Source organism: Rhamphochromis longiceps, linkage group LG2 (assembly GCF_057381845.1).
Source record: "Rhamphochromis longiceps isolate RC_006_pf linkage group LG2, R_longiceps_female_GT1.1, whole genome shotgun sequence".
In the NCBI taxonomy this organism is placed as follows: domain Eukaryota; kingdom Metazoa; phylum Chordata; class Actinopteri; order Cichliformes; family Cichlidae; genus Rhamphochromis; species Rhamphochromis longiceps.
Window position 1 is genome coordinate 36,871,989 of NC_140558.1, and position 138,208 is coordinate 37,010,196.

The 138,208-nt window shown below is 40.6% G+C and overlaps 13 protein-coding genes across 28 annotated transcripts; 10 read left to right on the top strand and 3 right to left on the bottom strand.

The window, feature by feature from the left end:
- Positions 1–8,189: 8,189 nt before the first annotated feature.
- On the top strand, positions 8,190–11,800 carry LOC146677800 (LRRN4 C-terminal-like protein). The gene is made up of 2 exons (XM_085426416.1): positions 8,190–8,326; positions 10,724–11,800. The coding sequence occupies exon 2, from the start codon at positions 10,726–10,728 to the stop codon at positions 11,527–11,529; it is 804 nt and encodes a 267-aa protein (XP_085282542.1). The 5' UTR covers positions 8,190–8,326; positions 10,724–10,725; the 3' UTR covers positions 11,530–11,800.
- Positions 11,801–11,942: 142 nt separating this feature from the next.
- Positions 11,943–14,296, top strand: LOC146677801 (thiosulfate:glutathione sulfurtransferase-like). Its single transcript, XM_085426428.1, has 3 exons — positions 11,943–13,653; positions 13,746–13,908; positions 14,153–14,296. Exons 1-3 carry the CDS (start codon positions 13,419–13,421, stop codon positions 14,205–14,207), a joined length of 453 nt encoding a protein of 150 aa, XP_085282554.1. The 5' UTR covers positions 11,943–13,418; the 3' UTR covers positions 14,208–14,296.
- A 1,872-nt stretch (positions 14,297–16,168) lies between these two features.
- On the top strand, positions 16,169–26,365 carry top6bl (TOP6B like initiator of meiotic double strand breaks). Of its 2 annotated transcripts, none has more exons than XM_085382729.1 (14): positions 16,169–16,189; positions 16,369–16,492; positions 17,921–17,986; positions 18,066–18,187; positions 18,295–18,378; positions 18,462–18,517; positions 18,886–18,957; positions 19,045–19,240; positions 19,402–19,525; positions 24,818–24,976; positions 25,077–25,198; positions 25,495–25,605; positions 25,682–25,795; positions 25,910–26,365. In XM_085382729.1, exons 1-14 carry the CDS (start codon positions 16,169–16,171, stop codon positions 25,955–25,957), a joined length of 1,419 nt encoding a protein of 472 aa, XP_085238855.1. In that variant the 3' UTR covers positions 25,958–26,365. The 2 variants fall into 2 exon arrangements, with proteins under 2 accessions (XP_085238855.1, XP_085238862.1); XM_085382736.1 differs by having other exon boundaries at positions 17,933–17,986; positions 25,697–25,795.
- A 1,321-nt stretch (positions 26,366–27,686) lies between these two features.
- On the top strand, positions 27,687–33,865 carry pola2 (polymerase (DNA directed), alpha 2). Its single transcript, XM_085426457.1, has 18 exons — positions 27,687–28,028; positions 28,501–28,625; positions 28,733–28,821; positions 28,948–29,005; positions 29,239–29,348; positions 29,510–29,709; positions 29,823–29,911; positions 30,135–30,287; positions 30,647–30,709; positions 30,784–30,835; positions 30,919–31,037; positions 31,201–31,239; positions 31,704–31,777; positions 32,199–32,307; positions 32,477–32,583; positions 32,786–32,842; positions 32,925–33,051; positions 33,242–33,865. The coding sequence occupies exons 1-18, from the start codon at positions 27,944–27,946 to the stop codon at positions 33,392–33,394; spliced, it is 1,809 nt and encodes a 602-aa protein (XP_085282583.1). The 5' UTR covers positions 27,687–27,943; the 3' UTR covers positions 33,395–33,865.
- A 73-nt stretch (positions 33,866–33,938) lies between these two features.
- Positions 33,939–39,591, bottom strand: LOC146677804 (uncharacterized). 2 transcript variants are annotated; one of them, XM_085426444.1, is made up of 11 exons: positions 39,374–39,591; positions 38,603–38,662; positions 38,380–38,530; positions 38,195–38,278; positions 36,696–36,756; positions 36,062–36,529; positions 35,839–35,965; positions 34,469–35,272; positions 34,254–34,394; positions 34,146–34,180; positions 33,939–34,069 (listed from the first exon to the last, which is right to left on the bottom strand). In XM_085426444.1, exons 1-11 carry the CDS (start codon positions 39,385–39,387, stop codon positions 33,972–33,974), a joined length of 2,043 nt encoding a protein of 680 aa, XP_085282570.1. In that variant the 5' UTR covers positions 39,388–39,591; the 3' UTR covers positions 33,939–33,971. The 2 variants fall into 2 exon arrangements, with proteins under 2 accessions (XP_085282570.1, XP_085282562.1); XM_085426436.1 differs by lacking the exon at positions 39,374–39,591 and adding an exon at positions 38,933–39,292.
- Positions 39,592–39,971: 380 nt separating this feature from the next.
- On the top strand, positions 39,972–43,879 carry zdhhc24 (zDHHC palmitoyltransferase 24). Of its 4 annotated transcripts, none has more exons than XM_085426519.1 (4): positions 39,972–40,116; positions 40,312–40,584; positions 41,357–41,634; positions 42,167–43,879. In XM_085426519.1, exons 2-4 carry the CDS (start codon positions 40,322–40,324, stop codon positions 42,457–42,459), a joined length of 834 nt encoding a protein of 277 aa, XP_085282645.1. In that variant the 5' UTR covers positions 39,972–40,116; positions 40,312–40,321; the 3' UTR covers positions 42,460–43,879. The 4 variants fall into 4 exon arrangements, with proteins under 4 accessions (XP_085282645.1, XP_085282634.1, XP_085282654.1 ...); XM_085426528.1 differs by having other exon boundaries at positions 39,997–40,072; XM_085426537.1 differs by having other exon boundaries at positions 40,013–40,044.
- Positions 43,880–44,011: 132 nt separating this feature from the next.
- LOC146677806 (uncharacterized) lies at positions 44,012–53,231 on the top strand. Of its 4 annotated transcripts, none has more exons than XM_085426470.1 (12): positions 44,012–44,942; positions 46,379–46,425; positions 46,510–46,668; positions 47,880–48,030; positions 49,064–49,114; positions 49,303–49,380; positions 49,872–49,928; positions 50,060–50,119; positions 52,302–52,366; positions 52,455–52,584; positions 52,673–52,737; positions 52,827–53,231. In XM_085426470.1, the coding sequence occupies exons 2-12, from the start codon at positions 46,403–46,405 to the stop codon at positions 53,029–53,031; spliced, it is 1,044 nt and encodes a 347-aa protein (XP_085282596.1). In that variant the 5' UTR covers positions 44,012–44,942; positions 46,379–46,402; the 3' UTR covers positions 53,032–53,231. The 4 variants fall into 4 exon arrangements, with proteins under 4 accessions (XP_085282596.1, XP_085282604.1, XP_085282614.1 ...); XM_085426478.1 differs by having other exon boundaries at positions 52,455–52,578; XM_085426488.1 differs by having other exon boundaries at positions 47,922–48,030.
- A 490-nt stretch (positions 53,232–53,721) lies between these two features.
- On the top strand, positions 53,722–66,249 carry LOC146677807 (sodium/potassium/calcium exchanger 3-like). Of its 2 annotated transcripts, none has more exons than XM_085426549.1 (17): positions 53,722–54,495; positions 54,716–54,814; positions 56,348–56,424; positions 56,536–56,610; positions 57,023–57,107; positions 58,637–58,740; positions 58,816–58,890; positions 60,454–60,479; positions 60,575–60,628; positions 60,724–60,860; positions 61,137–61,306; positions 62,343–62,610; positions 63,545–63,711; positions 63,797–63,911; positions 63,989–64,101; positions 65,120–65,185; positions 65,366–66,249. In XM_085426549.1, exons 1-17 carry the CDS (start codon positions 54,387–54,389, stop codon positions 65,474–65,476), a joined length of 1,851 nt encoding a protein of 616 aa, XP_085282675.1. In that variant the 5' UTR covers positions 53,722–54,386; the 3' UTR covers positions 65,477–66,249. The 2 variants fall into 2 exon arrangements, with proteins under 2 accessions (XP_085282675.1, XP_085282683.1); XM_085426557.1 differs by having other exon boundaries at positions 61,137–61,225; positions 65,366–66,248.
- A 2,715-nt stretch (positions 66,250–68,964) lies between these two features.
- On the bottom strand, positions 68,965–80,515 carry LOC146677808 (zinc finger protein ubi-d4-like). Of its 3 annotated transcripts, none has more exons than XM_085426635.1 (12): positions 80,348–80,515; positions 78,839–78,942; positions 77,101–77,261; positions 76,683–76,790; positions 76,341–76,531; positions 76,139–76,231; positions 75,239–75,323; positions 74,612–74,746; positions 73,844–73,975; positions 73,503–73,615; positions 70,709–70,790; positions 68,965–70,535 (listed from the first exon to the last, which is right to left on the bottom strand). In XM_085426635.1, the coding sequence occupies exons 2-12, from the start codon at positions 78,868–78,870 to the stop codon at positions 70,450–70,452; spliced, it is 1,218 nt and encodes a 405-aa protein (XP_085282761.1). In that variant the 5' UTR covers positions 78,871–78,942; positions 80,348–80,515; the 3' UTR covers positions 68,965–70,449. The 3 variants fall into 3 exon arrangements, with proteins under 3 accessions (XP_085282761.1, XP_085282752.1, XP_085282771.1); XM_085426626.1 differs by having other exon boundaries at positions 76,341–76,534; positions 80,348–80,509; XM_085426645.1 differs by lacking the exon at positions 74,612–74,746 and having other exon boundaries at positions 76,341–76,534; positions 80,348–80,513.
- On the top strand, positions 78,934–102,600 carry LOC146677809 (high-affinity choline transporter 1-like). 5 transcript variants are annotated; one of them, XM_085426578.1, is made up of 11 exons: positions 78,939–79,017; positions 92,851–92,994; positions 93,703–93,733; positions 95,713–95,933; positions 96,605–96,718; positions 97,321–97,476; positions 97,758–97,906; positions 98,976–99,119; positions 100,069–100,222; positions 100,304–100,521; positions 100,613–102,600. In XM_085426578.1, the coding sequence occupies exons 4-11, from the start codon at positions 95,750–95,752 to the stop codon at positions 101,168–101,170; spliced, it is 1,677 nt and encodes a 558-aa protein (XP_085282704.1). In that variant the 5' UTR covers positions 78,939–79,017; positions 92,851–92,994; positions 93,703–93,733; positions 95,713–95,749; the 3' UTR covers positions 101,171–102,600. The 5 variants fall into 5 exon arrangements, with proteins under 5 accessions (XP_085282713.1, XP_085282739.1, XP_085282704.1 ...); XM_085426613.1 differs by lacking the exon at positions 97,321–97,476 and having other exon boundaries at positions 78,937–79,017; XM_085426596.1 differs by lacking the exon at positions 93,703–93,733.
- A 9,854-nt stretch (positions 102,601–112,454) lies between these two features.
- On the top strand, positions 112,455–115,284 carry LOC146677810 (high-affinity choline transporter 1-like). The gene is given in 5 exon segments (XM_085380155.1): positions 112,455–112,601; positions 113,493–113,571; positions 113,574–113,630; positions 113,715–113,932; positions 114,025–115,284. Coding segments are annotated over 5 exon segments (843 nt in total). The 3' UTR covers positions 114,367–115,284.
- Positions 115,285–115,326: 42 nt separating this feature from the next.
- Positions 115,327–118,881, top strand: ttc9c (tetratricopeptide repeat domain 9C). The gene is made up of 4 exons (XM_085426659.1): positions 115,327–115,445; positions 116,537–116,894; positions 117,030–117,212; positions 118,433–118,881. The coding sequence occupies exons 2-4, from the start codon at positions 116,558–116,560 to the stop codon at positions 118,588–118,590; spliced, it is 678 nt and encodes a 225-aa protein (XP_085282785.1). The 5' UTR covers positions 115,327–115,445; positions 116,537–116,557; the 3' UTR covers positions 118,591–118,881.
- An 851-nt stretch (positions 118,882–119,732) lies between these two features.
- On the bottom strand, positions 119,733–135,709 carry LOC146677812 (uncharacterized). Its single transcript, XM_085426565.1, has 4 exons — positions 134,756–135,709; positions 124,988–125,198; positions 122,944–123,177; positions 119,733–122,811 (listed from the first exon to the last, which is right to left on the bottom strand). Exons 1-4 carry the CDS (start codon positions 135,035–135,037, stop codon positions 120,281–120,283), a joined length of 3,258 nt encoding a protein of 1,085 aa, XP_085282691.1. The 5' UTR covers positions 135,038–135,709; the 3' UTR covers positions 119,733–120,280.
- Between the last annotated feature and the right edge of the window lie 2,499 nt (positions 135,710–138,208).

A 138,208-nucleotide genomic window follows, 5' to 3' on the forward strand; every position in this document is an offset into this window, starting at 1 on the left:
AGTCTCTGATTCTTAGCTTTGTACCACACAACTTCTTGTAGTGTATGAAATTAATGTGCATGGACATTAAAAAGTGTCGAAATGATGCCTTCTCTTCCCCCTCTTACTGCTTTCACACTGGTAATAATGAAGTCTCATATTTGTTCCAGCAGCAGCGTTAGAGCTATAACACTTCCCACATCACGACCTTAACTTTCTTTGTGATTGTGGGACCTAACTAGGAATTTTTACTCCCTTATTAAAATAAAAAAGAAAGAAGGAAACATAAGTTATATATGTAAGCTGTAAACTGTCGGTTAAATTTTGTAAAATTTGTTGTTTATATCAAAAAAACAAAAGTATTTAAAAAATGTAGTTTGTATAGTATTTCTACCTTATTTTCTCAAATTTTTTACCTTGGTACATTTAAATTTTGAGATAATAACCAATAATTTATAAGTTACAGATGACAATAAATGTTTATTTTATCTCATTTTACTTTATCATTTCTTTTTTTTAGTGGCAGAAAAATATTTATTTTTCCAAACATAAGTGATTGGAAAAGAAAAGGTGGGAAAAAGAAGAAAGATTTAATAATGAGCATTCACCACTAAGAGGAGCTACAACTCAGTGTAAAGGTCTCAAAGCGGAAACCATCGGTACAAATGTTTATGCTGTTGGCTACTATCCAGACAGTGTAAATGAGAGGTTCCCACATTGCCTTTTGGTAGTTTTGAGATGTTTTGATAATAATCTCTCAGCCACTACTACATGATTCACAGTCTGGTATTTTCAAGAATTCTGCTCCTCATCAGGCATGTGAGGGTGTCCCAGCACCTCCTGGCAAATATTAAAGGATATGTATGTCAATCAGCCACTGAAAAATATATAATAAATACCACCAATCATAAGTCTGTGTCATTTCCAGTGTTATGTTTTTTCTTCTATTTAATTACATTCCATTTTATATTCTTTCATTTTTAATAGTGAATAAAGTGTCTCGCAGTGTGATCAACAGACTTGCAAACAGGAGCCAGGCTGCAGAAGAAAAAAAGTGCTTTTCACATTTCTTATAGCAACATCTGGCAGATTATCAGAATCAACAAGCTGCTCTATTGGTAGTAATGATGACAGCGAAAGCATGTTTGCTATTTTTACTATCCTTGATTTATTATCATTTATTAATTTATTATACAGGTAAAAGTTTCATCGCGATTAAAAGTTCCAATCCAGGTATTCAGCACAGACTAATGAACACAAACCACATATGTAATGCAGATCATTACAAGAGCAGCTTTAAAAATATAGTCACACTGACCAAGAGACCTATTCTCTTGCTCCAATAAGATGAACTTAAAGTCTCCCCTGTCGTAATCACTACAGCTCCTTCTGTAGATTATTCCAAGAAACAGGGACCCAGGTCTTTCCAAGTAAATTTTAATTTGCACATTCTGTTCTATAGTGATACCTAAATACTTGGATTTGCATCCATTTAACACTAGCTAAAGTTAAATAAGACTTAATAACATCATAGGAAGACTGCAGAAATTCAAGCATTTGTACTACTGATGGAGATGAACAATAGATAATTGTTTCATGCGCATTAAAATCGAGTGGAGTGTTTGATAAATTATCACAAAGGTTATTTGTATGCCATGATATGCCACAAATATCCTGGACATAATAATGTTTAGGTCCCCTGATAAAGAGTAAGGTGCAGTTTTTTCTTTGCCTGCTTTAATGGTATTTTTTAAATGTACATTTTACATCTATACAGTTCTTATTAAACTTTATTGCTATGGATTCTCTGTTATCAGCACATTTTATGTTGAGATTTCACATCATGTGACACATTTGTTGATATGTTCAAAGAAAATATGCAGTTTATTAGTTTGCATCATTAAAAGGCCAAAAAGGTTCTCTTTCCCTTTTCTGAGAACAATTAAGACTTTAATAATCAAAAAAAAAGAGGAAACGTGTTTGGAGCAACTCTTCTTTGGGTATGGTCCAAAAATATTAAAAGTTTGTGAAGTGACTCGTTTCATTGCTTCCTTTATTAAATCCCTTAGCACATTACACACTGGGAGCATCTTTTATGAAATGAGAGGAGACAAAGTAGTCCCATATATCACTGAAATAAATCTTTCAATTATTCATGAACCACAATAGTTTACATTTTCAACAACAGGCTGTTATATGCATAGCTGAACTCTGATCATCAAACTTGCTGATGGATGAATTTTTTCCACAAACACATATTTATATTAGTGCTGTAAATCTAGATTATGAGTTCTATTAATTCATCAAGGTGAGTTCAAGGTTCTTTATAATTATTTTTTTTATTGTTTAGGTCTATTGCCTTTAGGATAATGATTGGTTAGGTTTTACTTTGATTGAGCTGGGAGTGATGGATGGGGGTAATTTCATTTCACTTCTTTTACTTTAGTTATCATGGATATCTTAAACAAAGAGGAGGAAATGAGGTAGACTAGATCACATCGTCAGTTCATTTCAGCAATACTGAGTATTCTACTAAGAGCAGCACAAATTAGCAGTTCACCCAGTGAGTGTGCAAGAGGGAGGGGGTGATATAGGTCTACTAACCAAAATAATACACAACAAGGTAAGTTAGATCAATGAGAAGAGTCTGAACGACATCAAACAATATTTCAGATAGGAAGGATATCTCTTCTAATAGAAATTACTGGGCACTGTGAGAGGGGTAATGAGGAATGAGACTGGAGAACAGGATTTATCCAGAGGAGAGCTGTGTTAGTGCAAATTATCATCATTAATATTACAAAGAACAGTAATTATTTATCATCAGATTGGATCTTTTTTGTTTTGCATTCAGACATTAATCATACATGTTCACATAGTACAAAACAAAAGCCGCATTTGACAGTTAAATAAAGAAACATCACTCATTGTGTGCGCACTGCTGAGAAAAAGGGAGCCCGGTTCAGTTAGTTTCTAGTTTGTTTCATGAAAGTACCAGTATTATTGGGAAACAGACATAATTGGGCTTGACTCAACTTTCAGCCATCCATCCAACGTTCCAATCACCTACTGATTCTGATAACATCTCCGCCTCTCATTTCAAATTAAAAAACACTGCTAGAAGGACAGAACCACAACAGGCTTTCACCTGGCCTATCTATCTTAAATCCAGTAGCCTTTTAATGCTAAAAGAAGGCTTTGTGCTGCAACAAACTCTAAATCTGGCCCTCTTTGTTTCTTCTTCTTTAAAATTCCGACCTTTGAAGGTAAAACCGTTGTCTTTTACATGACCTGCATATAACAAGAAGTTAACAACATGTTGTGAATTAAGATGCTCGTTTTGCATTTCATTGTAGTTTTGACACTGGAGGCATCTTGAATTACATTGTTAAGGAGACTAGTTTGGATTCTCATTGCATCACTCTTCTCTTTATCTGAGTCTTCATGACATATTGACCTTGTTGACATTTTTATCAAGGCCAAGGAAAGGCGGGTAGGATGAAGAAAACGCGAAGGACTTTTAGAATGTAACCTCAGTTTTATGTAGGAAACAGGTGTGGCTGACAGGTCTTATCGGAAACATGCCTGTTGGAACTTGGCTAATGGCTTTTAAAAGGGGCTCTGTGCTAAAATACTTTCCCTTCCCTCTAGCACGCTCTCATCTGCTGGGGAGAAGAGTGGCTGGTTTGGGTTTTGTTTGCTTTTGGTAAACTTCCTTTCCTTCAGATACATTCATCATATACCTGCTTTCTACTGACAGCAATTCCACATGTCTACGAGCTTAATTTAATAAAATACATGCTTGTTTATTTAAGCCCCCTGTCTGTCTGGTGTCTGTATTTTGTCTGAGATTTGATCCGATTCATGACACATAAATAATTAATAAAATACGCATAGGTATTGTAAGTTCATTGGGGAATCAAATTAATAACAATACTAATTTTTTTATTTGTATAGCACCATTCAAAATTGAAAAAAGTTATTTACAGAGGGAAAAAAATTAAAAGGTTCATATAAGCCTACATGAAAGTAAAAAAAAATAAAAAATAGAGCGTAAAATTTTACACACATTCAAGTTTTTTAAGAGAGAGGGAAAAAAAGGGAAAGGGAAAAAGAAAATAGAAATAAAGCCCTCTGTGTGATTTAAAAGGCCAATAAAACAAAACAAATCCAATTCAAATTTATAATTCACTCTATTGTGGCCAGATTTAGGAATGTGGGACCTCATCATCACATAGTACTGCTACATTACACTTCTGTTTCCAATTATCCTCTGGAGGATCACTGGGACTTCACGCTGACTGGGACTGCATTCTAGTTCCACGGCTATTTTAAGCTGAAAGTAGCGGTTCACACAACATCACAGAGTCTGGTAATAACCCTACCACGAGATTCCTTTTGAGTGAAGTGGGAGGTCAAAGGTGATTGGGATTTAGCCAATAGCAGTGCTTCCTGTTTAAACAGAAATAGCTTAAATCCTCAGAGACGTATGGACTATGAGAGGGACTGGAGAATGAGTTTGATTAAGTCGCGCCAAATCAATCAGAAACTGAATACGTGAATGGGAAACTAAAGGGATGTTATTTTGATTCAATAAACATATGTTAGAGGAGATTCCCTATTTAATGAATAATTGTTGTTTTACTCAGGAAAATAATAAATAAAATAATTCCATATCAGTAGGGATTTTTTTTAACCACTACTACACCACAAGTTTAAACCATGGAGTTGTCTATGTGGTCATGGCTGTGTGTCACATACAGCAACGTGATCAAACATGTAGGAGGGAAAGAAAGGGGAATGTGCACAGGCAGGCAACTCACTATCTCAAGTAATGTGACTCAATCTTTATGGCTTCCTTTATTCCTCAGGGACCTCTGAACCACAGTTTCTATGAAAAATTTAAAAAAAAAAAACAGTCTGGCCTAAAACTGACCGCGGAAAGTAATTTAAAAAGAAAAAGCTTGGCCTCCTTAGTGATGATCTCCACCTTTAACAAAACTGCTGACCTTATCAGTACATAAGGGCATGTTAGAAAAACCAGTGAAGACAAAACAGTGACTATATCAGCTATCAGCTCAGTCTGTGCATAGTTTTCCTTCAGCCACCTGCGTTTGCTTGGTTTTACCTGAGAGAAAAAGCTGAATAAGGAAGTCAAGCCATTCATCCAGGAATTACTCACCTCCCAACGATCACAAGATTTACTGAACATAGTCAGTCACTGACTCTATGCTGTATACTTTTTTGCCTGTAAGTAGTTGTTCCAGAGTTGACAATGAACATGAAAAAAACAGGCAATAAATTTAATCTTTAAAAAAAAATTGGCTGATCGGCTGTAGCGTGTTAAAAATAGCAGATACTTGCTTCCATTTCTGTTCTGTCGATTCCGCTTTCCATATTTGACGAAGAGAGGAGCTCCTTCTTTATCTGACGTAATCCTACCCTCACAAGTGTGACCTCACACACACAAATAGCATACAAGCTGATGGAAGGGTCTCTGTGTTGGAGTCTGTCTAGATGTATCGTTGGCTGAGTCGTCGCTTGCAGACCTTTGAAAAAATCTTTATTGTAAGCCACTGTTTCTGTATGTTTCTTTTAATCTGACACTGTGTTCATGCAGAGTGAAATTCTTTGGCTCTCTTTATTATTAGTGTCATAAAACACGATCTTGCTTATTTTAAAATAAAATAAAAAACAATGGAGCAAAATGCCCACGCTGAGCTGGATGAAGCAAGAAAAAACTTACTGCTGTGCTGAAAATGTGAGAGTATTTCTGTAATGAGAGAAGAATCGTTATCACAGATCCTGGACTGTCCTCAAGGATTGACTGGATGTTGAAATGAATGACTTCAACTTGATGAACCACAGAAACCTGTACCAGACAGTTTCAGGGAAACTGTTGATACTTAGCAATTTCTGACGTGGCAAACGGGGGGGTCAGACAGGGGAAGAAATGGTGGTTTCACGTAGCCAAAACAACGTGAAGACAGAATATACATATGGGGGACGACTTAAGGAGACCTTTCTAAATATGCTCTTTCCTACTGAATTTACAGTAGCTCTTCCTGAATTTTCTACTCAGTTATGACACATAAATGATACATGTTATATTCATGCTTGGTTGACTGACTAAACACAGGAGTGCAAGGAGAAAAGCTACGCTGCCTTGTTCAGAGACATAATCTGCATTTATTGCTAATGAGCAATAAATCAAGTCATTTTAAAACCAGGTCTTAGCACTTGGCTTTGAAGAACCGCTGAAATAGTTCTTCAGTGTCTTAAATAACCCCAGGATCAGCAGTCATGTAACCACTGAAAAGCTTTGCTAACTTTTTCCCCAAATAAGATATTAAGAACCGGAAGTTCTCCCAGTATCAAGATTGTCCCTTAAAATGTCTTTGGATAAACATTAAAATACAGCTGTGACAGCAGGGAACGTTTCACAGGTCTTCATTCAAAAATTAAAGTACTCGGAAATGGAAAGTTTTCCATTTTGACATGACTAACACGATTACAGTTAATCCCGAGGACGTGAATGCGTTCATCAAATGTTTGCTTCATCCAGTAAGCACTGAGATACTACTTAAGGGTAATACCACGAATATCAAGTGACCAAAGATGTGGAATAGATGACATTTCAGAAATAATCGATATCTGACGACTCCTGGGAACGTTCATTAGGTCTAAACTGAGAAGTCATATCTGTTTCACTTGACCTGTTTGAAAGTCTGAACTTTTCAATTCAGCTTTTTAATCCTTCATCGCAGCCTTTGAACAAGGCTGTGCTGGGGAGAAAAGAACATTTGGATTCAATATTTCTTCTGCATGATAATAAAACCAAGATGTGCAACACTGTTTCATTTCCCACAACAGGCACAACCACTTGTGAAGCGCCTCTGCTCTTCTCTGAAAATGTGTTACAGAATTTCCTAACTGATGACTCAGCTAGACTCCTTTTTAACAAGCACATAGAGAGTCAAGGTCTTAAATGTGATAGTGAAGAATTTTTAAAGGTAATTAGGAGAAAGACTGTAGATGTTATGAAAGATGAAAGGCTACACCTCACTTTCAACCCTTTAGAGCTATGCGGGTCTAAATCTAAGTTTTTGTGCACAGCATACCTTTTCCCAGTGTGGATTCATATTATGTTATTTTGTGTATTCTTAAAGCTCCAACTTCAGCTTCTTCTTTTTGAGAGTTAAAGTTATAAGCAACCTGGCCCAGTAACTATGTTGTTCCACTTTGAATGACTGCATGTTTAGGTTCTTTTCTATTGTATTTTTATCTGGACAGATTTATAGCTTTCTTCAATCGTTTTGCCCTCATATGTAAACTCATACTCACTAAAACCTTAACAGATTTGCCTTCAAATCTTCTCATATTTAAACGAAATAATCATTCTAAGAAAATTCAAAGGCAGTTATGACTTTTTAAACACACTGTATACTTTTTGTTTTACACACAAAGAAGCCAATCATCATCCTCCCAAACAAAGAACTGTAATGTTGTATAAAACACTCAGCGTGACTCTACTGACTAAAAACGGCCAAAGATCTTAGGAATTGTTTCTGAAATGAAGGATCCAGAGATGTCAGTGATATGAGTTGAGTGAATCTTTAACGATAAAAGGAGGCTCCTGCGCTGGTACTTTTCCTCTATTCTGTGCCACAGTGGCATTTGGAACAAGAAAGAAAAAGTGTGTACTCTGCCAGCTTTATCCCATAAAAGGGTAAAAACAAAACAAACCTCCATCGTTTCTCTCCAATGTCTCACAATGAGGGGTTACAAGAGATGCAGGACAACTTTAATAAATACACCCAAGCATTCCTCACCCCCCTCCTGACTCTGAGAAGCACAAATAAACACGTAGTTAGGTGACCTTATGTGCTGTCCCCTTCCATAATAACACCTGCATATAACATGGAAAAACAGACAGCTACACCTACAGATTGTGAAAAACACTCCGAGCAACAAGCACAAGCCTGTCTCCCGCTGTTACTTAGCAAATTAATATGCTGAGCAGCACACAGACACATGGCGACTCTCCCCCTCTCCCTCCTAACGCACATTCAAACACAAATTCCAGACACGGATTAACAAAATAAAAGAGCACTGCTGGTCAGTTGGAAGAAAAACAAATGGGAAGAAGTGAAAAAAGAGTAAAAAGAGGAGGTGGGGGGAGGCCCAGAAGGGAGAGAATGATGAGGGGGTGTAGATGAGGAGGAGGAGAGAGTCTGAGAGAAACAGCTTAAGACTGAGAACAGTCGGGAGCACACGGTGAGAGCAGCCACAGTGGAAACAAAGAACTTCAGACTTGAGACTTGACACATCCATCAGCATTAAGCAGGTACTGTAGACCCATTTCAGTATTTTCTTTGCTCCATGTTTTATTTTTAGAGGTTTAGTCATAAGTATTATCGTTTAACAGCATGAAAAATGTTTTCTGACTGTTATGAATAATTTTGTAAACTGACCAGAATGAAAGCCAGCCGGCTTTTTCTACATTTTGAGTTCCCACAAAACTCCCCTGGCTTTCTGCCAGGTAACAATGGTAGTGCTGATGGGGTAGTTGTACTTGTCTTCCCGCACTCAGTATTTATTTATCTATCCGTGTTTACAGGACAGGACACTGCAGATGTTTGAGTGTACACAAGAGCATTTATGAGCTGTAAACCAAGGCAAACAGCATCCTGGTGCCTCGAATCCAGCCAAAGAATTTTATTTTATGTATTACCAGACTTAAAAAACTCTTTTATCTTTCTCTTCTTTTATATATTACCCTCCATAATGTTTGGGACAAGGATGCATTTTTCTCTGCTTGCCAGTGCCACTCTTTCCATCCATCCATTTATCCATCCATCCAGCCAGCCAGCCAGCCATTCTCTTCCACTTATCTTATCAAAGTTGGACATTGGTCCATTAGTGTAGGGATACGTTACTTATACTTGCTTCTACAGAGTCTGTAGTTGCCATTGTTCAACAACAGGAAAAAGCTAAAGGTATTATGAGAAGAATAAAACAGTTAAAGACATCAGCCCTGTAATAACAAAGGGACGATTAACCCAACGAAGACCACTGCTGAGGACAAAAGAACCCTCACTATGGTAAAGAAACAGATCTTTGGGGGCAGGTATGTGTTTGTGTTTGTCAGCGACTTCGAAGTCTTCATGAACAGAATACAGAAGCAAGATGCAAACCACTAAATGGCCACAAAAACAGGATGGCCAGACTACAGTTTAAATCTAAAAAGTACTTAAACGAGCCTGCAGAATTCTGAAAAATAAGGCGTCATGGACAGACGAGAACAAGATTAAGCTGTATCAGAGTAAGAGCGAGATCAAAGTGTGGAGGCAAAGAAGAACTGCCCAAGATCTAAAGCTTGTTTTTTAAAAATGGTGGTGAGGATGTTATGGCTACCACAGGTGCTAGCAAGCTTATCTCCTCTGACGATATGACTGCTGAGGGCAGTTGCACAATGAATTCTGACGTGCATAGAAACCTATCTGTTATCCTGTTATCTAGACCGCAAGTCATCCTGCAACGGGATAGTAATACCAAGCATACTGCTAAGGTAACTTAAGTGTCTCAAAGCTAAAAAATAATATTAATAATTATTTTTTTATGTTCCCTCCATTACTTTTCTCCACACCTGATGGCTCTCTGAAAAGAGAGGGACTGATTATATCTGAACTCCAAAGTATTACACCGAAGAGCAGAGGAGAACTGAAAGAAAAATGTGTCTTTGTATCAAACAGCGTGGAGTTGTTTTAACAGTTAAGATGTTAACAGTTACTGTTCATCTTAACAGTACGTGTTAAGGTGCCAAAATGGAGAACAAATCTTAAAGTTTCACTATTTCACCACTGCAGAACTATTAATTGGAAATTTCAACCAAATTCAGTAACTAGCAGTGTTGGGTTAAGTTACTTTGAAAAAGTAATTCATTATAGTTACAAGTTACTTCTTCAAAAAAGTAACTGAGTTAGTAACTGAGTTGCAAGATTCTAAAAGTAATCAATTACTAGGAAAAGTAACTATTGCATTACTTTAAAAGTTTAACACTCTGGGGTCCAGGGTATAATTAGCCATTTTTTTTCACCTTTAAAAACTATTTACTTTGCCTTGTTTGGTATCATTCTTTTCAGCACAACCTCACGTGTCTGAATTTGCAGGATTTTTTTTATTTTGATAAACTGTTTTAACACAATTGATCTAAAGTCAGACAAAAAAACATACAATCGGAGTAGAAAAAGTTGTATTTTTTACTGTAACAACCACAAACATGTTTATTGAATCATATTTCATAACTTTAAATGCAAATATAAATTGTCAATTTTAAAATCCTATGCACAACGTTTGCAAACACCAGTTATTTGCATTTACCTTTTACCTTGTTTTGTTTTTTTTAATAACCATTTCAAACTATTTACATAACAATCAGGTGTTCTGCACTAAATAAGATGCCACACAAATTATTTGTGCCACTCCAAATGCAATGCCGTTACTTGTAACGCCGTTATTCCCATCACTGGTAACTAGTTCCTTTTTTTTGCTACAGTGACTGTTGCTTCAGTGCGTTTCTTATGTAATTTACTTCATCATAACTAAAGAAAATTACATAGGAATACTTTTAATATACAGAAGTAGGTTAATGAACAAGCTGTGGTTAGGTTGCATCAATCAGTCTATTTATGGTTGTAAAGTGACCAGTGACCATATTTATTCTTGTCATTTCTTTTCACAGAGATGACCTCACTTTGCAGGAACCTGGTGGCACTTCTCTTTTTTGTCTTGCCTCCCATGCATTCCCATTTCTTCACCAATGCTGCGTCTGCTTCCCCACCCATCACCCATTCACAGATCATACGCGTGCCTGACATGGGCTCAGACGGCCAGGATGATTATGACCTTATTGAATACGACACCACCACAGCTCCTACTAGGGTGGTGAACGTCCCAATGATACACCAGAAAAACCAGCTCTGCGAGTACGACCCCTGCTCGGAGAACCAGGTTCCCTGTGTTACACTTTCAGAGCAAACTGGGTGCCTCTGCCCTGGGATGAGTGGAGCTAATGTGCGTCCTCACTCACCACGTATCCAAGCGCTGGTTCCAGTCAGTGAGGGGAGTGACAGAGGGAAAATACAGGTGCAGTGGTGTGCTCCATCTTCAGTGGTATCTGAGTACAGAATAGTCATCGAGGGAAGGGACAGTGAAGTCCCAAAGTTTGGGGATGCGTCACGGCGGGGTTTGGTCAGATCTTTGGAAGTGGGAACTAAAGTGTGTGTGGTGGCAGTGAACAACGCAGGAAGCAGCGATCCTTCAGAGTTTTCATGTAAGCGGTATGAATTGCATGAATCTTCTGACCACACACTGATGGCCTGGATTATAGGAGGAGGAGTCGCTCTCCTTTTACTGGTTGTAATAGCAGCTCTGATCTGTGGGAAGTATAAGAAGTTTCGAAAGGGAAAGAGAGACTCTACTGATGGACTTACTAAAGTACATGTGGAACACTGTGATCTGGACAAATGCAGTTCTGTAGTGGTGTAATCAGTGACTGTAGAATTTAAACATTATTTAAACTCCTTCTTCAAGGAATGTGTAAATATGAGTGAATATGACTGTAAAGTTGAGGAATAATGTTAACAAATCATTTATTATGCTACTTTGCAGCCACCACAGTTTTATTTGCTGGCAAATTAACCTCTGTAGATCTGTGATATTTTTTTAATCTATCAAAGACAGAATGTAAAGTAAATGTTATTTTTTTAGATAGACACTGCTGAGTGCTTTTTAAAAAATAAAATCATTTAAACGAGAACTCTATATGTTAACCTCTTTTTTTTTAGTTTCCACTTAAAGGTTGGGTTCACTTCATTCTAATAATGCGATTGTGTCTGCACTATAAGAACTGAGACTGGTTTACTTTTGATCCTTTAGGCATGTCACACTCATAATTTTTACTTGCACAAAACATTTGTAAAAAATATTTAAGCCACTAACTATACACTGTAAAACAGGCTTTTGCACAGTCACTAAACACCTCCTCTAGCTTTTACTTGGGAAACAAATGAGTAAGACTTTGATTTGATTGGCTAAGCAGTGAAGTCTCGAGGGCTAAGATCCACCTTTTACCAGTAGGTGAGCCAATGAGGTGCCACCAAACAAATGCATGCAGAAGGTGCATTATTATTCCATTATATATAATTGCTAATGCCATTCATATTTTCAACTTCACCCAACAAAGAGGATGGCGAACACAGGTGAGTCTTTAAGCCCACTCTGCAACTTTGTTAACCAGGTTAACAAACTATAAAATATTTATTGCTGTCTGAATTGAAGCACGTCTAATTTAATGGGTAACCAATTTGTAAAATAACAATTCGAAACTACAGTAGCTTAAGAAGAAGTAATAGAGTGCTTTCATAAAAATCTGAATTATATATTTTTGTAAACTTAAACTTGTTTTGGGGTCCTTCTGTTGAACTGTTTCATTTTCCCACATTTATTTCTCTTACTACTAAATATTTACATGAAGAAACCTCACTTTGTAGGATAAGAATGACTCAGCAAACAATAAATAGCTCAAACTGGAAGCTTTTAAGTCTCCCTAAGGACTTGATTGTTTTTTCTTACTCGGTTATTCGAGTAAGAAAAAACAATCAGGTTTAATAACCGCTGATAATTATCTGCATATTTTCACTGGCAGTCAGGACAGTGTACCTTTACTCCTATTTTACAGGCTCATATTCATCACACTATATGATAAGAACAAGTCAACATGCGAGTGAAATTATCTTGTAAGGAATATAGCATGAAAGGGGAGCTAAATGTCAGGTTCTTTTTCAGGCCATCTTCTACTTAAACTAAAAGCCGAATTGAGAAACGAATTATTTTAATAGCTGAACTCAACACTCTGTTTACCTTACGGTGTTTAAATAACTAGGACGATTTACATCAGCCACTTTAATAAGTACACCTTGATAGCAAGACCCCCTTTTAGCTTCAGAACTTTCTCAGTTCTTCTTGGTATCGATTCCAGTAGCTGCTATAAATAAGCTTTAGAGAATTTGGACCATGCTGAAATGACTCTTCTATTATTTAATTTTTGGTGAGCCTTGTATGCCGTGTGACAGGTTAATTAAATTTTTGAGATGATGAACAGCTGAGCAGGTGTACCTAACAAAGTGGCTGGGTCATGTACATGTATTTGAATATTATTGCTAGATTGTTGCGGCACTAACAATGAAGCAAAGATACTCTCTGGATCACTACATTACACATGCCAAATGACATGTAGCCACAGTGCGGTTTGCATTAGTACATCCTTCCTTATCAGCGTGTTTGCATGTACCTTTGTACAAGTAAAGCAGGTGTCATATTTCATCTAACCTTTCACGTGAACAGTAATTAGTTTCCTTTGGCAATGATCATCAATAATGCATTTTTGTGTCAGGATGATTTGTCACTTAAAACCTGTATCTAAAAAAGAAAGTGGTGTAGTTTTAATTAATTTAATGAAACGTTTTTTCTGCCATGTTCAAGGTACCAAGGATATTTCCTATGAGGAACTGAAGGCTCTTCTGGGAAAGAGCCCAAATCTCATTCTGATTGATGTCCGCAGTGAAGAGGAGGTAGCAAAAGGACATATTCCAGGATGCACCAATATCCCACGTGAGATTGTTTTTCAAGTTCTGTACGTTTTCTCTAAGTTTTCATTTGCATATTCATGTTTTATACCTTCGTCTCTTCTTTGATTCCTTCAGTTGATACAGTGGAGACTGCTTTTGCAATGAATCCAGAGGAATTCAAGGCCAAGTATGGCATAAAGAAGCCACAGCTGGATGCACCAGAGCTGGTGTTTTCCTGCCAGACGGGCAGGCGATCAGGACTGGCCATCGGCAAAGTCCAACAGCTGGGATATGTGACGTAAATAATTTATTGCTTATAATACACAATACACACACATACATGGACAAGGCCCATTAAAAAAACTCCAAGTCTTCTTCATTAACACAAAGGCAATAAGTCCTTAAGACTGTAGAGAGCCATCTTTGGTTGTTGTTGTTGTTGTTGTTGTTTTTAAAAATGTGCAGCATTCTACTGCATGTTTATGATGTAATAATAACAGCTTTTATATTCTGACATCTTTCATCTCTGTTCTCTATTTCAGCGCATGCAATTATACTGGTGGATACAGCGAGTGGTCTAAGAAAGAAGGAAAGTGATTCACGCTAAAGGAGAGTTTCATATGTCTTCATCCAATCAGCAACTGTGAAATTTAGATGTTTTAATCTTCTGATGATTTTTTTCACACTGTGCAATATTGAATTTTATATTTATGAATAATTACAAAGAAATTAAATTATTACATTTACTTGGAAAGAATTGTGTTGTGTTTGTTCATTTTTAAGGATGAAAAATATTGCAAGATCCCAAAAGATATAATAAATACATGCTTAATGATGTCTTTGCAAACAGAGGTGCACGTAATGAGCCTGATAAACACCACAAAATTACAGCTGTACAGTACAAAGTACCAGTGGTAGAGTGACTTTTATTGCATCATTAATAATTATTTATCATCATAAAATTAAGAGCTTTGCTAACATTATCAGAGAAAAGCGCCTTGAAAGGTTTTTGCCACCTTTCTGATTTTTAGTTTTATGCCTCTTTGTCACACTTAAATGTTTCAGATCTGCAAAAACATTTTAACATCAGGCAAAGATAACACTAAAACTAGAACTAAATACACAATACAGCTTTTAAAAGATTTCAATTATTATGGGAAAAAATATCCAAACCAAGAAGGCCCCATGTGAAGAAGCCATTGTCAGCTCTTTGTTAAATCATGAATTAACTGTGGTTAGCCACATCTTTTTGAAAAGCTGAGTTCGATTTCACTATCTACGCTATCTACACTTGGCGTGATTACTGCGAGACCTGTTGAATCAAGAAATCACTCTGTTTGACAAAGTGAAGCAGGTGAAAAGACAACAAAAAGCAACACATCATGCCATGATCTGAAAAGACTCAAGAACAGATGATAAACAAGGTCATTCACATCGATCAGTCAGTCTAAGGCTTTAAGACTCTAGTGAACCACACTCATGAACCCAGCCTACCAAAATGACTTGAAGAGTGCATCGATGACTCATGGAGGAGGTCACAAAAGAACCCAGAACAATATCTAAAGAACTGCAAAACATTGGGGAAAATAATCTGTTGACTGATAATCAGAATCAGAATCAGAATCAGATAAGACAAATGTTTAACTCTTTGAAGGCTTTCAGTCCCATTACGTCTGTCCTAAAACTAACAAACGCAGGATTGCATAAAAAAGAACATAAAACAAACCCTCCAATTTGACTGTGGTAAAATAATTCTGCAAAGAAGAGTAGCCAAAAACTCCTCCCCGGTGATGTGAAAGACTCATTTCCAGTTACTTAATTTTTCTTGCTGCCAAGGACAGAACAACCACTGAACAGATTTATACTGCACTTATCTTTTTTCACACAGAGCCAGATGGATTTGGATAGCTTTTATCATATATGAAATAATCATTTAAACAGTGTGGTGTATTACTCAGGTTATCTTTTGTTATTACTAGTATTTGATTGATGATCTGAAACAGTTAAGTGTAACAAATGTAGGGGAAAAAACTGAGAAATTACAAAGGAGGCGAGTACTTGTCACTGTATATGAACAGTTTTTTATGAAAAATAAAAATAAATAAATTACTTTCTTATGATCTAATATGCCTAAATATATAGACATTTTTACAATCAAATGTAAATGTTCCAAAACATACTTTTTAAACTACTGCCTATTATATGCTTAGATATAAATTAATTAAACTAAATTAAATCCATTAAAACTAAATAGTAAGTTAAAAAACAGTTAGCAATACAATACATACCAATAAAAACCATGTTCAAAACTGGGTAAAAAATATTATTATTATTATTATTATTATTATTATTATTATTATTATTATTATTACAATGAATATGATGATGATGTCAAATATTTTAAACAACTAATAAATAATAAATAATTTTCAAATTACATACAGATGCTTTCCTGGATTGGTATGGTATGAGTCAACAGCCTAATTACGGGAACAAAGTTCTGATCCCATATTAAATTAGGTTAGGTTGCTGATTTAGCACAAAGACAACAACTGAAAATGCTGAAAGAAATGCAACAGGTAATTGTTTAAGTTATAGCTATTCCTGATTCATGGTAGAAAAGAAAATGGATAAAAAGGTTTAGAGATTAATAAAGATGAAAATTACTAGCAAATTAGCAAATTACTAGCTAACGCTAACTAGCAAGTAGCGTTAGCATGCTAAGCTAGGAGTTTGTTTTTTCAAATGGCCTCTCCAGGTGCTGCGTTTGATCATGCTAATGGGAAAGCAAAGGCAAAAGCTGGGCTTAAGGACAGGAGGAGGGCTTTTGTTGCTTTTGTGGACTGACACCGAAGTTTCTACACAAAAGCTGAACTGCACTGGTGAGTCAAAGCAGCTGAGACTGCACCAAATAAAAGAGGCATAACAGGGAGACAAATGAGGATTAAGGTAGGGTTTGATCAAATATTAAAATGACAATGTCCTTGGATAAAAGGGGTTATTTTTTTTATATTTACACACCATGTATTAGAAAAATGCAGTATTTTGATATCTACAGGTCATTTTATCAGGGACACTTAATTCAACTTCTTATTGATGCAAATGTCTGATGGCAATCAAATAGCAGCAGTTGAATTTATTTAGGTAAGTAAACATGGTCACGATGACTATGCTGAAGTTCAAGATGAGCCTCAGGATAAAGAATGAGTTGGTATGATTGTTGATGCCGGCGGGGCGGGTCTGAGTATTTCTGCTGAACTGCTGGTATTTTCCCACACAGTCATCTCTATGGTTTACTGAAAACGGTCCAAAAAAAGGAAAATATGAGGTGAGTGGCAGTTGTCTTGCCCAACCTTGAAGCAGATGGGCTACAGCCACAGTAGACCACACAGGGTGCCAGCTAAGAACAAGAAATTGAGGCTACAAATCACACAGGCTTACTAAAATTAGAAGTAGAAGATTGGAAAAGATGCCTGGTCTGATGAGTCACAGTTTATCCTGTAATACTTGGGTGTTATGGTCACAATTTAGTGTAAACAGCATGAAAGCATAAATCCATCCGGTCTTGTATCATCAGTTCAGGCTGCTGGTGGTTCATTTTTTGTGGGGGGATATTTTCTTGGCACGCTTTGGGATCCTTATTGCGCGACGAATCCTACTTCCGGGTCTAAAGTAGTCTGCGTTTAATATGGCTTTTGTGTTGTTAACATGTTTAATGTTATGTATTTTCTTCTATTTGATCTCAAAAAGCTCCTAAAACAGTCAGTGATCACTGCTGACCTACCTAAAAAGTTGTGCAAATATGTACCCATAACTTGTTTTTCAAAATATTAATAAAAGGGGTGTGTCTCCAAACAGCCATCTCTTTCCTGACAATTCCCTTTGTGCATATTCTCTTACATATGATAAGTCAACATTGAAACACCTGCGGCCTTTAGTCAGGTGCGGCTAATGTATGTACAAAACAGGATTTCCCCTGATTTTAGCTTGTGCGGCTAATATTCAGGTGCGCTTTGTAGTCCGGGAAATACGGTAACTTAAAATAAAACTTCAATGGATTTTTATTGTATCAATTAAAGCTATAAATTATATCATAAATGTTAAGTCTCTACATAAATTAATTTATTCTTCAGGATATGGTGAATAACATTTTATCAATAGATGATTAATTGGTTACCAATAATTTATTACTGAACAATTACTGTTAGTGCCTCCATCTAAATTTACTGCAGCATAAAGATAACTAACAGGAAGCTAGTTGTCCCAGCAGCTCCTGGAACAAAGGCTAATGTTTTGTTGTATTGATCCAGTTAATTGCACAGTTGCAGCGGCTGGCCCCTGGTGTGCAGGGATTCAAATGGAAGCCCTCCAACCTGGTATGTACACACAAATATAGACATATACACATAACTGGAATCTCTGTGCATTACATCGTCTCTTTTCTTGCTACATCAGCCCTTGTCCATTTGAAAGAGAGCATGTGTCCCTGTGTGTGGCCATGTAATGAGCCTGACCCTGAGGAGCTGAGTGCCTTCACAGATCTGTATGGTTCCCTCAGATTGCTTCTATCTTTTCAGGTAGAAAAACAACTCAGATGAATTCTGAAATGCACTTTTCTTGTTTTTCAGTCGTAACACAAGTAGTGTGAGTCTCATGTTTTTTTAAAATAACTTGCAATGTACAGGTAAAAGACACAAGACACTGCACTTCAGAGTGGCAAGCCCATCTAGAGGCATTCCTGCGCACATTCACTTTGGCTAATGCCGGGGTATGAACAGATCTGTTTCCCCATCTCGAGTTACATGTTAAGCTTCAAGCAAAAAAAGTTTACATGTTTCTTATTTTTCATAGATACAAATCCACCTCAAACTCAAAATCAACCAGGAGGCCTTGCTGCGGGAATTTAGGTACGAGTGCATCGATGTATATCATAGCTTCTGTTTTTGAAAGCCTCCCTCTTGTTAGAGCATCTCACAATTAATGACTTTGCTTTTGGTTCATTAAGGATCTCACTTCATAAACAGAATTTAGCTAATTATTTTTGAGTAAGTTTAAAAAGTAACTGCAATATAAAAAAGTTGAAGCAAAAGAGTATTGCCGTAGATCATTGTAACTGCCTTGAGTGGTTTGTCTTGGAGTAAAAACATAAAAACAAGACAAAGGGCTGACTGTGCTAAACCCTCTTGAGTGGAGTCTGGATTGTAAATTAAAAAGGAATGGAAATATCCGTCTCTGTTTTATGAACTGCTGACATAGTCATCTTGCGTTCTTGCAGTGTCAAGGTCAAGAGAAGAGTTGCACTGGCGGACCAACTGTTACTGACCCTGGACGTCACCTGTTCTGTACCGTCAGTAATGCCGCTTTTAAAGGTTTGACCGGAATAAGTGCCTTCTATTGATCCGTCTGATTTTCTCTCCTCCCCTTGAATTTAAAGGCCTCCGTGCTGTGTGAAGAAAGGGTGCTGGTGTGTGAGAGGACACCCTGCTATAGGAGGCAGGGTGCCACTCAGCATCCCACCACAAACCATGGAGCAGGGCCTCTTTGGGGATCTGAGTGTTCAGGTGGTTACACTCCTGACCCCCTGTCTGCTGCCATATCCCAATGTGGCAACAGAACTTACTCACATACAAATATCCTTTTCATGTTTTATCATACATCTGTACCACACAGTCTCATTTCCTGTCATGGTAGGCAAAGGAATTGAAAAGAAGGAAATTCAGACTAGGGCCTGACTCATTTCAGGGGTATTTGGGCATCTGATTTGGATTAGTCTTCCTTGACATGTTTCCATGTGTTGGTATACAACCCCAGTAACATTCCTGTCACTGGGCCCTCTGGCTTCTTTCAAAAACTTCCTGCTGTTCTGGACTGTCAAGAGCTGGGACTATATAGACTTTACTGCTCTTCTTTCAAAGGTAATCACTGATGGGAACAGCATGTTCTGATGTTCAGGGTGTATTTTAATTCTTTTTGCTGAGAGGTTTGATTTCCCAATAAAAAGAGTGTAAAACGAACCTGATGTAGGTCCAAAGTCCGGAACAGTTAATCCTGTCCTTACAGGACATTAAGACATTGAAACAATTAGAACTTGGATTTGTTACCTTTGTTGAAGAAAACTAATTTCAACCACCTGCGTGGATTTATGAGAGAATGAGCCCAAGCCTGAGGCTGCTAATTAAGACTTTTATGGATCTCATAAGCCCAACATTTGAATGGGAAAGGCAAAACCAAACAGAACAATGGACGCAGAACATATAACATAAACAAAAGCATTAAGCACTAAAAGAAAATGGACTCTAGAATTTACTTTCTGTCACAACACAGTGGTTGTCCCTGCACTCTAAAAACCTGCCTCATGAGAATGGGGTTCATCTGCAACTAATTTGCACTTGACATTTATTTCCAATACAAGATTTAGTGCTTCAGTCACGCTGCAAAATATTCTCATAGCAGCGACTCCAGTTGTGGATAAAGGGTTTGACCTAACTGTCTGTCTTACCCATGAATTACTGTGCTTTTCTTAAAGTAATATACTTAAAAGTTTGTTTTTCGGTTGTTTTTTCAGAAGGATTTACATAATTTTTCATGCTAATAGCTTTTGGGATGAGCAGTGTTTCATTTTTGTTTCATTGATATTGTCACAGTGACAGTGCAAAAAGCATGTGGAATGTGAACTGTGTGCAACGTGCAGACTGAATGTTTGACTTGATGGCAGTGCCAGATAAAAAGATAGGACAACCAGAGTTGCTGCAAATCTATCAGGACCTGTTTTGTTGCAAAATATTCAGCAGTTGACAAGACACATCCACAAGACCGCCAGTGCCATGCAAGGAAAAGTCTGTCCCATCAGAGTTACAAAAAGCTTTTAGTAACATCCCCTGCAATTAAACCCATCAAGTTTTTCGGGTTTAAATTTGGACCAAACTGATGGACATACAGACAGCAGCATTATAGTTTCCCAAAATGTATTTTGCAAATTAGTTCTATATGGCATATTTGAACAGATAAGATCATTTGACTCGCAGAGTAATAGTCTTATAAATATTATATGGTTTCTCCTGTCAATGAGTACCTAACAAGCAGGACGCTCTTCTCTAAAAAAGACCAAACTGTCTTCTTGTGTCCAGACAGCAGTCCAGTAAAATGAGCCTAATTTAAGTCTTTATTAACCATTTACTCCTCCTTGAATCGCTACCTTATCGTGGTGGAGGGGTTTGTGTGTCACAGGGATCCCAGGGGCTATGTTGTCTGGGGGCTTTTGCCCCCTGGTAGGGTCTCCCATGGCAAATTGGCCCTGGGTGAGGGACCAGACAAAGAGCGATTCATAAGACCCTTATGAAAAGGAAACCGAGGGAACAGTTTACCCTGCCCGGGATAGGGTTACCGGGGCCTCGCCCTGGAGCCAGGCCCGGGGAGGGTGCCCGAGGGCGAGCGTCTGGTGGCCGGGCCTTAGTCCATGGGGCCCGGCCGGGCACAGCCCGAAGAGGAGACATGGGCCCATCCTCCCGCAGGCCCACCACCCGCAGGAGGCGCCATAGGGGTCGGGTGCATTGTGTGCCGGGTGGCGGCCAGGAGCGGAGGCCCTGGCGGACTGACCCCCGGCTGCCAAGACTGGCAATAGGGACATGGAATGTCACCTCTCTGGTGGGGAAGGAGCCTGAGTTAGTGCGTGAGGTTGAGAGGTACCGGCTAGATATAGTTGGGCTCACCTCTACGCATGGCTTGGGCTCTGGAACCAGTCTCCTGGAGAGGGGCTGGACTCTGTCTCAGTCTGGAGTTGCCCTTGGTGAGAGGCGGCGGGCTGGGGTGGGTATCCTAATATCCCCTCGGCTTGCTGCCGGTACGTTGGGGTTTTTCCCGGTGGACGAGAGGGTTTGTTCCCTGCGCCTTAGGGTCGGGGAACGGGTCCTGACTGTCATCTGCGCTTATGCGCCGAGTGGCAGTTCAGAGTACCCAGCCTTCTTAGAGTCCCTGGGGGGTGGTGCTGGAGGGTGCTCCACCTGGAGACTCTGTTGTCCTGCTGGGAGACTTCAATGCTCACGTGGGTAACGACAGCGAGACCTGGAGGGGCGTGATTGGGAGGAACGGCCTCCCTGATCTGAACCCGAGCGGTGCTCTGTTACTGGACTTCTGTGCTAATCACAGTTTGGCCATAACGAACACCCTGTTCGAACATAAGAGTGTCCATAAGTGCACGTGGCACCAGGACGCTCTAGGCCGTAGGTCGATGATCGATTTTGTAATCGTATCAGCAGACCTGCGACCATATGTTCTGGACACTCGGGTAAAGAGAGGGGCTGAGCTGTCAACTGATCACCACCTGGTGGTGAGTTGGATCAGGTGGCGGGGGAAGACGCTGGACAGACCTGGTGCACCTAAACGCGTAGTGAGGGTGTGCTGGGAACGTCTAGCAGAGGCCCCAGTCCGCGAGATCTTCAACGCACACCTCCGGCAGAGCTTCAACAGCATTCCGAGGGAGACTGGGGACATTGAGTCCGAATGGACCATGTTCAGCGTCTCCATTGCCGAAGCTGCTGCATTGAGCTGCGGCCGCAAGGTGGTTGGTGCCTGCCGTGGTGGTAATCCCCGAACCAAATGGTGGACACCAGAGGTGAAGGGAGCCACTAGGCTGAAGAAGGAGTCCTATCGGGCTTGGTTAGCCTGTGGGACTCCGGAGGCAGCCGACAGGTATCGACAGGCCAAGCGGAATGCGGCTCGGGCAGTGGCTGAAGCAAAAACTCGGGTGTGGGAGGAGTTCGGAGAGGCGATGGAAAAAGACTTTCGGACTGCCTCGAAGAGATTCTGGCAAACCGTCAGACGTCTCAGGAGGGGAAAGCGGTGCTCTACCTGCACTGTGTATAGTGCTGGCGGAGCGCTGCTGACGTCGACTGAGAAAATTGTCAGGCGGTGGAAGGAATACTTCGAGGACCTCCTTAATCCCACTGACACGTCTTCCGAGGAGGAAGCAGAGTCTGGGGATGAGGGGAATGACCCGCCAATTTCCGGGGGCGAGGTCACTGAGGCAGTTAAACAACTCCTTGGTGGCAGAGCCCCTGGTGTTGATGAGATCCGCCCCGAGTTCCTGAAGGCTCTGGACGTTGTAGGGCTGTCCTGGTTGACACGCCTCTGCAATGTTGCGTGGAGATCAGGGGCAGTACCTGTGGACTGGCAGACCGGGGTGGTGGTCCCCATCTTTAAGAAAGGGGACCGGAGGGTGTGTTCCAACTACAGGGGGATCACACTCCTCAGCCTCCCTGGGAAAGTCTATGCCAGGGTGCTGGAAAGGAGAGTTCGTCCGTTAGTCGAACCTCGGATACAGGAGGAACAATGCGGTTTTCGTCCTGGTCGCGGAACACTGGACCAGCTCTTTATCCTCTCCAGGATACTTGAGGGTGCATGGGAGTTTGCCCAACCAGTCTACATGTGTTTTGTGGACTTGGAGAAGGCATTCGACCGTGTCCCTCGGGGTGTCCTGTGGGAGGTGTTGCGGGAATATGGGGTGTCTGGCCCATTGCTACGGGCCATTCGATCCCTATACAACCGTTGCAAGAGCTTGGTTCGCATTGCCGGCAATAAGTCGGACTCGTTCCCGGTGGGTGAGGGGCTCCGCCAGGGCTGCCCTTTGTCTCCGGTTCTGTTCATAATTTTTATGGACAGGATTTCTAGGCGCAGCCAAGTGGCGGAGGGCTTTCGCTTTGGTGGCCTCAGAATCTCATCTCTGATTTTTGCAGATGATGTGGTTCTGTTGGCTTCATAGGGTGAGGGCCTCCAGCTCGCACTGGAACGGTTCGCAGCGGGAATGAGGATCAGCACCTCCAAATCTGAGGCCATGGTTCTCAGCCGGAAAAGGGTGGAGTGCCCACTCCGGGTCGGGGATGAGTTCCTGCCCCAAGTGGAGGAGTTCAAGTATCTCGGGGTCTTGTTCGCGAGTGATGGGAGAAGGGAGCCGGAGATCGACAGACGGATTGGGGCTGCAGCTGCAGTAATGCGGACGCTGCACCGGTCCGTCGTGGTGAAGAGGGAGCTGAGTGTAAAAGCGAGGCTCTCAATTTACCGGTCGATCTACGTCCCTACCCTCACCTATGGCCACGAGCTGTGGGTAGTGACCGAAAGAACGAGATCGCGGATACAAGCGGCAGAAATGAGCTTCCTCCGAAGGGTGGCTGGCCTCTCCCTTAGAGATAGGGTGAGAAGTTCGGCCATCCGGGAGGGGCTCAGAGTAGAGCAGCTGCTGCTCCACATCGAAAGGAGCCAGCTGAGGTGGTTCGGGCATCTGACAAGGATGCCCCCTGGGCGCCTCCTGGGTGAGGTGTTCCAGGCATGTCCCACCGGGAGGAGGCCCCGGGGCAGACCCAGGACACGCTGGAGAGATTATATCTCTCGGCTGGCCTGGGAACGCCTTGGTATTCCCCCGGATAAGCTGGAGGAGGTGGCTGGGGAGAGGGAGGTCTGGGCCTCTTTGCTTAGGCTGCTGCCCCCGCGACCCGGCCCCGGACAAAGCGGATGAGGATGGATGGATGGATTAACCATTTAGTCATTTAGATTTTATTTTAAGCAGTAGTAGCAGGTATTTAAAACCTTACCCTAAAGAGAGCTATCAAAAAGAAACACATTAGTCTGGAAGCTACATTTTAAAAAGACTTAACAGTCGCTGTTTTGCACACAAGGCAGACTGGAGCAGTGTGATTAAACGCACTCATGTGGTGATAACAGTCAAAAGGCGGCCCTTTTATCAGAAACTGCTCTTTCACAATAAGTGTCTCCCCCTGTGTATACAATAAATCATAACTACAAACAAAACCGACAGTCTGTATTAATCAGCAGTAGTCTATCCATTCACATTTACACAATGAAACCTGAAAACGCCCCGTAATCTATTCTGCTTCACACTGTCTCTGACTATTTCCATCTTCCATCAACATTTATCTTATTTAAGAAGTTTGATTTGGGATGAAAAGAAACACGTTTGACACGCTATTTTTTAATGCTGACATAAAAGGCTGCAATAAATAAATAAATGCCCTGCCCAACCCAGAGGTGTGTCTTTAATTGCCAGCATGCTAGATACATGTTATGCTGGTTGTAACCCATGTGTGGCTTCATGCGAACACTGTTTTCTTCTTAAAATTCTTATCTCAAGTAACTCCCACTGTATCCATCTTATTATTTTCTTTACTTTGGCATAAATGTTTCAACATCCCCTGCAGATCTTGTGTATAGCGGCGGTACTGTGTACACAGTAGAGAAAGACAGCTGGGATGATCCAGAGCAGGAATCAAGTCTTCCCACAGTGCAGCAGAGTCTCCTGCTTTTCTTCTTCTTACAGCATAGTGACCCCTTCACCTCCCAGCTCACTGATCTTATGGGTGAGGAACCGCAGCGGCATGTACAGTCACAAAACCCTACACTGTAGACAGCCTGCCTTTCAGTTTTCCAATCCAAACATGCAAATTGTTGATCATTCAGCCACCGAGATGTTGATAGAGCTCCACCTGGAGGACATTCTGAACAACAACAGGCAGGCCCTCGTAGCAGACGTGCAGACTGAGCTGAGGAACACACTGAAATCACAAAATCACAGAAAAAAGGCATGACAAAGACATACACGCACATGCACAAACACACTAAGTGTCCTACTTCTTTTACTTAAGAGTTTTTAGTCCTGTAATGATAACTATTGCAGTCCATTATCAGAAAATGAATCAGCAACAGTTTTGATCATTGACAGCTTTTCTCTCTTTTCACTAACTATGGATTGAATTGGTTATGCAATTAAGCATTACCCTATACTCGGGTAGATTGTGATGGTTGTTTTACATTCATTTCCAACAGTTATTGACACCAGAAAAAAAAGTAATTATGTATGTTTGTGTGTATCCTTAAGCAACAAGAGAAGCTGCATGCAGCTGCTGAGGTGATTCTCGGTTCGTCCATGAGTATCGTGAGCAGCAGCAGTAGCATGGACTTCAGAAATGCCTGTCTGAACCGCATGAAGGTGTGGAAAAACTGCTTGTCTCATGGTGTGAAGCAGAACCTGAATACTGTATTCAGAGGCGTTGACAACATGTTAGGTTTGTGTTTGTCAGGTACATGACACACATGAGTTGGCAGCCTCGCTCCGTGAATCACTGTGGAGAGTGACATCGTGGAAATTCGTTCCCAAGGCAAAGTGCTTTTCTACTAAGGTGAGTGAGACGCTTTGTTTCCGCCAGCACCACCCAGTTCCTATAGCAGCTCCTCATTACCACTGTACCTCTTACACTGAACCACAATTTGATGCAATGTCATTGTTTTAACAGATGGAAGTACATCCTGAAAACGATGAGCCCACCACAGCAGAAATCTGAGAATCTCTGTGTTTATCTTAAGAGTTCTGTTATGGTTAAAGGCTGCGGAGGCAGCAGAAGAAGGGTTTGAATGTGTTTAAAAAATTTAAAGTGCTGCCAAAAGCAACATCTGTTTAACCCATAATTTATAAGTACAGTTGTTGTTATAGCTTGGTTGCACTGGTTTATTTTTGTAATAATATTCCAAATTGATCTCAGTTTTTTTCTTATCAATGGTTATACCCATAGAAAAATGTCTGTACCATATATCTATTTAGGATGTGAGGTGAAAGAGCCTCTCTTTTTACCTACATCACCATGGTAACCTGGAAAAAAAGCTGTAAAATCAGAGGCAGTGATACCTTTGTATTCGTCACAGATAGCCAGAAGAATGCCCATGAGATCTTTGATGAGTATCTGTTGTTGAGATATCTCCCTAAACTGACAAGACTGAACCCTGAAATAGCCCCAGTTCAGATACTCTTCCGTGAAACATTGGCATTCATCACCAAGAACTGTGCAATCAATACAATCAATTTCACTTTGATCTGGTGGCAAACAAAAGTGATTTTCACATCTTTTGGCTATGCGCCAGTACGTTTGAATATTTAAAATTTGTAAAATGTAAAGTTTCAGAGCTCTAACATGCATCCATCCTATTAGAAATAAACAACAGCATTAAAATAATTAACTTGAGTTCAAATGTTTATTTTACCACTTTGTGTGCTAAATGCAAGATTAAAAATTATCTGTTGAATTAATTTCCTGTCTTATTTCTAATAGTTTTGAATTTTACTTGTATTCTTTATAGAATTTGGTCACTATATTATCATTATCTGATATCATAGTCATATGAGCAACCTCAACAAGTAATACAATTTGAAATATTTTCTAAAATTGAAAAAACAACACATTAATGATCATATAATTAAGGTAAGGCTATACATCGGTAAGGATGCAATTTTGTGCATTCTTATCTGATGTATGCAGTTGTTTAGACCGCATTTGTTTCTAGAGTGCAAATGAGTCTTAATAGATATAAAAACAGACAATAGGTGTTATTGCAAAAATGAGTCTGTTTTGTGTAACCTGTTATTGCGTATCGTAACAAGTTCCTAATGTGTGGGTATGTGTGCATGGACAAAAAAATGTTAGTGTGTAGCAGTGTTTATGGGTGTGACAGGTTGTTGTTTTTGCACTGATGATGCACTTTGTAAGGTGAGGGGGTAAAAAGTCCATGGGTTTAAAGAGTCGTTTTTGATCCTGGTAGCCCTGTTCCTGCATCTGCTGATGTACATATCTTCAATCACTGACGGGCTGCTGCTGCTGATCTTCTGCAAGGACACAACTGCCCACTCCAGAGACTTTCTGCCAGCAGCAGAGCAGTATCATTAACACACACTGCACACCTGTAAAAAGATCTGAGAATTGTGTTACCCAGACCAGTGCTATCCAATAGTTAAACACACATATGTTATCCAGTGATTCCCAGACAACCATGGAGCAGACAACCAGATGATTAAATAAGTATAAATAGATAGCTTGTTGCCACTTGTCTGACCATTATTCAGATAGAATTTTTGCGTCCTTTGCTTTTAATTGTTATTGGATGATTAAACTGTGGGGCGTTTTCGTTTTTCTGCTTCTGAAGTGGGACACTGAAAAAGTTTGAAAAAAATCTAAGTTACCAGGACAGGCTTTTATTTTTGTGGGACCGCCAACTTCCGTTTATTACTGTTACGAATGTGACGTACATTCCGGCCGCCAACACGAACAGCGCTTTTTCGCGGTAAAATGAAACAGGCATCAGGTTGACCATTATTATTTAGTTTCTGCTGTCTAACAGCGAACCGCCTGTAGGTAGTATTTAGAAGCCGTGTAGTTAAAACAAAACTAGGGTCGGCGGCATTGTCGCGAAGTAAGAGTAAAGCTAACGTTAGCAGCTATCATCACAACATTGGAGCTTTTGACGTTTTCCACAACGTAGTAACTGTGTATCATAAAACCATGTCGCTAGTAACTACAGAGAGCTTAAAGACTGAGCTGGAAATATTCGATATACCCTATCAAGATGATTCCGTCCTCGACAAAAGTAAGTTGCTAACTAAGATGACCGTTTTTCTCATATGGATTGAAGCTTTACACGGGAGAGTGTGTTAGCAAAGAAGCTAAGTGCATTATCACTGTAATCATCGAGGACTCTACCGTACCCAGGATAGCAGTAATGTAGTGTTGTGACATGTTTAAGCTGTTGTCATCAGTCATAATATTTATATACCCATGTGCATGCGATTTTGTTAGTTAAAGCTTTTGACTAAAATAGCATTTTTCTTCTTGATAACTTACTTTCACAAGTCAAGTAAATTAGAAATCTGCTTTTTTTGTTTTGATTTCATTGATACGTCTTTTATAATTACTAAGCCATTTTTAAAGATCAGGAACAGTAATTATTCACTGCAAGTTGTGTCCCACAAAATTAATTCACATTGTACTTGCATCTAATATTTTCTCAGACACTCAGATTAAATCCTAGGTTGTTTTCCCTCATATCTCCTCCATTTCAGTGGTGGAGCAGTGTATTTGTAACAGACTGCAGGCACAAGAGATACTGCATGAGTGGGTTGCCTATAGCGCCACAAAACAAGGCGTGAAGCTCACCACGGACACTCTGGAGCAGTTTGAACATGAGGTAACAGGACCACAGATTTTAATATGCATTACAAATTACTTATTAAATATGCAACAACTTAGTCATTCTCTGCTCCTTATAAATGCAGCATGTTTGTCATCTTACAGGTTTTGAACAAGAGGATCAAATCCAGAAAAACCTCCCGAAAGGAAGAAGCAGCCAGTAGAATGAGAGACATTAGCATGATTGATGATTTGTATCCTTCACACTGATGCTTGAGCATAAAGACCCGTCTATCTGCACTGCCTGGAGTCACGTGTTTTCTTTGATTTGTGTCTGCTAATGTTGCTGTTGAGTCATAGACTTTGACAAAATGAATCAGAATAAAAGCTGAGGAAGAGGAGGAGGATCTCTTAGATTCTTACTCTACTCCTGCTAAGGTAACCAAACACTTCTTGCTTGTCAGCAGCAGAGCGTTATCTAATCTGAACAAAAGAAATAAAGTTTCGTAACTTTTAAAAAAAAATTTATCCATTTATGCTTTAGGTTTTTTTTGTTGATCTGCCTTTAAAAGCTAAGATAAGCTAGATGTAACTCGTGGGTCTCCCGCAGAGTGAGTTTGAGTCTATGTAGACAGACAAGATCCTAACTGTGTTTGTTCCTGTCGGTACAGGGCTCTCAGAAACGACCTCTGACGACACCAGAGCGTCCTCATTCAAAGAGAACTGCAGCTCTGATGGCCAGCCCGAGCATACTGCTGTCTCCAGCCAGCTTCTCTCCCAAGTACTCTCCACCCCATGCTGCTCTGATTATTTTTGAAAACGTGAAAATTATGCTCTCTGGTTGTGTTAAAGTTTAAAAAGAAAGCTTTTTTTTAAAAGATAAACCTTTGTATTTGCATCACTGTCACTTTAAGTGACCTTCTCCCCTTATCTCTTTGGAAGTGCGACACCCTCACAGAAGTACAGCCAGCGGGGAGGAAAGGGAGAGGTGGTGGCCACGTTTGGGGCTGTGCAGGGCACCCGTTGGGTGGGCAGGAAAGATCCAGGTGCAGGTGTCCAAGTTGAGATATTGGAAGGACCGGAAGATTCCCTTAACAGCAGCTACAAATACATGTTCCAGAGGCTGCGAGATGTTCGAAACGGTACATAGCTGCACACACTTGATTAAAGATTTCCTGTATGTTTGGGTGTAAAATCACTAAATAAATATACCCCAGAACATTTGGATAATATTTTTTTTCTGGGTCTTTCCCAGTGTTGACAGAGAAGATTGAGGAGCTAGGAGAAGGACTCAGGACTCACTTCAGCATTGAGGAGTTCTCCCCCGTCTCTCTGCCTGCCCAGGTACAGAAGAGATGACACCTGTGGAAAACTTTTAAATTAAAGATTCATCCCCACTGCTTAAACAATAAATTATTAAATAATAGTACATTGCTATAAAATGTTACGTTACATCACTGAATTGTTTTCTCTTAAAATCATATATATTGAGGAGTAAAGTCAAACCTGCTTATTTGTTTGATTAAAAGTTAACTTCTTTCTTGGGTTTGCGTCTTCTTCCCTCCAGGACAGTATAACTGTGCTAGGACAGATTTGCTGTGACAGTAATGGCAAACTGAATGCACAGTCAGTCCTGCTAGAGGCTGGACCAGAACAAGGCGGTCAGCAAGTACCTGTTGACCTATCGGAGCTTAAAGAGTATTCCCTTTTTCCTGGTCAGGTGAGCTGAATGAAATCGCTTACTTTGACAGATGAAACTAGAAATGGGTATGCCAGTGAGGTCCTTCCTAATGACCAGTCGGTGGTTTCTCCTTTGCCTGTGCACTGAGCTTATGTGCAGCAGGTTATATGGCCACCAAGAGTAACAGAGCATGCCAAGGACATGGGCTTGAGACTGACCCGGTGTCTGACCGAGAGCTCTGACAGTTTTTCCCCCTCATAAAAATAAACTTTCAGAATTATAGGAAACCTTTTATCAGCAGAAGCATGTAGCTTTGTTTTTGCAGCTCTTTCCAACAAACCCACATGTAAGAAAACATTTATCTAAATGCTCCTGTTCTGTTTTTTTTTTTTTTTTAGGTGGTGGTGATGGAGGGTATGAACACTACAGGAAGAAAACTGGTGGCTTCCAAATTCTATGAGGTCGGTTCTAAGTTGTTGGCTTTAACACTTTTCGCCTGTTTGTGAAAACTCTTGTAACGTTGTTGTGCTTTTAGGCTGTTCCTCTGCCGTTCTACAGTTCTGACATGAAAATGGAGACAGATGAGGGTAAGATCTGTCTGATCAATTTTTCAGATTTAGCTTGAACTTAAAGCCATCTTCTTACACTCCACACTCTTCATTTGTTGCAGAGCCACTGAATGTACTGGTGGCCTGTGGACCGTACGCTCCCTCTGACAGTCTGACCTTTGACCCCCTGGTGGACTTAATCAATGTTATTGTCAGGGATCGTCCTGATGTCTGCCTGCTGGTACAGTCTCCCTTGTTGTTCCATCATAAAACAGACACTATCCATGACAGAATTTCCACTAAAGCTCACATACACACTGTCAGGAGTGTATCTATGAGGGAGACAGTCCTCCCATGACTCTGTGTTTTGTCTGGTTTTCCTATTTCTTGTTTCTCTTCCACAGCTGGGCCCATTTGTGGATTCCAAACATGAACAGATTGAGGTCAGTGGGACAGAGACCGTGTTTTTCTTGTTTTTGAGTGTGCACAGCGCACGGGGGAACCTTTCGCGTGCATTTTTGCACAAGTCAAAATGCTTTAAAAGGGATATGTGTGTAGACAAAAACTAATAGGTATCACTTGCTGAATAAATCTTCTGTGTTATCCTTCAAGATATAACACTTAACCCACAAATAAGACGATTAGTTTCAGTGTTATTGGGTCTGGAAATAAAAAGCGTACCACTGGATTGACCACAATAACAGATCAATGAAACCGACAGGTGCAGTATAGCAATCACAGAAAGTTTTTTGTTTTTTTTCATCATAAAATACCGTCTACTCGTACACGTTTTGCATAGAAGGATCTAATTTGAGCTTCTATATCCAAATTTGCAGTGTGAATTCATTTTAATCAACATGTTTGTTTGTTTTTCTTTCTTTGTCATCTCCATGTGTTTCTTAAATAGAAAGCCCAGGTGACTGAGACTTTTGAGAACATTTTCACCAGATGCATTGAAAGCATTGTGGATGGGACCAGAAGGTATGTGTTGTCTAATCAAAGCTCAAGAGTCAGACAGCTATGCATGTGACTTCCTTTGTGATGTTAAATTCAGGATCCATGTGTGACCTTTTCTGCAATTTTCCGAAAGTTACAGTTTTTTTCGCTTTTGTTTTAAATCTGTGCCTTAAGGACATTATAGCTGCAACCCCGTCTGAAACCCTGCGACTTAACCTGCTTGCAACTGCACATGAAATTTGTCTTTCTTGTTAATTACATATATGTCTGCATAAACTATGTCATCACATTATACAAGTAAGTTAAGACAGAGGTCAGTCACACTGTAACGATTCGAGGTTTGTTTGTTCGTTTGGTTGTTTTTTAAACTGTGCTTTCCTCCTGTTCAAATCAGATTTTCTTTACCACAATGAAGCCTCGTGTTTTCTCGTTTTCTTTAATCCAGTGTTGGCTGTCAGCTGGTGTTTGTGCCTTCTCAGAGAGACATCCACCACCATTTCATCTACCCACAGCCTCCGTTCAGCCTGCCCCACCCCAGCAAAGAACAGACCCAGGTTAGACACTGTTGTTGCGTGCTGATGAGCACATGCAGCAGATTTCTGAGCACTCGTGGCAAACCTTATTTTAATAGTGTAGCATTGTTTGTCTTTAATATGGTTTTCAGTCCCGGAGATGTCATGCGTAAGTGTCAGGTTATATAATGTTTGTCTTCATGCTTTGCAGCGTGTCACCCTGGTCCCTGACCCCTGCACCCTTCTGATTGACGGGGTGACTATTGGCTTGACATCAACTGACATCCTCATCCACATGGGTGCAGAGGAAATCAGCTGGTGAGTGAGGCTGTTTTCTAATTTGCACCAAATTCTGACATCAAGGTGGCAGATCAGAAACACCAAAGTGAGTTACTGACCTACATTTTTATGCAGATTTATAAAGAACAGGGCTGACCGTTTTCTTAAATTATTCACATGATCATATTTTCCAACGAAGGTCATCGGTGTACATAGTTGAAATTGATGTTTTGCATTGCAGTGGAACCGGCTCAGACAAATTCTCACGTATACTGAAGCACATGCTCACACAGCGGAGGTAAATCCTGAAGGAGTTCAGATCTATTTATTTATTTGAGATCACATATTATTAGTGATCGTGTCCATGTTCTCATGTCCAGTTACTACCCACTGTATCCGCCTGCGGACGAGGTAAATATGGATTATGAGAAGTTCCAGAGTTTCGGCCAAATGCCGCTCACCCCCGACATCCTTGTTGTTCCCTCTGAAATGCGCTACTTTGTAAAGGTAAACAACTCGTCTTCCCCTTGACATCCTATATATACACATTTATTGAGGTAATTGATTGCAGGATCATCAGTTATTGCATTGATAATATAAAGTAAAACATGTTTTTGGTTTTTTTTAAACACGTGACTATTTTTTTTTTTTAGTTTTTACGAGTGTTATGTCATCTAAAATCTCCTCCCATCTTCAGGACGTGGTCGGCTGTGTGTGTGTCAACCCTGGACGGCTGACCAAAGGCCAGGTGGGCGGGACGTACGGGCGGCTGCTCATCCAGCGCAGTCCTCAGTCAGAAGACGGGAAGAGGGTGAGCCCATGTTTGACTGCTCAGGTGGTGAAAATCTAACAAGAGTGCAGACTTTCACTTCTAATTGTCACCAGAAATGAGCTGGTTTAACCAGGACCAGCTGTGCTACAGGCATGCTGCTGGAAAACCATTTCAAATTATTTTGTATATTGGTTTATTTTTATACCTTGAACATGTTGAAGTGTACTGTGCTCATAACTGATGGGTTATCAGTCAAATACAGCAGCAATAATTTCTTTTTCAACAAATTATTGTTGCCCTTTGTACAGCTTTTGTAACATTGTGTCTCTTCCACTTAAGTTTTATTGTTGTCCAGATTTTTTATCTTCCTGTGTCTCTAACAGGAGGAAAAAGTAACACGCTGAAAAATCCTGTTGCTTTTGCAGCTCAAAATGAAAATAATTTTGTGTTTGCAGGGAAGCCTGAGTACAGTCTGTATTCCAGTTTAAGATTGTAACATTCAAAAATGCCTTTAATTAAAACAAGAAGAAATAAAACAGTTATTAAATAGCCTGTTGTTTCTGTTTTTAATGTATTATTATAAAACTAATTATAATACTCTGCAGTACTTTATTTTGAATGTGGTTTGTCTCTTTTAACTTGCACAGCAGTACATTTAGTCATAAAAATGATCAAACTCATCAGAGTCATTTGGGTCCTCCGTCTTCGGCTTGTCGTGCTCCACTTGAAAAATTCCCATGTTGTGAAAACTCGCTGGAAAATAAATTGAGCATAAATCAGAAGTCCTGCAGCCTTTCTAATGTTACTGTAAAGACTGGTTATACTATACCTTTGGGCTTCTCTTCACCTCTCAGATACTTTTCTCTACAAGGTAAAAGAAAAGTAAGAGGCACGTTTCACATTGTAATTTAAGTCAGTCAGTTAAAAGAGTACTTACTTTTGCTGAGTTTCTTCTTGAGGCGCAAGAAGGTTCTCAATATCCTCTTCATCACTGACTTCGTTTGAGTCGTCATTATCAGATCCTGTTTTACCCTCTTCCTGTTCCTGAGCTGCCTCCTCGGTTATAATCTGTGTAGATCTAAAAACAGGATTACATTCGATTTTTTTTGTGATGATGTCTGTGAGGAATATTTCAATCCTTCATCGTCTTACCTCTTTTCTTGTGGTGTGACGATGCAGTCGTCTGAATCTATCTGATCTTCCTCACTCCCGTGTTCCTCTTCGCTTTCGTCATCCTCCTGTTGATTCAAGTCCTCATCCTCTTCTTCTTCACTGCCTTCACTTCCATCCTCTTCGTCCTGAGAGGAGGCAGCACCCTGTTTTCTGTTCTCAGTGCCTTCGTTCTTCAGCCTGATTGACTGTTCTTCACCTCCCTGTTCCTCCATTTCATCACCTGTAGATGTCTCTGCTTCCTCTGTTGCGTCCTTGGCAGAAGCACCATCACCTTGTTTGGTATCACTGTCATCTTGTTCTTTATCTGTTTGACTCTTCTCTTTTTCTTCACCGTCTTCTTTAGCTTCCAGGTTTTCCTCTGTCTTACCTTTAACTTTTTCTCCTGTGCTGCTTTGCTCAGCACTGCTACTGTCCTGCTCTTCTACTTCACTGACATCATCGTTTTTATTCTTTGCACTGCCACTTTCTGATTCCTTCTCCCGCTGGGATCCTGACTCTTTGCATCTGTTTGTTTTCTCTTCATGATTTTGATTCCCTGCTTTTTCACCCTCGTATGCCTCATTCAAACTTCCTGACTCCTCACCAGTGTCCTGACTCTCTGAGTCACCTCCCTTACTCGCAGTCCTTTCCTCTGCCTCCTGAAATCCTGGTGATTGAACAGAAAGCTCCCCACTTCTCCTTCTCCTACTGCTCCTCAGGCTTTTCTCTGAGGAGGCATTGCTTTCTGAACTTTGGGCCACTTTAACTGAGTGAATGTGAATGGCACTCGAATTCCTAGAAAACCTAAAAGATGGAAGAATGGATGAATGAATTTGCCAGTCTAAAACAGTAATAAGTATTAAGAAATAAAGCAAGAGGAGAAGACTTGTTTCTGATCTTTTGTGACCTCCTCTACAGCATGTGCCGTTTAACTAATACATATTTTTTAAAACTTAAAAGTTAATTTATATAAAATTAGGAGGTAACAAGAACGTGATGTTTTCTATAAAATGTGGTTTAGTGCTAAGTTGTTAGTGTGACTGCCACACGCCTTTAAATACTATCCCCAGCTTCATGTCCAGCCAGTTTGACCTTTACTGTCATTCCTGTGCTCTCTTTTCCTGCAGCTTCTGTCTGTGCTGTGATCAAAGGCAAGTAATTGCACCAGAAAGATTAGGACACACATAAATCAACTACATTTTTTTTTAAAGGAGACAGGAATGCGCCTATAAATTGAGGGGGGTATTGATGAAGGGTATTCAGAACACATTTAGCAGACTGGTGCAGCATGAAGGGAAGAAACTAAGGGGAGATGATACATCAGTGGGATCCAATGAATTCAAAGTCACATCTACAAGAATGCTGCTTACTCCTGAGGGCTGCATCTCTCTCTGTCTGAAGAGACATGCTGTTTTCTTCCTCCCTTCTCCTTCCCCGCCTTTTTGCTGGAATCCTTGCCACTCTCACTGCTCTCACTGTGACTGCTGGACAGACGGACTAGATACAGAATGTACGAACACAAAACAAGTCCACACACATGCTGAATACGCACAAAGACTCGTGTAAGAAAAGTATTTATTTTTGTGTATTCACCTGGTTTAACGTCTAACTCGTGGGACGAACGACTGCTGCTGCTTCTGATGCTCCTCTCCCTCTGTGAGCTCAGCACTCTGCTCATTTTATCCTCCTCTCCCACAGTCTGCGAAACCCTTGAGTCACGTAAAGGCTCCATATAAAGCTGGCCCCACAGGGCCTCGGAGTATGATGGAGTTCCAGTTGCACCAGCAGGCTGGTACCAGGGGTAGTCAGGCTGTAGGGAAGCCCTGCCTTGTAGATCCTGCCTGTGCCAGGGATGATGGTACTGTCCGGGTGTGGAGGCGGGATAGTAAAGCGGATATGGGTGAGGAATGATGGGTGGAACTCTGGTAGGAAATCTGGCTATCTGGGATTGACTGCAGCTCAACCAGGAGGACTGCGTGTGGGGAAGATGGGAGGAGCCATCTTGGTTGTAGTCAGAGTAACCTTGAGGTGTAGCAGTTTTTTGTGGCTCCGTGGGTGGACCTGAAAACAAGGATACATGTTCGACTGGTGTTTGTCACACTAACTTTAAATAAAATATTTGAACACCTCAATCTTCAAGATGACACATGAGACCAGATTATTACCACTAAACCATAAATGTGATCTAGTCATTTCCTAAAGTGAGCCCCACAGCATAAAGACTTACCTGCAGAAGATTTCATCACGTCCGTGTTCTTTAAACATGACTTCAAATAGTCGTCCATTTTCTGTTGAAGAAACAGTTTCTTTAATACACTGTCAGAAAGACATGGCATCAGTTGTAAATAAAGAAAAATGACTTTGGATTTTGGAACATGGATATTCTTAATCTCCTTGCATTTGTCATTTTGAGGTGAGAGGAAGTGGAAACATTGAAAGTGCTATCAAATACAGCTGTGATCAGAAATATACATACACTTATGATGGACATGAATGTCACTGTCATTTTGATTGTTTCATGATTTCTTTGAACTGTTGGGTGGAATGATTGTAAAGCATACATATTTAATGACTTAAAAAAAAACAAGAATTGGGTGCACAAATTTGCACGCCCCCACTAACACATGGTTAGATGAACCAGCAATCAACAAGCTTTTGGCATAATTAGGGTTGGATATTTGACCCCTCCTCTTTGCTGAATTGGTAGAGTTCATTTCAATTGGTTGGTTCCTGGCATTGACTCAACTTTCAAGCATCCATGCATTTTCAATAGGGTTGAGGTCCAGCTTTGGGAAGGCCATTCCAGAAGCTTAATGTTAGCTGGCCTTATCCATTCCATTCCATGCTTTACAACAGTTTTCTTCAGTTTGAAAGCCTCATCTTTACTCCTCCAAACACACCTGTTGTCATTGCCGACATAAATCGATCTTTGTCTTGTCTGACTATAAAACCTTGGTGTTTGACTTTTCTGTGTAGGGAGCTGCAAATTTTAGTCGGGCTTGAAGTTGTTAATTTAGTAGCAGTGGCTTCTTTCTTGGTCGGCACCCTCTCAGTCTATGGGAATGTAAAATTAGCTTAACTGTGGACAGTGACGCTGGTGTACCGGCAGCTTTCCAGTTCATGAAAGGCTTGAGCCTTTGTGGTTCCTGGATTGTTCCTGAATATCTCAGCAAAGTGAATAAATCTGAATAAATTGAGTTAAATATAACTAATTAAACTGATTATCCTGGTCCTGGAATCTACAGTTATTTAGAAATGGTTCCAATAGACCTTCCCAAAAAGTAAATCTACAGCTCTCCCTCTTAGATCTTCCCAAAGTTCCTTGGACTTTCCCATTGTTCATTGAGTCTAGTGAGTCCTTTTTCATGCAGGCAAAGAGAAGCTACCAAATGTGGTCAATTGTGTTAAAAGACTTTGTAGAAGCTTCAGCATCATTAAAATTAAAACGTGTGTACGTATAATTTTGACCCTGTGTGGATTAGAAAAGATCTAAAATAAATTCTAACTTGTACACCCAATTATTTAGCGTCATTATTAAAGATGTATGCTGTACAATCATTCTACCTTGGAAAAAAATAATAATTAAAAGCCCAGAATTACATTCATGCCAACGAGAGTGTATGTAAACACAACTGCAAGTAAGGCAGCAAATACAAACCAGCTCTACATTTTGACCAGACACTTTAACTTTGTGAATAATCAGCTCATGCTGTGCATTACTTGTACCTTCTTCTGAGCTGCCTGTCTCTTCTCCTTAAGTTGCTGCTTCCAGCGGGGGGAGTTCTCCTCCAGGTATCTCTCATACTCCATCTGCAGGGGTCAAAGCAATAGTTTATTTTAAGAGCTTCACGAGGAAAGAATAGATTTCTTCCAGTGTGTTTAATGGGTCTGTTTTCTGCACATCTACACACCCGAATCACTTTCATGGCAGCATTGCGGGCCAACATCCCTTTCAGTGTGTCCTGGGCCTTCTCAAACTGCTGCAGCAGCTGCCTGTTTTGTTGCTGGGCTATGTGCTCTCTTTCCTTCAGCTCCTGCCAGCGTTGCTGCAGGTGCATCACTCTTGAATAGGACACACACATAAAAACTTGGAGTTTAAAAAACACTTACTGAGAAAGCATCTCGCTAACTTACAGATGATCCTGAGTGTGAAGAGCTGAAGGGTCATCTTGCAACAACACCAGCTTGTTAACACTGTAAGAGAAAGAGGTCATGAAGCAGCAGGATGGTCATCTAAGCCACACACACACACTTTCCATCTACATACAGCCCATTTTTCCAGAAGACATGGCAGCATCTGCTTCTTAGACTTGCCAATAAAACTAGTCTTGACTGTGAACATTACTTTTCATATAAAAACTGCATACACACTTAAATTATGTCACATTTTAAGAGTTTAAAAGATTTTAAAGACAAAATCATCCACCATTCTCTGCAAATGTGGTACCATTTAGGTGGTCTAACCTCTTATTTCCACAGATTTGTCTTTCTTTGGTGAAAGTGTTTTTTTCTGAGCAGTTCAGACGCCCAAGAGACAGCAAATTTTCCTTTGGTGCAGCCATGACTGTGGGCTCTCAGTAGATGAGCAGATTACCAGGGATTAAAGGCTGTGTTTCAACAGGGGAGGGACCAAAGACATGCTGTCCAATCAACATATCGACATGCTAATGAGGTTAAACAGCAGCGAGGTCAACTTTATTGGTAAGTGGGTAACCAAGTTATTGGAACTTGTATTTATGCAAATGTGTGAGCCCTTAGTATAACATAATCAAAATGATTTTTATACCTAATATCTGGTATTTTGAGGGCATGTAGCAGGCATCAGTGGAATACCATCTATAATAATCTATGTGTAACGCTGAAGCTGCAAGAGGTGGAGGTGTGAAGGCTGATAAATTTAAATACCTGGGGTCAACCATCAAAACCAACGGAAACTGCGTAAGAGGTGAAGAAGACTGTACAGGCAAAGTGGGGTGGGCAGAGATGAGTGCCAGGGGTGATCTGGGACAGAAGGATAGCAGCAAGAGTGAAGGGTATGATGTACAAGATGACAGTGAGAGTGAGACACAGTTGAAAATGCTCAGATCTTCATTAGGAGCGACCAGGATGTACAGGATTAGAAATTAGTCTATCATTTCTATAATGAAAAATTCATGTGATACTTAGGGCCGAAGGTGAGCTTCTCTGACTTGGAGAAAATTTGATTCACCTTCAAACCAGAAGTAATAAAAAATATTTTTGCAGTTCTGTCGCAAAAAGTACACCTGCTACAAAACTGAACAGATTAACAAGAGGAGAAGCTGCTTTGTTTTCTCTCTTTCTTCAAAACAGGGTTGTGGTTGAAGCAAATTTACACCAAAATGGTGCCTGCTGACACACAGAAATACATTTTGGGACGTAAAAAAAAACGATACACACAGTTATATACAAATAAAGGGCTAAAGGCGAGTGATTTAGTCATGTTTTACCCATGGCAAGTTAGAGGTGGAACCAAAGTATATTGTTGCATTGCGGATATATTTTCATGTAACACCTACTAGCAGACGAGATTCCGTCCACAATCAGAGATCGTGCTTGTCAGTGAGGTTTTTAAAGATTAAAACGGTACCATTTATTTTCTTACGCTACTGTAACTTTCCGGAAGACACGTAAGGCATTTTTTTTATTTCATGTGTTTGACTTTATCTCACGCGAGAGGCTAATTTAGATTGTTTTAGGCTAGTTAAACTAGCCAACGCTTACCGCTGTGCGTCGGCTAAAGCATTCCTTCCGCTTTCCGTATTCACTTTTAGGTGCAATTTCAAATAAAACATGACGAGTATAGCTAGTAAGGTGTTTTGCAGGGTGGAGAAGATGTGTCACTACCTCCCTGTGGTCCTTAACACGTTCCTGGTTTTCTCCATAACCGGAGAGGTGAGTTACCTGGTGTCGGTGGAGGCTCCGCTGGAGCCAGACCAGAAGAAGACTCAGTGGTCCTCTCGGTGGAAATTAATCCACTTGCTGGCCCAGTATTTCATGTTGGGGAACATCTGCTGGAACGCCCTGCTCTTCATGAAAACTAGTCCCAGCATCAAGGGAGTGTTCCTGGGAGGAGAAGTCCTCGGCCAAGGGTGGAGGTGAGGATTAAACAGCTGTAGAAATGAACATTTGATGCACAGCACATTGTATGTTTAATATTGCCACCTATCTAAAGCTACCTGCTTTGTGCGCTTCGGGTTTGTTGTTGTTGTCGTCATGATTTGATAAGAATCTTGATTTAAATAATGTTCTGGGCAACTAATTTGTATTTTGTAACCTTCATAAAGCATCGAATCAGAAAAACTACTTCCTGTATGCTTCCCTATCCTGCCCAACATGAGGTATAAGCAAGGCAGAGGCAAGAATTCCTTGACATATTGTTTTAGGCTTTAAAGAGAGACAAGCTAGGAAAAACACTGAATCCTAACAGATTATTTGTGACTTAGATGTGAGATGAGATGTTTATGTTTGAGTGAAGTGATCAGATTAAATTTGCAGTAAATCTTTGCTTACAACTGTGCAATGCGATAAAAGGGGTGGGGGTGATTACATAACAAAATTTAGCATTGCATAACATGTACTGCATGTTAACAAGAAATATAACCTCTGCTGACAACTGAAACAGATTGTAGGTTTTCTAAAATCTGAAAAATGCGAGATCGGGAACCATAAATAATTAATTTAACGGCAGCAAAGAAGTGAGATTTTTGCTTTTTGCCAGATCTAAAGTTTGCTTCACACTTTATTCCAAAGCAGGTGTTCATTTGAATTATTAACGTGTGGCTCAACACAATCTTTATTTTTGATGCTCACAATAAAATAGATTTACTAATAACCATACATTAAAAAAAGTCTGTCTTTTATTCAAAGGTACTGTTACACATGTGAGACGCACACTCCTCCGCGCTGTTCCCACTGCTACGACTGCAAGGTGTGCGTGCTGCGGCGGGATCACCACTGCGTCTTTTTTGGCCAGTGCGTGGGCTTCCGCAATTACCGCTACTTCCTGAGCTGCTTGTTTTTCATGTGGTCGGGGCTCCTGTACGCCACCCTGATGAACGCAGAGGTCTTCATTGTCATCTTGAAGGAGGGTGTGACGGTACACAGCATCCTGCTGCTGCTCATACCCTGGATCATGCTTGTTTCAGGTACGATCTGGTTTGTCACAGCTGGAGCGTCTCATGCACATTATTACTGTGATACTAACTGTTTGACACTCTGTTTGAACTTATAGATGTTGCTAAATGAACATAATGTATTAAAACTGAAGGAAAGAGGATACTGTCATCTCTGCTTAAAGAAAAATTATCGTTATTGCTGTCTGATTTCGCTTGGTATTGGCTGATATTCCCACTGTTGACTGGTATCATTACTGATCACATATCTTAGTAACCACAAAAAAAAAATCAGCTAAATGTCAATATCAGATCCAAATATACAGTTAGTTCATCTCCATTATTTTTACATCTCTGACTATTAAGATCTATGAAAAAATATTTAGAATTATTCAGAAATACATATTTTAGTTTGTATTTTAGAAACTCTACGGGTTAAGTAAAACTGATACTGTCCTCTTGCCTCTGGTTGATTGGTGATGAGATGAATCACAGACCTCAGTTTGCCTGGATTTGTAATCACTTGCTGTGATTTAATGTGTGCTGCTGTTCCTCGTCACCCCAGGCCAGGTCTCAGCACGTGCCTTTGCCTTCGCATTCATCGCAGACACATGCGTGGTGGGTTTCCTGCTGGTGTCTTCCTTCTTCTTCTTCCATCTCTACCTGCTGTTTCGTGGTCAGACCACCAGGGAGTGGTATTCCTCCCGCCGACCCTACAGCCTGGGACTCTTTGGCAACCTGCATCACACACTGGGCCTGCGTTGGTACATCTGCTGGCTCTGCCCTCTTATCCCCTCGCCACCGCCAGGAGACGGCATAAACTTCCAGGTCACAGGATCGCTGGAGCCCTCGCGGTAACAGGTGCTGATCGGAGCGGACCGAGTGTCTTTACTTTAATGGTGGTGGTTAATGTTATCGGGAGCAGCAGGGGAACTCATCTTAGTTCAAGAAGAGGTAGCTTGGAGTGGGAAGAAAGTAGAATTGTCTGTGGCTGTGTAATGTATTGGTGGGTGTAACTCACTGCCAGTGTCTACTCTGTAGATTCTGTGCTGAGACAAAGAAATTAAGGGTCTTCTTTTGGTGGTACATTGATCTTAAATGGTAATCCGTACACTCAGCAAGGCTGGCCTCAGAAAATGAACACAGAAACTCGATGTGTTCATCTTGCAAGCGAGCACTGATAATACATGTTTGAAAATAGCACTGAAATAAGAATGTATTTTGACTGAACAACGTTCAGTTTTAATCCTTGTTGAGAAGCACTCACAATCTCTGACAGTGACGCCTCGTGGGAGTGTTGATAATAGCTGCTTTCTTGGGTTTTCCCTACGCTGAGGCTGCCTAAATCCGAACGTTACACAAGTGTGGCTTACGCAGTTCCTGATTACTCCACTTGACTGTAAAATGCACAATCATTTGCCTCTATTTTGCTGTTGCTCTGAGGATGCTCCTGAGTTTATTAAACTGACCTTTTTAATTGGATTCTGCTGTGGCAGGTGGAACAGTGGGAGACACAAAGGAGCGGTCTTAATGTCTTCAGCACAACATTAATTTGAAATAAATAAAAGTAAACACTGAAATGGTGTGGAAAAAAGTGCAAAATATGACAGTTTACGTTTAGTGAATGCAGTATTTAAAATGTACATGCTTATGATGTGTGAACAGTTTTGCCTCCATGCTTGATATTTCATTAAGCAGCGTCTGTGTCCTCATTCTGTACCCTATACGTTACATACTGTATAGAAATCTTTAGAGCATCCTGTTTTTGCCTATAATTACCAGTTTTTGCATACAAACACATTCAAACTGTTATAATTGATGGCTATAGAGTCTTTCTTTTTTCACGAGGTATCCCTGTAACTGTTTACCTGTCTTGAGTGTACTTCATCCTGTCAAGTGCTTCATTTCAGAATAATATGGAAGAATGCGAACATGTCAGTTTTAATTGATGCCAAATGAATTTCCTTTACCTCCATGTATTTTACTCCTTGGCATCTTTTATTTTTCTTATTTTAATTCTTCTGGCCTAAGTGTATTGGAAAAATTACAAGCCTTTTTTGTTTGTTTGTACTGGTCACTAAATTTTATATTATTATTCTTTACAACTGTTGTTAGTTCCTTGCCAAAAGATATCATTTTGTTTGGTTGATTATTGGGTGTTTTGCCTTTTAAAGGTGTTTGCTTGAAGGGATATACCACTGAGAAGTGTTTAATTTTAATATTATTCTATTTTTGTTAAAGTTGTGCTGAAATAATTAAATTTTGGGTTTCAAAAGTTTTAACTTTTTCTAATTTGCATCACTTTAAACTGCAATTGTTGTCATATTTGACTAATAAAAATAATTCTTATTCCAAAATTCCAAATAGATCCTGTTCAAATAGGGAACAATTATAAAAACAATTATAAAAATCACCAAAAGATAAAATCTTCGCCATACTGGCAGCAACAGTATGGCAGTGTACTTATGTATGTCGAGATGGAAAAGGGGAAGAAAGGTGATTTAAGTAACTGAACATAGGCCAATCCATCTGGCACCAACAACAAAGCTGAGTTTCAGAAACTGCTGATCCCCTTGGAGTTTCCTGCACAGCCATCTGAAAATAACTGAAAATATCCCGAGTTCAGAGAAATGCATAAACTGAAAGGAAGGCAACAGTAATTCAAATAATTACTTGTTACAACCAAGGTATGCAGAAGAGCATCTCTGAACTCAAAACACATTGAACCTTGATGAAGATGGGCTACAGCAGCAGGCGACTACATCAGGTGACAGGAAACTGAGGCTCACCAAAATAAAACAATATAAGATGGGAATAATACTGGTATGGCATGCTGAGACTCCATTTGTTCTGTGACAGGGGATATTCTATTACCACTTTGGGATGAACTAAGCATTTAAACACCCACAGCCTGCCTCTGGCCATGTCCATCCCTGTGTGACAGAAGTTTACCCATCTTCTAATGGATGGTTAACCACAAAGCTCAAAACATCCAAGACAGGTTTCTTGAACACAACACAAACAAATTGTCATATTTGTCTAATATTGAACTAATAATTGCAACTGAAGCAAGCAGCAATATCTACCAGCACAGTTTACATTTATTCCACATGGCAGCAACTTTTCTGATCCCTTATAAGCAGTATCAGTGAGTCTTACAGTTATACTGCTATATAAATTTGTTATAAACTAGATGGAAATAAGCGATTTGATAAAAGTGCCTTCATTGTGAAGCCTGCCCAACTAATTGCTGCCATGGTAACCAGCTTGTATGGAAGCTAGATCCTTGGTAGTTAAGCTAGTGTGACCAGGTATCCAAGTAGCAAAGTGTTCAGGTGCTGGTAAGGTTTTTAGCTTGTTAGTTTTATACAGCTACAACACCACTGAAACACTTTTACACTTAAGCTCTGCTAGAAATTGTCTTTATTGCACAAAGTTGAATTTTATTTAACTAACGCTAACTGAAAAAAAAGCTGGCCATTAGCTTGCACGTTTTTACCTTGCATTAGCCTTTCCCCCCCTCCATTTTAGTACGTTTAAACATTTATGTAAAGTTACAATAATGCTTGCATGTGTGTCTGTATTTTAAAAAAAAAACTTAACCATTTTGTAAACGACAGTTAAGTTCTCATAACTTATTAGCTTTAATTATTCGCATTTAAGTTAACCGTTAGCTAAGCCTGAGTCTGTTTTTATTCATTTTCAAGCTAATGTGGCCTTAATCATACCTCCATCTATATTTACATTAACAGCAAAATGTCATTCTACTTAAATGTGTGATGTCCTGGTCTTGCCTGCAAGGCCAAAACAAATATGCCTCATATGAAGCATTTCTGGTTCAGTCATGTTAAAAAAAAAGGACTTGATGCAAAAAATAAGTTAACTAGTTAGTTAACTAACAAACCCTTACTATAGCCATAGCAAGTAATAGGGCAAGTAGCAGCCAGGTGCTCCAAATGTAAATGATTAACTTACCTTAAGCAAGTACCAGCACCTCTGTAAAAGCAGGAGTTCAGGCATTTTACTGGGCTGAAGCATTCAGGTGTGTGTTAACACAATGCCTCTATCATCCCAGGAGTGGACATCCCAGCATATTCAAGTTCAGATTGTGCAGTGCTTAGTGAAACTGCAAAAACTCAATCTCTGCAAGCCTCGATTAGCATATTAAATGTTAAAGTTCATGACAGTATAGTTCTGAAAATAATGAACAGGTAGGCCTTCTTTGGAGTCGTTACCAAGAGAAAGCCTCTTCTGTAAAAGTGTCAGCATGGCTTAGCTTTAGTACATCTGAAAAAACAATGATACTTCTTTGAAAAAGACAAGACCAAAGTGAAGATACTTAGACATAATGCACAGTGACATGCTGTGTTGGGCAAAAGCCAATATTGTAAAAGACTGATAAAGTCACACTGGAAACAATTACTTGTATTTATTACTGCTTAAGGTGGGTTTAGTTGAAACTTTCTTTTTCACATGACTGTAGTGGCCTAGATAAATTAAGTAGATCATGGTTTTTCATGGCACAAAATTGTCTTTTGGGAGGAAACCACACATAAGCACAACTTGTCCACATATATTTTTGTTACTTTACCTAATAGAAACCTGTGCATTTGCTTGTTCTTTCTTGCCAAAAATGTATTTATGCTTGAATAAATAAAGTCTACTTGAAATCTAGTTGAAATCTAAATTACTTTCAACACCATTCACTTCAAAAATATGTATTGTGGCTTTGTCACTATTTTATATGAATTTTGACAAAAACATATGTTGATCACAGCAGGGTAAGGAATACGCCAACTCAATGGATGTCATAGAGGAAAACATGTGAGTGATGCTTAATGAACACACACACAACTGGTTGGACTTACTGTGCAGCATATGACCTTTTTCTGTGATGTGCATGTGCAGGTCACCAAAGGAGATGCTTGAGAAAATAGCAGAGCTGGAATACAGTCAGAGTCTGCTGAGAGATCAAAATGCTGACATGAGGAAATTGCTCGATGGTGCAGATGATGACATGGCAGCACTGGGTTCGGAGAATAAGTCCCTCAGAAAACAAGTTGAAACGTAAGTTAAGACAGATTACTGTCACGAGTTGATTGTGGAAGGGTCACTTCCATTTCGTCTCCCTGCCATTCGGTGGCATTCAGTTGCAAGTGTCACATGTTTCCATATTTTGGCTTCCAGTAAAACATTGTGGTTTATGTTTGTTTGGGAAAAGTCTGAAAGAGAAAGATTGTTATCTTTGGCCCTGAGGACAACAGCAGTGTTTCTAAGGCTACGTTTACACTGCAGGTGAAAGCGCATCAAATCCGACTTTTCTGACCCTATGCAACCCATATCCGATCATGGTATGACAGTGTGAACAGCACAGATCCGATATTTTCAAATCTGATCTGGGTTACTTTCATATGTGGTACTGAATCTGATACATATTTGATGTTTTAGAAAGCGACTGCTGTTTGAATGGTCATGTCGCATTAAATCCGTCTTTTACGTCACTCACACAAGACAGACGCCAATTATCAGCGCCGGAGAAGACATCGCGAACGCTTCCTGGCCATCCAGTGTAGATGTTAGTGAAACTGTTGGGAAGACAACGTTGGAGAAACGTGAACATTTTGTTTGTACTGTATAATCTGCAGATTATGACAGAAATCTGCAACTATCCTTTGAAGCACCGCTCCTCTAAAACAGCAATAAGGATCATTATTAGGCCATATGTAAATAACAAAATAACTTTATAACTTAAAACAAAATTGGGAAACGTAAAGTCCGAAACAAGTCTTTATATTAAGGGCCATCAGTCAAACAATACTGTTTGGTCTGGGTCTAAACAGAGCGCGTTGTGTGTGACGTCTTCTTTTGCGCATGCGGGCCGCTTTGGGGGCCGTGAACGGTTCACACTAGAGCGCGTTTGCTGTCACATTTTATTTGTAGTGTGAATAACCAGACAAAAAAAAATCAGATTTGATCAAAAAATCGTAATTGAGCATTACGACCTGCAGTGTGAACGTAGCCTAATTCTTGCTTGGAATTTAATGAAACAATCCAGTACGTTATCAGGTTGGGTTTTTAATATTTTACTAATTTCAGATTAATCTTGCTGTTTTATTGTTGCCTGTGAAATACTTTGCATCTTGCTGTTAGATCTCCTTTTTTTGTTTGTTTTTTAAATTTAAACCTATTATAAGTCAGTTGTTATTACTGGATAATTGTGCTTTTTTTTTTTTTATGGTGATTTTATTTATTAGGTTCTTTTTTTTTTTTTTTTTTAGCAATGTGGTCAGAAGCTTAAAACTGTCGCTGTGTGTCTCCAGCATGGAGAAAGTTTTCCAAGACTTGCAACAGACTGAAGCGGAGCCTTGCATAGCTCTGGAAGATGACTTCGAGGCACATAGACGGAATGAAGAAAAGATCCGTGAATTGGTTCGTAAGAAGTGTTTGAAATATAGCAGAGGAATTATCTAATCCCCAGCTGAATTTGTAAGTTTGCTCACTTACAGTGAAATAAACAGTGTCTAGTTTTTATGGTAGTTTCATTTTAATGGAGAGATGTGAGCCAATTTGGTACATAGATTACAGTCAATCAATAACAGACTTATTATATGAGTAAAGCAGTCCTATCCTCAGAAGCAATTTCTTTGGTTCCGACACCCGCAAGGTTCCCCTGCTCAAGCAAGCACATCTTAAGTTTGCCATGGAACAGCTAAATGATTCAGAGAAGGTTTGGGAGAAAGTGATGTGATCAGGTGAAAGCAAAATCGAGTTCTTTGGCATGAACTTGACATGCCGCATTTGGAAGAAGAGAGATGATGACCCAATGAGCACTATCTCCACAGTCAGGTACAGAGGTGGAATCGTTATGCTTTTTCTGCTAACAATACGAGAAGTCCCTAAAGTCATGGAAGAGAACCCCCTTCCATGGATGGGTTTTCAACCAACGACCCAAAACAACAATATGAAGCATGTTAAGGAGTAGCCTATCAGACCCATAGAAAATCTGTGAAGGAAGCTGAAGCTTTGATTTCCCAAGCAGCAGCCAAGAAACCTAAAGGATTTAGAAAGTTCATGTAAAGAGCAGTGGGCCAGAATCCCTCCTGACATGTGTGCAAACCTGGTGGTAACTACAAGAAACATCTTCAACAGTTTCTCCACCAAGTGCTAAGTCATGTTTTATTATTTCATTCAATGGCACAGAAATCAATTTACTACTTTTATGGTAATGTGTTTTTTTCTGAATAGTTGATTGTCTGTCTCTCTCCATTAAAAAGAAACAACCATAAAAATTGGAGACTTGTGATTTCTTTGCCAGTGAGCAAACTTACAAATCCAGCCTTGGATCAAATCATTATTTCCCCCAGTGATATTTAAGCTTCATAAAATGTAGATGTAATGTTGCACTGATTGCTGGTTTCTCCCAGCGAGTTCACTTCAGATGAACCTTCATGTTTTTGTGTAGGAGAAGGAATCCATTGTGATGAAGAAAAAATATGAAAAGCTAACTGCAGAGGTAGATATGCATTACTTTTCACATTCAGTAACAACTTTAAACACTCATATTTTATAGTTTCAGTGTGCAGTGATACATGCTTATTTATCTTGGATGAATTTTGCTTTTGGGTTTCAGTTTTGACATCTTAAGTTTTGCAGAAACTTGGAAAGCTGTGTCTAAATATAAATATAATTTATTTTTTTTAGCTCAAAAGCCTCCAGCAAGAAATAGAGCAGGACAAGCTCTCACTGAGCAACCTCAAGTCTGAAATTCAGGACTTGAAGGTAACGTTATCAATTCCACCATGGTTATAGCCACCTCGATGTCACACATTAGTAAAGTTATGAAGCCTCCAACTGAGTGTTTTTCGTTGCCTTATTATAGTTTTGAAACTGAATGTGGCAAACAAGGAGTGTATCTGACTGCAAAAACAAGGACAGCCCATTCTTATGTGATTGACAAGTTATTTAAAAACAAGAATACTGTGCATAATCCTCTTTTTTGGCTCTAATAATGTCCATAATAAACAAAATGAATGTTTTTTTCAGAATGATCTGATATTAATGAGCTCATAAAGATCCCAGAAGGGTGTCATATCATAGATCAAGGAAGCTGAGTGCTGTTTTTCCACAGTCTTCTATATAACCGGAAGACTTTAAAAAATAATGCAGATGTAAAGAACGTCCACATTGGTTTCACTTGACAAACCTGAATGACATGAGTATATAGTATTTTGATAATCTTCTTTTCTTCTGTACTTTGTATGTTTTTTTAGTTTAAAAGGGAAGAGGACCAGTCAAACCTGGAGCACAAGGATGAGGCTATTCAGCTGGCAAGTATAAGATCAGCATCGATGTCAATACAAAGCAGTGACTGACCAACAGTTTTAGATTTTCTCACAAACATTAACAGTAAAGATTGTCACAGTTCTCTGTTGTTTATTGTTTTACCATTTCTTTATAGATATACTTGCAGTTGAATCAATTAAGTGAAACTGTGGAAGAGTGCTTCAACAATATAAAGGTAAGAATGTTTTATCCATTGATATCTAATCAAACATTAAACCAAAAAAAGTATAATTTATGCAATTTATTCATGTGATGCAACTCTTTATCACATGGATTTCAAACTGTGTCAGTGATTAGCAGACTGTTGACAAGAGAGACATTTCCTTTGTGTGATGATGTGCGAGCTTGCATTGGAGCTGTTGGGATCTGCAAATGCACAGTTGTATGTAAAAGTCCGGGTACTCTTTGGGCCTTAATTGACTTGTTGACAGGTCAAAAAGTGCCATAGTTGAAAAGACTGTCAGGGCATCAAAGGGAAGGCTTTTAAAAAGATCAAAATACCTCCAACTTTCAATTGTCTGACAAGTCACTGAGAAACGACAGTTAAAAGGAACTCTGAAAGTCAAGACAATATCTGCAAGGCTTAGAAAACTTTTAGCTAAAACTGCACCCCTGCTGTGCAAGAAAGGAAAACAAATCAACGTCATGAATTCAAAAGAGCTGCTGGAAATTTTAACTGACAGAGGAGAGTTGGTGCACTATTTCACTGTGCAGTTCAGATGTGCAAACACAGCCTGCATGGAAGAGTCCTCCAAAGGAATCCTTACGTGCAGTCACTTCACTAAAACATCTGGATAAGTCAGAGATGCAGAGAGATAGAAAGTCTAGCCAGAATCATCAAGTATATGTTTGGAAGAAAGAAAAAGCAGGTCTATAAGAAGACTGTGAACTGTTGAGTATTGATGCAAAGCAGACATCAGCTTTCATCACAGAATACCTTATTAAATGAAGTTATGTGGTTACAGTTGCTTTCAATACAGTAAGAACAGTAACAGACTGAACTAAATTGCTTATTATAAGAAATAGCTCTAATACATACAAATAGCTCAATAATAAATATCCAGAATATTACAGAGATTATTATTTGATGTATTATGTGATTGATTGGAGTTGTAAGCTGACGCTTTTGGAGGAGCTCTCACAGTTTTATGACTTAAACATCACTGAAAGTCAGCGGGGAGATCTTAAACATGCTGTGTGCCTGCAAGCCGAGCGCACAGTTAGTAGTTGTGGGTCACAATTACTGTTTGATTTAAAAAAAAACTCATCTTAAAGTCTGTTTGGTGGAGGGATTGTCTGCTTCATCTTCAGTGTGAGAGTCAGAGATTCCTGAAATGTGATACTGCATTTGGAATCAGTCCATAGGCGATGCTCACAAAGAGTCCCCACTTGCCAACCTTGAAACCTCAGAATTAGGGAGACATTCAAAAGGGCTGTTGGGGGTATCCAACAGCTCTATTTGCTGGCCAGAAACAGCGGGGGTATCCAAATTGAGAGGCTGCATCCTCCTCAGGACCTGGCCTTCGCAATCTAAGTGGGCCGGGTCCTCCGAAAGCCGGGTAGGCCGGAAGTGAGCGACTGTGAAATTGGACAGTCTAGCCTTCAGAATTACATCACGAACTCTGTCAGTGGAGTGAAATTCTTCCGCCTGCTCCTTGCTATCTAAAATATAAACTTGACGCTGCCATAAATTCTTGACCATCTCACACTTCTGTTTAATCAGTTTTCTGTTTGACGTTTATTCAGCTGTGTGAAAACCCCGGAGGAACCCTCCCGAGGGATTAACAAAGTTAAATTGAATCTAATCTAATCTGATAACTTTAATCTCAGCCAAACTGATTTACTCACGAACAAATAAAACACTGAAAAAAGTCCAACAATAGCAGTTTTAAGTTATCAAAGTGACTTATATATCATGTTTAATCTGAGTAGTGAAAGACCGCGGGGGTTGAAAACGATGTGACGGGTGCCGATGTGTCTCCTCGGCTCAGATATTTGAAGTTTACACAGCTACATTCTCGCCTGAAAATATGTTAAAAGTTTATTTTGTGACCCAGAAAGAGTAATAGGAGTAATATTAAAACTAAGTAGCTGCCGCCACAGTTGGAAACTGGAATTGGCTGGGCCGCGCTATGAATTCTGCGATATATGGTTTTTCAATTTTGTTGTCCGGGTGGAAAATCGGGAGAAATTCGGGAGAATGGTGGCTCCGGGAGATTTTTGGGAGGGGCACTGACATTCGGGATTCTACAGGAAAAATCGGGAAGGTTGGCATGTATGCCCTTGTAACATTTGCCCAATTCTGACTTATAAACTTTTAAGGTGTTTTACTGTCTGGCCCTGTGTCTGTGCTACAGGATCTCAGGCAGACAACGCAGGAGCACAGTAAGCAGTTGGAGGACAGACAAGATGAGGCCACATTGTAATCCTCACTCACAGATCCTCTTGCTTTAAAAGATTACACAGTATAGTGGGAGAGCTCATAATGTACTGCGTCACTCTGTTTTTAGTGACCTGATGAGAGAGAAGGAACGAGTGCTCAACCGCCCTCTGTCCTTTGCAGAGGAAATTAAACTGCTGGCCACAACAGCTGAAATGAATACCGGCATGACAGACTCCACAAATCATGGAAATGTAGATGTCTGTATGAAGTTCAATAAAATAAATACAAACTAGAGAAACTGAGTTAGAAATGCTACATTAATGATGCCTGCTACACTGTCTGCAGGAGGAAGCTAAGACTGAGGAGCTGCTGAAACCTCATCTTCCCACAGTTAAGCTTCAGTCTAAAAGGTACTCAGATAAGATTTTGTACGTGATGGAGGCATCGTATTTCATTTTCTCGCTCATTATTCTCCCTCTTGCTTCTCAATCGTGTAAAGATGCCCAGGTACCTTGGAGAAAGCCATCTGGAGAGTGGGTTTCTTTATGCTGTGCATCTTCATTCTCATGATTATAGCCTTTGTGGCTTCAGGATGCTTTGCAGGAACATCTGACTTCTCTTCCATCACCACTTTGTGGACTAGCGCCCACCTGATGTTACAGCCCTATTGGAGTGTACAATATAGGGCCTTGCCTCCCATTTGAGCTTAACTCTCCCTCTGGTCTACTCTTGTATTTTAGTATTTCTTTTGTAAACATGAGTTCAGAAAACAAACAAATAAAGCTTCTCATGATGCATTAAGCTGCTTCAGCCTCAGGGTCTTGCATGAGCTTGCTGATTGTCTATTGCACTGTTATGACATACAGAAACGTCTAGATTCTAAACCAACAGCATGTAGAGGCTGTGCTGATCAAAAAATCAAATTTGCAAAAGCAAGTGTCTTAGCTACAGAAGAGGATTAGGGCCACTGGGGGGGGAAAAGTGGGCACGTCTTTTTTTTTTTCCAGAATTCCGAGAAAAAGGGCAGAATTCTGACTTTTTTTCTCAAATTAAAGTCAGAATTCAGAGGGGGAAAAATCTGAATTCTGACTTTAATCTCAGAATTTTGAGATTAGTCAGAATTCTTTAGTCTCAGAATTCAGATAAAAAAAGAATTCTTACATTAATTTCAGAATTCTCCATTCTGACGTTTTTCTGAGAATTCTGAGATTAAAGTCAGAATTCTTTTTTTATCTGAATTCTGAGACTAAAGAATTCTGACTAATCTCAAAATTCTGAGATTAAAGTCAGAATTCTTTAATCTCAGAATTCTGATTCCCAAAAACGAATAAACTATGGATGTTATGGCTCTCTTTGCAGTTTGCATCTTTTTTACTTTCACTTTTTTTGTTTTTATCTCATTTCATTGTCTTATCATCTATGTTAAGTTGCATTGCGCATATGTCTTTATTCAACATCTTTCTGATCTTATCTTATTTTTGGACCTTACTTCACACAGAGGCTTTACTCCCTTTAACCTTTTGAATTTTCTTTTTTAATCGATGAAAAATATATATATACTTTTGGAAAATATTCTCATGCACCCCACAGAATCCCGGTGCCGCGCGCTTCACGTGACACTTGAATCATTGCTTCGTGTTATCAGTATTTCAATCGCGTCGCCCCACCCAGCTGAAGGCGCTCTAGTCTGTAGGTCCAGGAAAAAAACCCTCCTCCCCGACGGGAAAATCATAAACAGCAGATCAGATTTAGATCAGGAGGAAAGACGGGATATTATCAAATAGGCGCTGGCTGATTCATTGTGTGCAAGTATCCGCTGGATGTATGTGAAGCGTGTGGATGCTGCACGGTTAGTGCTGACTGACTCCCGGAGATGCTGTGGACAGGCCGAACCTGTTTAACATCCGCTTGCTTATTGGATGGAGCAAAGAAAGATAGACAATAAATCAGAATAAGAGATCAACAGGCCAGTTGTATTCGGTCTGAGAGCAGGAGTCCGAGGAAGAGGGGCAGCGGCATGTTCTGAGCGGAGAGCCGACGAGCGGCGGCAGCAGGCGGGATGAAGGCTCCGAGAAGACCGAGGCAGACGCGCCTCCTCCGGCGTTTCTGCGTCTGTGGAGTCGGTCTGTTCGCAGCCGCCTGGATCTTTCACTTCTGTGATGTTACAGGTGCGTATAAAGACTCTGATTTAAAGTTGTCTTAACCACTCCTATACTTTCATTATTTGCTATAACAAATCAAATTGCAGTATTAAGGCAAATGTCACGTTGTACAGATTATTTTAGCGGGATACTAGTAAAGAAACACATTAAAGTTACATAAAAGGTTATGTTGAATTTATATCCTCAAATAGCTTAACTGTATTCATATGTGAATTACTCTTTTTAGACTACCATAGACCAACTGTGGATCACAGCAGCTCCTTATTCAAGAGGGAGCTCATCCAGCAAAAAGAAGACAACCAGACTGGGGGTGCTTCTAGATCTGGTGAGGTGCTTTACCACGTGTTTGTGTCTTTCACATACACTCTGTTTATAGACGTGCATGATGCGCCAACAGGAACATTATCTTTACAAAACTTTAAAAGTCTAATTGCATCAGTGTGTTGAGCTAGAATGAGCTCAGGTTTGGATAACCTGTGTACAGTCACCGTGACCTTCTGAGCCCTTGTGTGTTTATGGCAGTCAAAGTGTGCAATCTTCGTTTATCTCCTTAAATCAAGAACTATTTCCTCTTGTGCATTCCTTTACTCCTCTGGTCCACCTTTCATTTCTTTAAATTTAGTACATATATATGTTTTAAAAACAGTTAGGTCTTTGATGGTTGCTAGGAAACTGAGTTTGTGGTTTGATATAGTGTGCATCTGGAGCTGTTCAAAGTGCCCGCTTGTGGTATTGACCCGCTGATTAGTAACCTCTCATCAGCCGCTCTACCATTGCTTATGCATGCTTGGATCTGTGTGGCTGCTTGAGATTTTTACAGAACACACTGAGCTGTATTCAGTCAGAATGAAGTTCCTGCCTCACGGAAATATAGTGCAGATCAACTTAAAAGCTTTGTTCAAACTATCATATTTCTATTTTTAAGAGCATCATGTGGTTTCTGATGCTAAAAATATACAGTTTGATCATGATCTGAATTAAACCAACATCACGCCATTTCTGCCTCTTAGGTGTGATTTGTGTTTGCCTCTAACTGCACATTGATATCTCTTTCACTTTTAAAAGCGGTTTAAAAAATCTGACGTACAGTTAAATCAGAAAACCTTGAGGGGAAGTCACTTGGGAGGCTGCTTTTCAGATTATTGTTGCGTCTGTATCATGAAAAAAAGCTTTTTAAATGTTGCAGTGAGCTGTGGTATTTATGAGCTTATGTGCAAGACAGTGCAGCCAAGCAAAGCAATCGCTTTCTGCTGGGAGGAGAAAGGCTGTGATGCATGGTGACGCTCAGCCAAATTAGATGCCTCTGAACTTCAATATAATTGGAATTGCTTTTAGAAGAACTGACAAAGAAAGTCTATAAAACACTTGTTTTTGGATGGCGTGAGGGATAGTGTGAAGTCATAAGAGGAGCATGGAAAATACAGCTGTAATGCAATTGGACTCCTGGTTGTGTGACTTTAAACTCAAGCTGTGTCTAGACAAGATACAGGATACATTCAACAAACTGAGATACGCCAATTCTAGATCTGACGCATGCAAGGATAAATGCCCGCAGGTTCAGGGTGGAGCTGAGTTATAATTCTAATCACAGCCTTCATTTAACCACCTACCTGCGGCTCTTCTCTGAACTCCAAGGGAACAAATCCTCCTTTAAAGAAAGTGTGTTAAAGTCACTGTGAGTTAATTTTGAGACATGACAGAAAATAATCTTCAGATATCAGAAGATAAAAGTGCAGGTTTTAGGGAGTTGTGTTTAAAATGTAATGTATTAGAATACTTGGTAACTGGTTTTTGTTGTCCAACACTGTTTCCTAATTCCACATGTCATTAGATTACACTCTATCCATCTTTTCCCAAGCTATCAGTGAGTTTCCTGAAGACGTCTTTACTGTGGATCAAAGGAGACAGGGTGCAGTCCTCCTTCATGTTCTCTGTGTGAGTATCACATCTGTCTGAAAGCCTGCGTTTGACATAATAAAATGCTGTATTTTCTCTTATTTTCATCTTAAACCAAATCTTCAGTAATGCGTTTGCTGTATTTCTCAGGCTATCTACATGTTTCACGCACTGGCCATTGTCTGTGATGTTTACTTTGTGCCATCACTGGAAAAAGTGTCAGAGGTACGATGCAGAAATCTATAATGGCTGAAAGTAAAGTAATACTTGATAGTTTCCCATTCTACTCTAGGTATTAAGTAAAAAAAAAAACCTTTAAAGGGTAAGAAGCGAGTGTATTTTCTTTACTGGCTGTAATTCATCTCTAAAGACATGAAACAATAGTGTGTTAGTCTATCAGAACTCTCTGTTTAAGCCTTGTGGTATTAAATTATAAACTAGTGTTCATGTTCATTGGACAAATGTAACCTTAGTTGATGTTTTTCTAGTAGTTTTTGGACAGCAGTAGAGGTCTTTGGCTACGGCAGGCTCTGGATAAACACACCGTATTTATTAGGATCAATCCTGTGACAGAAGAATACCAAATATGACCATCCTCATCCTTAAGCCTGTTTAATCTCCCCTCTCCATCCACTAGAACCTTCAGCTCAGTCAGGATGTTGCCGGGGCAACCTTCATGGCAGCTGGGAGCTCCGCCCCTGAGCTCTTCACTTCTTTGATTGGTCAGTATCCCAGTCAGTCATTCCCTCCAGCTGGTTAGATCAATATTTCTGCCATCAGTGCTCCAATTAGAGGCAATCGGAGAGACAATGTCTAATCAGGACAGAGAAAAGTGCACATAGGGAGCTAGCAGTGATTAATTTTAGGCATTTATCATTAATCATAGATGTCAAGAAGACAACATTTATTTTTGCTTGATGGTTTATCATGTCACTGTGGGGCAGGTTTTTTTTTTAATCATTAACAGTGTTTCAGTAAATAAACTTTCACTTTTTTTAAATAAGATAAAAAAAAATTAAATAAAATTAAATAAAACCTTTATTTTATATTTTGGAGTTTATGTTCTGATTTTTCCTGCTATTCCAGAGTCTATAGTTCTATGTTTACTTAACTGTTTTCCTAGTGGAGGGTTGTGTTTGTCCGTGTATTTTGTTTTCAGCTCATTATTCCAGCCTCCCCCTGTGTTGTGTTTTTATTTTTTAGTGTGAGCTTTCATATCTCTGTGTTTAGTTGGGTGCTGTTGTTATTTTTACTTTGTTAGTTAGTTGTCTCTTGTGTCTTGTTTTGAGTTTCACTCACTCCCTCTTTGAGTAAACAGTCCTGTCTCCATTGTAGCCTCTGTCAGATACTCTGTGTGTTCACTGAGTTAGTCTCTGTGTTTTTAAGCTGTGCTTGTCATCCCCAGCTCTGTTTCTTTGTTGCCTTTTTCTGGGACTTTCACTCTAAGCTTATTGATAAGTACGTTAATCTGAGGCCAGGTCGGTGCATTAAGCTCAGACATGTCAAAAATTCAACCAGTTCAAAGGAATAAACGTTTCCAAGGTGAATATATTATAAGATAAGATGTACGTTATTTATCCCAGATATGGGAAATTCTTTTGTTACAGTTAAAAAATTACGTTAAACACAAACAAGCATATACAGCAGGTCAGTAAGTGTAACTGCTTATATAATAATGTTGCCCATACACTGTGACACTACAGTACAATAATTAAATACATCACTTCTACATTTTGCCTTTTAGCATTATTTTCTTCTTCTTTTGCACAGATAAAACATATCAGATATAACTGTCTTGTATCAGGTATTGCAGCATCACTGTAGCACGAGCCATTGTTATTGTTAGCAGTATATTGTGATATTATTGTATTGTGACTCTGATCCTTTATTGAGACTAACTACTAACTACTTTTTTCTGCTTTTTCTGAAACAAATGTTGACCTACAGTTTATAAAAATGAAAGCCTTACTTCTAAATCAATGTTGCCTTTGGAAATGTCCTCAAAAACGGCCTCTGATACAATATATTTTAATCTTGAAAGAAAAAAGTCTTGCTTTGACTTTAGTTGACTTTAGGCAATAAGTCGGTAAATATTACAAAACATGAAAGACATCAGGCCAGCCCCTCTGGGTGTCAACTGACAGATGAATTACTGTGTTTATCTTCTGTTGAGAAACTCTTAATTTGTACACTGTTGCAGATAAAACACGTGTGCATGATTTCAGTTTGATCTTTCTTCTTCTGGACTTAGCCGTGTTTATCACAAAGGGTGACGTGGGCGTGGGAACTATTGTGGGATCAGCTGTCTTTAACATCCTGGTTATCATCGGCATCTGTGGCATCTTTGCAGGACAGGTACGCACACTACAGAGCACCCCTTGCTGCCTGACGGAGTCTTCACAGTGTTTCATGTTTCCTTTCTCTCTGCAGCCCATTGCTCTGAGCTGGTGGCCTCTGTTCCGTGATGCTGTTTTCTACATCCTCTCCATAGTGGTGCTTATTCTGGTGAGAAATCTCTACAGTACAAAACTCAGTACTGATGAAAAGTCCTGAAATCCTTTTGAACTGCCTTGAAGATATCAAAGCTTGGATGGCTTTGAACTTTTTGAGTTTCAATGAGAGTAAAACGGAGGTGATTGTATTTAGACCTAATAATATTTCATGCAGCCCGCTCGTAAATTTTGGTTTTCTAGGGTCTTATATCAAGCAGCGTGTGACAAACCTGGGAGTCATTATGGACTCAGATTTTAAATTGGACAAACATATTAGTTTGGTGTTGCGAAAAAGCTTTTTCCAGCTGAGGCAAATAGCTAAGCTGAAGCCAGTTTTGTCAAGACGTGACATGGAGAAGGTAATACGTGCCTTTATTTCAACACGGCTTGACTACTGTGATGAACTGTTTTTTGGAGTCAGCCAACGATCTCTTGCTCGTCTTCAGCTCATTCAAAATGCTGCTGCCCGCCTCTTAACTGGTACCCACAGCTATGAACATGTAACACCTATCCTGTCTTCTCTTCATTGGCTTCCTGTTCATCACAGAATTAATTTCAAAGTCCTAACACTGGTTTTTAAATGCCTTAATGGTCTTGCTCCCCCATACCTTTCCGAGTTACTTCAGCCTTATATTCCTTCACGGACCCTCAGATCAGCTGACCAGCTGCTGTTGGTTGTCCCAAAATCAAGGCTTAAACGTAGAGGAGAACGAGCCTTTTCAGTTATGGCCCCAAAACTTTGGAATACGCTGCCTTTAAATATTAGACAGGCATCTTCGTTTCCTATTTTTAAAATGCTTTTGAAAACACACCTTTTTTCGATAGCGTTCAGACTGGCTTGAGTTGATATGGTTTTTATGTGTTTTATTATGTTTTATGTGAGTGTCAGTGGTTGTACCTTGTGTTTTACCCTGTGTTTCTGTGCAGCACTTTGGGCAAACATTTTGTTTTTAAACGTGCTATATAAATAAACTGGATTTGGATTTTGAAATACTCACCGTTATATGTAACATTATTCCTACAATTGAAAGGAAGCACCTTTTAGTGCAAGAATAAAAGCAAATGAAAGATGACTCTAATGTTAAACTGGTGCATCTAAAGTATATATTTTAATTGATAAATCAAGTAGGATACAAAGTCACGGCTCATACTCTGGTACACTGGTAATTCTCCATATAACGTGTGTTTTTATCGGTACTTTAGCAGCCCTACATTTGCTGCACATCTGCAAGCCCTTTTGCAACCCGCCTCTACTCCAGCTCCACCTTTCAAAATCTGTAGATCAGATTTTCATGTGTGCACAGTGAAGGGCGCCAAATAATTTTTTTTTTAGTTGTCTGATTTAACTACTATATAAAGTATAGGGCTAACAGTATAGGAAAAACTACACACCTCCTGTATTATTACAGGACATTAATATTGGGGTTTTTTGGCCAGTTTTTATTATTTCTCATTCTTTATAAAACAATCTTTTGCATGCCTATACTGCAACTTCTCGCAGTGAGTTATGGTTTAAATATATTTCTAAAAAACTAATTGAAGTTGGCATTAAAGTTTCCTTCTTTTTTTTTTGCAGGTGATCTATGATGAAAAAGTCCTGTGGTAAGACTGTGGTAAACGTTTTTTGCAGCCAGTGTGCGTTGGATGATTGTGTGGGTATTTGTGAATCTGTGGTGGTATTTGTGTGCATGTTTCAGGTGGGAGACCATCATCCTGATCTCTATGTATGGACTCTATATAATCATCATGAAGTGAGTCTTTGCTTCTGCTCATATTTCCAACCTAAAGCCACAACATGTTTTATACGTACCACAGGCAGCATCTTCATGTGTTGTGCTTTGTGAAGGTTTAACAGATCTCTGTGCTGCTTGGTGGAGAGACACTGCAGCAGGGCAGGTCAGCCGTGTCTGAGCGGTCTGCGACGGACGACTGCTGTCGGAAACGCCGGAGACGGCGACAATGACATGGTGCCGCTGAAACCAGGTGAAAAGGGTCGTGTTTGTACATGTGCTTGTACATCCAAAACAGGAAAAAGTTTGCCAAGCCTCTGAGCAGCATCCAGCAGACCTAGTGACACAGTTTAAGCTGTCAGTATAAGGTTCTTGTGTTCCCCTGGGGATTTCCAACAGGCTGAAATAGAACTAGACCATTTTGACGAACAAAAGTTATTCTTTACGTAACACTGTGTCCTTTTTGTCCTCCCCTCTTCTTTTATCTCCCACTAAACATTTTTCTGCTTTTCTTCCTTCTGTCTCCAAGACTCATGTGTGGTGGCCGGTCAGGATTCAGGGGTCGTGATGGTGGATGAGCTACTGAACTCGCACCCCCATCAACTCACTCTGTCAGAGGCAAGCCTCCGTCTTCTCATCACCCCGCATTTCCCCCCCTTCACCTGCCTGCACATGGCAGGACGCATGGTCATCAGCGAGGTACACTGCACATGCTCACACTCATTGCATAACATCAAGCTGCCCTGGCTTTTTCGGCCGGCTTGGTGGTATTTTGGTGGGCGATCGTGGCTCAAGAGTTGGGAGTTCGCCTTGTAATCGGAAGGTTCCCGGTTCGAGCCCCGGCTTGGACAGTCTCGGTCGTTGTGTCCTTGGGCAAGACACTTCACCCGTTGCCTACTGATGGTGGTCAGAGGGCCCGGTGGCGCCAGTGTCCGGCAGCCTCGCCTCTGTCAGTGCGCCCCAGGGTGGCTGTGGCTACAATGTAGCTGCCATCACCAGTGTGTGAATGGGTGGATGACTGGATATGTAAAGCGCTTTGGGGTCCTTAGCGACTAGTGTTATACCATCTATGCAAATACAGACCATTTACCATTTTAATTTAGATTTAAATATAAACACTTCAATTCAGTGGTTTTCTTTTCTTTTTCTTGAAACCTAGAACTAGTTAGGGAGAAGTACACAGCATCAGCAGGAACCCAAAGCTGTGGTACTGGAATAAGAAGACACTAAATTGGTGCATCTATAGCAGACAAACTGGCAAACGGGGAGATGTGTACTGGCATATCAAACAACATCCTGTTTGCCATTGTTACACAGATGCCATCTAATAAGCCCACAAAGAAATCACACCAACACAGAGTGCAGCCTAATGCATAATATTAGCCCAGACACAAAAGCAGACAAGACCCCAATCTCCCAATCTGCTTCCTCACTCTCTCAGCTTTCTCTCTGTGATTGCCATTTCCAGCATCAAATTAAAGCACACCTGCCAATGCTATGCCTGCTCTCTCCATGCCACCCCCACCCCCACCAAAATAAAGCTTTCTAAATCCCCTCTGGTGAATGTGAAGACTTGTCTAGCTGCATAATCACTCTTCCTGCCAGTTCAAATAATCTTAACTACCTTCATTTCCATAACCCTGCTGCAGTGTTTCTCATGTGTTTCTGTTTTCTCCTGAATAAAGTTCTTTCTTTTTTTAAATTTCTCCTGACTTCCCTCACCAATCACCCACAGAGGCAAAGGCTGATTCGGGCTCGGGTTGGCCCAGAGGAAGGGGCAGCTTCAGGGGAGGAAGGTTCGGGAGCCAGTGGGCCTTGGGGGAGAGAGAATGGGACGGCACCTGAGGGAGAGAGACAGCCACCAGAGGGAGAGTTGGAAAGGGGTAAAGAGACAGTAGGGGAGACATGTGGGGGAGGACAGCCCAAGGAGCAAGAGGAAGAGGAGGAGGAGCAAGAGGACCAAGATGAAGAGAATGTTCCTTTCAAACCGTTTGTCCTGCCAGGTAAGAGCCGGCCTCACAGAAAGGCCGACTGGGATTTTGTTTTAATACTTGGATGTGTTTCACATCATTATGCTATAAAGGAAATCATTTTAGATGTGAGTTTATCCGCCTAACGTTAGATTGAATCTCAGGTATTGCATATGTTCAATACACAGTCAAATATATGCACCACCACCACACACCATCTTCACGGCAATTCACATCCAGCCGCAAAACAAGATTCCTCTTAAAAGTTCAATATATCTAAAAATTTAGGCCAAACTTGGTCCTGACACAGAAGTCAACTTTTTTGCTAAAAAAAACATGTCTATAGGGTAGGACTGAACTACGACACTTGAGCTAGTCAGTCTTATCAAACATGTCTTTTGGAAAAGCAAGAGACAAAACTTACTCTCAAAGTATCTGAAATGCACATGTAAGCCATACTGCGTCAAAGAAATACTAAAAAACACACACTTTTTGCTTTTCGCAATAACTAGAGTTTTACCCACTATGATGTTAATATTCATTACATATTTAAAACTCAGGAAACACAGAAAAAGATTAATCCTGAAGCTCGATCATGTACCTGGCCACAGGATGCCATTTTTTGCCATCCACAGCCAATTAAATCTTCCTCTCCACAGAAAATGCAGAGATGAGAGACTGTGTCGATCTTCTAAAAGGCTTTTTCTGTCGTTGGAATCAGCCAGAACTTCCTGCTTTGATAAATAATAATATAATTATTCATCAAGGCACTGTAGAGATAATCCTTTACAGTATTTGATAGCTGATGGAGTTAGTTAAAAGGAGAAGTCGCGGACACATCCAGGCTGTGCCAGTGAATAATTTAAAGGTTCAGATTAAACTGTAAGGACGCCTCTGGGCAAACTGGTGGGCGTGTGTGTGTTTCACCTTGTTTGTGCATTTCTGAGTGTTTTCATCATGTTCTCAGATGGGTGGTGTGTGCGTCTGAAGTGGCTGCTCTCCTGGCCTGTGAGCGTCCTGCTTTACTGCACCATCCCTGACTGTAACCTGCCGCGGTGGGAGCGCTGGTACCTGCTCACCTTCCTGTCCTCCACACTCTGGATAGCCTTCTTCTCCTACCTCATGGTCTGGATGGTATGATGCACATTCACACACACACACATTTGGTTTAAACACACACGTACACACACAGGCGCATGACCATTTTTCCTCTCTTAAGGTGACAATAATCAGCTATACATTTGGAATCCCAGATGTGATCATGGGCATCACTTTCCTGGCTGCTGGCACGAGTGTCCCTGACTGCATGGCCAGTCTCATTGTCGCCCGACAAGGTGTGTATTTGTGTGTTTAATATTTAATGAAGGAAAGGAAAATGAAGATGTGAACATATGATGTTGTTATGCTGCAGGGATGGGCGACATGGCTGTGTCCAACTCCATTGGCAGTAATATCTTTGATGTGCTGCTGGGTCTGGGCTTTCCCTGGGCGCTGAGGACTCTTATAGTCAGCTATGGATCAGTGGTAACACCAGCTGTTCTCTGTACCTCAGTTTCAGTTTTACTTTTGATATGTAAGCTAGCATAGCTTCAATATTACCATGAAATGTGTTTGACGAGACAAAAAAAAGTCTCTCGGCACCTGAAGAAAACTTTTGTAAGTACCTTACATGATATTCAAGGCACCTTTAAAACTTACATTTGTAATTGGACAATATTTATAGAACTACTGAATTACTCTTTCATTGTTAACTACCATTTCTTTTGATTTGTAACTGATTTGTAATGAAGAAGTAATTCAAAGCTGCTATAACTAGTATTTGAAGGTTACATCCGTGTTAAAATGTGAAGATTATGCTCATCCAGATCACTGTTCAGCTCTGCAGTCTTATTGTTTTGATTCACTGTTACTTCTCTCAAAACACTGTCTTTAGCGGTGAAAGCAGCTGTCGCTACAGCCCTCTGTAAACTGTTTGTTGAGGACCAGTAGCAGACACACACAGCTAATGTGTGTGTAAGGCAATGCACCAGAACCAGATATTTATTCAAGGAGTTGCAAGAGACCAAAAACTTTTTTCTGAGGTCATGGGCTCTCTTCATCCTTTCTTTAAGCTTTGTTCTGATTGGATGCTCCTCACAAACAAAAGGTTTGAACAGCAGGTAGGCGGGGTTCCTGTGCTTGTGCTTGTGCCAGAGTTCTCTGAAACTACCAATTGTAAAGGATCTCTCGTGGCATCATACATTGTGTTTTTGTTTTATTTAATTGCAGTCTGAAGCCTGAGTGTTTAGCTCACAGGGATTACCTGTACAGGTGCTGATCTCTTTATTTGAAATGCTGTCCACTGGAATGGTAAATAAATGACAGGGAGAAAGAAAAATCATACAAAATCCCTTTTAAACAGTGTGAGTTTTTTTCATTTAAAAATGAAAAAAAAAAAGCCCCAAAATTAAAAATCATTGGCCAAAACCAAAATTTGACTGTGAACATGTTGCAAGTGTTTTAAAACAGCGCGTTACACACTTCACATTGTGTGTCCTGTCAGGTGACGATAAACAGCAAAGGCCTGGTGTACTCAGTGATTCTGCTTCTGGCCTCAGTCACGCTTACTGTGAGTAGCTCCTGATGTTATAAAGCACAGATCAAATAGTGAGATTGTGTACAAAAACAAACAGACCACCCATCACTGTCTGAGACCATTTTCACTAACATATTTCGTGATTACACAACAAAACAAAAAGCACTTATTTAATTTTTCCCCGTGTGCCTCTTTCTGTCCGTAACTCCTCAGGTCCTCTGTGTCCATATGAACCACTGGAGGCTGGACCGCAGGCTGGGAGTCTGCCTCCTGCTGCTGTACGCTGTCTTCCTGCTCTGCTCCGTCGGTTTCGAACAGCTTTAGACGACACTCCCGTTACACGCAAACAAACGGCCCTCCTCCCCTGCTGCCATTATTAATGAAAAACGTACGGAGAGATGATTTATGGTTTCATTTCAAAGTGGCTTTCCACAATAGATAGTCGTTACTATGACACCGGCTGCCTACAAGCGAAATTGTTTACCTTTGATAAATGAGTCTTTTACAGAGTTTTGTACTGTAGCACTTCCAACCCGATGATAATGCACTGTCTCACAAGAAATGTATAAAATATGGAATTTGTATTCTGAAACCTAAAATATTATATAAGAACCCCAAAGTGTGTTAGTTTACTTATTATTACTGCCACAAGTAACCTCAACGAGCAGATGATTTCACATGTAAGTGTATATGGTTGCTTCTCGGTTTGTCCACTTATTTCATGTAAAGTTTTGTGTTTTCATCACGCCTTTGTATCTGTAGCTGTAAAAATAGCATAGCATGGCTAATCACGCTCCAGATATTTGCACTAAGCCACTGTTGTCTTGGCTTTGTATACAATGTAGGCCCCCCTCCCCCCTGCTAAAAGCTTCTCAACACAAAGGTTGTTTTAATTTTTCCTGAAACAACAATGAATATATTCTGCAAGATATTTATAAATGTCTGTCTGGAGAGAGTCCTGAAGTGTATGTCTTTGAGTTACGAGTGCAATAAAAATCTTTGTTCTGTGATGTTTGTCTTCTGAGGCTCGAAATTCTTAATCACACTTTTAATATTTAACGGCACTGTGACATTTGTTGCGAAAAAGATTAAAACATCTCAGAAGAGTTAAACCAAAGAGGACTAAATTTAAACTTGTTTTGAATGGACCCGAAGAAGCGGGAAAACCTACAGTAGTTCTCAGACATTTTCTGGCATTTCTCCACACCTTAATTTTTACAAATCATTCATTTCTATTAATTTACCCAGCTCTTGATCGGTGCAACATCATCAGCAAACTTTGGTTGTTTATTTTTCCTAATACTTTTATTCACCAAGATGGCAAACAGGCCAGATGGGCCACAGCCATGGTCAAAGGTGGAGGCTGAAATTGGTTTTTGGGACATGGAAACTAATTTAACTTTGTCCTGTCAGCAGTTTACCTGCTAAAGCAGATGACAGAAGTGATGTATGTAAACGCTGTTGCTACTTTAACAAAGTGGCGCTCTCGTTTTAGAATGGATACCGAAGCTAGGTTAAAAACAGTCAGGGGTGTTTACCTGCTGCAGTTCAGCACCATGGACAGCAGAGGTGTGGACTCGAGTCACATGACTTGGACTCGAGTCAGACTCGAGTCATTAATTTTATGACTTTAGACTTGACTTGAAAAAATGTTCTAAGACTTGTGACTTGACTTGGACTTTTACACCAATGACTTGGGACTTGAATTGGACTTGAACCGGTTTACTTGAAAAGACTTGATATTTTACCCCAAATATAAAATTTAACACACATATTATATAGAGATTGAAAATGTGACGTCATTCACGGGTAGAACCGCAAAGGATTCTGGGAACTCGTGGCAAGAGGTACTAGCGCACGCAGGCTTTCAATTGAAATCACAGCGATAAAAAGAAACACAAAAATGTCAAGAAGCTGTTGTATTATTAACTGCAATAGCCGGTCGCATGACAGCCACGGGAAGCCGACGGGTAAAGAGATCGGTTGTTATCGGATTACGTCGTTGAAGAGAAATTGTTCGAGCCATGTTTCCAAAGTAACAAAGACGCGACGGATGGCCTGGATTGCAGCCATTCAAAGATCAAATATAACGTCCCAGAACACTCCAGCTCACAGGTTAGTCTGCTCCAAGCATTTACACGAAGGTCAGTGTTTTTTAGTAGTTAATACGTCATTTTTCTTAACATAATTAGTGATATAGGTTACAAGCAAGTCTGGCGCTGAACAGAAATTGTCGCGCTATGCTCCTTTATTTATTGTGCATAAATAGTGAATTGTCCTGACACAATATTGCGTTTCGCCTCTGTTATTATGGTACATTGACAAAAACATATACTTTTATTCACAGGATAAAACAGGTTTTTTGTATCACTAATTGCCCAGTACGATTACAGCATACAATATTATTGTCACTGCTACATTTCTGTGATGCTACCAGAAATTATTTCCACTACTAATTAATTACCGTTGAGCTCAAAGGTCCTATTAATAAACGGTTAACGAATGTGTATTTATGACGACGATTTGTGAGACTGGTAAACTTATGATACGTACGATGGTCTTTACTTTCTACACGGTGCATTTCAAGGTCCTGCACCCATCCGTCGGTAAACTGTACCTGGGCTTGTTGCAGTGACCTGAAGTTACTAAACTTCATGAGTGTATGCACTCACTCCAAGAAGCGTATGATTATAAATATGCATATAAATATGCTAAGATGAGATAGCTGACTTCATCTAACTAGCAAATGTTGTCCAGGCTACGTTGGTGATACAGTTTTTTTTAATGTGTATGATATTTTTGTCATGCGGTTTTAAAGCCGGTCCTACAACCGCATCCAAGAATAACATGCAGCGTATCTCAGAACTGTCGGTGAAAATTATTCTTGGAGCTAGGTTTAATTGAGCTGCATTTTAAAGAGGTGCAATTTCACAATTTGTGTATATTTTCTAAGTTCACTATTTTGTCATGTGTTGAGAAAAACACAGATTTTAAAATTACATGGTCTAATATTTACATTTAGCATAACTGCAACATTATTTTTTCGTTGTTTTTTTTTTTAAAGACTCGAAAGGACTTGAAATTCAAAATTTCAGACTTGTGACTTGACTCGGACTTTTACACCAGTGACTTGAGACTCGACTCTGACTTGCCTGACATTACTTGAGACTTGAGGATAAAGACTTGAGACTTACTTGAGACTTGCAAAACAATGACTTGGTCCCACCTCTGATGGACAGTTCCACAATGTGCAATATGATTTCAATAAAGAAAAGGGTAAAGAAGCAGTGTTATGGAGGTTTGTGACAGCATGCATAAGCTCAAATGCACTGAACAGGCAAACATCCAGTCTGACTTTGCTACTTCAGATTTGTCACCTGCAAATCCATGATGTTATTCTCCCGTTTGATAACATCTAAAAGGTGCTCTACTGGATTGCGATTGTAATGAGTGGTTGAGTTATTGCTGGCTTCCTATCACATTGAAGCAGTCTCCTCTGACCTCAGACATCAACAAGGCATTTTCTCCAGAGAATATGCTCAGCCTGGTCTTTTTGCAGTGCTTTTTAAGATTATTCTTTGGAAACCCAAGAGATGGTTGTGTGGGAAAATCCCAGTACATTTGGTGCCACATTCACAATCACTGGAATTGTCTTTTCCAAGTGGCACTGACCTGTCTAAATTCAGTGAGTTGCTGCCATTTGGTTAAGTAAGCAGATCATTTTGTTAACAAGCAGTTGAATAGTCGTCCATAATCATAATTAAGGAAGGAATAATTCAGGAAAAGACAAAAATGAAATAACAATGAACACATTATTAAAGGTGATATTTTTCATTCAGGCTAAATTGGCTTCAATACCAAAGAAATGTAAAAATAAAAATAGTACAACAAAGTACATCATTATACAAATACTCATAATGGAGGTTTGACATATCAGAATAATCAAATAAATCCAAACATGTCACAGTCATAAAAAAAATAGAAAAAGGCAAATACAGTACAGAGAATGCATTAGGAGCTAGATATTGAAGTGTTTGCTATGCTGTAGAGTTTACAAAATTCTACTAGAAAACTCCCAATACCAATGGAATATCAGATAATACAAAATGAAAAAATAAAATAAAATACAAACAATACAATGTCAACAACAACAAAAAAAATAAAGAGTGTGACATGAGAGTGTGTGTGCGTTCATACGGGTGCAATTTGCATGCAAATCTGCCTCAGTGTGACAAATGATGAAAGCAGCTACAGTTTGTGAATGAGTGTGTGCCACTGAATCAACAGAAATGGAGTGTGAAAGGATGATGTCACTGCTAGATGAAGTTTACAAAGCAAGCAAAATAACAGCTGTGAGAACAGGATGCTACTTTATCCTAATTAGTTTCATGTTTCTGACGTCCCGGCAAAATCAGGTTTTCTGTCTGATGGAGAAAGATGAAAAAAAAAGGGGAAAAAGGGCTTTTGTTTGATGAGCTCAGCCTACAGCATATGGTCTTTATGTAGTGTTTGGTTGAAGTAATGGAGTGGAGGTGAAAGGTAGCAAATACAAAAACTTTTGTGCAGACTCAAATGAGCGAGTGATGAGCTGCTGTCGTGTGATGGCGGACCTTGGCACTGACCGGGTCCCTCTCTGGAAACTTCCTCAAAGGATAAATACTCTGATGGATCAGACAAAAGCACACATGCCACTACAAAAGCCAACTAGTAACCAGAACAATAACAATAATGATAATAATAACAATAAGAAGAAGAAGAACAAGAAGAATACTCAACCGTTTACTGTATGTTGTGACATTTTCCTTTTGCTCCTTTCGGGGAATAAAAACAGATCATTCAGCAGAAGAAGAACTGTGGTGGGTCGACACTGCACACTGTGTCTTTGAGTGTGAGGGGTGCAGGTTGTTAGCTGTGGTGCTAATCCGTTTTCTCCTAGGAGCTCCCATGGAGACAGCAGCTACTATGGTTACTGTATGCGCTGTGTCTCTGGTATCTGGTGTGTAACAGTCCAGGAGAAAGTGTGTGTCCATGCTGTTTGACGGCAGCCCTCGGGGACTCTGCAGGCAGGTTGGTAGTGACGGTTTGATCCCCGTGGTTGCTGATCTGAGGTCTGTTTTGGCTCTGTTCCCCCCTCCCCCTTTGGCCGCTGAAGATATGAAAGACTTCTAAAGCTGATCTGCAATCCGGCTCAGCTACATCAGGACCGAGCCTCGAGCTCCGGACTGAGAGGAGGTCTGACGTTTCAATTCGGGGTGGGATCCTGGTGCCTGAAGGGGGTGGAGTCCACCACTGTGTTGTCACTCAGGGGCGGAGCTCTGGTTTTGCTGGTATATGGAGGCTTTGTCCTTCAGCAGAGCCAGGCACAGGTGGCAGCTCCAGCTCCCTGGAAAACAGAAGCAAAGTGAGACAAGGCTCGAAGTGATGGAATCTCGGAGTAACTTGGCAGATACCAGAAGGCCACTAGCTGTTGTATTAGTCACATTTTTACAGCTCTCTCAGTTGTATCTAACAACTTCCTCTGAGTTTGCTACCCTCTGCTGTAAAGTGTCTGCTTACCCTCTGGTGGTTCAGTCATGGGTGGAGTTAGACAGTACATGTGGTAGCCTCGATCACAGTCATCACAGAACAGCAGCTGGTCCTACAAATACACAAAATTTCAATTTACTGATGAAATGCTCACCGCTCACGCTTTTCACTCCCCTAACCCTCGGCATTTAATAATTAGTTATTATTATTCATCTCTGGCTCTTCCACCGTGTGTCTTTTATCCCATGTTCCTCCCCTCACACCCAAATAGGCGATGGCTGCCCCTTCTGAGCCTGGTTCCGCAGGAGATTTCTTTCTATTAACCCTTTACAGCCGATCGGAGCGGGCACGCTCTGTTTTGCGTAACTATTTTTAAATCCCGGTAGCTCTGCAACCACTTAAGCTAGCACAATAATTTTTTTTGCATATGAAACTGGAGGAGTTGTACTTACATCTTATGCCATCAGCTTGTCCTAGGTCACAGTTTCCTTCCACATATAGCTTTGCAAAAACTGCATAAAAATCACTTGCAGCAACAAAAACATGATATTCCAGAAACACGCTTCGCCGATCCATCAGCTGTTTGTAACACTTCCTACGTCCATCAGCGCGAACTATCACATGACCGCATGACCTGCCCGAAACCGGAAGTGACGTCATTTTGCGGAAATGTAGTTTTTTACGATCGGGCCCTTATGAGCTTGTGTTTTACTTGTTATGTGTTTTAAAAAGTTATGTTTGAGTTTATGACTTTCTGTGTCGTTTCTGGGATGCTTAGGACTCATATTGCACTGCTGGAAATAGTTTATTTTGATGCATATGCTGTTATTTTGCAAATTTGCACTATAATATTTATTTTCGTTTTTCCTGCAGTATATAAAAATTGGTGTATTTCAAAAATAAAACTATGAAGACACTCAAAATAAATTTCCTGTGGTGGGAAACTAGTTTGTGTAACTTTTTTGTATTTACAGTTTTGAGGGATAAGCCTCTTAAATTTCTCTAACTAGAAATATATGTTAAAAAAACAAAAACGATTTTCAATTTTTTTGTAGTTTATTGCACTTTTTTGCAATTTATGTAATTACTATGCACCTAATGCAGACATATTATTAAAGTTTGGGCTATAATGGTTGTATTGATGTATAGCAACTTGAAATGCTCCCAAAAATGGCTCCACAGCATGTAAAAATATAATATAAGCTCTGGCGAACTTGGTTCTATGGTAGGTCTTAAAGGGTTAAAAGGAAGTTTCTCCTACCTACTATCACCAAAGTGCTTGCTCATAGGGGGCTGTCTGATTGTTGGGGTATTTCCTATAGTACTGATGGTCTTTACCTTACATTGTAAGGAAGAGACACTGTATGAAAACTGAATTGAAGTAAGGAGGAGCAAAAGGACAGTTACTCTCAGAAACAGTCTCAATTTCTGTTTGTCAAAATAAGCTAAAAATTAATTAATTAATTAATTAATTAATTAATTAATTAACAGACTTAAAAAATACTGGTGACCACCAGTGCTACCACTCAGAGGGTTAGGGTACCCCTTCCTAGTAGATAAACCTATGGTATCAATTTTAAAATCCTGCATTACATTGTTCTTGCTTTCACATTAACAAGATTTTCAGGAAACTTGACCTCACCAGGATTTCAACTGATCCGAGATTTTTAATAGCCAGCCCTAAGGTATCAGTTCGAAGCTCGTACATCACCTTGTTGAGTTATCGCATTCACAAGAAGAATATCCGATATCATTTTTATATGATTTTCTCTTTAATTGAACTATGAAATTCCCCACTCGTAGGACTAATAAAGGTATCTTATCTTATCCAATTTTTTAAAATCTGATATCCAAAGATACTGTTTATTTGGCCCAGTATGTTATGCTGGTGTCAAGACAGCAGTTCATCAATAAAGAAAATAAAGTTAATCACACCTACATGAGCCACTATAACAACTAATATGCCTTTGTTGTCCCTCTCAAACTCATTAAACACACTAAAAACAGAGTCGGGGGGGACTGCAAGTCAACAAGCTGAAACTGAGAAGTGATGTTGCACTGTGTCTGTCCTACAGCTGTGACGCACAGAGTGGATGTTTGCTCATTAAAACAAAACGATTTTTAAAAATAGAAAGTTTAAGTCAAATAATATACCTTTACAATTTTCTACCATATTCTTAGTAAATCTTGCAGTGCATAGTAAATAAATATCTTTTTACAATTCTGGTAAAAGCAGCCAAAAAGGCAGTCAAGAGATGCTGGCTCCTTCCCGTGCCTCCCACTATATCAGAGTAGAAAGACATTGTGAATGAGATTTATGTAATGGAAGCTATTATGTTTTCAATAAGTCTTAAAAAAAAAAAAAAAAAAAAAAAGAGCATTTTTGTCAAATTATGGAGCAAGTGGGTCAGTTTTATTAAGCCTCTGCACCCAGACTTTGTTGAAATTTCTCCTGTTTAGAAACTTAGAGTGCCTGTGAGTGCCTTATCCCCCTTTAAACCCTGTGACGGATGTTTTTCCTTTGCTCCCCACTTGTTCTTTGTTCTCAAAACGTAAAAAGATAAAAGTGGTTTATATTTGGACATCCTGTTATTGACACACTATGTTGTACTCCACTTCTTGAAAATAAAGAATTTCAAAAAAAATAGACAGTCTTATGTGGATATGGTCAAAAAGAGAAGAAAGGGGTCACAGGCAGTTTTTTTAAACTTGTAACCACTACAGATTAAGGTTTTGGGGAACATTAAAAAAATTAAAAAATAAATAAAAATAAATAAATAAATAAAATAAAATAAATAAAAAAAAATTTTTTTAAAAAGCTCACATCATTCTCGGAGGTGCCACAAACATTGCAGCATTTGCACTCGATGCACTGCCAGCGATAGGTCTTCACCGCAGCCATCATCACTGGTGTGAACTGCAGGCACGTTGGGTGGCCTACGCAAAGGAGACAAAAAACCCCAAAAACACACACACAAAACAGGTGAACAACAATGAAAACTGTGAGGAAGTAGTGTGGAAAGACCTGCAGGCATCATGATACAGAACATTTTAAGGTTTAAATGGTTGTCTCAAGAAAGACCAATTACACCAAACAGCAGATAAATATCTGCTTTTAACTATATGTGTGATAACCAAGCCTAAAGGGACACAATGCGTTCATACCTGAGCGACCGCAGTCTGAACAGGATACCAACTCTTCTGATTGGCCGGTCTTCTGGTTTAGGGTGGAATCTCCCAGACAGAAGTCACAGTAATCGTTGGGCAGTGCCAGCCCATTGGGACCCTTCTTAGTAGCTGTGCAGGAAATAAGTGAAGAAACTATAAGAATCTGAACGTATGAAGGAAAGAGAACACTGCGCTCTTCTCCCAGGTAAGCAGATCAGCATATACAGCTTAAAAATGAAAGTTCCACATTTTCCAAGTACAAACCTGTTTGTAGCAGGCCTTCCAAAAATAACATTCATAATGATGATGCATTGAATTATGATTGAAACTTAAGTATGAGTGACAACTCACAAAACGCACTTCTTTTTATGTATATGATAACACGATTTCGCGTGCACAAAGGAATTTTTTTTTTTTTTTTAAAAGCAAGACCATGGATATGTTTGGGGGTTTAAAAACAGCAGACAAAGGAAAAAATAAATATGGATGATATGCTTTTAAAAAAAAAAAAAAGGGGGGGGGGGGGGGGGGGGGAGCCAAAAGTCCCAACTGTGCAAGCATGTTTCAATCAGGAATGCCTCCAAATTTGGGATCTGAAATAATGAAAATCAAAAAATGAAAAGAGCAAGAAAAATTAAAAAAAAAAAAAGAATGAGAGAGAGACTTCCCTTGAACAAACACACACATGCTACACAGCATGCAACCAAACCTCCCTCCCCTCTTTCTCTCCATCTCTCTCTCTCTCAGCACTAGAGAGTGACTCACTCTTCTGCTCCTCAGGCTGGCGAGGAGTGGGTGGTGCCTCGATCTCCTCGCGGTCCTCGCCCTCCTCCTCTGCCAGGTGAGAGTGTGTATAGTGGTAGCTCAGGCCAGGACGGTTCTTGTAGCGCTTCCCACAAACTGACACACACACACACGTTCATACAAAAGTGTTATAGTTGTGGCAGCGAATTTTAACTACCGTCCAAAAAGGCCCAAGTTGGAAACAAGGTGGGCGTGCACCTTTCACCACCTCAAAACCAAGTAAAAGAAAAAACATTAAAAAAAACTAACTTCATTTCATATGATTAATTGTTGACGGACACGCTAGTAGCAGACTCATACAGCGAAGGAGAGCATTTGCACAGTGAGCTGGGGCCAACAGGAAGTTACAGAGCACACGAAGCAGCATCTCAGGGATAAGAGAGAGAAAAGAAAAAAAAGACAACGCATCCAGGCGAGCAACTTTTTCAACTTCTGCGTCGTCAAACTTTAGTTCCAGGTGGGATCTTTCAGATGACTCCATGCATGGCACAAGGCTCATCTTTGTCTTTTAAGAGGGGAAAAGCAAAAGCCTCTCTTGCTGACATGCATGGCGCACACAAACACGTTACACAGAAAACTAATACTCACTGTCGCAGGCGTAAGGTTTATCCCTTTCCTCCAGCGCTGCAGCTGCAGCCTCCGTTTTCTTCTTGCCATTCTTGTCACTGCGGCCCTGAACAACAAATTGCACAGTTGAGACCAACAAACAGACCAACTTAAACAACACAACTTACTTTGCATACATCACCTTTAACAGTTTTGAAAAACAATGAGAAGTAAGTGCATTTCTGACAATTGGTACAGATCAAAATGTTTTGGGAAATGAAAATGAATTGAACATTTTGTGAAATTGGTTCACTGGAGAAATCAAAATTACAAAAATAAACTCTGACACAGGAGAACCAGCTGAACAAGAAAAGCCCCTTTCAGATAAATATGCCTTTCGATAAGAGTGTCAGCTTCATGTATCAAAAGCACAATGGCCAACCGTATCTGTGTCTGAATGACAGAACAGTGTCAGTCAATCAGACTAAAGAAGCCAGTGATGTTTCATATTGTATCTCTGAAGAGATCAAACAATATCCATGGAAAAGAAGTGCGTTTAAGAAAAACGTTAGATTGAGAACTATAAGCATTGCAACTTAAGTAGTAACTGTAAGCACTGTTGTTGTAAGTTGTTTTAATTCAGTTATCTATCAACTATCACTGTTTTAATTATGTAAGACAAATGATGAGCTGATTAATCAAATTAACTGTATTATTAAAAATGACAACATTGAAAACACATTACGCTGACTGCAAATAAGACAAAGGATGACTTGAATTATCAGCAGCTCATCTGGTCACGTTTTTCTTTTTGTTATTGTAAAGATTTCTTTATTTCCTGTCAGAAAGATGTAACATCAAATGTCGGCCAAGTTAATATTTTAAACATATCAGTTTAGACTCACAGTTGGCAATCCATCAGTGAAGAAGCAGAACACTAACCTTGGACTTGCTCTTCCCTCGCCTCTTGGGGGTCTCATCCTCAAAGTCTTCGTCATCCAGATCATCCAGGTAGTCATCATGGTCCAGCACTCTCTACCATAAAAATAACAGTCTAATTGCTTCTGCTTGTTAAAAAAAAAAAAAAATCATTTGTGCCATTTTTGACAAAAAGCATCAGCATCGAGTCAGCTTTGGGTCTGACCTTACGGATGCGCCCAGAGGATGTGGTGGTCGTTGATGTCACAGGAGGCTCCACGGTAGCCGGATCATCCTCAGGGCCTCGAACATCTGCCACACCGCTCCTCCTGTCAAGGGGCTCTCCTTTCAGCAGGGCCTCCAAACTGCTGCCATCCACTGCTCCCAAGGCATCGCGCTTCAGACCCAGCTCCAAGTCTGCTACACAAACAAAGCAGAACAAAAATGCATACAACCACTACAAGTGTAACAGATAAACCAGTGTATAGAAGAAAGAAAAAAAAAAGAAAATAATTAAACTTATGGAATGTTTATTTAAATGGAAAAGTTGTTTCATCAGAGGTGGTACCTGGTTTGATTGGGGGAAAGGCCAGACGGGGATCCTCAGGGGGATGAGAACGCCGTTTCTTTCTCCAGCGACGGGCTGGGTAGGTGTAGAGCTGCCCTGGAGCTACGCCTGATGTGACAGAGAAACACCAAAAGCTGAAGTATATTTTAGTGAGATGACATGCTACACCCTGTATATCAGTTACAGAGATCATCTAAGGAGCTTGGAAAGAAAAGTGACTGGACTTCATCAACCTCTAATCCAAGAAGCTTCTTCAGTTCTTTGGTTCTTCAGAAGCTTCTCGGATAAGAGGTGAAATGTCTTCAAGAAACGTAAGGTCGTCCAGTCGCTTTGCTTTCCAAGCTCCTTGGATTACTATGACCTAGATGACTGAGAACCTACAAATACTTAAAGAAATCATCCAACACTACTTCGATACCTGCACTTCGGTGTCTCTTCTCCATCCAGATGTAACAGTTTGACTGGGCTACACCAGTCTGAGAGTCCAGGAAAGGCATAAGGATGCTGCGCTCGGCACACAGACGAGCATTATAATTATGACACTGCTCCATGGCATCTCTGTAATACTGCTCTCCAAGCCTGAAAAGTGGAAGTTGGACACTAACAGGTCAAATAACACAAATCAGAACAGACTATTAATAATCAACACTGAAGAGATAAGTAAAAATGTATCAGCAGCACCAGCAGTCCTTAAAATGTCTATGTTTAACTGTCTCATTACATTTGTTGTCACAAATGCTTTCGTGGTTTCCCTCCTTGGCTTGCTTTAGCTCAGATATCCCTGCACAGTCAATGGGTGTATCTCTAGCTAAAACTATCCAGAGCTCAGAGCCAGGCACAAGCTAGCAGCCTCAGTATGAGCAAAAGATCAATGCAGTTATGTGAAAAATTATGCAAGCAAGTGAAAAAGATATAAGAGTTATCTGGTTACGTTATTAACATACTGCAAACAACACACAGCAGAGCATTTTATTTTCAGTAATTTAAGTGAGAGAAAATCCTCTAATTAACTTCAACCTGGGGGACATTTTCAAGTTTAATCATCTCTTTATTATGAAAATAATTTGCATTGAAAAAGGTTCAGTTTGATTAATATATCCTGAGTTATAGTTCTTAGAAAAAAAAGGAAATGGTATTGGCAGGTCGCAGTTAAGGGAAAAATCAGCCAAGAAAATTGCAATCAGTGCTTCTCTAGTACTAAACCTTTTTTTCAGCTGCTATTTTTGTTACTTATCTGCCAAGCAAATTTTAGCTGGGTTTAACAGCATGACTATGCTCTGTAAAGAGTCGAGATAAAGTGAATTAAGACACATAAAAGCTTATTTTCACTTTAAAACAGTCTTTTTTGAATGACATGCAGCTGATACATGACTGTGCTATCACACAAACCGGCCTTGCTTGAGCTGCACAACAAAGGAGCTGTGAAATTACTGCAAACGGCACTACCGAACAACCTACTGCGACTTTGCTCGCATATTTCACCACAAACGTCTCTTCTACTGCTTTGCAATTACATCAAAATTTAACTATTTTAACAGTAGTCAATGTCGATGTATCTAAAATGAATAATTAAGGGTTACTGCTCTCCTCATAAATCCACTATTAATTATGTTGAATCACAACAGTAAAACGATGATATTTTCTGTCTGGGGTCAATGTATTTAATTATTTACTTACGGGCGACACCAAACCAAGCCTAGTTTCATTTGAGCACTCAGCATTATCAGTAACGGTGGAGGGTGTCAGAACAAAAGGTTGATTGTTAGCGACTCTCGTCACAACAAAGCGCCCGCCAACCTGACAGGTTAAAGGAAAATTAACCCTCTTTCATCTGCGTGCGACTGGCTACAAACAGTTTAAAGCTTTTACACGTAAAACCACTTTAAGTACAATTAAGACTTGCTGAATTAGGCTTAAACTGAGGCTGAAATGCAGCTCCATAGCAGGGTTGATTCCCTTATGTTTCCCCAAAGCTAACAAGCTAACAGTAGCACGGAGGATAACGTTATCCTCTTGGGACAATTATCGTATTCAATACTGAAGATGCGATGTGCAGTTTTTCTGCGCCCTGCCTTTGAAACGATGAATAATTAACTAAAAAAGCGCCTCTGTGCGGCTGCTAGTTTAACTCTCACAATAAATAAAGGTAAACTTACACTTTAACAACACTGTCGACGGCCGCCGCCATATTTGCTTATTGCGGTTGTGTGATGTGCCACTGCGCCTGCGCGCAGATTCTGGAAACCGTTATTGCCTCCACCTGGTGAAAAACACGAAATGCGCATTTTACAACAAACTTCTCCGCACTTCGATTCCGCTACACAACCATATTCGGGTAAGAGGAGTCATTTGTACTTAAGGTGACTTATAGACGAAAGAATATGAAACATGAGCAAAAATCTGATGCATAAAATACTAATAAGTTTAGAAAATGTGCCATGTGTTGAAATTGTGTGTCTAGGGTTGCCAACTCCCTGAAAAATAAATAAGGGACACCTCGTGGCCAGGGCCGGGCGGCCCAGTTGTCTTCACCCTTCCCAGTGTGGTGAATTTTCTAGCTCTTTTTTTGTGTGTGAAATTATTTTTTTAACCATTTGACTTGAATTTGATTTAAGTAGATGTGTATTCTTTGTGATATGAACACATGTGAAACAAATGATCATTTAGCCATTTATTTTTTAGCTCAAAATGACAACATTGACACAATAAAACAGGTCTCCTTCTTAAACAGAAGCCTGTCATGCTTAACTTTTGAGAATATAAGTAAATCTTTCTTTAAAAGAACTCTGTCCTGCTTAACTTAAAATAATAGAAAACAATAGAAAGAAAAACATTCTTGTAACAGTGCACATTTAGTGCATTTAGTACAATTGGCTTAATGCTAATCAGCTGCTCCTGTTTGTAAACCCGCTTGTTCCCATGATTACGCATCTTAACTCATCATCATTTTTCATCTATGTATTACTTTTATGTATTAGTCATCAATTTGTTGTAATCATCTATCCTTACAGTTGTTTATTACACAAAATAAGTTATATTATCACACTTCTGGCCACATAGCGCTGATATTCACTGCACATGCCCATATTAACTTTTTCCAGCCAGGTGTTTTCCTTTTCCCATTTTTCCCTTTCTCTGAACAAACATTGCTGCTCTAACGCTGGGCTTACACTGTGCGGTTTTAGGCCCATTTTGAGCCGATTTTTGAGTGATCGGACCGATTTTGGCCTTCATCGTGCGTCGTGTAGTATACGTGGGGTAACGAGAAGTGATTAACACCTCACGACCAGCTCCCGATCATCAATCGCTCGTGAGGGTCTCACCACAGCCGCTCACACTGCTCGCGCGCAAACACGTAAACGTTGGTGTAAAAGACGGAGCAGCACGGCTGTGCAGCGTGTGATCTGGACACAAGCGATGGAGGCACACAACCGTGAAAATAGTTGGATTTACATTGCTGCTCAATCACAGCTGCCCGATCAATGTTTTTCATTAGCAATTTAGCAAAGTTGATGGTGGTGGTGTGTCTGTGTGAGTGAAAGACGGAGAGAGAGAGCGCGACAGATTTTCTGTTATAACCTTCATTTTATGGAGGCACAGTGTGCGCACTCAGGTCGCATCAGAGCATCGGGCCGTATAGTGTGAGACCCTGCATCGTGACCTACCAACTTCTAACCCCTGCGAGTCAATCGTGCAGTTTGAGCAGGAGCTGAATAACGTGACTGAAAAAATCGCACAGTGTTTGCCCAGCTTTAGGTGTACTGTCGTCCGAGACTTGCACCGCAGTGTCGGCGTTTGTTTCCCTGTTGGCCATGCTTCTTGTTGTGGTCATCTGTTGTCTTCCGGTATTTTCTCCGTAAGCGACCTTTCCTTGACCAATGAGATGAGCGGTAATCTGAATTGTCATACTCGTAAGTGTGCTGTCAGCTCATTGGTCACAAAGCAGGAGAGGGGCTGGGAATTATGTTTTCAAACAAACCGTTAATTCCATTAAAAGTTATAGACTACTTTTGATTCTCACTGTATTACGGGACAAAGTGCGTCCCTTATTAGCTCAATACGGGACGTGTACTTTTGTTTCGAAATACGGGACGATTCCGTATTTTAAGGGACGGTTGGCAACCCTATGTGTGTCTCTCGACGTTTGTTTGGTTTGGGGGGGGGTTTGGTTTTAGTTTTGTTTTTTTGTTTTTTTACTACAACCAAAGTTCAAATTTGTCAACAGAACAAGCATTTATATTTACTGTGAGACAGGGTTGTCTACATCATTTATTTTCAAAAGCTTCTATGCCAAAGGGCAAGCCAACATAACAATGCACACCTGAGTTAATGTGTGCTCAAAATAACTCTTGCATCATAAAATCACTGGTCATTTTAATGGCATTTTTCGACATTTGTAGCATCTGATTATAGCCCGCCCCCTGCCCCCCTATATTTTTTTCTTTTTCTAAGAGAGTCCATGGACTGTTTGATAAGGCCCTAGACCGTTTGTTGCAACAAACGGTTGTGGAAAATTTAACAATAACCTGCAACACATCCAGCGAGCTTGATTTGAAGTGGGTTTAATAAACACATCGCAATGTGTAGAGAGCACCCCAGTGAAACACTAGGACCATCTCTGAATTGTGGCCACCGCCCTTACATCTTATATACAGGGACACAGACAAAGAACATTCCACAAACTCTTACACGTTGATAAGCAGAAGGAATCCCACTATCTGTTTAACGTCTCCCATTACAATGGCCTCACTGTGTTAACTGTTACGGATTCAAATATTGGGGATGGATACAAGAGGAAAAACCACAATAACAACACTGGTCCGGCTGGGTTGAGTCAAATGATGATTTTAATGATCACACGCGTGGGAGATGGACACCGTACCCAGACAGCATCAGATCTCAAAATGGTGGAGCATTGATCAAACTCTTATAGCCTCTAATGGCCCCCACCTTATCATAAAAGCCTAAACATTCACATGCTTTCTCTCACACAGCGCCTGAGCTACGACCTTGGCTCCCTGTTTATCTGCTCCTGCTGAGATGGGGCAGAAAACTCCAGTATGTTCTATTCTCTTCTAATCAGACAAATAAGGCGATGACTTTCTGCGAACAGTATTTCTTATAACTCAGCAGTATAATGCATCATAAAACAATATCATTCATTCACAATAAATCAGCAGTCTAATGTAATGCAAATCAGTTTAACAAATGCAATAGTTACCACCTTCTTCTAATTCAGGAGAATAATGCAAACTAAAACTACATAATAATTCACAAACTTTAATTAGGGGTCTAACATGGCATAAAATAATATTATAATCCCACACTCCCCCTGATGAGCTCTTTAGAATAAAGAGCTCACCTACACCCTGTAATCCAGTGTGGCCGGGTTCATTTCTTCTCACTCCTGAGGCCCTTTGTCCCCCTGTTGGGCGAATCATATTTGAGATGACCTCTGTGTTTGCGCAGTTCAGATGAAAGGAAAAACTATTATTACAACAATAGCAGGTACAGATGACACTCCCCAGTCCTCCCACAGTATTATTTTGGTGCTACCTTATACCCTTCAGACATACTCAGACTAGAACCTCTGTCCAAGGAGCTTTTAGCCTTTATTTTATTGCTGCAGCTACCAGTGCCTTCCAGTTGGGTGATCCTCTGCTCTTCTTTCTTCAACCTCAGGGGTTAGACAACCCTTCAGTCGTTGCACAGATCAGGGGATTATTCTGCCCCGATTTCAAACAACAATCTGTGTGTCCTCGGGTCCTCTGTGTCCTGTGTATCCCCCAGAAAAAGGAACAGGAACGTGTCCCCCTTTGCCCAAGAGCCTCTCGAACCTCGTTGGTCTGGTGTTCCTGGATTTCCGCCAACCCCTTCATGGTTATTGCTGTGTTTATGGGATCCATCCTTTTGAGGTGACTAATCGGAGCCCAAACGCCATGACACTTGGACCCAGTTGGTGTCTCGGCAGTCACCGTGTCTGTCTCTGCTGCGAAGGATCCCCGTATATCTGTGACCTCGTCTGGTGTCTGTTCCTTTCTCTGTAAGAGACAGAAAACCAAAACACCTCTCTTCCTAGCTCTAATAATCTAATGTTGTTATCTACTGATCTTCTGGTGATTCAGAATTGGTTTAAAATATTCAGAATGTCCCAGGGACTTATTCTAATCATATCCTATGTGTGTGTAAGTGTGTTTGCATTTAGCCCTCTGCACTCAAGGCATTTCCTACACTTTATCAGTCCGGACCATCACGCCGAACGAAGCTTATGACCTTCAAAAGACCGAGTGCCAACTCATTATAAGCACATTTGCAAGGTGTGTCTGAAAATTATTAAAACCACTAATATTAACAAAAGACATCAAAAACAAATTAGCCATTTTTAATCCTAACATTTGCCCCCCAAAAATCATGTTTGCTTCCGCCTACTGTCCCACGGTTTCCTCTCCAGTGTGGTACTCAGCTTCTCATGAACACAGGCATTTTATCTTCTAAACGCTATTCAGTTCATTTCAATAATTAATGCTTAAACATGGAAATAATGATTTATGCTTCTCACTGATTCTCTAAAAAAGTCCGGAAACCTTTTGGGACATTACTAGCCTATGTTTTACCATACCTAAGTTATTAAAAACACAAATGAAGTCATAAAAATGTTCATATAATCCTTGTTTGATGTTAAAACTCAACTTCCCCCCCTTTTTTGACACATTCCCATGTGTCAAATCAACGGAGCTAGAAAATTAAAAGAAAAGGTTAGTGACCTCATATCTTAGAAAGTATGAGACCTTCTCCTATCCAGTGTCATTGCTCCAGTCCTGTCATCCTGTGCCAGGGAATGAAATCAATTTAATTGTCATGTTAGATCTGTTCAACTCCTGGCTCCGCCCAGAGCCTGCGTCCGCAGAATTGCCAAGAAACAAAACCTGTATTAATATGAACTTCACTTGAATATGAACTTGTTGACACAGCAAAGGAACATGCTCTCCTTCTCGAGGACAGGCACTGACTCCCACCTATCTCCTGGAGCCAACTGTCCCTTATGGAGACACAACATTGCAGCTACAAGGTTTTGCAGATTGTTAAGTTGATCTGTGTGTAATGCTCTGAATCAAGTATGAAATATTAAATGAATGTTGTTTAATCAACTGCCACTACTTAAAAGTTAGCAAAAGACATAACTGAATAAAAGATCACAAAGAATAGCATGATATCAGTGTTATGTAAGCGCGTGCGGCCTTCCATGCCCAAAGTCACTCCAGTCCATAGATCAGCCAAACATCGCGTTGACCGTAGCCTTTAACCCTTATTAACTTGAGCACAACTCTATAATGAGCAACAAACTGAAATATGTATAAAAATGATCATGGTTACACCTGCAATGAAAGATCATATGATTATCCAGACACCTGTAAATAGAAGATTAACCTGAGGTTATAACAATCACCGTAATACAAATGTTAATGTAATGTCAAAAGCTTCAATAAATGATCAATGCAATGCTTGTTATATGATTCTGATGTAACAATAATGCTGATGCTAAAATAACAGTAAAACACCCCCTTTTTATCCCGTTTATAAACTTGACACATAAACGTTTATCCATGCCTCTTTTACTTTTGTTTTCCCCTCACTGACCATAGCAGGGGAATCTATGTTTTGATTCAGCCATGAATGCAGCTCACCTGATTCATCACTGAGCCCCACCGTCACTGGCGTCTGACAGGGTGGCGCTGCATATTCTTCCTTTAATGTCACTATTTTCAATCTGTTAATTAGAGTGCTTAAACATGAAGTAGACTACATCCACAACAAGTCAATACAGCTGTAAATGTGGCCAATTATCAATCTATTACCAATCAATAACAAAAAATAGCTTTTATTTTATGCATGCTTTTAGTCAACCACTCACCCAGAGGATCTCCAATCCCAGAAAATTCCTTCTCCTCATTTAATGAGTCTGTCCTCCTTCCATGCCCTGGTAACTGGTCCATCCAGAGCCATATCATCTCGAAATATACATACAACAAGCCAAACCACACGTTGGTCACACCAACCCTTTTCCGCCCTGAAGATGTCCAACATGGCGTCGGACATCTTAGTCTGAACTGTCAAAGGTGACTTTAACGCTGACTGTTCCGACAATCCATTTTATAACATTTCCTGGTCAGATTTGACAATCTCTGCACCAGGGTTTTAATAGTTTTGCAATTTTCATTAGTTTGTATTTTTATTCAGCTTCGACTTCAGATTTTCAATTTTATATCAGTTGTAATTAGTTTTTACCAATTGTTTGCTAGTTTAGTCTAGTTTTTATTTTCTGAAAATCCTTAGTTTCAGTTATAGTTTTAGTTGTTGACAAATTTAAGTTAACGGGTCCAACCGAAGAAAGTCCAACTTTTTTGTGATCAATTAACCAGTATCAGCCTCTAACTGTATCTGGCCTAATCCCTAAAGTCCCTAACTCAATTTAACAGTGTCCAAAAAAGCGCAGATACCGTTCCAAATGGTAAAGTGGTGCAACCACTAGTTATTCTGGAGTGCCCCAAGCTCCACAGTGACCAACTGACTATCCCTCAAAGAGGACAAGGCCTAGACGTCCCCGACCTTGGCAAGCGTTACCTCTGAGCACTGCGCTTCTTAGCAGCCTCTAACTGCCGTCCTATAATAATTTATAACACTTTGAAACAGCAGTCAACTCCTCGAAACAAGAGTATGACTGAGGCAGGTGCAACTTAGTGTTCAATGGAGCCTCTAACTCACAAAATGACCAATTCCCTACCAAACTACTTGAGCCTCTAACTGCATTAAACACTTAGCAGCCTCTAACTGCATTAAACTCATGAGATTTTTTCATCAAAATCAAAACAGGCCTTCTCCAGTAACTTCAGTGAGTAGACTTTAATTTAATCATGTCCAATTTGGCACACTTTGGAAATAGATTCAACAGGTAGTGCCTTACCTTTGTATAAGCCGGCTTATGCCCACTCACGTCAGACCACTGGCTCGTGCCTGTCCGTTCGACAACCTCGGACCGTCCAAACCTCCAACTTCCACCCCAATACCACAGGACGTGCCCCCAAACTGTTACGGATTCAAATATTGGGGATGGATACAAGAGGAAAAACCACAATAACAACACTGGTCCGGCCGGGTTGAGTCAAACGATGATTTTAATGATCACACGCGTGGGAGATGGACACCGTACGCAGACAGCATCAGATCTCAAAATGGTGGAGCATTGATCAAACTCTTATAGCCTCTAGTGGCCCCCACCTTATCATAAAAGCCTAAACATTCACATGCTTTCTCTCACACAGCGCCTAAGCTACGACCTTGGCTCCCTGTTTATCTGCTCCTGCTGAGATGGGGCAGAAAACTCCAGTATGTTCTATTCTCTTCTAATCAGACAAATAAGGCGATGACTTTCTGCGAACAGTATTTCTTATAACTCAGCAGTATAATGCATCATAAAACAATATCATTCATTCACAATAAATCAGCAATCTAATGTAATGCAAATCAGTTTAACAAATGCAATAGTTACCACCTTCTTCTAATTCAGGAGAATAATGCAAACTAAAACTACATAATAATTCACAAACTTTAATTAGGGGTCTAACATGGCATAAAATAATATTATAATCCCACATAATGTTCCACATGCATGTAAACTAGTGACAGGAGTGCTCTTACTATAGTAAAGTGAGAAAGTGATATTACTATAACTAATGTGATATGATTAAATATGTGATTAATAGATGAGAAAAGAAATCTGCCACCACATTCCACCCTTTGTGATACCACAATTAAGAATTAAAAATAATTAAGTATCGCATAAAAACACATGGAAATTTCTTTTTTGTACATCAACACCATTGTGTACTCAAAGAATTCACAATGTGCATCTTCCCTATAGTCAGAAGGAAACAACAAATTCACATTTTATGGTCATCTTCTCTCCATCTAAGTCTCCACCCTTTGTTCGAAGGATGGAAGTTATATCATAAAAGAAAACACAATATGAGATGATATTGATCATCATTATCTGCAAAGAAAACTTCAACCTTAGTTACATCAAGCTGCTCTCTCATAAAAACCCATTGTTAAGATAAGGAAGTTTTTCAGTGTGTGATATATCTTCCCACTTTATAATTAAATCTCCCAATTTATTAACTGTTTCTGTAAAAGACCCTCATCCCCCATGTTATTAGGGATTGAGGCACACATGCCTCGCCAAACATCACACACAATCCTTTGTGCCATTTGCTTTGCCCTGTCCAGATGTTTGCCATCAAGGACAGTGAATATGTCTGAATCTGTAGGTACCACAAACATATACTAACACTGATGTTAGTGCTTCTCGAGTTTTAAAGTAAAACCCAAAAGTAGCCATGAATTTCCACACAGCCAACATATATCAAACACTTCTGAGCTACATTTTACAACAGAATTATAGCTCTTTCCTCTCTGTCTATGCAGTGTACTGTACTCTTTACTATTGTAGAGCCATCAGCCCGTTTAAAAGGTGTAAACCTTCTCAAGGGCATTTACAATTATCTTTACTGTTCCTACACCAGTGATTGGGGAAACCAAAACAACCACATTTAACTCTCTAAACCTCCTCGTTTAGGTGCTTCCAGCATGTTTGAGGTCTATCAAAATCCCTCAATGAAATGTGATGAACCAAAAATCCTATCTTTATGGTGTCAAATGTGTCAAAATTGAGTACACATGTCAAAAGAACTCACAACTGTTGTTACTATGTTTACTCAGACAATGAGGGCCTAATGCACTTACGCATCAGGAACTGACATGTGTTGCGAAATCAGTTTCACCCCGGTTCGTTTTATTCCTCGAAACTTCCAGAGACGGCACCGGAACTCAGTAGTTATTTCACAAAACCTTTATTCATCTTCATTTAAGCATGCACTTCTAGAAGGGAAGACGAGGCCGATGTCCCTCTGCAAAATCTTCACCCCTTTGTTAGTTACAGCCAGCTTTATAGAGGCGACCCTATCATAAAACCCCCATGGTGTGCTCCAAACTCTGTGTGTATGCACGAGCACATGAGTGCCTGTGTGTGCGCGTACCCGTATGCCTATGTGAGCGCACGTGATTGAATGTATGTGCGTACCTGTATGTATGTGTGAGTGCACGTGAGTGACTGTGGGTGCGTAACAGTTAAAGCACTGTGGGTGTGTGTCTCTATGTACGTGACTCCCTGCCGGTCATAAAAGTCCATCTCCCTTCCAGACCACAGTTATCCAGTTACAAATGTTGAGACCCCCACCCAGGTATCCTCTGGGGAATTTCCACTCAGCATTAACTCCTCTTTGTCTTACTTTCACAGTTCAACTGGGGGAGGGTCTCCTAAAATCTACTCCTAAGTTCATGACACAGTCAGGCCTTTATTTATATCCAGGGCAGTGTCACTGTCTCACAATTCTATATCCTATCTAACACATTCCTAAACTCTAAAATAAGCTAAACATTCCTACACATGCTAGATAATCAATCTACCTACCCTACAAAATGCGCACAAGTTGCTGTAAAACTTGCATGCTATAACTACTCCAATCACTTTTACTCATGCTCAGAACTCTAACAGAGTTTGTGATGTTCGGAGAGTCATGTAAATGCATGTCATTTATAAAATGATTATTAACGTCACACCAACGACCACCTTAACTTAAAAACACACTAAGCTTTCCAGGGAAACTGATTGGCTGTTTAAGCAGGTGTTATCTGCATTCATTCGCTGATCCCTCTTAGGTGCCACAGAGTCTCACTCTTCAGTCGCTGAGTTGGAGCTTGGCACTCCCTTGTTGGAGGAGGGTGCTCTTTTCACCCCTCACCCTCTCGTTCCAACGCAGCTTTATGGTTATTGCTGTGGTTCTGGAATCTTCTCATGATGACTAGTAGGGCCCCAAACCGCACGACCTTTGACCTCAACCACTGCCTGGGCTGTCAGCTCTGCTATGAATGGTCCCTGCTTCTTGCTGGGTCTCTGAAGACTTCTGATCAGCACCCAGTCTCAGTCAGGAGATTCCACCCTTGGGATGATTTCTTCCAGCAATACTCTGGCTGCTGCACCTGTATCTCTTTACTAGGAGGAAAAACTTCTAACCATTTGGAAAACATGTCAACCATCATCAAACCACATTTTCCTTTCAGTTCAGTGAAGTTTACTTATAGATCATCAAAGCCTTATCTGAACATGGACTTAACCCCCCTGTAGAGGTTTAATACCTGTACATGAACTGTTAATCCCACAAATCACAGTAAAAAGCCATGGACAACATCAGGGCTTCTCCTCCGGAGTAATTTCACTTCAGCCCTGTAACCCTGTGTTAAAGAATAAAATCAGCATTAATGTCATGTTAAGTGGGCTCTAACTCTTGGCTCTTCCTGGAGCCTGCATCCACACCACAGTTACCTAGAAACCAAAATCGGTGAGTAAATACAAACTTCACACTTACAAACAACTGTAGGGTCATAAGAGTAATAAGGCATCCAACACCACTTACAAAAGTGCGCCATATGCAGTTTATTTCCCCCAAATCATTAAAACACTACTGTTACCATAATTTGCCCAAATCATGGATCATCCCATGTGTTTAATTAAAACTACTATAACCAGTAACTTTTCTTAAGTAATGTCACTCACTTGTTTTCACACTTTGAGCTCAACACCTTAAAATGAATAAAGATATGATAATGAGCCCCACACTAAGATGTTCTGTAATCACTACACAACCTGCTTCATTTCACTCATGTCTGCCTCTGTGATGCCAGAACCCTTAGAGAGGAAAAAAAAAAAACCATTAGCCAGTGGTGTGTCCTCGCAGGTCGGGCCTGGATCAACAGATTCCAGAGGTGTTGCTGTAAATCATGTGGTCAACCTTCCTAGTCTGTGAAAGGAGTGATACTGATTTTAACACAGTATGTGTTTCACATTGAATACACATTTTCCCCCTGTAACATTTAACATTTGATTGATTGATAATACTTTATTTATCCCGAGGGAAATTGGGTTAAGGCTGCCAGCCGTGCCAGCGCCATCTTACCCTTCCAACCATACATGCATTACACAAAACATCACATGGGGAAGACAGGTCAGAGAGGTATAACAATGGAAAATGCACCACATGAGGAAAGATAAGGAGAAAAAAATAACTCTCGTGTGTGTGTGTGTGTGTGTGTGTGTGTGTGTTTAATGGCTGTGTGCGCAGTGGAGCTGCAGATTCAGCAGAGCATGTCCTTAAACCTGCCTTTCCTTCACATTTCTCTGTTTATGTGTGACATATTTAATATCATTTTCATCACTACTTATTAACACTTTCCCTCTCTTATTCTTCAATCCACATTTTAACACATCTCTTTCCATCACTCTTGGTTATATACACACACACTTCTCTTTACTGCATTCCTCAGTTTCTACACACTTTATACTGCATGTATTCTTTCCCATATTTCTGAAAGAGAAAAGAAAATCATGCAACCAAAACCTGGATTTGATCCTGCACTTACCACTGCAACAAGAATACCCACTTGAATATCCAAACTGAGTTTCTAGGAACCTGCACCCAATAATTGCAGCTGTAAGGAAGCGAGGATTTCCCCGTCGGTCCGATAGAAAAATCCTCCCAAATCAAAACAGCTCACCGTTGCAGATCCTTTGCAGTGCCTCTCTTGGTTCTTTTAAAAATTCCTGCATGTGTGATTCGGTGAAGCATACCCCCCGGTTCTCCCTTTTTGAAAACAACGGTGGGACTGAGGCAATTTTACCTCAGGATGGCCAGTCACCGCGTGCCCGTGATTCAGCAAAACTCACCGGAGGAATCCTGCCCGACAACGCCAAATTGTTGTGGAAAATTGAACAATAACCTGCAACACACCCAGCGAGCTTGATTTGAAGTGGGTTTGATAAACACATTGCAATGTGGAGAGAGCATCCCAGTGAAACACTAGGACCATCTCTGAATTGTGGCCACCGTCCTTACATCTTATATACAGAGACGCAGACAAAGAACATTCCACAAACTCACACGTTGGCCCCTCTCACGGGGGAGCTATACCTTCTCCCTCAGAGAGAATTATGACCTTGTTTTCTGCTTGGCCGTCACCTAAGGATTTACATCCCTGATACGCAGAAGGAGTCCCACTATCTGTTTAATGTCTCCCATTACAATGGCCTCACTGTGTTAACGTTCCACATGCATATAAACTAGTGACAGGAGTGCTCTTACTATAGTAAAGTGATATTACTATAACTAATGTGATATGATTAAATATGTGATTAATAGATGAGAAAATAAATCTGCCACCACACGGTCTAGGTGCATCTGGTTCAGATATAGCGCTTTCTCAATGAAAGAAGCCAAGTTTTTTCAAAGGTTATTAGGTGTGCCAATGGCAGTTTAGGGTCTGACCAGTTTTATTTGGTCTGAGGTCTGTTTACACCCTGAGTAAGGCTCAAGTTGTCTTCCTGAAAGCGCTGTAACTGAGTTCAAGGATGCAATTCCACGGTTATCTCCTTCGATGTCATGTGCCAGCACAATGCAGAGCACTGTTTACGAACCTGGATACAGTGGCTCCCCTGAAAAAAGCCTGAAATCTTTGCTTGACTCCCTGGTATAACTGTGCCTGGCAAACCTGCGCCTTAAAGCAGATAAAACGTAAGCTTGAGAGGAAATGGCATCTCATTAAGTTAGAGCTTCATTTAGCCTGGAAAAAGAGTTTGCTGCCCTTGCAAAAAGTCCTGGTTGAAGAAAACAAGAACAACCCCAGGTTTCTTTTCAGTACTTTATCCAGGCTGACAAAGAGTCAGAGCTCTGTTGAGCCAAAAATTAATTAAACGTTAGCTTGCTCAGTGCAATGTTCAATACTGTTGATCACAACATTTTATAACAGATTATAGCATGCTGTAAGAATAGTAAAATAATAAATGTACTGTGCTGCAGTGGGTTGAATCATATTTATCTATTAGACTCTAATTTGTTCATGTAAATGGAGAGTGGAATCTTGGAGTCATTTTTTTGACCAGGGTATGTGTTTAATTATTTCTAAAATTAGAAACATCCTGTCTCAAAACTAGTTAATGAATTTATTACTTCTAGGCTGGACTACTGTAATTCATTAGTATGTGAAATTAAAATATTTTATCACAGTAATGCTGACTTAAAAAAAAAAATAGTGACGGTTTATTTCAGCATGTTGGCATCACAAGTGAATAATCTGATAACAAAAATATCATCACAGCCAAATCAACATACCCAGTGTACTTTACCACTCAGGCTTTGAGCCATCAGGCAAGTTTTTATGTTGAACCCTGCCCAATAAATGCCCCTGACATAGACTTAACTCCAACTCTGACCCTCAAACTGGCTTTTGAAAGAGTATAAAATATTAGGGTCAGCTAAAAAGTTGTAAGTTTGGAAGATTTATTGTACATCATGGGTCTAAATAAATTCTGACACCAAATATGCTGACAAGAGAACTTTTTGTTTATGTGTATTTTATCTTTAGTTTATAGTGCCAGTTGACGTCAGTCACACATGTAGCCTAGACAAGCAGTTCGTGAAAAAGCGGGAACAAGGTCATAACTGTTCTTATTTCAAAACAATATTTTTACATATTTATAATATTTATACATAAACATTAAGTGAATAGGGAGTCTGTAATCTGTAGATATAACAAGGGTTACCGTGTCCACAAACGGGTTATCATAGATACAGTATGTAAAGTAATCATATTTATACTCTTATTAAATAGACTTCTTCACTGATGAATTAAAAATTCTGAGCGAATTACATGATTTTGAAATCATGTGACATTCTGAAGAATGAGTGCTGCTCTTTTATGTTTTTTGCTAAAGCACAGGATTTTGATTGCACTGTAACAATGTCTATATTTTAGATTGCATCGCAACTTTTGCAGAAGTCAAGACTCTAAATACTCCTTCAGCCACAAATCCATTAGCTAAAAGTTGAAATTCAGTAAAACCTTTATCTGTCTCATTTATTAAATCTAATTATTTCCTCTATTCCTAAACAGGCACTTTTTTCTGCCTGGAAATGATCGTAAATTGCTGGTTCCTTTGAGGTCTGTGAGGAATGAGAAAACCTGTCCAGCCGTAGATTTTTTTGTGTCTTATCTACAATAGGCTCAGCCCCCTGTGCCACAAGGAGGCTTAGACTGGTTATGAGACAAACAGAAAACAAAACAGTCAGGCAGAGACGATAGGAACGCAGTCCTGGAAAGGATTCAGAAAGGTACCAGAATACCCACACTGCCACCAGCTAAGCAGGTAATTAGTGTTTGACTTTGATTTTCATTGCTTAAACCTATCACAGTTAGCAAAAGCTTCTGTCTATATTTGCTGCAGCTGTTGACTGTAAATCAACTAAGCTGGTCTGATAAAGCAAGCGTGTGTTTTAGTTTGGCACTTACTGGTGACTAAGATTTAAAACAAAGTAAAAGTGTAAAAGTTTACAAATAATTGTCACTGTATCACTTTTTAATCTACACAGAAAGGTCACTCAGATCAGGTTTTACTGCTGCATTATCACATCTATATTATGCCAAAATGCCTTTATATGGATAAAATTATTTTTAATAGCTTTCATGACAGTTTGTAACAAGTTTTTGTAACAAGGTGAAGGTAATGCTTTACATGTTTACTGTTCCCAGTGCTTTTCCTTGAACGCAATGTTGGAGAATAATTAGATATATCCTTATGAAATAACTACTTCCCACCTAACCAGTACTCTAGATCAGTTAGGTGTTTTTCAGTTGCCAAGGCTTTTTGTAAATTATGCGGTGTTCACTCTGTTTTCTTTTTTTGTTGCCTCTATGATGGTGTGATAAAGAGAGGGAAATCAAACAGGCAGACTTTACACTGTTAAAACTTCCTCTGAAATAAAACAAGATTTTAGAGCTGTGAACTTTGTTCAAAGATGTACCTCTTAATGACTCCTTTTATTAATAAATGCAAATTGTGTTATTTTTGTTCTAGCTGTTACTGTGAGCAGGCTCTAATGTGATAGGTGAGTGAATCTTTTAAGGTTAACAGAGTTGAAAGAAAAAATGCACCCAAATTGCTACAGGCAGGCTATGGCTAATGTGTCAAAGTGTCTAACATGTAGCAACAACCGTCAAAATCGTTTTTAGCTGGGAGCTCCTCCTATCAGTAAGGTCTAGCAGCAGAGCCAAGCCAGTGGATATTTCTCCGGAGCTTTCTAGAACGTATAGAAAAATCCTCACATAGGAAACCGGTTTCCTATCCTCACATAGGAAACTCTCAGTAAGAGAGCTAAGGGCTGTAAGGTGGCCTCATGTCAAGGCCACCTTACAGCCCTTAGCTCTCTTACTGAGAGTTTCCTATGTGAGGATAGGAAACCGGTTTCCTATGTGAGGATTTTTCAGTCAAACTCACACAACCACCACAAACACTGTTGCATGTCACAACAGTGTTTGTGGTGGTTGTGTGAGTTTGACTGTGGGAGTATGTTGTGTGGGTAAGCTGCAAACAAATTTCCCTTTTTTTGGGATTGATAAAGTTGGACTGAATCTGAATAATAAACTATGTGACACCGTTTTCAAGTTCACAAGACAAATAATTAGAAGATGTGAACAGTTCTATTGGGTCTGTGTTTCCACAAGCCCCGCTAATTCTAGAGACTTATTCATCATGAAGAAAACAAGACAGTCGATCAATCGATTATTTGCGCAAGGGAGGCCTCGTGTGTGTCCACCATGGAAATGACCCCGATGACGGCCTCCTCTCGCTGCCTTTTATTGAGAGACAGTTCACACAAAACACATCACAGCAAAGCAACGCCCACATGGTTCTAGTGTGTGTGTGTGTGTGTGTGTGTGTGTGTGTGTGTGAGAGAGAGAGATATACCTCCTGCTGACCAAAGGGTCATAAAAGCAGGAGCAACATCACAAGAAGCAGATCTTCCAGATAGGATGTATCTGCAATAAAACATTACAGCCCCCCCACCCACAACCTCGAGAATCTGGGGGGGGAAGGACAGTGGAATTCCTTTCATCAGAGTTGGCAAGCATAAAATGACATGAATGATTTAACAATTCACTCTAACAAGTTCTGATGAAGATTTTCTTTTACCTGCCATAAACTGTCACCTAAATAGCACTCCCAAAATCACAAATAAACGAATAAATGTCCTTAACTTTCCAATCGTTTCGAGTATCAATCATTGAAAAACTAGTGAAAATATAAGAAGATTTAATGGAACCCCCTGATCTCAATCACACTCCGTCTTTAACCAAGTAGCCACAGGTTTTTGACATCCTAGTGCAAAAATAGAGATTTCTGATCTTCAGAAAGGAGCTTTAATCTTTTCTTATATGCAGACTCCTCTGTCTCTCTAACTGATCCTATTTCTTGATTTGAATTAATTCTGCTTTCTTGATGATATTTTAGGATAGAAGATGATTCTGTACTGACTGAATACATTTTTAACCGCTTTCACTAACTTAATAACTAGTAAACAGTAAAAATAAATGTAACTAACATATGGTCTAGTATTTAGAATTCTGCTACATTGGTTGTGACTGTCCTGACAGCTTATTCATCTACAGATATCAGTTTATAGGGTTGTAAGTATAATTACAGTTTCTTTTTTCCATTTCCAGCCTTGGTTTTCTGCACACAGTTTTGGAGACATGCCAATATAAAACTAAACTATAGCTGAGTAATTCAACCAAGAGGCAAAAGTCTTAAAAACAAACCTTACATTGTGAAGGAAAATTCCAACCCCAATCAAGAGCTATTCCGGGAGTTGTGAGAAACTGTCAAACATTTACTAAAATCTAATCAAACAGTAGCACCCCAGACTGCCCTTGACTGCCCCACCTGTATCACATTACAACTGATAGTTCATAGTTGGAAGCACAGTTTGTAGGAAATGTTAGGATTGAACTAAACATTTTGCATTTGAAAAACAACTTATTAGTCTTATTTGTATTATTTATTTATTTATTTATTTATTTTCATCAGTGGATCCACGTTTTGCCAGTCATCAAGGTAGCACACAATGGCTCTGAACATCCCAGGGCTGGTGGTAATGGTGGTCTTCTACCTGATGGTGCTGGGCACTGGTCTGTGGGCCTCGATGAAGTCCAAACGGGTGCAGAAAAGCAGCCAAGCAGCCCAGACAGAGGTCACTTTGCTGGGAAACAGAGGGATCAGTATGGTAGTAGGAGTCTTCACAATGACCGGTGAGAGTGCATGTTTGTAGATATTTGGCTGTTATTGTAGCCACTTTCATTGAGTGAAACTGTGTAAGAACATTGTGAAGCACAAAATGAGTATGTTGTTGCATGAGCTCATCACAGTGCAGCTTTTGTAATAGAACAAGTTAAATTCTCTTCTAACTCCACCAAAGTAAATAGTTAGTAAAGTAGCTGGTGAACAACAACCTGTCTCTCTTTAACAGGGAGTCCCCCGTTTGACATTCTTTCAACAAAAACATGTGCAGCTATTAAGATAAAGGGACTAGCCTGTTCGTATGTAAAAGACAACAAACCTTTCTTAATACGGTTATTTTAAAAAATGTGTTGTTGTGCCTAATTTATTACATATTACAGTGAAGTGGAACCATTAAGCTTAAGTCGGGTTTTTTTTTTTTTTTTTTTTTTTTTTAATTAATATTCCTTGCTTAAGTCAATTTTTTTTTTTTTGTGCAATTGAATTCCTACATTTTGAGTTACACTAAGACACAGTTAAAAGAGAAAACAGATGTTTTTAAAACTTCATCTCATGTGCAAAAGTGTTCACACCATCAATTAACTGCTTATCAGTAGGCAATATTAATTTAGAAGCCTCTTTACCTGAGCCTGAAGGTCACGGTGTAATTCCTCTATGTGTGTTTGTGCTGTGCTCTCTGCAGCTACTTTTGTTGGCGGGGGCTTTATCGTTGGTCTGACAGAAGCAGTGTACACACCAACTATGGGGCTGGCCTGGGCAGTCATGCCATTAACAGCAGCCCTGTCTTTTATTGTTGGTAAGAGTTTTAATAATAACACCATTACCTGTATAATTTCTGCATTTGCACATGATTTCCCATTTTCTGACGAAAGCGGCTCATGTGTGCGTAAGGTACTACACTACAGACTTTAATCATTATGATTTCCTTGTCACATACTTGGTTACGCCTACAAATATCATATTCATCTGAACTATTAAGTAACATCTACAAAAACGACCTTTTTCAAAGCAAGGTTTTTATTTCTAGATATTACTTTTAATGTCTAAATCAGGAATGATGTGTTTTATAAGACAAAGGCGTATATCTGTGTGGAAAAATATGATTTCTATATGATTACTTTAAATGTGTTTTACATAGGAACGCCACAAATTTTCACAAACACTTTTTATGCCTCTAGAGGAAGCTGTGCAAAATCATAAGGAAAAATCTAAAAACCTACCTTTTCTAAATTAGGCTTTGAAAAATACAGGCCAAGCATGTCTTATAAGGAAGTGGGGACACATCTGTGCAAATTAGCGTAAAATGTGATTCGCATAAGACTATGAATGAATCTTAAAGAGGAAGTCCACTGATTTTCAGTAGTGGATGTGAAGAAATGTGTTCTACCTGTCGTTAAGGTGGACTTTTCTTTGCCAAACCAATGAGAGAAAGAAAATATGTGACAATGATGGACCCATTCCAGATCAAGTATGGAAAGTCAATAAGTGGAGCTCTGTCCGTGGCTCTGTTAATTTCTGATCTAATCTGGGTGACAGGAACTCTTATCGGCTTAGGTGAGTGATACCCACATAACTTTTGTTTTCCTTCTCTAGTAATAAGACCTGCAACTGAATAATTTCCAGGATAGAGACAAGTGTTTTAAGTTTGGCTGCTATAATAGTTTTAACTGCATCCAAAACACCTATACAACAAACTAGTATGATAGTATTACTGTAAGTCATACTGACACATGCTGTTGGTGTCATCCTAAAGTGACTGAACTCATTTTCCTAAACTGAATGAAGGTAATTCTGATACATGTGATTCTGTATCATTTACTGTGTTACTTTTATAGGAGCAACAATAAGCGTGGTCCTGGATTTATCCTACGCTGTTTCCATTTGGATCTCTGCTGCTGTAGCCATCATATACACATTAATGGGAGGTCTCTACTCTGTAGCCTACACAGACATAATACAGCTAACACTCATTTTCTTCAGTATGGTGAGTTCACTTGCATGGGAAACCACATCCCTCCTTAATAAAATATAGGGAAACTGTGTTTAATATAAATAAAAGAGCACAATTAATGTAAATACTTTAATAAAGCCTGTATGGATTTGAAAATACATGAAAACTTAGTTGTTGTTTTTATGTTTGTTTGGTTTTTTTTTTAATTTGATGGCACTTCACTTTAAAAAAAAAAAAAGTAATATATGCATTAATGTCTCCAAACTCATCAGATTGTGTTTATAGCAAGTTGGATGTTCCCTCTGCTCCTTGGCCATGAGAAATACAAGATCTGTGGCTTTGAAAAATATATATATCAAACTTTTATTTATGCACCACAGGAGAGGTTTTCTTTCTATCCCCTTAAATTATATTAAACATCAGTTTTGTCTTTGTGAGTTTTGATCTGTGACTGATGGTGCTCACTGGACACAGTTTTCAGACTTGAGGGCCTGAAGGTCTTTAATCGTTTGTTTTCTGGCTCCTCTAGATTCTCCAGATTGTCTGAATCTTCATGCACATTATGTACTAAAGATGATGAAACTGGCAATTATTTGAGCCGTTTCCCTAATTATACATTTCTCCCTTAACTGTAGTTGCCCTCGTCCCACCCCTTTTTTTTAAGCGTGTTGTAGCCATTAAATTCTAAATCAGCCTATATTTTTTGAAAAACAGTAGATTTTAATCTGAGGTTAAAAGGTTAATCTTTATGATAAATGGTTCTTTACCTTCTGGAGCATGTGTGCTGTGATTATGCACCTTTTCCTCAGCAGCTTTGATTTATCCCAATGTCAAAAAATACACAGCGTTAACAATGCCCGTCTGGGCCATAAACAGTTCGCAGAAGAGACTCCTAACCACAACAGTTTCAACTTACTGCTTATAATACAGGATTGGAATGGTTTCCAATATATTGCATTGTATTTGTATTACAATTTTACAGTGTTTTTACATTTTGCATCCCAAACTTTTTGGGAACAGGGTTTTAATATAGGCAAATCTAATGTGATTGTGAACATTGTAACTTAGTCTTTATGTCATTGGATCTTCTTCTGTTCTGCAGTGGCTCTGTGTCCCCTTCACCTTAATGAACCCCCACTCTATGGACATTACTAAGACTGCTTTCAACTTTACCTACCAAGCCCCCTGGATTGGTTCTGTAGATAAAGAAAGGCTATGGAGATGGATTGATAATTTCTTATTATTGGTAAGGCCTGCATTTATTTTTATTTAGGACTGAATTTGTAAAAGCAACAAACACAGAAAAACATTAGCAGTTGCAGAGACCAAGACAGATTTCTAGCACTAGTCTCTTGATGGGTATTAAAATATCTAAATGTTTTTAAAATAAAGGTCACTAAGTACAAACAATCATCCAAAATAAACTATGTGAATGACATTAACATGCTTTGCAGCATTCTTTATTAGCACACACACGGTTGCTGTTCAATCTGCTTTAAAGTGATTATTTAAGTAATTTACAAAGTTATCAAAACTCAAACCAAGCAGTGACTCGCCTATAAATGGATCCAGGTCAGAGATGGATCAATGAGGTTCATAAACAAAATAAAGAACAGGGTCTCCCTTTAAAACCAGAAAAAACTAAGGATATCAATGTGGACCACGATATTCATCTTAGAAAACATGAGTGGAGAAATTGTGGTTAACAAGTGAACTCGATCAAGTTACATTCAACAATATTCAGTCATTCAGCATTAGGCCTTCATGGGTATGAAATTGTTTGCATGATGTAAGCCTAATGATGTAATGAGGGGGGGGTAAAGGACATAGTTTTCATTGAATTTAATGATTATTAATACTAAAACTATAATTAATACTAGAAATGTTCATTTACATTCAAGGGACCTCTGAACAAGCACTGAAACTCCAAATAGACATAAACAATTAGTCTGACGAGAAACAAATGAGCAAATGTTTCAACCTATAATGTGTACTCCATGTGAACATTATAAACCTAAAGCACACAAGTTAACTCAAGATGAAATAAACAGTTTGTCATTTGCTGAGTGCTAATAAAATACACATAATTAGAGATACAACTAAAGTTGAGAGATTATAAACTAAAACAACATTACCCTAATAAATGACTAACTAACAAAATGAACGGCTAACTGTCACACTGTCATTTGTTTAAGGCTTTAGGTAACCTTGGATATCAGGACTTCCACCAGAGGACTCTGTCAGCCTCCTCATCAAATACAGCCAGGATCACCTGCTTTATTGCAGCTCCACTTATTTTTGTACTTGGAATCCCATCTGTGTTGATTGGAGCAGTCGCAGCATCAACAGGTACAACAACAGAGAAATATATTTAATAAAATTGTTAAAATATATTTTCATTTATTTGTACTTTTTATGTTTTTATGCCAGATTGGAACATGACCTTATATGGCTCCCCATCCCCCTTCAAGCGAGGAGACGCTGGTCAGGTTCTGCCAATTGCTCTGCAGTACCTCACTCCAAACTACATCTCCATCATTGGTATTGGAGCTGTAGCTGCTGCTGTGATGTCCTCAACAGACTCTGCACTATTATCTGCCGCCTCCATCTTCTCATCCAACATATATAAGAGCATCCTAAGGACCACAGTAAGAGACCTGAAAGAAGAAGATTCGAGTTGTGGTTATGTCTTTTCTGGTTCAGTTTCCAGATTTTATTTTATTTTGGGGTTTTTTGCAGGCATCAGACAGGGAGCTCCAGTGGGTGATCCGTGTCACTGTGGTCCTGGTGGGCGTGGCTGGCACATCGCTCACCTTCCTAAACAACAGCATCATGGTTTTTTGGATCCTGGGCTCAGACATAACCTACACCATCATGTTCCCTCAACTAGTCTGCGTCCTCTTTTTTAACATCTCCAATGGTTATGGCTCTATCATGGGCTTGCTAGTTGGAGTGTTGCTGAGATTGCTCAGTGGTGAACCATCCATAGGGTTACCTGTTGTCCTTCACTTCCCAGGTTGCACTCTTGAACATGGCATTTATGTCCAGCGCTCTCCGGTCAAGACTATCTGCATGTTATCCGCTATCTTTGTTACTTTGTTGTTCTCCTACCTGTCATCACTGCTCTTCAACAGAGGATTGATTTCTGAGAGGTGGGACGTATTCAAAGTGAAGGCCAACAAACGATCACAAAAATTAACATTAATGAGCAATGGCATCATCGAAACAGACAAGGAGGAGAAGCCTGATGGTCAGAGTGAAACTGAACTAATACTAACCCCCAGTCAGTTGGAGTGACAAACTAAATGATTTAGTGGGATGCAGATGTGTTTTTAGAATAGAATAGCTTTTTATTGTCACTGTTACAAGAACAATGAAAGGCAGTTTGGCATTTCTCCATGTGTGTGAAGTACACAATAGCGTAAGTATTTACACAATAACAGAAAAAATTTACATTTACGCAAGAAAGATATGTAGAAGTTATACATACACGCACATACATACATATATGCATCCGTACATACATACACACATATATTTCCACATACACGCTTACATTTATATACATACACATACATGCCATCTAACTAGTAGGTGCATTGAGAGGTGCAGTGTGATCAGTGATATTGCACATTGAGAGTGTGTGTGTTGGGGGGGTGCTGTTGGAACTATATTAGCTAAGGTTATAATAAATATAGTTTAAAGAGGTAGGGGTGTTGGTTGCATTGAAGTATAAATAGAAATACGATTTACAAATAAGGTGTAATGTCCATGAGTGTTGGCAGTGCAGTTATCCTCCAATCAGGGTCAGAAGGCTCTCGATGGTGGAGCAGTAGATGTTTACGAGCAGTCTTTGGGGTAATTGGGCCTGACGTAGTTTCCTGAGGAAGTACAGCCTTTGTTGTGCTTTCCCTACCTGGTGGGAAATGTTTGTGGACCAGGTAAGGTCGGCCGAGATGTGGACTCCGAGGAACTTAAAGCTTTATACCCTTTCTACCTCCTCCCCATCAGTGTAGAGGGTAGAGTGCTCAGATCGCTTTGTTCTTCTGAAGTCGATTACCATCTCCTTGGTCTTGGCTGTGTTTAGATGCAGGTTGTTGTCGTCACACCATTGCTTCAGATGCTGAACCTCCTCTCTGTAGGCTGAATCATCATTGTTGTCTATCAGTCCTATGACGGTGGTGTCATCAGCAAATTTTATAATGGTGTTACTGGTGTGGATTGGTGAACAGTCATGGGTGAAAAGTGAGTATAAGAGGGGACTGAGGACACACCCCTGTGGGACACCCACATTCAGAATGAGGGTGGTGGAGGTGTGCTCTCCCATTCTGACGTTCTGGGGTCTGTTGCTCAGGAAGTCCAATATCCAGCTGCACAGTGAGCTGCTGAGTCCTAAGTTGCTTAGTTTATTAACCAGTTTGTGGGGTTGAACTGTATTGAAGGCAGAGCTGAAGTTATTGTGATTTATTATCACACCTTCTGTTTTTATGCCAGATATTTTGTGAAATGATCATGTTTGCCACAGGGCCTTGGAAGAATTCATGGATTCTTCCAAAGTCATCCATTGTTTATAATCAGTGCATGCTTTCTGCATGCAGTATATACATTTCTTAAAATTACATTGGAGTAATTTCTTTAAATACATTTTACTAGCATTTGTTTAACCGATTGTTACTAATGGTGAATGATACTAATATAGTGTTACTTCAATAAAATTCCTAAAGTTAGTGGGAGGTAATACATGAATCACATAATGAATATGAGTCCATTCATACAGTGGGGCAAAAAAGTATTTAGTCAGCCACCGATTGTGCAAGTTCCCCCACTTAAAATGATGACAGAGGTCAGTAATTTGCACCAGAGGTACACTTCAACTGTGAGAGACAGAATGTGAAAAAAAATCCATGAATTCACATGGTAGGATTTGTAAAGAATTTATTCGTAAATTAGGGTGGAAAATAAGTATTTGGTCACCTCAAACAAGGAAAATCTCTGGCTCTCACAGACCTGTAACGTCTTCTGTAAGAAGCTTTTCTGTCCCCCACTCGTTACCTGTATGAATGGCACCTGTTTGAACTCATCATCTGTATAAAAGACACCTGTCCACAGCCTCAAACAGTCAGACTCCAAACTCCGCCATGGCCAAGACCAAAGAGCTTTCGAAGGACACCAGGAAAAGTATTGTAGACCTGCACCAGACTGGGAAGAGTGAATCTACAATAGGCAAGCAGCTTGGTGTGAAAAAATCAACTGTGGGAGCAATCATCAGAAAATGGAAGACATACAAGACCACTGATAATCTCCCTCGATCTGGGGCTCCACGCAAGATCTCATCCCGTGGGGTCAAAATGATCATGAGAATGGTGAGCAAAGATCCCAGAACCACATGGGGGGACCTGGTGAATGACCTGCAGAGAGCTGGGACCAAAGTAACAAAGGTCACCATCAGTAACACACTACAACGGCAGGGAATCAAATCCCGCAGTGCCAGACGTGTTCCGCTGCTGAAGCCAGTGCATGTCCAGGCCCGTCTGAAGTTTGCCAGAGAGCACATGGATGATACAGCAGAGGATTGGGAGAATGTCATGTGGTCAGATGAAACCAAAGTAGAACTTTGTGGTATAAACTCAACTCGTCGTGTTTGGAGGAAGAAGAATACTGAGTTGCATCCCAAGAACACCATACCTACTGTGAAGCATGGGGGTGGAAACATCATGCTATGGGGCTGTTTTTCTGCCAAGGGGACAGGACGACTGATCCGTGTTAAGGACAGAATGAATGGGGCCATGTATCGTGAGATTTTGAGCCAAAACCTCCTTCCATCAGTGAGAACTTTGAAGATGAAACGAGGCTGGGTCTTCCAACATGACAATGATCCAAAACACACCGCCCGGGCAACAAAGGAGTGTCTCCGTAAGAAGCATTTGAAAGTCCTGGAGTGGCCTAGCCAGTCTCCAGATCTCAACCCCATAGAAAATCTGTGGCGGGAGTTGAAAGTCCGTGTTGCTCGGCGACAGCCCCAAAACATCACTGCTCTCGAGAAGATCTGCATGGAGGAATGGGCCAAAATACCAGCTACTGTGTGTGCAAACCTGGTAAAGACCTATAGTAAACGTTTGACCTCTGTTATTGCCAACAAAGGTTATGTTACAAAGTATTGAGTTGTATTTTTGTTATTGACCAAATACTTATTTTCCACCCTGATTTACGAATAAATTCTTTACAAATCCTACCATGTGGATTCATGGATTTTTCTTCCACATTCTGTCTCTCACAGTTGAAGTGTACCTCTGGTGCAAATTACTGACCTCTGTCATCATTTTAAGTGGGGGAACTTGCACAATCGGTGGCTGACTAAATACTTTTTTGCCCCACTGTATGTATGAATCTTATGTAGCATTCATGCCACTGGACTTCATTTTGCTAGATGGAAGTATGAAATGGAAGATGGATGCTCGCAGTAAAGTGCTTCCTTACCCAACAAATTATGATTTGGGAAAACAATTAAAAATATTTTTGGACTTGCACTTGTGCTACAATCAGCTGATTTCAGTACGTGTGGAACTGAAGAGGAAGATGGGGGGCAAAAGTGTGGATATGGACATTATTTTTTATTTTTATTGCACAAAGGAGAAGAGCACAGTGGGGAAAGTGCAAACTACACTAACAGTAACTGCATTATCCTGCCAACACAACTTCGGCTCTTTGCCAGCTCCTGCTAGGACAGCATGCTAACACTAAGCTAACCAAGAACCCAGAGTGACTTAAAGCTGAGTGAATCCTGACCCCGCCCAGCAGCCAGACCCTGAACTTCAGCAGGTAACATCTGTGACGAGCAGTCAAGCTGTACCTGTTTCTACCTGTTCATGTTACTAAAGTAGAATCACTGTGGAAATTACTGTGAAGTTTCTTTGCTTTGTTTTGTTGGCTTTGTGTTCACATGTAAATGCTTTGAGAAAGATCATATGTGTCCTTATTAGGATTGGGATATGTGTTGGTGTGTGGGGCTGTAGTCAGTAGATTTATATTGATAAATGGTAATTATGAGACTATGCGTTCCATGTAATTTTATGGAAAAATGCTGATATAATGTAAAAAGTAACAAATTACTGTCTTCTGGGCGCAATTACTTTTAGTATCAACACCAAGAGTGGAAATACTATCAATATGCACAAACGTTTCTCATCCACTCGTCTTCCATATGGTGCTTAGTGATGATGGTGACTCTCAAAGTGGAGGCAATGAGAGTTGATAATGGAATCAGAATCGCTAAATTCTTATGAATTCTAGTCGTACTACTGGACAATTTTTCACTGTGCCAGAGTCTATGTTAAAAAGCTCAGGTACAGTATGGCCTGTAGCATTGTATGGTAGATTTTTTTTTTTTTTTTTTTTTTTTTTTTTTTTTTTTTTACCTGCTTTGTGGTGGCAGGGCACTGGGTTTACTGTCAGTGGTTTCATTCACAGTCATGTTGGACCTGTAGTAACAAACAAATGGTTTACTGGGATGTAGATTTGTGTTATAATGTTAGAATGAACAGAGAATTGACATTTAAAGTACCTTTAACTGTTAATTCTGAATTTAAAGCCATATGAACGTTATGTAAAATCTATATCTCGGGCATGCATTCTGCAGTATTTAAGTGTTGGTGTTAGCATGCCCACATACCACTTATTTAAATATGTTTGTTGTGCACTGATATAGGGTACTCATGTCACCACGTTCCTCACATCTCCCAGTGTTAGTATGGGCAAGGGTAAGAATCTGCTTCTTTATATGCCTTGATTTCTTTGTGCCACACTTACACATGTGACCACATGTGTCCTATTCATGACATAAAAATTCACACTAACATTTCTGCTCTTTCTTACACGTCATGAGATGTTTGAACATGCTGATATGGTAGATTATGCAAGATTTCTCTTATGCTTTTATATTATCTAATATATTATCAGAGGACCTCAACATCCTCTGGAGTGGAGGATGTTGAGGTCATTAACTCTGCAACTGAAGTGAGTTTTGTAACACAATCACACTCATTTTCAAATGTGTAAAAATTACACAATGTTAGACATTTTATAGGCAGTCACCACAAGAGATATAATTGGAAAGATACACAAATACAAGATTATAGAACTTCTAGCATTGGTATTTAATGAAAACTGTTTTCTTCTTATTTTTTTTTTCAGTTTAGCTAGTATTTATATAGGTTCTCATTGTAAGGTAAAGATCCTACAATCACACAATTCTTATTCAAGCACTTGGCAACAGTGGGAAGGAAAAACTCCCTATTAAAAAGAGGAAGCCGCCAGCAGAACCAGGCTCAGGGAGGCAGCCTTCCACCATTGTCTCATACATGAAGCTGTATAGCCAATATTCAGAACACATGACACAAGTGTAGAAAAATGGCAAGCCTTTAATTCCTGCTCATCGAAAACTAAAAAGTAATCGCAGATCGCAAAACCAATTCAACTCCAATTGCTCCACAAAAGTTGTAATAAAACTCATCCAACAGAAGTCATGAAACAAAGACTTAAGAATAACATGTAAAAAGCAAACTAAGACGTGAAGGAATAATAAGTAGATATAGAAAGTCCACAAATGAAAAACATTGGGTTAGAGAACCCAGGACCATGAAATACCTGAAAATTCAAAGGGAAAAAAAGAACAGAACTCAGACAGGAAGCATACTTAAACCAAAAAGCAACTAAGAAAACTCTAACGTGATCATGACAGGTGAGATAAAAGACAATCTATAGGAGATTATTCCTGTGTTTAAATTTTTTTCTTTTCTTTTTTTAATGCTCTGGTATTTTGTTGTGAAGCACTTTGTGATCTTTCTCTCAAAAGTTGATATAGAAATTACATTTTCTATCAGTCTGAAAAAACTGCTATACATACACGACTAGAATCATCCGTGACGTTACATGCCAATACTGCTGGTTGTATAACATCATTGCATAATGAATAATTGGTTGACTGGCATTCAAGCACTCAGCTGATCCTGATGGTATACATTTATAAATGGTTACAATTTAAAAAATCTTTCAATTTCATGTTGCAATATGTTTGATACACGTCCTAGGTTTAAATTCGCCAGCTGGGATTTCTGTATGTTGTTTGCACGCTGTAACATCAGTAATAGCTGAATTTCTTATGTAAACGCTCATTATTTTCATATAGTTATCAAATAATATTGAATATTACTTTTAATTTGTTTGTATATATTAAGTTTAGCAGCAGTAAACGCATGCTGGTTCCGTATCAAAGTAACAAACTTTGAGACCGCACTAGTACTTGGAACTGGATGAAAGATTCCAGGTGAAAGTACAGGCTTGGTTGTTTGCGACATCACTCATGTAGTTTCGTCACTTTGAAATGAATCCTTGCCCAGTGTACAATGAAATCTTTGTTTTCCGCTCATGCACAAGCCACACCACCACCAGTGTTTTGGCCAATTTATGGCATATCCAGCATTCTTTTTGAATTTTGTATCCTCATGCCTATATTCAGTGTTGGGAAGGTTACTTTTAAAATGTATTCCATTACAGATTACATGTCCCAAAATGTATTTTGTAACATATTCCGTTACGTTACTCAATAAAAGTAACATATTCTGAATACTTTGGATTATGTAATTTATTATCATGCTTTTATACAACTACGTGAATGTACTATTGCTGTGTGATTTATTAGGCTACTATTATTGAAGGCTACTCGGCATACCAATACCAACTAGATTTTTGAATCTTAATATAAAATGAGTAACAGTAGGGTGTATATCAGGTAAGGCTGCACTTCTTTGTGCGTGCGTGCGTGCGTGCGTGCGTGCGTGCGTGCGTGCGTGCGTGTGTACTAGGCCACCTAAATATTTAACCTACAGTGATACATTGAAGCAATGTCAGAAATCAGAATGGGTTTATTGCCAGATGTTGAGGTTTACAACATTAGGAAATTGCTGCGGTGCTTCAGTGCAGACAATAAGAATTAAAGTGCTATGTAGAAAGAAAGATATGTGCATGAGATATACATGAGATATATACATGAGAATAAGAATTATGAGTGCTACGTAGAAAGATATATACATGAGTGCAGGTGGTGATCAGTGCCAAACATGAAATGATGCAGTTACACAGCGTAGGGTCATATGTTAGTGGCGGGGACAATCATGTGGTTATTGTTCATGTGTCCAACAGCAGAGGGGAAGAAACTGTTCTTGTGGCGAGAGGTTCTGGTGCGAATGGACCGGAGCCTCCTGCCTGAGGGGAGCAGGTCAAACAGACTGTGTCCAGGGTGAGAAGGGTCAGCTGAGATCCGGGCTGCACGCCGCAGTGTCCTGGAGGTGTACAGGTCCTGCAGAGATGGGAGTCTGCAGCCAATCACCTTCTCAGCAGAGCGCACAACACGCTGCAGTCTCTGTTTGTCCCTGATAGTGGCTCCAGCGTACCACACGGTGATAGAGGAGGTGAGGATGGACTCGATGATTGCAGTGTAGAACTGCATCATCGTCCGTGTTGGCAGGTTGAATTTCTTCAGCTGCCTCAGGAAGTACATCCTCTGCTGGGCTTTCTTGATGACGGAGGTGATGGTGGGCTCCCACTTCAGGTCCTGGGTGATGGTGGTACCCAGGAAGCGGAATGAGTCCACAGAGGTGATGGGGGTGTCAGTCAGGATGATGGGGGGGAGTGGGGCTGTGTGCTTCCTGAAGTCCACAATAATCTCCACTGTCTTCTGGGCATTCAGCACCAGGTTGTTGTGGCTGCACCAAGACACCAGACGTTCAACCTCTCTCCTGTAGGCAGACTCGTCCCCGTCCGAGATGAGCCCAATGACGGTGGTGTCATCTGCGAACTTGATTAGCTTGACAGACTGGTGGGTGGAGGTGCAGCAGTTGGTGTACAGGGAGAAGAGCAGAGGAGAAAGAACACAGCCCTGAGGGGAGCCGGTGCTGATGGTCCGGGAGTCCGAGACATTCTTTCCCAGCCTCACGTGCTGCTTCCTGTCCGTCAGGAAGTCAGTGATCCACCGGCAGATGGGATCAGGCACATTCATCTGGGAAAGCTTGTCTCGGAGATGGTCTGGAAGGATGGTGTTGAAGGCAGAGCTGACGTCCACAAACAGGATCCTGGCGTAGGTTCCTGGGGAGTCCAGATGCTGCAGGATGAAGTGTAGGGCCATGTTGATGGCGTCGTCTACAGACCTGTTGGCTCTATATGCAAACTGCAGGGGGTCCAGGAGGGGGGCCGTGAGGGTCTTGAGATGGGAGAGAACTAGGCGCTCAAATGACTTCATGACCACAGATGTCAGAGCCACGGGTCTGTAGTCATTTAGTCCAGTGATCCTAGGTTTCTTGGGGACAGGGATTATGGTAGAGGACTTGAAGCAGGCAGGCACATGACATGCCTGCAGTGAGGAGTTGAAGATGCCAGAAAACACTGGGGCCAGCTCGTTTGCACAGTGTCTGAGGGTGGCAGGAGACACGCCGTCTGGGCCGGGAGCTTTCCGAGCATTCAGACTCCTAAACTGCTTCCTCACATCTGCTTCATGAATATGAAGAGTTGTGGTCGGAGGAGGTGGTGTGAAATCCTCTTTTGTGTGGGGTGAGGGGGCGGGTGTTGCAGGTGAACAGTTTGAAGGTGGTGATGGCTCTATGGAGGGGGGGGAGGTGGGAGAATGAGTGTCCAAAGTGCCTCTATTGTTGGGGTCGTTGGAGGTGTGAAGGCTGCCTGATGGCTCGTCAAAACGGCAGTAGAAGTTGTTAAGGGTGTTGGCTAAGAGCAAGTCATCAGTGGAGTGGGGGGTTTTAGGCTTGTAGTTTGTAATATTCCTAAAACCTTTCCACACAGAGGCCGAGTCATTCTCTGAGATCTGCTGCTGCATCTTCTCAGAGTGCTGATGTTTAGCAATGTCCACTTCTTTAGTGAACCTGTACTTGGCCTCTCTGTAGCAGTCCCTGTCTCCGCTTCTGAACGCCTTACTCTTTTCCAGCCACAGCTTTTTGAGTTTAGGAGTAAACCAGGGTTTGTCATTGTTATAACTCACCCTGGTGCGTGATGGCACAATGCTGTCCTCACAGAAGTGGATATAGGAGGTGACAGTGTCCGTAAACTCGTCCAAGCTGTTTGTGCTGATGTTAAAGCCAAAGGAGATTTGGAGCTCTACAGTTATTAAGTCAGCAGAGTGTTGGTGACTCATCATTCAGTAACCCTGATTTATAACTTTATGTGGTCTGACACTTTGTGGCTGAGTTCATGTGGTTCCGCAACACTTTCACTTTGCAGTAATACAATCTGAAGGTCGTTGAATGCTTAGCTTTGCGAATTTTGTTTCACTCCTAACTTGTTGCAATGGCTGTATCTTCTTACAGAACCATGCTGGAATCCAGTGAGCTCTTTAGAGCTACAGATTTGTTCACAAATGTTTGTAAAGACAGACTGCATGGCTAGGTGCTTGAATTTTTCATTTAGTGCTTCCATGTTAAATAGTCTTACTACCCACATAGCAACTGGAACTTCTTTGGGCAGGCAAACCTGTTTAAACCTGTTTTCCCCCTAAAAAAGTTAGGGCATTGTACAATTTAAATAAAAGAAAAAAATATATGCTTCATTCTATGGGTACTCACCAATAGATTTCATTTTAATAGATTTTTGGATTTATATTTACAGGAAAAAATATATGACAAAGATTATAATGAGAAGTGGAATGTTTTAATGTATCTATAACACACAGTGACAGAGCTTCCTTTATCAGACACTGGGAATGCCGTTTCTTAGTAGTAAGGTAACGCCTAGATTCATACAAGACTTTATAACAAGACTTGTATGGACTTGCTGGCAAGCCCATAAAAACGTTAAAGGATGCTATTTTTTATTATCTACCCAAGCTGGTCATATTGCTCTGGGAACCTATATGACTTTTTAATAAGTGATAAAACATCTCCCTCATTCTCCTTAATGTTAGATGACCTGATTGGCGACAGAGGACAGCTAGCCGTAGCATCCTGGTGTAGCTCCTGTTTTTTAAAATGGGCTCTTTCTTGGCATTGTGGAGTAATTGCCAAATGCAATTGTCTATTAGTTATCAATCTGAGTAGACAGAGGAATAACAAAGTGCATCAGGTAGAGCAATTTATTCAAGCAAGTCCCACATAACCGACTTTTTGTTTCCTCATTCTCTCTCTCTCTCACTCACTCACTCACTCACACTCTCTCTCTCTCTCACTCACTCACTCACTCACTCACTCACTCACTCACTCACTCACTCACACACACACACACACACACACACACACACACACACACACGAGGCATGGCCAAAAAGTGTTGTGAGTCGAAAAAACCCCTATGAAAAACACTTATTTTCCCCGATATCCGATCCAGTAATTTAGGTCAGGATGGGACCGATACTGTATATCGAATCGGGCCATCCCCAATTAATACTCATGAATAATGTAGTTACCATCGTTGTGCCATGTGTGGAAAAACATACTACAAGTCATTTGATAATTAGTAATGCACATTTCTTGCAAACCTGGAATTGTTACCATTTTTTTTAGTCTGGTCTATTACTAGTGCTCTATCACTCTTGCCAACCTTCAGTCCAGCTCAACAATCCTAAAGTTGTAATTTTCCACTTGTAAGCCAGTTTTCAAAGAGGTGTGGCTTCAGCCTCATGGACGCAGCGGTATTTATTGGTATGAAGGATATGAAGTTTACACACTTTTATGGATGACAAAATTTTGTGAGAAACTTTATATGGATCACGCTGAGCAGAGAAATAAAGTAAGCGAGTACATGTCGCTGCCACTGCTTCTTTGCAGAGGTTTCAGTCTTCATTAACGGGTTTGCAGTTTGATTTGGAAAAAGAAAATGCCTTTAAATTGAGCATTTCAAAAATGACTGCTGACAGTGCTTTGCAGCTACTACGAGCCAGTGTTTTTAATTTTCATTGTACTAAAACTAGCAAACAAATTTAGACAGTTTTTACAACAAAAGATACATAAAACTAATCTTTATGCTGTTTTTTAAAATGAAAGTAACAACAGATGCAGCATCTAAAAAATAAAATGATGTTGCAGGGGGTGACCACAGACACCTTTTGATCCCCTCTTGATTTATTTTTTCTCCAGTTTAAGTGGTGTTAGCAGTACTTTTATTGTGAGTCAGTACCTGCAGCCCATCAAGGTTCCACAGGTAGTGCATCTCCTTCAGGAGCTGTGAAGGTTTGCTGCGTCTCCCAGCACAGTTTTGGGAGTGTGGAGATATCAGGAGAGGGGCTGTTAGATGAAAGGGCTAATATCTGCGCTTACAAATGATCTCCATTAAGCGTGTGTGTGTGTGTGTGTGTGTGTGTGTGTGTGTGTCTTTAGAGAGCATTAATTTGTGAAGTGAACCTACCTACACTTTTCAGATTATCTGAACAGGGATGTGCTCTGATCTGAACTATTTATTTTTCCTTTGTGTTCTGTTTGTGAGCTTTGTAATTGAGCAACACCACTCCAGCTCTACATCAGGAGGCAGGTCATGTAGGTATTTGAGAGAGCTAGTGGGAACCATTGTCTGTCTGTCTCTGAGGTAGTGAATGGTGACCCTTAACATCCCGGGCATGGTGGTGATGGTACTGGGCACCAGACTGTGGGCCTCAAGGAAGTCCAAGGGGTTAGAGGAAAACAGCAAAGCAGACCGGAGAGAGATCACGCTGTTGGGCAACAGAGGGATCAGTCTGGCGGTTGGAGTCTTCACTATGACAGGTTAGTGTGCAGTGTGTAGGGAAAATGGTGAATATGGGTGAAATTTTAATGACTATTGTTGCAGTGAGATGCATTCAGGCACTTTTATTTCCACTGAGATTTTTAAAATCTATGAATTTATGGTCACTTAATAGTCATGTTGTAACCAACTATGGAAAACTCTACAGTTTTAGTAATTTAAACATACTAATAATTAGTGTCACTGTCACTTTATCAATGCTGGTCATCATTCCCTTTTGCTATTAAAGTATTTATTTATACCTATGTTTATACCTACACTCTATACCCATACTCCATACTGGTACTCAGGTTGTTGCACTCCACTTATTGTATTATTTATTGTAGTGTTTTATTACTTATTATTCTGTTTGTTAAAAAACAAAAAAACAACTATTTATTTATTACTTTAAAAAAAAATTGTTTCTTCATTACTTGGTTTCTTTTTCGCTCCGGGACCGTGTGCACATATTTTCGTTCCACCTCATGTTAACATGCAATGCGAATGACAATAAAGCCCCTTGAATCCTTGTGTGAAAAGCCCTCTGATTTCACACGAATAACCCACTAAAGCCAAATGCATCTTCTTTTTTTATTTGTACTGAAAAACAACTATGAATCAAAGCTTGGTTGGTCTTTCTATGGCACAGGAACCATGTCGATATTTTTTAAAATTGTATTTTGTTCATTTCTGAAGAAATGCTCCTTAAAACAGTTAAAAATGGCTCCTACAAGCTGGCCTGAGGCTGTTGGGTAGGCTGTTGCTTTAGATTTGATCTGTCCCAGCCTGCATCTGAGTTTTGCTATTAAAAATAAATTAATGGCATCAGATTTTAAGTACTGTAGTCCTTAATTGTAATTTCTTTTTAAAGGGTTTAGGTAACCTTGGATATCAGGACTTCCACCAGAGGACTCTCTCAGCCTCCTCATCAAATACAGCCAGGATCACCTGCTAGTCTTCATACTTTGAATCCCATCTGTGCTGACTGGAGCAGTCACAGCATCAACAGGTACCACAACAGAGTCAACAGCAAGTGTAAAAATATGAATGAATTAATATGACTTTATATAACATTTTTATGTTTTTATGCCAGATTGGAACATGACCTTATATGGCTCCCCATCCCCCTTCAAGCGAGGAGACGCTGGTCAGGTTCTGCCAATTGCTCTGCAGTACCTCACTCCAAACTACATCTCCATCATTGGTATTGGAGCTGTAGCTGCTGCTGTGATGTCCTCAACAGACTCTGCTCTATTATCTGCCGCCTCCATCTTCTCATCCAACATATATAAGAGCATCCTAAGGACCACAGTAAGAGACCTGAAAGGAGAAGATTCGAGTTGTGGTTATGTCTTTTCTGGTTCAGTTTCCAGATTTTATTTTATTTTGGGTTTTTTTTGCAGGCATCAGACAGGGAGCTCCAGTGGGTGATCCGTGTCACTGTGGTCCTGGTGGGCGTGGCTGGCACATCGCTCACCTTCCTAAACAACAGCATCATGGTTTTTTGGATCCTGGGCTCAGACATAACCTACACCATCATGTTCCCTCAACTAGTCTGCGTCCTCTTTTTTAACATCTCCAATGGTTATGGCTCTATCATGGGCTTGCTAGTTGGAGTGTTGCTGAGATTGCTCAGTGGTGAACCATCCATAGGGTTACCTGTTGTCCTTCACTTCCCAGGTTGCACTCTTGAACATGGCATTTATGTCCAGCGCTCTCCGGTCAGGACTATCTGCATGTTGTGATTTCTGAGAGGTGGGACGTACCCAAAGTGAAGGCCAACAAAGAATCACAAAAATTAACATTAATGATCAATGGCATCATCAAAACACACAAGGAGGAGAAGGTGGTCAGAATGAAACTGAACTAATACTAACCCCCAGTCAGTTGGAGTGACAAACTAAATGATTTAGTGGGATGCAGATGTGTTTTTATGGTGATTTATTACCACACCTTCTGTTTTTCTGGCAGAAAAACAGAAATGAAGGACTTTGGAGGAATTCATTGTTTATAATCAGTGCATGGTTTGTTCCTGTTTATGTTAAGAATCTGTCACTGACTTACTTTAAAAAAAATACTTGAACCTTCTCTTTTTAGCACTTATATACCATTGCTTAGAAAAGGTTGTAGCTATGCAGCTTACAGCTGTTGCACACAAATACTTCATAAATTACAATCTTTCTTTTGTAGAATTCAGTAAAATTGTAAAATTTTACAGTTGCTTTGTGATAAATGTGTTTTGTTTTGTTTTGTTTTTTTTAATCGGAATAATTATATTAGGGCATTTGCAGTTTTATCAATGAGTCATTATATAATTATGAAAGATTTTGAAATTGTAAAAAAAACAAAGATCAGATAATTATATTTATCAATTTCTAGTATCAAATGTAAATTTTTCATGAGCTATTTTACTTGCTGTGTGGTATGCTTGGCATAGCTCTGTTATCAGGACTCTGGAACCTGAAAAGTAGATTTTAAAAACATTGTTTAATAAATTAATTGTTGTAAATAATGTTTTGGAACAACTTTTTCAGTAACTGCGTTTACATTTTGTTCCAGAATAAGTGTAATTTACACCAAAAAAGTTTGTTTTGGTATTTTGTGCATGGATTACTTTCAAAATTATATTTAATAAAAACGAAGAGGGTGTATTTTGTGTTAATTTGCTGGCAATTCCTGCTTCGACCTTATGGTGGCAGTAGCACTCCACACAGTTTGTGGGCGAGTCCATAGAAAGGCAAGCAAGGAAGCGCACGTGTGGCAGCAACAACTAAGATGACTACCAGCTGAAAAGTAGCTATCCGTGGATTGTCGCGTCACTGGCGTAAGGCGAGAGAATGCAGAACAATACAGCTTTCATGTAGCGAACCTCATAAAATGCGCGAACATACGGGAAATAATGAGTTAGCTAGTTTTCGAGGACCCGGGCTAGCTTGGCAGCCTGCTAGCTCGGTTAGCGGTAGCTACAAACCCTGGACGTTTTGCCGCAAAACGTCGGTTTACGTTTGGACCTGAGTGACGTGCTTTCTATTTGATTCGTAAAATAATGTAACGTTGGCATGTACCAATACTTCAAATAAAAAGCTGTAGATTTGCCGTTTGTCATATTAAATATGGTGGGAAAACTACTGCTCTTGCGGTTTGTCTACCTTCTTATTAAAAGCAGTGTGGCTCACTGTGTGACTGCCAGGTCATATGTGAGGTATTACAAGTGAAGGAGTGAAGTAGCAGAGGTGTGACAAACCGTTTTCTTACACATAAGTGCTTTCTACTATTATACGCAGAGCATCTTTTTACACTGGAACAGGTGGTGTCGAGCCTTACTAATGTCGATCAGACTCAGGTGGACTGTTGCGTGTAAACAGTGCTCGGTTGGTAATAAGGGGCACAAACTGTATCCTTCAACACCCCTCAAACTGAAAATGTACCCCCACATTATTAAACCACCACCATCAGCACCCTAACAAGGGTGGGCTCCATGTTTTCATGTTGTTGTCTTGACTCTATTCTTGCCGTGTGATTGGCTGATTACATGTTTGTAGTATACAAGCAGTGGACCCTGTGCACCTAACAAGGTGGCCAGTGAGTGATTATGTGTGTAAGCGCTTTTGAAACGTTTATTTGATCAATACCACTGTAAGAAAAAGTGTTAAACTTTATTTCACATAACTATAAGTTTTTCAATTTGAGTTCAGCCCTACACTTGGAGAAAAGTATTCATTTATATTGATTTTGATTAGCAGATTAGATTTTTGGTTTTAATTAATGAGCAGTTAATGAACAGGTGTACCTAATATAGTGGCCTGAACCTATATGTTTCATAAGTCCTTACATCTTTTTCTCTACATCTCACCACTTTATGTTTTAGGCTTTCTGTTTAAGAATAAACTAAAATGTGCTTTCTCACCCCAACAGCTGATTAGCTTCACTGCAGACATGGAGGGTGCTGGTGGGGAGGCTAGCCTAGATGTACAGGGGGCGGCGGCGGCAGCAGCACCGAGCCTCTTTGGACACAAACCAAATTCTGCTAAGCCGGTTTCAGCTTTGCTAGAGGAAGCAGCCCAGCTGAAAACAGAAGGAAATGCTTTCTACAAGGATAAGAACATTCGCTCAGCCATTGGTCGTTATCACCGCGCTCTTCTGCTCCTGCGAAGCATTGACTCAGATGTGACGACATCAGTGAAAGGGTTTGGGCCTGAGACACCTGTGCTCACACCTGAACAGGAGGCTTTATTGAGAAATACTCAAGTGGACTGCTACAACAACCTTGCTGGTAGGTAAATATCCTTCTGAGATAATGTCATATTCTTTCAAAGCTGTTGAAGTAGTAACTCTTTGAAAAACTGCTCTCTAGTCACTAGTTTGATACAAGTGCCTCAGTATAATCATTTCTTTATATCTCTTCCAGCCTGTTTGCTGCAGAGAAAGACTGTTGATTATACTCGTGTGCAGGAGTACAGTCTGCGAGTGCTAAAGTGGCGACCAGGCAATGCCAAAGCGCTGTACAGGGCCGGGGTAGCCACTCTGGAGATGGGAGATGCAGAGACAGCCAAAGAGTACCTCATCCAGGCCTCTAAAGAGCAGCCTAATGGTAAAGACCCAGACCATCATGATCTTCAAGAGCAAGTTGACGTAATAGTTATTTAGACATATATAGCCAGGTTTTTCTTCCCGCATATTACATTTTTAAGGACCACCAAAGAGGTTATAACCTTCTCCCAAAAGAAAAATCTCTAGGGCTCTGATTGAAAGTATGTTAGGTTTAATTTACTAAAGTTTTAAAAACATTTTGGTCCATCAAATTGCATAAAATAAACAGAAAATGTTGAGAGTTCTGTTAACTCAGATGATGCCAAATTTTGGTCATAACTACATGTGGATCGCAAAAATGGAAGATAAAGTTTAAATAAATGAAGATAAACAATTCCTGATAACAAGTCAGGAATTGATGGGTTCTGTTGAAACTATTTATAACATAGTTATATGGACCTTGTACTCAGAGCTTGTTTCTGTGCTGCCATTATTAGTGCCTCTGTGCTGTCTTTCTGGATGTCAGCCACTTCCTCTATCTGCCAGTTGCACATACTGTTTTAAATGCTACCGAAATATGCAGCACATTCATCATAGTAGTTATCATATTGTGACTAGCACTGCTAGCACCAATAGCTCTCACAGAGGCTGTGTCATAATCTTTGGGCCAAGAGGTATTTCTGGTGGCGACTTTCAAGAGCGAAAACATTAAACATTAATTCAGCTAGTTGCACTAGCTGAAAGCAGGAAAAAATAGCAATAAAAAGAATCTGTGTCTTTGATGAATAAGTTGTGATTTGTAGATGATTAACACAGAGCATGTCGAAACAGCAGTTCTTTGGTGGGAGCCGTGGACGCCTGTGCTCTCCAAATGTATTTATTTTTCAGTCTACATTTGCAATTAGTCCGCCACCATAACCAAAAATTGTTCTTTTGTTACACTGCTATCCATTCGGAAATGGTAATTAATATTAACACTCATCTTTAAAGTAAACAGTCAGCTCAGCTTGAGAAAAGCTTACTGACCTTGTTTAACTTTGTGATCAATTAAACCCATGAGTTAGAAGCGTCACCATTTCCCATGTTAAAGGTGTTTAATTAAAGCACGTTAGAAGACTCATGTATGAGTCATTTCATTTTATCAAGACCAGGTGGGTAGCTTGTGCAGTTTTTTTTTTTTTTCTGAAGGATATAGATTTGCTCATAGTAATTTAAGCATAGTTTAAATTACTGATCTTTTCTCTGGAGACCAGCGAGTTAAAGTATACGTTTCTGTCACAGATGCCAATGTGAGGAAGTACCTGCAGAGGGCTGAGGAGAAACTCAGTCGGGACTTACAAAAAGAGAAAGCCATGTATCGAGGCATGTTTTCCTCCAACCAGAATGATCGCTCCAAGGGTGGGATTAACCAAACCAGAAGAGCTGGCGACGGCGTTTAGCCCACAAGCTGAATGTGCCAAATAAAACCTCAGCCTGAGAGACTGCTCCAACCTCAGACCACACCACAAAGGGGTTAAAGAATGTTTACATGTCTTGAACGACTCTTGCTGTGTCTCCATGGGAGAGGATTGACGTAAGCATAACAGACATTATACAGACTTGAGGAAAGCAGTCAGTTGGAAAGCAAAGATGTCACTGCTGAAAATAGAAAAGACAGAAAAGTTTGTTTCCTAGCAACACAGTCTAATATAGTTCACAAAATGCTTCTGAAAGCTAAAGAGGCTCTTCATGCACTACTCAATTGCCTCTGTGATTGCAGTTGTTTGGTCAGTGATATGAATGTTAATTTTGTGACTTTTCAATAAAAATATTTGTTAAAAAAATGCTAATTTTCATTAATTTTTTAGCAAAGCCCTTTGCTGACACGTATCTTTAATGCACTTACAGTAGGAAGAGCACACGTTCAGTTATAAGTTTCCTTTATTAGTCATAAGCCATAAGAGGACACATATGTATCTTGGATAACTCATCAATACTTTAATTCAATGTTCATTTCAAAATCCTGAGCAAAATATCAAGTTAAAGAGTATTTGCTTAATTTTGGTCATAATCTGGCCAATGTGATTGTACTTCAGTGGCAATACTGCCCATGATCAAAGAGGAATATCACACTCTCACAATAGCTATAATCACTGAACAAGTCACAGAGCAGCATGCAGAAGGGGATTGTGCACGTACACATTCATACGCATGATTATGCACTGAAGCTTCTTACAGTTGTTATTACTACAGTATTTTCAAATGGCTACTCTCCTGTCACAATAGGATCCCAGAAGTGTTCCTCTTCAGGATGGCATTCGCACTGATAAAAATTAGGGTTTATAAGGGTTGCAGCCCTTTACAGAGCCTAAAAAGAATCATTCACCCCTAAATAACAGGTCACTCATGTTCCCTTCAATGATGCCTCCTTTCCACTGATGTGGTGCCTAATTTAGAAGGACTGCCACACATAAGAGTATTCCTGGTACCAATAGCTAGCAGTGCACAGTAGCATAAAGTTGTTGGAGTCAAAGTTGAAATTATTTAGTGGCTATCAGAGAAATTCACATAAGTTAGGTCAGTCATGGTCTCTTTCCTGTGGAAGTTACTTCAAATGCATAAACCTGTAGACTGCTACTCAAAAGGTACCAAAGCAGAACTAGCTGCAGACCGGTACCACATCAATGGACAAGCAGTATTACAATTCTCTGTGGGCCATGTTGCATCTTACACCTCTTTCTTGCTGCTGCGGTGTGCACAATTTACATTACATGGTTTTCTAATACAAAAACTTCTGAGCTTTAAAGTGCTCCATATATACTAAATATCGTGTTTGGGGAAGGTTCGCATTTATTTTATACTTTTTGAGAAGGTTCTAAAAACGTATATGCCTAGTTTTACAAAAGAAACATTACTAGAATGAATGAAGTGACCCAAGACTAAAACTTCACAGACCTGATGTGCCTGAGAGGAACTTCAACACACTGGAGATGAGTGAAAGGACCAGTGGATATCTCATAGCCAGTGTATCAGATCAGTCATAAAAATCCAAATATTGGCACTTTATTTTAAACATCAAATATTACTAATCGTCACTGGTATTTTTGAATGTACAACGCAAACGATGAAGTTCACTTTTTTGTACAGCAGTCACTTCCTGGATGATTTCTGTTTGAGACTAAGCGACCTCATTGAACCAAACACTTTCCTTCCCAAATCCCTCAGTGATCGGGAGCGCTGAAGGGGCAGCCGTGGAGGTGGAGAAGGAGAAAATGAAGGGGAGGAGAGAGGAGAGAGTGAATGGCAGCTGCCTTCTAGGCTCTGAGAACGAGAGAGGTTAAAGAGGCTGGCGGTGGAAGACAGCCGTTTGTCCTCCTCCTTCGCTCTCAGTAGTCTGACCCCTTCGTCTTTTCTGATTCCCATGCCACCATGCCCCACGTCCAAGGAGGAGACCCAGTGTGGCCGCTTTGTGGGCTCTTCGCTGTGGTTCCGAGGTACCAGCAAGCCCTGGGATTCACTCCTGAACAGAGCCCGCCTGGAAAGCTTGAGGCTTGAGCTGCGTCTCTCCCCATCATCTTTACCTCTCTTCTTTGAGAAGACAGGAGAGTTATCTACTTTAGGCCTTTTGTCACCGCTGCTAGAAGCTTTAACCCTTCTGTGCTCTCTTCTCCAGCTTCCCACGCTGTTCGTTCTCCAGCCATAGCCATACTCTGCCCTGTCTATCTCCTCTCTTTCACTTTCAGACTCTTTGCTCCAGAGGCGTCCGTCAAAGCCCTTCCAGAGTTTGCTGGAGGACTTGTTGGATGTGTGAGCGGCTGCTCGCAACTTCTCCTCCTCCTCACGCCAAACTGAGCTGTAGTCCTCTCTCTTTGCATAACTGCTAACTGTTGCTGCCCTGATCAGCTTATGGGAGGCATGTTTTCCTCTGTAGAGCCCATCACCCTCCGCCCTCTTCTGCCTGCTGTTGCCCTCGCCTCCTCCACTGCTCTGCCGAAGTGATCCTCCTCTTGGTTGGATCCCGCCATGCTCAAAAGGAGAGGTCCTGGTATTGGTGCGGGGCAGGGAGCACTGGAATGGTGCATCTCGTCTGAAAACAGAGAGGGGAGTCGCACCCAGGGGGGATGGTTGGAGAGGGCGTGGAGGTGAGCGACCTCTTGGGGTAGGACGGGAGGCAGGTGAGGAGGCTGTGGAGGAAGGAAGGTCAGGTGTCTGTTGGTAGTGGGAGTGTGAGGAGTAGTGGGAGGAGGGAATGTGCATGGATTGGTAGGGGTGTATGGGGCTGCTGGAGTGTGAGAGAGGAGGGGTGAGGCTGGACTGAGACTGTGGAGAATGAGTGACACTGAGAGACAGCTGTATTGGTCTCTGGGGATTCAAGTCTGTCAGTCTAGTATAGTCATGTGACTGATCTGTTTGAGCTGTCAGGTGAGTTTTAGTGTGGCTTCTCATCTCACCTGCAGTATCTGTTGGGAAGCAGTCAATATCTAGCTCCACGCCTTGTTCCATGAGTCCAACTACAACAGCTCGAGACAGGCCAGAGAGGCGGGAGATCTCCTCCACCATGGGCGAGTCTTCACTTAACTTTGGACTGGAGTTGGACTCCTGGATCAAGCTGCTGCGCTGAGATCCGGGAGCTGATCCTGCATTTGTGCCAAACACTGGCTGTCCAGCCTCAGGTGGAGCACCACTGCTCCAGTCTAATGAGCGACAGAAAGCTGATGAGCCAAACCCAGAGCTGGCTCCAGACCCCAGTGGGACCTCAAGGGAGCTGCGGTGGCTCAGGCTGCTTGGACAAGTTGAAATGCGAGGACGAGGTCTCATTGCTGGGGTGGGTGTAGCAGAAGAATGTGATGAGGCAGAAGCGGTGGAATTGGCCGCAAAGTCTCTCCTCAGAGCTCCGTTTCTGGGATTGTCCACTAGCCCATGACCAGAATTTAAACCGGGAGTCAGGTTCAAGTTGAGGTTTAGATGCAGATTTATGTTTAAGTCTTCTCCGGTGGCTGAAGGAAGATTTCCCAGGTTGATTGAATTCCTGGTGCCCTTTTTTCCGGTGGTGCTAAGGCTGACTCTGGCTGAGTTCCCTAGCAGTGACTTAGAGGGTGTGATGTTGACGCCTGGCTGGGTGGAGGGTGTGCTGCGGCTCTCGAAGGCAGAAAGAGACTGGGTGGATCCGTGAGTTTTGCCAGGGGTGCAAAGGCCTCTGTGTGTTACTGGCCCAGGGGTGGCAGGTGAGGTGAGATCAGAGGTGGACTTTGCCCGACTGTGGTACTGGCGAGCCAGACGAGAGATGTACTGCTCCAACTGGGTGAAGGAGGGTGGAGTGGGAGGTTGCTGAGGCTGGAGAGGCAGAGCTGTGTCAGCATTTGACTCTGTGGGTTCATCATGCTGGGGTCCCTCAGGGCTCACAGAGGCTGACTGTTCTTGATTCTGGGTGGTGAAGAGGGGGCTTTGGAGGGCAACAGCATGCAGTGGGCTTGGGTATGAGTAAACCTCTTTGGTCCGACGGGACATCAGGTCTGTGCAGTAGCGGGAGTCAAGCTGGAGTTTTGAATTTTGGGAGCAGGAGGTGGAGGAGGAGGATGAAGGGTTGAGGAGCGGGAGGATGAAAGAAATCAGGGAATCGCCAAGTCCTGAACAAAGTTCAGACAGAAAGGTCAGACCAGTTGCTTCAAGGTCATTTGGGACTGTAAGAGACAGAGAGAAAAAAAAACTTTAGACTTCAGTGGACATTTCGAGGTATTTTCACTTACAGTTGAAACCTCATATCTACATGGACTGATTTACAAGATAGGGATCTATTGTTTGCACCAACTCACCAGAAACGGGCGTCTCTTCTGTTGGTTCAGCGTCCTCCTGGCTGTCCTGGAGTACAGGTTGCTGCAGCTGCACTGCAACTTCTGGCCACAGGAGGTCAGTGTTGTCAGCACACGCAGGAACCTGCTCCCACAGCTTCAGGGGCCTGGCAGGGGCCACCGGTCCTCCATGGGCTGCGTCGCTGGACACAGAGTAGCAAGAGTCTGACAGGGAGCTGCCGCTCACTGAATAGAAACCTTGAAAAAAAGACACGGACATTTGTAAAAGAGGCATTTCTTTGTGGATTTTGAATGTTCTCCTCTCCTCCTTCTAGGTTCAGCTTCCTTCCACCATGCAAGGATGTACATTCAGGTTAATTATCAATTCTAAACTGGCCTTAGGTGTGAATGTGAGCACGTATGTCTGTCTCTCTGAGTTAACCCCATAGTGAACTGGTGACCTGTCCAGGGTGTATTGCACCTCTCGGATAGACTCGATATAGAGAAAATAACTCGACTAAACCGATAACACACAAACTGTAGTTATCTTCCTTTTATTAAATACACAGAGGTATCTGACAGTGACTGACAGGAAAAGTAAACAAACCTGTAGATTTATTAACTAAATCCACCTCTTAATGAACTCTATTAGATATTTTCCTGGGCTGTAACTGCTCAAGAAATCACTTTAATTCAATGTTCCTTCACTGAATGTGTGTCTCAAAGCTGTGAAACTCCTCCATCCTGCTTTACATTTAGGATGAAGTTATAATCATGGTGTGTGGTAACATTTTTCCTCCAAACAACCAGATTTTGCCCCATCTGTCCACAGAGCATAGCCTCAAAAAACGCCGTGGCAAACAATAGCGGCTTTTGCATAGTGGTGGTTTCCCTCATGATTCCCACTACTTCCATGAACACTCATTAACCTGTAGTGATTTCTGCATACTGCCTCTCTTTTGCTCTTCTGTTACTCTTGGATTCTTTTTCACCTCGTTCAGGCTTGTACGTTGTGCTCTTACTGTGACGTTTACAGGACGCCCACTCCTTTGAAAAGTAGCAGCGGCCTTGAATTGTATCCATTTTTAGGTAGTCGTGTTATAGATTAATGAACACCCAGATCTTCAGAACACCTTTTGCAATCTTTTAAAGCTCCCTGCGTTTCTAAAACATTTCTGCTAAAGCCCCATGGAGGTATATGATTGCAGTATGCTTCCCAGCGATCAATCTTTCTTAAGATGAGCAGACTTTGATATTTATGGCCTTCTTTAAAAAGAGAATCACCCCTACAGTCCACATTTCCAATCTCATCACCTTAACTGGAACAGCTGATTCAAAGGTTCGATTGCTTTTGTCAGCCTGCACTGTTAGCAGTCAAATACTCTTTGTCTCTTACTGTGACTTAGATGAAGCTCAGGCCACGGTTTATGAGTCAGAGCAGAGACATCAGTGCTTCCACAAGATTCACAATCCCTTCTGCATTCGGATAAATAGGTGAGTCAGTAAAAACAAGCTACCATCACCTATAGAAACTCAAACCTCGTAAAAATTCCAAAAGAAAAGCGTCACAGTGCAGAAACCACTGTTAGACATGCAGTGTGAGCCATGAACACTTAGACTTATCCTGAAATTACATTTTTACTGACTAAAGAATGGACAAATAAAAATCATTTTGATTTTAAAAGAAAATCTCTCTATATATTATCATGTCTTTAGGTTTGATAGATTTTCCAGAGCATAAATAATAGTGGATTGAAAAGTGGGTGAGAGTCTATACCTGGCCAAGAAAAGCTTTCAGAGGAAGCAGAGAACGGATAAGAGTTTGAGGAGAGGCTAAAAAATGTTGACAGCAAGAGACAAACTGAGTGAGTCAGTGCCGAGTCACACAGAGTGCAAGCAAACAAAAGTAAAAAAGAGACGTGGTTAATGTTTCATGGAAATTCTCTCAAGGTGAGCTGTAGTTCTATCAGGAGGTGAGAAACTGTTGGATCATTGGACAGCTCAGCGCCGTTGTCTCAGCCGTCTGACATTTAAACCGCCCGAAAGAGGTGTTCAGGTGTGTAATTACCTGAACTAGGTCTGGAGTCGCTGTCCAGGGGGATCATACCATTAAGATCCGGGGTTGGAGGAGAAAGCAAGTCAGAGGGGGCATCCCAGGAAAGAGTGGACCAACGTGAGCTACTCCCTCTGCCCGATGAGAGGTGAGCTGTCCCGTCCCCTGAATTACCCCCGCATTCCTCTGGGCTGCTCTGACAGGCGGTGTCAGAGGGAGAAGGATCCTAAAAAGAAAAGAAGAACAGTAGGTGACGATGGATGATTCATTCACACAGATAAAATGGAAGTAAGGGTTAAAACCACAATAAAAAATCAAAATGACACATGATCGTCATCAAAATGTTTGTCAGTGGACAACTGGAAAAAAACATGACTCATATTAAACATACTGGCTGTTGAGATTTTTTTACTAAACTGCTCTTTGCAGGCCTAAAACTTAGCAAGCATAAAATAACGTTACTTTTTATGCATTTGTTCTTCAGTTGCAGGTTAGATACTGAAAATGCATAGCATACAGCAGGAGTGTGCAAATCTGACAAGAGTGATCGAATAACAACACGATTTTACCAGAAGTCGGGTATATTGATTTACTGTCACTTAAGAGATGAATGCAGCAAACATGAAGTAAATGGATGGACTGCTATCTAAATAAATTGCTTTACTGTTATTGGCTTCCCAAAACACAACAAGCTACACTTCACACTCACACACACATTCATACAGAAATGGATGCTTTGGGAGGCAAGTTAAAGTTCTTCCCAAGCATATTCCAGCATCCAACTGGAGGACTCAGGTATTGAACCACCAACCATCAATAAGAAACAGTGGAAGGAAAACTAGAGATTAAAGATCAGCTCTCATGGGTATATATTTGGCTAATATTTAGCCATGGAAACTGCATTAGGTGCATCCATTCAGCTACTTGTTAACACAAATATCTAATCAGCCAACTGCATGGCAGCAGCTCAGTGCATTTAGACATGCAGACGTGGTTAATACAACCTGTTGAACCTCAAACTGAGCATCAGAATAATGGAAGAAAGGTGATTTAGGGAACTCTGAACGTGGCACGGTTTTTGATTCCATACAGGCTGGTCTCATTATTTCAGAAACTGCTGACCTACTGGGATTATCCAGCACTTTCGTCTCCAGGGTTTAGAGAGAAGAGTTTGAAAAAGAGAAAATATGCAGCGAACAGTAGTTCCCTGGGAGAAAATGCTGCGATGATGTAAAAGATCAGAGGAGAATGGTCAGACTGCTTCAAGCTGACAAGAAGGTAACGGTAACTCAAATATCCACTCCTTACAACCAAAGTATGCGGAAGAGCATCTCCGAACACAAAACACATCCAGTGTGTTCTGCAGCTGCAGCAGAAGACCACACTGGGCGCTACTGCTGTCAGCCGAGAACGGGAAACTGTGGCTCTAAGTTGGACCAATTCACGAAATAGAACAGCAATCGATTGGAAAAACACTGTCTGGTCAAAAGATTTCTGCCTCTGCTCTGTTTGGATAGTAGGGTCCAAATTTCGCACAATGAGTGAGAGCACGGATTCACCCTGCCTTGTATCGTTTAGGCTTCTAGTGGTGGTGTGATGGTGTGGAGGATATCTTCTTGGCACTTTTTGTGCATCATTTTAACACCGCAGCCTACCTGACCATGTTCATGCCTTTATGAGACAGTGCACCATCACCCATAAATTCACTCAAACGTCCTCCACACTTACCAGATCTCAATCCAATAGAGCACCTTCGGGGAAAGGGGTAGAGTAGAAAAGCACTATATAGGAGCCAGCTCATTTACCATAAAGCTTCATAAAGAATAATTTAATTAGATTAATACTCAAGTTTACCTAGTTGATAGATGCGTGGGGGAGAATAAAAAGCATGCAGAGGTCAAAACTTTCTGAATATGAAAAAAAAGAAAACCCTGAAAAAGGTTGGATAAAAACAGTGTTGTTACAAAAAAACTACAATATATTCCTTGGAAACCTAGTAAGTTAGAAGAAGAAAGTATTCTAGATGTTATTAAGCATTCAAGTATACTTTCCACCAGTGACAATAAGGATACTGCTTTAAAAACACAGCTTAACCCTCTGCATGTTTTGGTCCAGACCCGCGTGAAAGGGCTGTGCATTCACAATATCATTTACCAGCCACATGCTCCAGCAACGTCACACCACACTTACTGGAACAGTCAGAAATGAGGCCTTGTGCACAACAAGAACAAGAATAACAATCAGCCCATCAAGTTAGCAAAGTGCCTCCATTTTCCAGATTAGTAAGAGGGCAGAAGAGTAACCCCCCCTTCACCCTCTTCCAAATCCCCAACCCATCCCTTTAGGACTGCAGCCAAAAGCCCCTGCATTAGTGTGATCAGGCCCAAACAACAGAAACACTGTGAGTGGTGCTGCTGATCAATCCTGTGGTTACTGAGGAAACAATACAGGTAGTGACTCACTGGGGTGACAGGAGAGGAGGGGGATTCAGAGGATAATGGGAGAAGACAGATGACGTAACAAAGAGCTGCCAGAGCGGCAGAAGGTAAAAAGGGGGATGGACTGTGGAGGAAAGAGAGAAGGAAGGAAACTGTGTGAGAGTTTCAGACTTTGACCAGTCTTCGGCTTATCTCTCCCTCTCAGGTCAGTGAGATCCTGTCCCCCTCCTCACTATTTTTTATTTTTTTTGTTTCCCTGTGAATCTACAGCGAGTCGTGGCTGAGTGGGTGACCAAAACTAAGTGCGAGGGACAAAAAAAGAGACAGAGAAATAGCGGAGTGAGTCACTGAGTGAGTGAAGGCGGTGAAGGGAGAGTGAGGTGAGGTGAAGGGGGGGGTGGGCGGTTGCCGGGCGAGAGAGAGGGGCATCTTGAAGGACCCCCACCTCCCCCACAGGCCCCTTAACAAATAACCCTCCTCCTTCTGCTATAATATCCTTCGAGCCAGCCACCCTCTACTCACCATAGCTACAGCTGCTCGCTCTCTAACTCGCGTTCGCTTCTCCTCCCACACAGACCCACAACAGCACAACAGGCCTGGCGAAATATTTAACTCAATCCTCAGCCTGAACACACACACATACAAACATGCAGTCCAATAGTGACGCGACTTCCTCTCACATGTATGATCTGAAAAATTCGACATTTTTAAAACCATTAACTTATTCTGCCTGTGCAACGATGTGAAACGCGTTTTTTAAAAGTCTCCTGAAAGGGTAAATATCTGCAACAAATCCGTGCCAGCAACACAAGGCCTTGCACGCTACGGGATATATTGTTACACAGTGACTAGCACATGATCAAATCATTGGAGAGACGGGTGATGGTTCGCTCAGAGCTCTGTAATATGATAGTCCTGCATGTGAGGGAGGGGTGCACATAGAAAATGTATGGGTCGATGGGATAATAATGCTGCAGCGACTGCACAAGCCATACACTTCTTCTTAATAGGTGCATTATGTCATCAGCGAGAACGAATTGCAGCGGTTGGCTTGTCGAGACAGAATAATTTGGTCAAATAGTGTGGGACGGCGCGAGCGATCGGTGTGAAGAACTCGCACGGTGGTCTATTTATTGTTTCATACATTATTAATATGGTATTGAAATGTAAAGACAGCCCACACTGTGAATCTTCATCTTCACTCAGCTTTCAGGATCATCCTGAAAAAATTATCAATGTTACACACTTTTGTTGTTTTACTTGGAGATACCCCGAGGCACAAAAAGGGGGGAGATGAAAGCTGTCACTCCACAAGTGAGGGGGGCTAATGACTCACCATGTAAGATGATGCTTCCCAAACCTAATTTCAAGACAGCCTTCCTTCAATGAGCGCGCACACGGCAATGTAAACACTTCTCATTAGGACCTTATCTGAATATTATTCCCATCAGTTATCGATTTATCGACTCATGATTGAGCAGGTCGTCTACTAATAAGGAGGTCGGTGGTTCAATCCAACGTGAGCATTACTGGGCAAGATACTGAACGCTGACTAACCCCTGATGTGTCCATCGGAGTGTGAGTGTGTAAACGTTAGGTTAAAAGTGCTTATCATTTAAAGCAGGGGTCTCGAACTCCAGTCCTGGAGGGCCGGTGTCCTGAAACTTTTCCATGTGTCCCTGTTGCAACACACCTGAATACAATTAGTAGGTCATTAGCAAGAGTATAGAACTGGACTGCATGCTGAAGTGGCAACCTCTAACCCTACTCAAGTAAATGTAAGTAAATGTAAGTGTTTTACTTCTAACAGTACTTTTATTGCACCATGTTCATTCACTCATGAGCTGCTGTAACATGAATCAAATGGCTGAATTGTCACTTCAGCATGCAGTCACGTTCTACAGGGTCTTGCTATTGACCTACTAATTGTATTCAGGTGTGTTGCAAAAGGGACACATGGAAAAGTTTCAGGACACCAGCCCTCGAGGACTGGAGTTCGAGACCCCTGATTTAAAGAAACGTGAATATGTGACTGAGGCTTGTAGCAGTGCTGTTCAATACTGCCAAGTAAAGACAGGTCCAGTATGACTGATATCAGTACCCATACCTATAGTTTAAACTTATAAAGGCAGGCTAAATTATTAACTTAAAGTAATTTAGAGGATAGAAACAAAGTATCGATTCTGTCGCGCTAGTATCGATATGATACCGGTATCATTGGTATCGATACTACTGATATTTGGATCAACCTGCTCGTCTCTAGCTTGTAGTAAGAAAGCACTCTGTGTGTTTAATGTGAGTAGAAAAGCGTTATATGAGTATCACCGGCTGTTTGCGCTTAATCATGAAGCTCAAAGATATTCAGCTTTCTGCAAGGAACGACAGCTGATTTCCACATTTGACAAGCTTTAATCAGTCCTAAAAGATTTCCTTATTACAGTAGCTGCTGATTAATTTCCTGTCTATTAATTAATCGTTGCAGTTCTGCTGTGCGTGTGAATTAATTAAAGCTCTGCAGCATATTCCCTCCTTCTCCCACTCCTGTTCTCGATGTGTTATGTTCAGCGAGGAGATTTTTATTTTTAAACTCTGAACGGCAATGAGCCGGAATCCGCCATCGTGGCCTTGATGCTCATTTCGAAAGCAAAAAGTTATGTTTCTTCTAGTTTCCAGATTAGATGTCGTTTCAGTAACTCAAAGCTTGTTCTCTCCATACAACAGATTGCGCAGATCTGAATTATTCATAGTATTAATGCAAATTAAATGTGTTTTCTGTCCATTCTACAGAACCACTGCTCTGTTTTTTTTAAAACATTTGTTCAAAAGCCGACGTTCTTTAAAATACTCCCTCATTTTAAACTGCATTTTTCAGCACGGATGACACCACGGCCGTAACAGTCAGCCATAACCCTGATGTGCGCAGTTGTGGCTTCTATCCTCCTCTTTCTGCTGCTAGAGAGAAAAAATGTGAATCATATTTCAAGAGTTTATTAAAAAAGAAAGAAAGAAAGAAAAAAAATCTAGTGTTGCAGTAGAGCACATTATGCTATGAGTCACCAAATCCTTGGCTTACAAAAAAGGCTGAACAACCAATGATTTCCAAAGTAATGAGTAGTGTATACAGGGAAAATGAATATAATGGGTTTACATATAAAACTGTATGTTGATTCTAGTAAACAAAGCAGTAGGTAACCGTCAACTTTCCCTTCCTCGTTCCCTCTCCATCTGCAGCTACATGTCGCAACAAGACAGAAATTTGTTTCCCTTTTATGCAAATGTTGTTTTGTGTGTGCGTACCATGTTTACATATCTTTGTTTTGACCAAAAATTGGAACGTTACTACACTTGTGGGGACCAAGAACCCTTATGGGGACAAAATGCATGTCCCCACGAGTTTGTAGGCATTTTTGAGGCTCAAAATGTGGTTTTAGTGTCAGGGTTACATTTAGGTTATGCTTGTGGTTATGGTTATGGCTGGGAAAGCATTATGTCAATTAGATGTCCCCATAAGGATATGAAAACACAACTGTGTGTGTGTGTGTGTGTGTGTGTGTGTGTGTGTGTGTGTGTGTGTGTGTGTGTGTGTGTGTGTGTGTGTGTGTGTGTGTGTGTGTGTGTGTGTGTGTTGGTGAAGGCCAGCCAGGGCAAAGGGCAGCGTGCCAGCCTGCTTGCTCTGCTACATCGGCAGCTCCCTTCAGAGGTGAGAATGAGCAATGCTGCTCGGCCTCTCCACAGGATTTCTCAGCACCACGGGAGGAACTACAGATGAGATGTTGGTGGGTGGGTGGTGAGGAAGGCGGCACGTTATGAGAAGCGCTTCCATGCGGATGCCCTCTCTCAGATGGGACTGCAAAAAAGCTCTCTCCCATCACTTTTTATTTCAAGTGTTTTCCGCTTCTCCTCTGCAGACTATTTGTGGGGATACAATTTCATTTCACTCTGTCAAAAATAAATAAATACAATATTCTGCAGATGTGACCTCAGCTGTAGCCTGGCTTAAACAGAACATGTATTAATATGCTGCAGGCTGCTGACTAATACCGCTCACTGGTATCAGGAACACATATTCACAGTGTAATAACAGGTTGTGTAAAGCCACCATGATGAAGCATTTGTTACTTTCTCAGAACGAGTGTTATTCCTGTAGCTGTCGACGGCATTGTTTCATATCACAGCAGACCATGGAAACAATCCGGAGATAACATACAGTGGAGCAAAAAAGTATTTAGTCAGCCACCGATTGTGCAAGTTCCCCCACTTAAAATGATGACAGAGGTCAGTAATTTGCACCAGAGGTACACTTCAACTGTGAGAGACAGAATGTGAAAAAAAAATCCATGAATCCACATGGTAGGATTTGTAAAGAATTTATTCGTAAATCAGGGTGGAAAATAAGTATTTGGTCAATAACAAAAATACAACTCAATACTTTGTAACATAACCTTTGTTGGCAATAACAGAGGTCAAACGTTTACTATAGGTCTTTACCAGGTTTGCACACACAGTAGCTGGTATTTTGGCCCATACCTCCATGCAGATCTTCTCGAGAGCAGTGATGTTTTGGGGCTGTCGCCGAGCAACACGGACTTTCAACTCCCGCCACAGATTTTCTATGGGGTTGAGGTCTGGAGACTGGCTAGGCCACTCCAGGACTTTCAAATGCTTCTTACGGAGCCACTCCTTTGTTGCCCGGGCGGTGTGTTTTGGATCATTGTCATGTTGGAAGACCCAGCCTCGTTTCATCTTCAAAGTTCTCACTGATGGAAGGAGGTTTTGGCTCAAAATCTCACGATACATGGCCCCATTCATTCTGTCCTTAACACGGATCAGTCGTCCTGTCCCCTTGGCAGAAAAACAGCCCCATAGCATGATGTTTCCACCCCCATGCTTCACAGTAGGTATGGTGTTCTTGGGATGCAACTCAGTATTCTTCTTCCTCCAAACACGACGAGTTGAGTTTATACCAAAAAGTTCTACTTTGGTTTCATCTGACCACATGACATTCTCCCAATCCTCTGCTGTATCATCCATGTGCTCTCTGGCAAACTTCAGACGGGCCTGGACATGCACTGGCTTCAGCAGCGGAACACGTCTGGCACTGCGGGATTTGATTCCCTGCCGTTGTAGTGTGTTACTGATGGTGACCTTTGTTACTTTGGTCCCAGCTCTCTGCAGGTCATTCACCAGGTCCCCCCGTGTGGTTCTGGGATCTTTGCTCACCGTTCTCATGATCATTTTGACCCCACGGGATGAGATCTTGCGTGGAGCCCCAGATCGAGGGAGATTATCAGTGGTCTTGTACGTCTTCCATTTTCTGATGATTGCTCCCACAGTTGATTTTTTCACACCAAGCTGCTTGCCTATTGTAGATTCACTCTTCCCAGTCTGGTGCAGGTCTACAATACTTTTCCTGGTGTCCTTCGAAAGCTCTTTGGTCTTGGCCATGGCGGAGTTTGGAGTCTGACTGTTTGAGGCTGTGGACAGGTGTATTTTATACAGATGATGAGTTCAAACAGGTGCCATTCATACAGGTAACGAGTGGGGGACAGAAAAGCTTCTTACAGAAGACGTTACAGGTCTGTGAGAGCCAGAGATTTTCCTTGTTTGAGGTGACCAAATACTTATTTTCCACCCTAATTTATGAATAAATTCTTTACAAATCCTACCATGTGGATTCATGGATTTTTTTTTCACATTCTGTCTCTCACAGTTGAAGTGTACCTCTGGTGCAAATTACTGACCTCTGTCATCATTTTAAGTGGGGGAACTTGCACAATCGGTGGCTGACTAAATACTTTTTTGCCCCACTCTATTTGGTGAAAAGTAGCAAGCACTGCTGGGCAGTTTGTTTGTAAAGCAGCAACCTTTAGTTCTGAGGAAAACAGGTCTGCACATAGTATCTACAACAAAATCCCTTCTGTAAAGAATCTGTTTTTGTGAAACTGGGCATCTGTGCAGTGGAGGTTACTGTGATGCTTCAGACTTGTGGGTTGTGGTGCTGCCTGGCTCTGAAACTATTTATCATTTTCATTAAAATGTAACGTAAATTTGGCATTTGCTCAAATTCCAGCCTGAACCCATCACCTGTTTGTCAAGTCTGGAAATGTTCCAGGTATAATCCACATTGTACAAAGTAACACACCACTTCATGTGCAATGCAGTGAAGTTTCAGATTACTTTTGCTTATTTTTGGTATTAAAGTTGCTGGAAAAATGTTTGTTTTATTTATTTATTTTTTAGATGGCTGTGAATACCATAAAAAAGGTGTTTAAACTTGAAGCCAGTCATTGCAATCAATGTCCATCCATCAATGTTTTCTAGCATATAATGCCTGATGTTCATGTTGCATGTCTCCTTTAACCAACAATCAAAAACCAGAAAATATTTGTTTAATATCAAAAGACAAATTTAACAAGTTGAAACAGTGGTCATGTCTAATATTTTCAACATTATATTTCTGTTTATAACACTGGTCATCCTCTTCCTGTGCCCTCTTGCCCATTGCCATTTTACATTTATTATGTTTTGTTAAAAACACACACACACACACACTGATGGATGCACCCACAGTCATCTTAATCATCTCATTTTTGGCCGATTTTACATCTTGATGACTCCTCAGCTTTAAATGTAGATCACCAATAACGGAGCAGACCAGCTACGGCCCCGGGGCCCATGCCTCAGGATGAGACCTGTTCTCATCCTGTCCTCCTGTATCAGCCTACATGTCAACCCACATTCTCCACACAAAAGACCTGCATATCCATTTCAGGGCAGGTTTGGGGAAATGGGGTTAAATGGGTGTTTAGAGACAGCCTAACCCTCTTCAGGTTGGTCACACTCCACTGAACATACACACTTTAAAAAAAAAAATAGGCAGCGCACTTTTTAGACAAAAAGTGGAGGGGCTGGTATTTAGAATGTGATCAGAGTAATTGTAAATGCAAACGGAGAGCCAAAGTGACCTTTGGAGAGCTTATGGTCCTGAGCCAAAAAATGCAGCGCTGGCTTGTGTATTAATACCTGCACCTGATTTGAGCGCCACATGTTTCTTTCTAACCATGAGGCAGGGCACAGAGCCAGAGCTGGTCCCGGTTTCCTGACCTCAGTGACATTTGCTCCATGTCACACACGCACACACTGCATGCCTGGCTTGATCTCTGGCACCATCACATTCAATTGAGTATTCAGCTCTCGGCACAGCCGTGCGCTCGAGGCAGCGATAAAATCTGTCTAGTGAGTCGCAGAGGGACTGGCTTTTTGGCAGATCACCATCAGCCCTTCATTCATATTTAATCATCTGTCTGTGGATCCGACCTGTGAGCTGACAGACGTACTGACTGACCTGTTGCCGGCGGGATGTCGCAGAGCCATGCTCGGCATCCATTGCGCCGCTTTCCGAGGTCTCTCTCCCCTCCTCCTCCTCCTCCTCCGCCGCCCGTGGTGCCTCAGCGTTGGCGGCAACGGGCGGTCGATCCTCCAGAGCGGCGTCCACCATCTCCAGGTGTTTGCACCTGAGCACCTCCAGCTCCATCACTCCGGCCAGCGTCGCTTTGAGGCGCTCTCCGATGCGGACGCGCTCGGTGCCCGACCAGAGCGAGTTCACGCATCCGCGGCGGGCGGCCATCCTCCTCAGGGCGCACCGCTGACCACCGCTCAGTTACCGCACACCGGGATAAGGGAAGGAACGGACTAGGGTCCAGCACCAGGTAGAGCCACACAGGTCCGAATGAGGGATTTCAACATAGCAGCTGCTTGGTTTAACGCAACATCAAGGATAGCGGCTCATTCTAACGTGCAGTGTAGCCTCGCGGCTTCAGGCAGCCCCGCTGACTGACTGACACAGGGCTGGAATTAATGAATCCACCGGCAGACTGAAGACACCTCAACGAGCCATGACTCATACTATCCCAGGTTTTCATTTCCGCTCGACATTGTCCATTTTTCCTTCCCCTGTCACTTTAAAGCTCGCAGGTCCGCCGGAGTTGTCCGCAGCGCTGGACTCCGTGCGCTGCGTCCCCAATGAGACAATGCAACAGAGAGGCAGCGATAGCGTTACATGTGGGAGCAGGCAGAGGGAGAGGGGAAGGAGGAGCCAGTGTGCAGGAGCTGCACACGGATTGGACGACCAAGTTTTTTCGAACGGACGCAAGAAAATTCCCAGAGTGTCCAACTTCAGCGCGCAGGATCGCAGAGGACAGATGCACTGTTTCCTCAAGTGTTCATCCAACTATAGCAGTAGAAAACACCCCAGCACCCACGCTCCGAGCAGCACACTGTGCACATAATCAGCAGGGTCGTTTCTCTGCTCCACTTTTTAGCCCATGTTTTGACCCCTAAACTGATTTTTTTTTTTTTATGTAGAAAAGTTGAATTTTTAATGCGCTGCGAGTGTTTTTTTTCCATCGGCTATAACTTGAAACTTGCACGTATTTCATCTTAAAAGCTGCAGCTATGCAAGATTTTATCATCTCTGCAAGATGGGGAGTAGAGCTGCGATAAGAAGCCACGTGACCCAGTATGAACAGCTTTATTTGCCTGCGTTGACGTTTCTGTAAGAAAAGTAGAATTTTAACTCCATTACATTTAAAACTAAGAGTCTTTGTTCTACTTCAGAAGCTCACTAGATAAACACCTTTTGTGTAAAATGCTGTCTTGTCATGTGACTTCAAACAATATTAGATATTGAGGGAATGTGTGACTAATTTAATAAGAAGATATTGCAGCAGTAATCTGATTACTTTGAGGAGTGCTTTTCTTTGAGATATAATGTGTATAATGTTAATGTGGCTATTTTCTTCACTGATACATTGCATAGAGTTGAATACTATAATCCAATGCCTGCATTAGTGAAATCTATACTCTATAGTCTTATTGAATGCACATATCAAAGGACGATCTTTGTATTCCAAGCGAAGTCTTTAAGCATTTATCCCTTCTATCGCATGTAACTCTATAGCTAAACAGCACACATGAGAGATGCTGCTCACCCACACAGAAGCCTGCATTTGCTCTGTCTGATTACGCCTCCTGTCATTTGGAGTGTTGCTGACATTTACCTACCTATTTCCACTAAACATTATGCTTTAGAATAATTGCAGGGTAAATAAATGAAAGCAGCTGTGTTTGCCATCCATCCAGTTTCTTTCTCCCTGGATTCTTATCCGTCTAATTCAGGATTTGGGGTGGGTGGAAGGCGGGGATGAGAGTGGAACATATCCTAGTTGTCACATGTGATACGCTAATAGTCAAATAGCTTCAAGTTTTAAAAGCTGCTTATACTTTCTTATATGTATAGTAATAAATCATTATAGTTTACGACCTTCTGCTAACATAAGGAAGAGACTGAGCACAGGAATTGTGCTGAAGCAGCTTCACAAAAATAAAGTTCCTACGTGTGGTGAATGAGGGTTACCAATGGTTACCAGTCAAGGTGAATCAGGCCCCCTCTCTGGGGGCAAAGTTTGACCTTATATGGGGAAAAAATCACAACAAAGTTTTTATCCTCTTCTTTTCTTGGGAAAAAAATGCACAGCTAACACAAAAGTGCTTTAGTTTCAGCATCGTTGACACCGTCGTGATATCTACTAGTAAAAGTATGCACTCTGCAAAAAGGGTCTTTCCCTATTGTTTGTTTGCTTGCCTGTTTTTTGTACTCTAGGGTCTTTATTTTACAATATGAAGTTCCTTGAGGTGACTGTTGTTGCAAATTTGTGTTAAACAGATACAACTGAACTGACTTGTTTGTCACTTTTGTGGTTTTCTTGCAACTAAACAGTTTGGATCTTTTAAAATCTTCATTTATTTTGTGATGACAAATAGCATAATCCTAAATTACCTTGTGCTGAGTGACATTCAGTGACCTCTGAGCACTATTTGCTCTCAGAGTGAGCTACCCTGGCCAGTCTGCTGTGTTTACTGTATGTGACATGTGGGCAGCTTGGAGTTGGCAGGCATGGGAGGAGAGGATGCCAGAACGGAGCAACACTGGATCCACCCACAAGTTTCAATTGTCTTACTACAGAAGAAGGTTAAAGCCTCAGAAAAAATAATGTTGTGTCATGAATCAATTTTTTTTAAAATCTGAAAGAAATCTGAGATTAAATCAGAATTCACAGGAAACAGTCAGAATTATGACTTTATTCTCATCAATCGGATTTTTTTCTTTCATTTCTGACTTTTTCTCTAAAATCTGACTTTCCTCTGAAGTCTGACTTCTCAGAATCCAGATTTAAACTCAACATTTCAACTTTAATCTCAGAATTATGATTTTCTTTTCTCACTTTATTCTAAAAATATTGAGAATAGCCTAGTGATATAATAAATGAGAGTAAAGTCAGAAATCATCTCTCGAAATGAGAATTTTGACTGTTTCTCAGCATTACATTTATTTATTTATTTTTTTAAATTCTGACTCTGTTAGTTGGATTTATATTCTTTTAAATGTACTTCATAAAAATTTTAAAAAGCATAAAGTCGTCAGTTTGGGGGGACAAACTGACAAGAGTTTTTATCACTCCACTAAGAATGAAGCCACTGGGGAAAATGTCATGATAGGCATAGGTGAGCGTCTCCTCTGCAGTGCAGGGGACCTTTGGGCTACCTTCCATCCAGCAGAGGGCAATCTTTATCCAGAGTAGAGCAGCTGTCCATTGCTGCATGAGCTCCTTAAAGAGAAATGCATTGTTCATAACTCAGCTGACAGTTTATTCACAATGGTTTCCACAAAATCTGAACTCACATTTTTGTAAAACTAAATATAGTTAAATTACAGTCTTTGTGGAACCAACATAAATAG

What these genes read in the sequence shown, in the direction of transcription:
- LOC146677800 (XM_085426416.1), top strand. Translation starts at nt 10,726, where the DNA reads ATGACCTCACTTTGCAGGAACCTGGTGGCACTTCTCTTTTTTGTCTTG.
- LOC146677801 (XM_085426428.1), top strand. Translation starts at nt 13,419, where the DNA reads ATGCATTTTTGTGTCAGGATGATTTGTCACTTAAAACCTGTATCTAAA. An exon ending in AGGATGCACCAATATCCCAC is followed by an intron (nt 13,654 to 13,745) that starts GTGAGATTGTTT and finishes TGATTCCTTCAG; the next exon opens with TTGATACAGTGGAGACTGCT. An exon ending in CAACAGCTGGGATATGTGAC is followed by an intron (nt 13,909 to 14,152) that starts GTAAATAATTTA and finishes TCTCTATTTCAG; the next exon opens with CGCATGCAATTATACTGGTG.
- top6bl (XM_085382729.1), top strand. Translation starts at nt 16,169, where the DNA reads ATGCTGAAAGAAATGCAACAG. An exon ending in GATTGCTTCTATCTTTTCAG is followed by an intron (nt 18,188 to 18,294) that starts GTAGAAAAACAA and finishes TGCAATGTACAG; the next exon opens with GTAAAAGACACAAGACACTG. An exon ending in CAGAACTTACTCACATACAA is followed by an intron (nt 19,241 to 19,401) that starts ATATCCTTTTCA and finishes ACATGTTTCCAT; the next exon opens with GTGTTGGTATACAACCCCAG.
- pola2 (XM_085426457.1), top strand. Translation starts at nt 27,944, where the DNA reads ATGTCGCTAGTAACTACAGAGAGCTTAAAGACTGAGCTGGAAATATTC. An exon ending in CCAAACATGAACAGATTGAG is followed by an intron (nt 31,240 to 31,703) that starts GTCAGTGGGACA and finishes TTTCTTAAATAG; the next exon opens with AAAGCCCAGGTGACTGAGAC. An exon ending in ATTGTGGATGGGACCAGAAG is followed by an intron (nt 31,778 to 32,198) that starts GTATGTGTTGTC and finishes TCTTTAATCCAG; the next exon opens with TGTTGGCTGTCAGCTGGTGT.
- LOC146677804 (XM_085426436.1), bottom strand. Translation starts at nt 39,030, where the DNA reads ATGGCTGCACCAAAGGAAAATTTGCTGTCTCTTGGGCGTCTGAACTGC. An exon ending in CGTGATGAAATCTTCTGCAG is followed by an intron (nt 36,530 to 36,695) that starts GTAAGTCTTTAT and finishes CCTTGTTTTCAG; the next exon opens with GTCCACCCACGGAGCCACAA. An exon ending in CAAGAAGAAACTCAGCAAAA is followed by an intron (nt 34,181 to 34,253) that starts GTAAGTACTCTT and finishes TTTACCTTGTAG; the next exon opens with AGAAAAGTATCTGAGAGGTG.
- zdhhc24 (XM_085426508.1), top strand. Translation starts at nt 40,280, where the DNA reads ATGACGAGTATAGCTAGTAAGGTGTTTTGCAGGGTGGAGAAGATGTGT. An exon ending in GTCCTCGGCCAAGGGTGGAG is followed by an intron (nt 40,585 to 41,356) that starts GTGAGGATTAAA and finishes TTTTATTCAAAG; the next exon opens with GTACTGTTACACATGTGAGA. An exon ending in CTGGATCATGCTTGTTTCAG is followed by an intron (nt 41,635 to 42,166) that starts GTACGATCTGGT and finishes TCGTCACCCCAG; the next exon opens with GCCAGGTCTCAGCACGTGCC.
- LOC146677806 (XM_085426470.1), top strand. Translation starts at nt 46,403, where the DNA reads ATGGATGTCATAGAGGAAAACAT. An exon ending in CTGAAATTCAGGACTTGAAG is followed by an intron (nt 49,381 to 49,871) that starts GTAACGTTATCA and finishes ATGTTTTTTTAG; the next exon opens with TTTAAAAGGGAAGAGGACCA. An exon ending in AGACAAGATGAGGCCACATT is followed by an intron (nt 52,367 to 52,454) that starts GTAATCCTCACT and finishes CTCTGTTTTTAG; the next exon opens with TGACCTGATGAGAGAGAAGG.
- LOC146677807 (XM_085426549.1), top strand. Translation starts at nt 54,387, where the DNA reads ATGAAGGCTCCGAGAAGACCGAGGCAGACGCGCCTCCTCCGGCGTTTC. An exon ending in GCTCTTCACTTCTTTGATTG is followed by an intron (nt 57,108 to 58,636) that starts GTCAGTATCCCA and finishes TTCTGGACTTAG; the next exon opens with CCGTGTTTATCACAAAGGGT. An exon ending in CATGGTGCCGCTGAAACCAG is followed by an intron (nt 60,861 to 61,136) that starts GTGAAAAGGGTC and finishes TCTGTCTCCAAG; the next exon opens with ACTCATGTGTGGTGGCCGGT.
- LOC146677808 (XM_085426626.1), bottom strand. Translation starts at nt 78,870, where the DNA reads ATGGCGGCGGCCGTCGACAGTGTTGTTAAAGT. An exon ending in TAAACCTTACGCCTGCGACA is followed by an intron (nt 74,747 to 75,238) that starts GTGAGTATTAGT and finishes TGTGTGTGTCAG; the next exon opens with TTTGTGGGAAGCGCTACAAG. An exon ending in TTCAGACTGCGGTCGCTCAG is followed by an intron (nt 73,616 to 73,843) that starts GTATGAACGCAT and finishes TCCTTTGCGTAG; the next exon opens with GCCACCCAACGTGCCTGCAG.
- LOC146677809 (XM_085426587.1), top strand. Translation starts at nt 95,750, where the DNA reads ATGGCTCTGAACATCCCAGGGCTGGTGGTAATGGTGGTCTTCTACCTG. An exon ending in AGGAGTCTTCACAATGACCG is followed by an intron (nt 95,934 to 96,604) that starts GTGAGAGTGCAT and finishes TGCTCTCTGCAG; the next exon opens with CTACTTTTGTTGGCGGGGGC. An exon ending in AGCCCTGTCTTTTATTGTTG is followed by an intron (nt 96,719 to 97,320) that starts GTAAGAGTTTTA and finishes CCTGTCGTTAAG; the next exon opens with GTGGACTTTTCTTTGCCAAA.
- ttc9c (XM_085426659.1), top strand. Translation starts at nt 116,558, where the DNA reads ATGGAGGGTGCTGGTGGGGAGGCTAGCCTAGATGTACAGGGGGCGGCG. An exon ending in CTGCTACAACAACCTTGCTG is followed by an intron (nt 116,895 to 117,029) that starts GTAGGTAAATAT and finishes TATCTCTTCCAG; the next exon opens with CCTGTTTGCTGCAGAGAAAG. An exon ending in CTCTAAAGAGCAGCCTAATG is followed by an intron (nt 117,213 to 118,432) that starts GTAAAGACCCAG and finishes TTTCTGTCACAG; the next exon opens with ATGCCAATGTGAGGAAGTAC.
- LOC146677812 (XM_085426565.1), bottom strand. Translation starts at nt 135,037, where the DNA reads ATGGCCGCCCGCCGCGGATGCGTGAACTCGCTCTGGTCGGGCACCGAG. An exon ending in CGACATCCCGCCGGCAACAG is followed by an intron (nt 125,199 to 134,755) that starts GTCAGTCAGTAC and finishes TTTTCTTTTTAG; the next exon opens with GATCCTTCTCCCTCTGACAC. An exon ending in AGAAGAGACGCCCGTTTCTG is followed by an intron (nt 122,812 to 122,943) that starts GTGAGTTGGTGC and finishes TGTCTCTTACAG; the next exon opens with TCCCAAATGACCTTGAAGCA.